The sequence below is a fragment of the Nuphar pumila genome, chromosome 7, assembly GCF_984573655.1.
Source record: "Nuphar pumila chromosome 7, dmNupPumi1.hap1.1, whole genome shotgun sequence".
NCBI lineage: Eukaryota > Viridiplantae > Streptophyta > Magnoliopsida > Nymphaeales > Nymphaeaceae > Nuphar > Nuphar pumila.
The window spans coordinates 77,468,799-77,612,977 of NC_143255.1; positions in this window are offsets into that span (position 1 = coordinate 77,468,799).

Consider the following 144,179-nt stretch of genomic DNA (forward strand, 5'->3'; position numbering starts at 1 on the left):
AGAGTATTGAGATCATTTGCTTCTTCAATAGCAGTGGTTTTTCTCTCCCATTCAGGAGTTAAACACCTTAAAATCTTTCTGACTAAATCCACTTGTGAATATTCTTTTCCAAGGGATTTCAAAGTGTTAGTTATATCGGTCATTCTAGTTACCATGTCCGATATAGATTCATTTTGCTTCATTTGAACAATTCAAATTTATGAACTAAAGAAGCAATTTTAGATTCTTTTACCTTTGACGTACCTTCGTGTGTCACGAGAAGAGTATGCCAGATTTCATTAGCTGTAGAGCATTGAGAGATGCGATTGAATTCTACCTTGTCAACGCCACAATATAATGCATTCATGGCTTTGGCATTCAGTGAAGCAGTCTTCTTTTCTTCATCGGTCCATCGGCTGAAATCAGTTGATGGAGTTTGGTACTTTTCTGAAACAACTCTCCAGATATCGAGATTCATTGATTGCAGGAATATTGTCATTCTTACTTTCGAGTATCCATAGTTTGTTCCAACGAAGAGAGGAGGACGAACAGAGGAGCTTCCTTCTTTGTACTGAGATGTTGTAGTTGCCATGCTAGATGATGGTCAAATCAAAGTAATAGCAAACCTATGCTCTGATACCAAATGAAAGTGCACTAGGATCGAGGCAACAAGCACTAGAGGGGGGGTGAATAGTGCTTTTAAAACTTACTGCGGAATATTGAAGGATTTTGCAAATCTCAAAGCAAACACACAAAGAACACAAGATTTTATCCTGGTTCGGTCAAACCCGACCTACATCCAGTCCCCAAGCAAAAACCAGCTTGAGATTTTCCACTATCAACCTTGTAAACTACAAGATCACACAGACCATAACCGGTCCCACTTTCAGTAACAATCCCACTGAAAGCAAACAACTCCTTTACACCAAGGAGTCCTTTTTTTTACACAAAAGAAATAACAACTTACAATACAACCTATGAGCCTTCCTTTTGAATGCAAATGAAATGCAATTGGCTTTTGAAGTTGTTGAAACACTCTACTCACGAATTCACTATCTCTCAAAGTGATTTGAGTGAAAAACTGAAGTGAAAATATCACGTGAGTGAGAAAACAAATACTTGAATGGATAAGAGTGAAAAGCAAGAAGTAATTCAATATAATTCTATTGAATTTCATGTTTTTGAGTGTAGAATGCACTCATATTTATAGTTAAAAGATTCCATACGTTGAGAGTATGAAAGGGTGTCAAAACTGTCTATTTTGAACGATCAAAACGTTTGAAAAATGAAAAGACACGCCTTTTTGAAGTTTCAGGGAAACGGCAAAATTAGTCGACTGAAACATCAGTTAGTCGACTAATAGTTAGTTATTAGTAGACTGACAGTTATCGTCGGTCGACTGATCTGTTAATCGAGCCATTTGAAAATCTCAACTTTTGAAACTTAGTCGACTTGAGAAAAGTTAGTCGACTGATAATATCATCAGTAGACTGAAAAACCTTTTAGTCGACTGCTGCTAAAAACTTTTGAAAAACCAACATTCTGTTCGGTCGACTGATAAAAAGCATTAGTCGACTGCTGCTAAATTTTACAGAAAACACATGTTCTGTTCAGTCGACTGAAAAACCATTAGTCGTCTGCTGCTAATTTTCTAGAAAACAGACATTCTGTCCAGTCGACTGATAAAACCTTCGGTCGACTAATTTGACACGAATGACTTTTTAGAAAATATGGCGCGAAAGGATTAGTCGACTGATAAGTCTATTGGTCGACTAATAAACATGAAAATTTAAGAAAAGAGTTTTCTAAAAAGATTTTCAAAAGAGTTTCTTTTAGAAAAGTTTTTTTAAAGACTTTTAAGGTGAAATGCAACCTAAATATGCACTCTAAGTAAGGCTCTTACAAGAATCTAAGACTTTTAATGATTTAAACATTTGCACACTAGTCTTCAAGGATTCTTCACCGAATTCTTCAATTTCTTCATAGCCTTAGCTGAAATGCAGTTGATTCCACTTGCTCATCATCAAAACCTTGTACTTAAAGCATCATGTATGGCTTCATTGTCGTAACAAAACCAACTTCACCTTTTCTACCAGTTCCTTTTCCAACAACAATGGCAAAAACAAAAGGGGTGGCAGAAAGAACCACACCGGCGGATCAGGCAAAGTTGATTGCTCCAGTCAAAAGAGTGGGATCAACAGGCAGAATGACAACCCTCCCTCGATCCTCCAATTAGAATCAAAGCCCCAAAGGAGACCAAAGCACGACGGTTAGGGATACGACCGTGAATTTTCCTCCTTAGAGCAATCACTTGAGCAAGTTCTTGAATACATGATAACCAAGGAGATGGTTAAACTCTCCAAGGTAGCAGATCCTCTTGTGACTATGGGAAGGTTTAAGGATCAGTTCTGTAAATTCCATCATGCAATGAGTCATGACACCGAGCACTGTTTTGTCTTTAAAAATATTGTCCAAGACTGCATTGATAAGAAGCTTCTGGTGGAAGACGAAGAAGAAGATCAGCCAACCGTTATGACCTAGCTTTCTCGAACTATGCCAAAGTTTTTCTGCTTTCTTTCTTCTCAGTCGTCTTATAGAGGTAAGTCAGTCCCAGTCTTTTGTGACCTTTGGTCAAAAACTCGTAAATATTTCAGTCTTTGTTATCAATTTTACTTATCAATGAAATGACAAATTTTCTTTATATCTTTGATATCAAATACTTCTCTCTTTTGCCACACTGGGCATTTATTTTTGAAAAATTGTATTTTCATTCCAAAAATCTTCTTCGTCATCAGCTTCCATTAAGCCACACTAAATTCCTATTCTTTTCAGGATGAAGGACAATCATGACATCATTCGTGAGAGAAATGAAATTACCTATGAGGGTTCTTCAAAATCGCAAAATTTTGAATTTTTTTGCAAAATATTCATCATGGTCACCAAAAGTTCAATACTTTGGTCCAATCTTTTTCAAAATCAACCGTCACGTTGATCTTCCTTTTCCAAAGATGGTTTCGAACCGTTGGCCAAAAATCAACCCTTGTGTTGATCTTCTTTTCCAAAATTGGTTTTGAACCATTGTCTTCAAAAATCAACCCTCATGTTGATCTCTCTTCAAATCAACCCTCGTGTTGATTTCTCTTCAAAAATCAACCCTTGTGTTGATTCTTCTTCAAAGATCGGCTCTCATGCTGATCATTCTTTGAAATCAACCTTGCGGTTGACCTTCTTCTCAAAATGATTTCTCACTTGTCTTTCAGATAAACATTCTCCTCTCATTTTAAAAGATCCCATGTGCAGGCAGGATCAGACAAACTCTTTTTCCTCAAATCTTATCAATTTTCAGTTAATCTTGTTATCTTTATTAGTTTCATCCATTTTTTTTTCATTTTCAATTTGATCAAATTTTCATCAATTTACTATCAATTTTATCAAGTTTTATCAAATTTTCATCTATTTTATTAAAATTTTATCAATCTTTATTCTTCTACCCTTTCAGGTTAAAGGATAAACCTGATGCCTCTTTCCCATGAGGTATTCCTTTCATCTTCTTCCAACTCAGGTTAAGGGATAAACCTGACCCTCGTTCTTAGAGGTGTTCCCATTCAGGATAAGGGATAATCCTGAAACTCCTCACAGGAGCAACAAGGCAACCTGTGAGAATTCTTTTTAAAAACAAATTTTCATAAATTTATTCAATTTTTCTCTGCTTTTATAAATTTTATTCTTTTTCCCTTTCAGGTTAAAAGATAAACTTGAACCTCGTCCTTTGAGGTATTCTTTTACCCTTTAAGGGATAAATCCTGAACCTCTACATTCGAGGTATTCTTTCTTTCCCTCTCAGGTGAAGGGATAAACCTGAACCTCAGCCTTCAAGGTATTCTTTTTCCCCCTTCAGGTTAACGGTCAAACCTGAATCTCGGCCTTCGAGGTATTTTCTTCTTTTCCCGTTCAGGATAAGGGATAATCCCGAGACCCCTCATAGGAGCAATATTGCTACCTATGAGAATTATTTTGCAAAACAAATTTTCATCAAATTTTCTTGATTTTGTTCTCCTCAAATTTTATTCTTTTTCCCACTCAGGTTAAGGGATAAACCTGACCCTCGTTCTTCGAGGTGTTCCCATTCAGGATAAGGGATAATCCTGAGGCCCCTCATAGGAGCAATAATGCTACCTATGAGAATTCTTTTACAAGACAAATTTTTATTAAATTTTCTTGATTTTGTAAATTTATGTCAATTTCTACCCCTTTTCATTTATTCTTCTCAAAATTTTATTCATTTCACCTTTCAGGTTAAGGGATAAACTTGAACCTCGGCTTTCGAGCTATTCTTTCCCAATTGGTTAAGGGATAAACCTGAATTTCCCGCTCAGGTTAAGGGATAAACTTGACCCTCGTTCTTCGAGGTGTTCCCATTTAGGATAAGGGATAATCCTGAGACCCCTCACAGGAGCAACAAGGCTACCTGTGAGAATTCTTTTCAAAAACAAATTTTCATAAATTTATTCATTTTTTCTCCACTTTTATAAATTTTATTCTTTTACCCTTTCAGGCTAAGGGATAAAACCTGTACCTCGACATTCGAGGTATTCTTTCTTTCCCTCTCAGATTAAGGGATAAACCTGAACCTCGACCTTCGAGGTATTCTTTTTCCCCCTTCAGGTTAAGGGTTAAACCTGAACCTCGTTCTTCGAGGTATTTTCTTCTTTTTCGGTTCAGGATAAGGGATAATCCTGAGACCCCTCATAGGAGCAATATTGCTACCTATGAGAATTCTTTTGCAAAACAAATTTTCATCAAACTTTCTTGATTTTGTTCTTCTCAAATTTTATTCTTTTTTCCTTTCAGGTTAAGGGATAAACCTGAACCTCGTCCTTCGAGATATTCCTTTTCCCTTTCAGGTTAAGGGATTAACCTGAACCTCATTCTTCGAGGTATTCTTTTTCCCTTTCAGGTTAAGAGATAAACCTGAACCTCGACCTTTGAGGTATCTCCTTCTTCCCTCTCAGGTTAAGGGATAAACCTGAACCTCGTTCGTCGAGGTTTTTCCTTTCCCCTTCAGGATAAGGGATAATCCTTAAATTTTTTATCATCTTTCAATTTTCCACCAATTTTTTACCAGACTTTCGTCAGTCTTTATCAATTTTTATCAATTTTATTGATTCTTTATCAATTTTATTGATGCTTCGTCAATCTTTATCAATCTTTTCTTTATTAACTTTTATCAATTTTATTCTTCATCAACTTTTACCAATTTTGTCAAATTATTTCCTTCTTCCCCTTTCAGGTTAAGGGATAAACCTGAACCTCATTCTCTGAGGTATTTCCCTTTCAGGTTAAGGAATAAATCTGTATCATTTTCGTAATTTCCTAAAAGATTCTCATCAATTTTTATTCTTTCCCCTTCAGGATAAGAAATAATCCTGAAACGCTGGCAATCATTCTCGTTTCGATTTCCAAATATCTTAAAATTGTCGATCTCCTTTCAGAATTCAAATGGGAAAACAGTGTTAGCATTTTCAAAAAATCCAGTACTCGTAATGGTGCATTTCCAAAAATCCAGTGCTCGTACTGGTATACTTTAAAAAAATCCAGGGCTTATACTAGTATACTTTCAAAAATCCAATGCTCGTACTGGCATATTTTCAAAATCCAGTGCTCGTACTGGTGCATTTTTAAAATCCAGTGCTCATACTGGGCATTTTCAAAACCCAGTGCTCGTACTTGTGCAACTTCAAAACCCAGTGCTCATACTGGGGCATTTTTCAAAAAAAAAACTAGTACTCGTACTGATGCATCTTCAGAAATCCAGTGCTCGTACTGGTGCATTTTCAAAATTCAATACTCGTACTGGTACATTTGCAAAAATCCAGTGCTCGTACTGGTATGCCTAGCACTCGTGCTAGTGTCTAGCTGATTGATCAGTTGGCCCCTCAGGTTCAGTCTTTGCACTAACCATTTATCAAAAATCAAAGCTCTAATTCCAATTTCGACCTTGGGGTCATCCACTTCTCATTTTCAAGCCTTCGGGTTACAACTTCATCAATGTCTATCATTTTCAAGCCTTCGGGTTACAATTTCATCAAAGTATATCAAATTTAAGCCTTTGGGTTACAATCTCATTAATGTATATCATTTTCGAGCCTTCGGGTTACAACTTCCTCAATGTATATCATTTTCAAGCCTTCGGGTTACAATTACATCAATGTTTATCATTTTAAAGCCTTCGGGTTACAATCTCATCAATGCATATCATTTTCAAGCCTTCGGGTTACAATCTCATCAATGTATATCATTTTCAAGCCTTTGGGTTACAACTTTCTTAATGTATTTCATTTTCAAGCCTTCGGGTTACAACTTCATCAATGTCTATCATTTTCAAGCCTTCGGGTTACAACTTCATCAATGTCTGTCATTTCCAAGCCTTTGGGTCACAACTCTATCAATGTCAATCATTTTAACCATTTCAACAAAAAAAATCTACTTTCGAGCTCGTCGAACAAAAAAATTCTGCTTTCGAGCTGGTCGAACAAAAAAATTCTACTTTCGAGCTGGTCCAACAAAAAAATCCTGCTTTCGAGCTGGTCGAATAATCAAAATCAAAATTTTGCTTCCAAGCTGGTCTTTCTATCAAATCCTGCTTACGAGCTGGTCGAACAAAAATTTTTTTGCTTTCGAGCTGGTGGAACAAAAGATCCTGCTTTCGAGCTGGTCGAACAAAAAAATCCTGCTTTCGAGCTTGTCGAACAATCAAAATCCTGCTTCCGAGCTGGTCTTTCCATCAAATCCTGCTTTCGAGCTAGTCGAACAAAAAAAATCCTGCTTTCGAGCTGGTCGAACAAAAAATCCTGCTTTTGAGCTTGTCAAACAAAAAATCCTGCTTTCGAGCTGGTCGAATAATCAAAATTTTGCTATTGAGCTGGTCTTTCCATCAAATCCTCCTTTCGAGCTGGTCGAACAAAAAAAATCTTGCTTTTTCAAATAAAAATCCTGCTTTCGAGCTGGTAAAATACAAAATCTTGCTTTCGAGCTGGTCGGTCAAAATAAAAATCCTGCCTTCGAGCTGGTTGGTCAAAAAAAAATCCTGCTTTCAAGCTGGTCGGTCAAAATAAAAATCCAGCTTTCGAGTTGGTCGGTCAAAAAAAAAAATCAAGCTTTCGAGCTGGTCGGTCAAATAAAATTCTGCTTTCGAGCTGGTATTCCAAAAAAACAAAATCCGGTTTTGCTGGTAAAAAAATTTCCTAAAACCTCATTTTCATATTATTTCTTCTAAAATTTCAGCTCAAGGTCCTATCAAAATCTACATTGAGTAATTTTTTCATAAAGGATTCTCAAAAAATTTGCCAATTTGCTAAAAATATTTGTTGATTCCAACATTTTATTGCACAAGAGAATCAATTCAGATTACCTCTAGTATTCTTACCAAAAAGGTGAAGCTTTCTGTGAAAAAGGATAAAATTCAAATCTTTTCCCTGTTGATCAACCAAAAGGTTGTAAGAAATATCGTCGGTATGATTAGCGAAAGAAATATTCAATGATGTTGAAAAGCCAGAAATGAATCAATATTGATCATAGCTATGACACATGTTTAAAGATGACTATCTGGCAATCAGGCAGTGGAAATATCCTGAGCTATAAAAAGAATCCACTCAATTTGTATCTTTTCAGTCATCTAAGCTGCAATCAAATATCTGCAAAAGGGATTTCTCAATTGTCGTCAAGTTGAAGACGAATATGCGAGTTAGACCCCCGGGGCCAAAGAAGATTTGGATCATCTCCGAAATGAAAGAGTTTGTGACGGATCCTTCTAGGGAAAGTTCAGATCACCATCGAGATGAAGGCGAATGTGATAAACCTCCCGACAAACCCTAAAGGATATTTGATTTCTGCTATCATCTAAAGATTTTTTGAGCCAATATCATCAGTATAATTCTTGAGACAAAAAAAGGATCGGAACATCTCCAAGATGAAGGAGTTTGTGACGTACCCTTCCTAGAAAAAAAGAAAAGTCAGGACATCTCCAAAATAAAGGATGATGTAAAAACCCGAGAAAGCTCAATGACTCAAAAGAGTGCAAAAGGATCATCATGGGAAAACACCCAGATATCAAACTGCAAAAATTGCCAGAAGTCATATTTTCTTATGCGAAATTCTTTTATCAATATCTTTTCACTACTTGTTTTTATGAAATTAAGAATATTTCTTCTCTTCTCATATCAGGGAAATGGATAGCTTCCTTTAAGAAAATCATCAACGCTAAAACTTTGAATTTGACTCTTAAGACCATGGAGTTAACCTCATTGGAGGAAATACTCTAGGTAAAAGAGGGAATGTCTTTTGCACATACATGCATGTTTTCAAGTGTTTGAGTCAACTATAATTTTATCTTATTGGCAAAGTTTTCTAGCTATTCAAAAATGAAATAAATATTCAATATTTATTTTGATGCGACCTAGCATTGTATATATTTTCAAAAAGAGTTGTCTCATTCAGGAAAGGTGTCTCTTCCTATCCCATCACGGTTTCTTCATTCGAGAATTCTGTATGGTCGTTCCCGCTTAGAATAAGGGTTAAACCTGAATTTTCCTGTGAAAGGTCATCTATTTTAAAAAGTTATTTCAATCTCAACAATGAGATGCCCAAGAACATCCCTTTTCCAAGCTTTAGGGAACCCCATTTTTCTCCTTTCGCAACCCCTCTCAGATTTGTTTGTCCAAACTCTGAGGATCCCATCATGGTTTCTTCGTTTGAGGATTTTGTATGGTCGTCCCTTTCAGGTTAAGGGTCAAGCCTAAACCTCGATCCTCGAGGTATCATCTCTTTCAGGTTAAGGGTTAAGTCTGAATCTCGCTCCATGAGGTATCTTCCATTCAGGTTTGGTTTAAACCTGAGCCTCGTTTCGATGAGGTAGTTCTCTCAGTCCTATCATGATTTTCCTCGTCGTGGAATCCATGCTTTTCATATCCATCCAAGAAAGGATCATACTTGAGTTTCATCTCACCAGGCATTTTTCTCAAAAATGTCCCATCAAGGCATTTATGTATTCCTTTCCCATTCAGGTGAGGGTAGAACCTGAAATTCATCTTGATACATCTTCCTCCCATCCAGGTTAAGGGCTAAACCCGAGTCATTCCAAAAAGATGATCTTGTCTCACCCACGAGACTTGATCAAAATTCTTATTTTCTATTATTTCGGGATCTTCACCCAAAAGTCCCATCATGATTTCCTCATTTCTGTTATCTAGTCATATCATTTTCGAGGATTTCGTCTTCCCAAAGCCATTCAGAATAAGGATTTAAGCCTGAGAAACCATGTCTTTCAAGATAACTTCTTCCACACCCAGTTCAGATCTGCTGAGTGGGGCATTTTTTCAAAATTTGGAGTATTTTCTTTGGCACTAAGCTCTACTTTCAACCAGCTTAGTAGCAAAGACGGGCATCTGTGAACACCCCAAATTTTTCAAAATTTTATAAATATTCCCATTTTACCCTTGGCCCCCATTTTCTGAGTAAATTGAGTCATTTTTTACTCAAAATTCCAGTTTATTTCTCGAATTTACTGGAATCAGATCCATTTTCTATATTTGACTCGATTTTGGATTCGGACCCAGTGTTAAAATCTAAATCTGAGCCTCGTTATCCAATTTTCAAAATTAAATTCACAAAAATACCAAAAATAATTTACGAAAGGCTCAGATAGTCGATCCGATGTCCATTTGGATTTGATGCTCTGTATTTTTCGATTCGAGGTTCAAAATTCAAATATTTCCTCAAAATCCGGATCTAAACCCATTTTCTGAAGAAATCAAACCCGAATTCTCAGAAAACCAATCTTTTGTAAATATTTCTCAAAAATACAAAAAAATAGTTTCTAAATCCTTTGTTTTCTCATAGTTTGAGTTTTATTTTCAAAAATGCAAAAAAATGTAGAAAATGCTAAGAAAAGAACAAGAAAATCAAAATAGAGAAGAAAAATATGAAAGATTGGTTGAGAAAGCCCTTTTTTATAAATGTTGTTTTAGTGAAAACCCTTTTTACAAAATTTTTATCAAAAGGAATCCTGTTTTTGAAAAAACTTCAAACACCAAAGGGGCCCCGTTGCAAAATTTTCAAGGGTTTTCCCCTTGAAAATCCGTCGCAAGGGATCAGACGGCCATTACGACTGCTTCCGCTTCTTCACTCACGGACCGCCCTTCGATCCTTCTCCCCCTTTCTGGATTCTTCTTCCCCTTTCTACATAAGCAAACATCAATTGCTTCTTAGGGAAACATGTTTCACCCCTTCACAGCCGATCTTCTTCTTCTTTTCCTTCATTCTCGCATCTTTCCCGTTTTCCTCTTCTCCGGATTGCCCTCTTTCACCTCCCTCTGGTGTTTTCCCTTAGAAGCTGCTGAAGAATATCGTCTCTTCACCCCCGCACATCCTTCTTCTCCTCATTCCCTTCCTCTTTGCTTCCCCCCTCTGGTGCTCCCACTTGGGTCTCTTCCGAAGCTATTGAAGGAACCTCCACCCACTCTTTCAGAATACAAGCAGGCCAGGTAAGAGTTCCTCCCGCCCCTCTGATCCTAATTTTCCTTTTTGTTTATTTCTCATTTTGTCCCAATAAACGCACACCCTGTAAATCCGATTTCTATATAACAAATTGGTTTACACAATGCAATAGCAATGGAATGCTCGTGTTCCTACATTCTTTCTTTTATTTCTTTAGATTTATTTCTAAGTCTCTTGGATTTACAAGTACGTGCTTATATCAAATTTGATACCGCCCGGTGATCCATCATCATATATGCATCATTCAACATTTTCAGTATCATCCATTTATACATATATAAAGCCTTACATTCATTGCCTGGTTCCTGATCTACCGTGAAGGCAGATCTGAACATTTACTCTAGCTTGAGTATGGCTCCCTCTTGTTTTTTCTTTTAACTTGGCACGAGAAATCATCTGATCTAGATTCGTCGTGAAATTCTTATCTAATCTATTGCAAGATCCTCATCAGCATGGCATAGGATTTTCCTAATGAACTCGATTTCACACGGCATCTGATTGGGTGTTATTCATCGATTTGTTGTATTTTAACCCCCCCCCCCTTTATTTTATTTTATTATTTTTTATTAAGCATCTCCAGCATTTGCATCTTCATACCTCATTTTACACTTGCCTAATCAATAGGTTTTGTTTCCTGTATTGCATTCCCTTGATTACTTCAGCCTTGTATCAATTATATTCCGTTTCTTTTTACATCTTCCTCTTTTCTTTTCTTTTTGCGTTTCGTTTGTTATGTTTTAAGGTCATCCGTATCTCCCTGTATGTTTTTATATCATTCTAAGCATTTTTGCATTTACCTGTTACCGATCTGTCTTGCATTGACATTTCCTTATGCTTTTGTGTTGGCACCTACAGATTCGTTTTGTGTTTATGCAAGCCTACTACACATTGTAATTATATTCTGTTTGTTCCCTGCAAAACTAAGATGGGATTTTATTGTAGCCATTCATGTCATCGTGACTTTAGTTTTCAAGCATTTAGCAGCACTGGTTGGTATTGATTCGGATCAGTTACGAAATGGCTTGGGTTCACGCCATCAAAGAGATTAATGAATAGACTTCTTGGTGCATAAGTCAAATGGCTTGTTGAAGACTGATCTGCATGAGTGAGATTGCTGACTCGGGTGATATCACTGAGCTTAGGGAGTGATTGGTGATCCCCACTTACGCTGGAGCCAAATGAAGACGAAAAGACTCTGTCAACAGCGCTACAACTACGATATACAGGAGGTGTCATCGTTTCTTCAGAACTCCATGATCATGCATAGATTTTAGGTAAATTTTACATAAAAACATGCATGATTTCATATTAAAATCAATTAAAAAACCCATCTATATGCTAGGATAGAGCATTTTAATAAAAAAATTTAAAAAATAGAGAAAATAAAGAAAAATAGTTTTATTTTTGCAATTTAGTATACATTTTTACATTGTTACTAAAATCGTTTTAGTTTTCTTTATAGAAAAGAAAAAAAAAGTTAAATACACATATAAATAGTTATAAAAATATTAGAGTAGTTATATTTTTAAGTTAAATGAGTTTTTCTGCAAATAACTTTTCTTGTAGCTTTTCTTTTAATTTTTGAAAAATAATAACAAACCGATTTGCTCTTTAAAAACCCACGAAAAGAAAAATTCCAGCGGTCTCCTTGGCGCCTTTTCCCTCTTTCCTAACCCTTCCCCTCCACCTATTCTATCCCCTTCTTCCCCTTCTCCCTTTTTCTCTCTTCTTCCATTTTCCGGTGGAGGCATCCAATCTACGATGATGGCGTGAAGGAGGATTCCACCTCTCTTCTAATCCCTCTGGTTCACGGTAAGTTCATCTTCATTTTCCTCATCTTCTTCATCTCCTTATCTCTTCCTAACTTTCCTCTTCGTTTCTCCATTCCTTTTCATAAAAATAAAAATAAAAACAGTAAATAGAATCCTATATATATTCTGATTACTAATTGTGCTAACATTTCACAATTTTTTAATTTCTGTGTAGATCTACATCTCCTATTTTCATTGCATCATATTTTAGAAATTCTTCATTGTATCTATCGCATCTGTATCTTCAGTAGATAGCATTTCATATGCATCTTTCATCGCATGTTATTTTAACAATTTTCTTCTTTCGTATGCATCGATTTGATTTCTGCTACATATCTTTGCATTTTCGTTCATTATTGCAGTTGATCATGCATATATTTCAGGGTTATTTAACATTAAAATATGCATGATTTTATGAAAAAAAATGTTTTAAAAACCCAAGTTTATGCTAGTTTTCGTTAAATGAGGTAAAATGATTTCAAAAATTAAAATGTATGAAAAATAGATTTATTTGTATATTTGAGTACATATTTTAATGTTTGTATTTACGTAGTAGTTTTAGCTTTTAATAAAAATAAATAATAATAATAATAATAATTAGAATTAGGTTAGAATAAACTAATTTCATTTTGAGGTTTTTAGCAAATAAAAACTCTTTAAATAGTTTTTCAGATTTTTGAAAAAAATAAAACAAACCGGTTTACACGGTTTAGGTCTTTTGAAAAAAAAAACTGAAAAAATTTTTACAAACCAGTTCAAGCCGGTTTGGGTTTTTTAAAACCAAGAAAAAACGAAAAAACAACTGGTTTTCAGCCATTTACGCTGAAGCCTTTCCCCTTTCCCCTCTTTCCCTCTCTTCCCTCTTTTCTCACCATTTTCCACCATCGTCGACCCCTTCCTTGCCCTTCCTTCCCCTTCTCCCTATTTCTCTGACTCTTCCAGTTGGTGGTGGTGGTGGATCTTCAGTCCGGCGACGACGTGTGGGTGGATGACCGCCTCTTTCCAAAACCCTCTAAGGTTCACGGTAAGTCATCCTTTGCATCTTCATCTTCTTCTTCTTCTTCTTCTGATTCTTCATCTTCTTCTTCTTCTTCTTCCTGTTCAATCGTGTTGTGTTAGTTCTGAAAAAAAAAACAGAAAAATGAAAAGGAAAAAAATCGATGTTGTTGTGCTTTGTTATTTCTGAAAAATGAAAAAAAAAGAAAAAAAATGTTTGCATTAGGTTCTGATTTAATCATTCCTGATTTTTTGTTTCTTCAGCTTCCTGTTTTTCGTTTTTTTCTGCAATTTCGTTTTGAGTTTGTCAATTCCTGTTTTTTTTATTACTGTTTTGTTCTTTCATTTTCTTGTTTATGCTTAGAACATTCGATCGGTTAATTGCTTGAATTTTTTTTATTTCATTTCAGCATGTTTTCGTGCATTTCCTGTTTCTTCCATTTCCGATTCATGTTTTCATTTTAGTTCAGTAATTTTTGTTTTGATTATGTAGTAAATTCCATAATTTTTTAATCCAGAATTTCTTGTATTTTTTTTACTTGAATTTCCTGCTTTCTCTCTCTGTAATTTCCTATTTTACTGTTTACATTAGATAATTTGTTGTTTTGTATTTTTCAATTTCCTATTTCTTTATTATATGAATTTTTGTTTTATAATGTTCTTCATTCAACAACTTTCAGTTTAATTTTTACATTCATTAGTTTATTGTTTATGTTTCTAATTGTTCCTGTTGTTAATTTTCTTTCCTAATGTCTTGTTGTTAATTTTGTTATTTTCCTGTTTTGTTCCATTCCAAATGTTGTTTGTTTAATGTTACAATTCCTATTTTTTTTTTTTCTTTCCAGCTTTGTATTTCCTGATTTTTTTATTCAAGTCATTTCCAGTTTTTGCAATTGTCAATTTTCTGCACTTATACATTGTCATTGTTGTTTTTAAATTCCCATTTTTTTGTTGTTTAATCTTACATTACAGTCAATCTTTGTTTTTTTTTACATTTTTTCTAATTTCTTTTATTCTGTTAACTATTGTTTCTGAAATTTTAATTTTCCGATTTTCCTTTTTTTGTTTGCTTTCAATTCAGTGTAAATTCATGTTTTGTTTTCAATTTCTCTTGTTTCCTGTTCATTATTTTCTTTGTTTTGCATTCAATATTTTATGTATTGTTTTCATTTTCAATTCTTCTTTTCTTCCTTGATTTCCTGTCATTCAATTAATTTCTAGTTTGTTTTAAAACAATTCATTTCGTTTTCTTGCTTTTGTTAAGTAAGCATTAGTTATTAGTTAAGTAAATTGTTAGTTAATTGTTTTGTAATTAGTCAGTTGTTAGTAGATTTAATTAGAATCAGTTTTTAATTGTAATTAGTCATTTAGGTTTCTTTCCTGATTTCTTTCATATTTCTAGCACTTAATTAGTATTTTTTTAGTATAGTTTTACTCCTATCTCTGGTACTGCTCGTGTTTATTTGATTTGTGTAGAATAGCACAGGAGTGGAGCAGAAGCGGTTACGTGACACGAAAGGGTGCAAGAGTAGAAGCTTATTTTTACTTTTCAGTTTAGAATTAGGAATTTAATTGGGTTTGTAAATATTGCATTTTACGCCCTCTGCGAAGGGTATTCATTTGTTGTAATAGTTAGTTGTTTTACTTTACTCATACATTTTCCATTTAATAATTCAACAATAAAGAATAGTTTAGATTTGTGTGTTTGAATACGAAATATTCCCGTTACCTGAGTTCGACCCGGTCTCATCCACTAGTGAGAACCAGTTTTTATTATTTGATGTCTGGTTTTCACATGTTTTACATATAAAAATCTTTTCAAAATTACAATGATTTAAAATAAGACATCAAATTTTTGGCGCCGTTGCCGGGGAACGGCGTAATATTAGTATTCACTTTATTGTCTAGTGTTTGTTTGCATTTAGGTTTATAACCACGTATGTGCATATCGTAGAGACGAGCTTACTTTTCTCCACAGCCCACCTACTAGGATCCCCTTAGAGGTGACTGTGTACGATTGGTACCGTACACATAAATTTCATATTTCTTTTGCATAATCTCTGTTATGTGTTACTGCGTGGTATTTGTTTAGTTTTGTTGTTTTTAGTTTACTCGCTTTGTGGTTTGCGTGGTTTGGCCGCTTAGTGCGTTAGTTAGGTAGAAAACCCAAAGTTAGGACGTGTGCTACACCGGTCTACTCCAAGGTGTACGCAATGGCTGACGATCATCATTTGATCCGTCCTTTGAGGGAGTACTTCATGCCAAATACGTATACTCCCACCTCCTGCATCACGAGACCTGATGTAGGAGCAAGCCATTTTGAGATTAAGGCCGGTGTGATTCAAACGCTACCTTCGTTTTATGGCGTTAGCAATGAGGACCCATATCGTCATCTCGACGAATTCCTTGAGATTTGCTCGACGGTGCGAATCAACAACTTTGGAGACGAAGCTATAAGGTTGACTTTGTTTCCATTCTCTCTCAAAGATAAAGCCAAGCACTGGCTAAAATCTCTTGAAATGGATCGTATTACTACTTGGGAAGGAATGCAGCACGAATTCCTCAAAAAGTACTTCCCAATTGGTAAAACGAATCAGTTTCGTAAGGCTATAACCAGTTTTTCTCAAATTGAGGGAGAACAGTTTCATGAGTCTTGAGAGAGATTGAAAGATCTTCTTCGTAAGTGTCCCCATCACCAGGTGCCTCGTTGTCAGTTGGTGCAGTATTTCTATGACAGGCTTACTAAGAAGCATCGTCAAATGGTTGATTCGTCTTGTGGAGGCACTTTTATGCTCAAGAGTGAGGATGAGGCATGGTCTCTATTTGAGACCTTGAGTGAAAACATGATGCATCATGCTTTGTCTTCACGGCTTGATAGGACTACACCTGTGTCTAGTGGTCCTAGGAAAATAGGGATTTTCGAAGTAGGGTCCGAGTTAGATTTGCGTAACAAGGTCGACCAGTTGACTAGGAAGTTAGATCAATTCCTAGCCAATTCTTCTAGAAGTCCAGTAGGAAGAGTGTGCGAGATATGTGCTAGCCCTGCACATTGTGTTGCGGATTGTCCGGCAGCGCCGCTATATCCTGAATTCATTCAGGAGCAAGTGAATGTTGCCCAAGGTTTCGCTAGACCCATGCCTGATTCATTTACACCATCATATAACCCAGGTTGGCCAAACCAGTCCATACCCTCATCCCATTAGCCCTCCCAGACACAGTATAGATACAGTAACCCTTCACAAGGTTACTCGCATCCCATTTTTTCACAGGTTCATCCCCCAATCCAACCTGCTTATACTCAACCCCATTCTCATGAGCCTTCACCTAGTCAATCCTTCCAAGATAGGATATTACAAGTTTTGAGCTCCCATACGCAGTCAATAGCCAAGCTAGAGACTCAAATGGGACAGTTGGTTGAGACCTTTAGTAGGCAAAGCCAGGGGAACCTTCATAGTCAGTCTGTTATCACATCCAAGGGAGAGGAGCCCATGTCATTTGACTTGCAACCCACTGCTTCACATCATGAGCAAGTCAAATCTGTTACATCCCTTCAGAGCAGGAAGGCGTATCATCCCATTCAGGAATCGACTCATAAGCCCCATATCATTTCTACTAACGAGTCGATCTCTATGATACCTCAGCAAAAAGGGCCAGACCCACAACATGCATTATCATCACATATTCATAAAACCCCATTTTCTCAGCCTTTAGGATCACCGATTGTTTTCAGTAAACAAGAGGTACAGATGCAGAAGGTGCTTGACCAAGTCAAGCCAGATCATATTCACCACTTTTCTGAAGTTGCATTCATTGATAGTCGGTCGGTCCTAGACTCTCACTTGACTAGTCTCTCAGATGAGACTAATCTCCGTTCTTCATGTCGAGAGAGTCATGATACTACTTTTAGAGGTAGAAGGGATGAAGACACAGTGTATAGTGTCACAGATGACACTCTTTTCTTTATAGAGCCCGATTGAGTCTGCCTTCATGTCCATTGATCTCATGGACGATGAAGGTTTTTCCAGGGATCCGTCTGGCTGGGGACGTGAAACTTAGCGCTTTATGGGAGACAACCCATATTTTGTACAGTATTACATTCGTTGTTAGAATTTATAGAGTTTATTTGGTTTTATTTTTCGTTTTCTATCTTTTTCTATGAGTTTCATGTTTTGTCATGTATATATTGCATTCATAAAACATGCATATTTTTAATTCATGTCAGGTTATTCTACACTTTTCCCTCATTTATTTCCTCTCGTGTGCATTCACTTAGTTTCATCTAAGCATGGGGGAGTGCCACTGGGACAGTGTCATTCAAGCATGGGGGAGGGTGTAGTTTGCACATCTTGATATTTCTGTTTACGTTCTTGTATATGTTTACACATCTTTCATAAAAAGTAGATTTTTAAAGAAAAAGTTTGAACTTATATGAATGTTATTTCAAATTTGATGTTTTTAGAGGATTTTTAAGCCCCATGAAAATTTTTTGTGACATGGATCTAAAAATTATGGTTGTTTATGCAGATTTCGAAGAAATGATGATAAATATATGTTAGAGTTTATTTTGAATCATAAATATGAATATGCACAGTTGTATTTTTGAAAAACTAAGCAAATGAACAAAAGCGTAAAAAAGAGCTCAAAGGAAAAAAAAGAAGCATGCGTTAGGTTGTTTGGATAATTCCACAATCCTTAGTAGATGGGACTTAGATGTAAGTTGAAACTTTTGAATTCCATTTCAAAAAGGAGAGTGGAAAACTTCGTGATCCTAAGTAGCTGAGAACAGACACAAGTTGAAATGTTTGACTCTCACGTTGCAAAGGTAAATGAAGGAAGTCACTTTTATGTCTTAGTTGATATCTTTTGGTATGCATTGAAAAAGTATAGAAGATATTGACATGGGGGTATTTGATCATGCATATATTTCAGGGTTAATTAACATTAAAAAATGCATGATTTTATGAAAAAATGTTTTAAAAACCCAAGTTTATGCTAGTTTTCGTTAAATGAGCTAAAATGATTTCAAAATAGAAAATGTATGAAAAATAGCTTTATTTTTATATTTTAGTACATATTTTAATGTTTGTATTTACGTAGTAGTTTTAGCTTTTAATAAAAATAAAAAATAATAATAATAATAATTAGAATTAGGTTAGAATAAACTAATTTCGTTTTGAGGTTTTTAGCAAATAAAAACTCTTTAAATAGTTTTTTTATTTTTGAAAAAAATAAAACAAACCGGTTTACACGGTTTGGGTCTTTTGAAAAAAAAACTGAAAAAATTGTTACAAACCGGTTCAAGCCGGTTTGGGTTTTTTAAAACCAAGAAAAAATGAAAAAACAACTGGTCTTCACCCATTTATGCTGAAGCCTTTCCCCTTTCCCCTCTTTCCCTCTCTTCCCTCTCTTCTCACCATTTCCCACCATCGCCGACCCCTTCCTTGCCCTTCCTTCCCCTTCTCCCTATTTCTCTGTCTCTTCCAGCCGGTGGTGGTGGTGGATCTTCAGTCCGGCGACGGCGTGTGGGTGGATGACCGCCTTTTTCCTAATCCCTCTAAGGTTCACGGTAAGTCATCCTCTGCATCTTCATCTTCTTCTTCTTCCTCTACTTCTTCTTTTTCCGATTCTTTATCTTCTTCTTCCTGTTCAATCGGGCTGTGTTAGTTCTGAAAAAAAAAAAAACAGAAAAACGAAAAGGAAAAAAATCGATGTTGTTGTGCTTTGTTATTTCTGAAAAACAAAAAAAAAGAAAAATATGTTTGCATTAGGTTCTGATTTAATCATTCTCGATTTTTTGTTTCTTCAGCTTCCTATTTTTCATTTTTTTGTGCAATTTCGTTTTCAGTTTGTCAATTCCTATTTTTTTTATTACTGTTTTGTTCTTTCATTTTCCTGTTTATGCTTATAACATTCGATCGGTTAATTGCTTGAATTTTTTTTATTTCATTTCAGCATGTTTTTGTGCATTTCCTGTTTCTTCCATTTCTGATTCATGTTTTCATTTTAGTTCAGTAATTTTTGTTTTGATTATGTAGTAAATTCCATAATTTTTTAATCCTGAATTTCTTGTATTTTTTTTACTTGAATTTCCTGCGTTCTCTCTCTGTAATTTCCTATTTTACTGTTTACATTAGATAATTTGTTGTTTTGTATTTTTCAATTTCCTATTTCTTTATTATATGAATTTTTGTTTTATAATGTTCTTCATTCAACAACTTTCAGTTTAATTTTTACATTCATTAGTTTATTGTTTATTTTTCTAATTGTTCCTGTTGTTAATTTTCTTTCCTAATGTCTTGTTGTTAATTTTGTTATTTTCCTGTTTTGTTCCATTCCAATTGTTGTTTGTTTAATGTTACAATTCCTATTTTTTTTTTGCTTTCCAGCTTTGTATTTCCTGATTTTTTTATTCAAGTCATTTCCAGTTTTTGCAATTGTCAATTTTCTGCATTTATACATTGTTATTGTTGTTTTTAAATTCCTATTTTTTTTTGTTTAATCTTTCATTGTCCAATTTCTTTTTGTTGATTTCTTTGTTTTACATTACAGTCAATCTTTGTTTTTTTTTTTACATTTTTTCTGATTTCTTTTATTCTGTTAACTACTGTTTCTGAAATTTAAATTTTCCTATCTTTCCTATTTTCGTTTGCTTTCAATTCAGTGTAAATTCATGTTTTGTTTTCAATTTCTCTTGTTTCCTGTTCATTATTTTTTTTGTTTTGCATTCAATATTTTTTGTATTGTTTTCATTTTCAATTCTTGTTTTCTTCCTTGATTTCCTGTCATTCAATTAATTTCTATTTTGTTTTAAAACAATTCATTTCATTTTCTTGCTTTTGTTAAGTAAGCATTAGTTATTAGTTAAGTAAATTGTTAGTTAATTGTTTTGTAATTAGTCAGTTGTTAGTACATGTAATTAGAATCAGTTTTTAATTGTAATTAGTCATTTAGGTTTCTTTCCTGATTTCTTTCATATTTCTAGGACTTAATTAGTATTTTTTTTGTATAGTTTTACTTCTATCTCTGGTACTGCTCGTGTTCATTTGATTTGTGCAGGATAGCACAGGAGTGGAGCAGAAGCGGTTACGTGACACGGAAGGGTGCAAGAGTAGAAGCTTCTTTTTACTTTTCAGTTTAGAATTAGGAATTTAATTGGGTTTGTAAATATTACATTTTACGCCCTCTACGAAGGGTATTCTTTTGTTGTAATAGTTAGTTGTTTTACTTTACTTGTACATTTTCCATTTAATAATTCAACAATAAAGAATAGTTTAGATTTGTGTGTTTGAATACGAAATATTCCCGTTCCCTGAGTTCGACCCGGTCTCATCCACTAGTGACAACCGGTTTTTATTATTTGATGTCTGGTTTTCACATGTTTTACATATAAAAATCTTTTCAAAATTACAATGATTTAAAAGAAGACATCAGCTGTATTCCTTCTGTATTGTTTGCGGTTTTAGTTTTTTTATTGCATTTTGTGTAGATTTAGCATCACAATAACATCTATATCGTGTAAGCAATTGTTCCTCTTCTCTGCATATGTTTTTTTTACATGCATCTCATATTTAATCGTTTTTTTTTTAGTTCATTAGCTGGCGTGTGTTCCTTTTTTAGCATCGTAATTGTTGTTTTAGTGTATGAAACGTCATACTTTTTATTTGCAATCTATTTTCCGTAAAAAAAATTTTGCTAAGTTTCCTGTTTGTTAATTCTTGAATTCCTGTATTTTTTCCTCTCTAATTTCTTGTTTCTACATAGTTCAATTTAATCTTTTCCTGTTTTCCCGTTCTTTTGAGTAACCTGTTTATTCATCTCATTTTTCCAGCTTTTAACATTCATTTCCTATTTTCTATTATTTCATTTTCTAGTTTTGTTTAAATTGATTTCCTGTTTTTCAAACTTTTCATTTCTTGTTTTTCAATACATTTCAATTCCTGCTTTGTTTAATTATTTTTGATTTCCTGCTTTTCAATTGAGTCGGTTCCTGTTTGCTTTCATTTCAGCATGAGTTCCTATTTTGATTCAGTTTCTTTTGAATTTCTGTTGTGCTCTTAAGTCATTTGCTACTTTCATGTTTTCATTGTTAGTGTAGATCTTATCTTATTTACCTAATTTCCTGGTGTTGTTGTTTTTGTCAATTCAATTTTTTTCTGTCTTCCATTTTCATAATTGTCGATTTCCTGTTTTTTATTCTTTAAGTTCCAGTTTTAAATCATTTCATGCCCTTCTTTTCTTTATTGCATTTTTCTGTGTTAAACCATTTGTTTTATTTTTTTAATATTCATTTTCCAGTTCTAAAGTCATTTCCTATTTTCTCTAATCGTCTTCATTCTTTGTTTTCAGTTTTTTTATTTCTTGTTCATTTTTCCTATTTACTACATTCAATAATTTTCCTGTTTTTCCTTTTTTTTTTTTTTAATATTCGTCAACTTGCTGTTTTACAATTCATTTTCCTGTTTTTCAAATCATTCATTTTCTGTTTGTTTTTACATTCTGAATACTTGCTTTTCATTACATCTTTGATAATTTCCTTTCTTTCAATTTTTAAATTCCTAATCTCATGTTTGGTTTTCATAATTAGTTTACTCTATTGTTAGATACTAGTTAATCGAGTTTTAATTAGTTGTTAGTAAATTGTTAGATAATTAGCATTGTTAATTAGGTTGTACCTTGTTAGTTTAGTCATTAGATATAATTAGAAATCTTCTTTCCTAATATTGTCAATTAGATTTCTTTCCTGATTTCTTTCATTTGTCTAGCATTTGATTAGTATAATCTGTTTAGTATAGTTGCTATTTCTATCTCTTGTACTGCTCGTGTTTGTTTGGTTTGTGCAGGATTGCACAGGAGTGGAGCTGCAGCGCATACGTAACACGAAAGTGCAAGAGCAGTAGATTTTTGCTTTTATTTTAGAATTAGAGATTTAATTTTGGGTTTGTAAATAATGTCTTTTACGCCCTCTGCGTAGGGTATTCATTTGTTGTAATAAGTAGTTAATTAGATTTCCTTTTTCGAACTATTTTTTATTTCGGCAATAAAGATTAGTTAGTTGCTTGTTTGAATACGAAATATTCCCGTTCCCTAAGTTTGACCCGGTCTCATCCACTAGTGAGAACCAGTTTTTATTATTTGATGTCTAGTTTTCACATGTTCTTCATTTAAAAGTCTTTTCAAAACTACAACAGGTTTCAAAAGAACATCAAATTTTTGGCGGCATTGTCGGGGAACGGCGCAATACTAGTATTCACTTAATGTCTAGTGTTTGTTTGCATTTAGGAGTAGAACCACGAATATGCATATCATAGAGACAAGCTTACTTTTCTGCACAGCTCACCTACTAGGATCCCCTTAGAGGTGATAGTGTACGATTGGTACCGTACACATAGATTTCATACTTTCTTGAGTCGAAATCCAAATTCTATCTGGATTTCCAAAATCCAGATCCACCCTCAAAGTCCCATTTGGATTTTCAAAATCCAAATTCCATCTTGGATTCCAGATTTCGGATTCAACTTCATTTTGGATTCCAACCCCATTTAGGATTCCAAATTTCGGAACAAATTCCCTCTATGATTCCAGATTTCAAATCCAGTTCCATTTCCAATTCCTATTTCCAAAACTATATTCAAATCTATTTCTTAAATCCAAATTCAATTCCTTTTTCAGGTTTTGAAATTATGAATTCTTTTTTCTGAATCAGTCCATTCAAAATTCAAAGTCCATTTTGACTTTGGAAGTCCATTTTTTTCCAAATTCTATCTCAAGTTCCAAAATCTCCTTTTCTCCTTGTTTCTTCAAAATCAAAGTCCATTTTCCAACTCTGATTATTCCAAGACTTATAATTTCAAGTCTCTTCTTCTAGATCTATTTCAAATTCTGAGTTAGATTCAAAATCAAACTTTTTTCAATCAATATCAATCCTTGGAGTCATTTCTTCATTCCATTATCGAATTTATTTCAAAATCACTTGGAAAATATCAAAAAAATTTAAAACTATTTTCTCAAAAGCATACATTTCTGCATTTGCATTGCACAAGCATGATTCTTTGTGCATTTTAGACTTAGAATAAATTCTTAGACAATATTTAGGCAAAGCAAAAGGCATAAGTTTGACCATAGGTTCGATTACCCCTGGTAAAGGGCCAGGAACGGTCGAACTTCGCACCGACGAGCGAATTCCGTCTCCCCATTTTCCCACAAATATTTCAAAACGGAGGCAAGTAAATTTCAAACATTTTCAAAACTAAGGTCAAGTGAGACCTTTGTAAAAGAGTTCCTCTCTCTTCTTTCCTTTCTTCTCTCTCTTCTTTTCTATCTTTTATTTCCCTTCAAAAAGGGAACAGTGGCTAGAAAGGAAAAGAGAAGGAAAAGTGAGAACAAAGAGGAAAAATTTTGCAATGATCACAACAACCTTAGAACATATATATGCATAATTGAATCACTATGATTTTTTTTTTGACAACCTTAGAAAAAATATGTGCATGATTGATTCACCATGAAAGTTTTTTAACAATGTTAGAACACATATAGGCATGATTAAATCACCATGATTTTTTTTTACAGCCTTAGTACAAATATACGCATGATTGAATCACCATGAATTTTTTTCGACAGCTTTCGAACACATATATGCAAACTGAATCACTATGAAACTTTTTTAATAGCCTTAGAACACATATATGCATGAATGAATTACTATAAATTTTTTTAACAGGCTTAGAACACATATATGCATGATTCAATCGCTATGAAATTTTTTTTACAGCCTTAGATCATATGTACGCATGATTGAATCTTTATGTAATTTTTTTGACAGATTTAGAACACATATGCATGATTGAATCACTACGAATTTTTTTTGATAGCCTTCGAACACATATATGCATGATTGAATTACTATGAAATTTTTTTGACAGCCTTTGAACACTTAAATGTATGATTGAATCACTATGATTTTTTTTGACAACCTTAGAACACATATATGCATGATTGAAACATTATGAAATTTTTTTGATAGCCTTAGAACACATATATGCATGATTGAATCACTATGATTTTTTTTTGATAGCCTTAGAACACATATATGCATGATTAAATCATTATGATTTTTTTTGGAAATCCTTCAAACATAAATATGCATGATTGAATCACTATGAAATTTTTTGACAGCGTTACAACACATATATGCATGATTGGAACACAATGAATCTTTTTGATACCCTTAGAATACATATACGCATGATTGAATCACTATGATTTTTTTTTACAGCCTTAGGACACATATATTCCTCATTGAATCACTATGAAATTGTTTTGGCAGCTTTAGAACATATATATGCATGATTGAATCACTATGAATTTTTTTTAGATAGCCATAGGACACATATATGCATGATTGAATCACTATGAATTTTTTTGACAGCTTTGGAACACATATATGCTTGATTGAATCACAATAAAATTTTTTTGACAGCTTTAGAATATATATATGCAAGATTGAATCACATTGATTTTTTTTTTATAGCATTAGAACACTTATATGAATGATTGAATCACTCTAAATTTTTTTTACAACATTAGAACACATATATGCTTGATTGAATCACTACAAATTTTTTTTGACAACTTTACAACACATATATGCATGATTAATCACTATAATATTTTTTTAGAGCTTTACAACACATATATGCAAGATTAAATCACTAAGAAATTTTTTTGATAGCCTTGGAACAAATATATGCATAATTGAATCACTATGATTTTTTTTTTACAGCCTTAGAACACATATATACATCATTGATTCACCTTGAAAGTTTTTAGCAACATTAGAACACATATAGGCATGATTAAATCACCATGAATTTTTTTTGACAGCCTTAGTACACATATACGCATGATTGAATCACTATGAATATTTTTCGACAGCTTTCGAACACATATATGCAAATTGAATCACAATGAATTTTTTTTGACAGCCTTAGAACACATATATGCATGATTGAATCACTATGAAATTTTTTTGACAGCCTTAGAACACATATATGCATGATTCAATCGCTATGAAATTTTTTTGACAGCCTTAGATCATATATGCGCATGGTTGAATCTTTATGTAATTTTTTTGACAGATTTAGAACACATATGCATGATTGAATCACTATGAATTTTTTTTGATAGCCTTTGGACACAAATATACATGATTGAATTACTATGAATTTTTTTTGACAGCCTTTGAACACTTAAATGTATGATTGAATCACTATGAAATTTTTTTACAGCTTCAGAACACATATATGCATGATGGAAACACTATGAAAATTTTTTGATAGCCTTAGAACACATATATGCATGATTGAATCACTATGATTTTTTTTTATAGCCGTAGAACACATATATGCATGATTAAATCATTATGAATTTTTTTTGACAGCCTTCAAACACATATATGCATGATTGAATCACTATAAAATTTTTTGACAGCTTTAGAACACATATATGTAGGATTGAATCGCTATGAAAATGTTTTGACAGATTTCAAACACATATATGCATGATTGAATTACTATGAATATTTTTGGACTGCGTTCGAACACATATATGCATGATTGAATCACTATGAAATTTTTTTGGCAGCCTTAGAACACATATATTAATGATTGAATCACTATGATTTTTTTTTGACTGCCTTAGGACACATATATTCCGGATTGAATCACTACAATTTTTTTTGACAACTTTATAACACATATATGCATGATTGAATCACTATGAATTTTGGTTTTCTAGCCTTAGAACACATATATGCATGATTGAATCACTATTATTTTTTTTGACAAATTTAGAACAAATATATGCTTGATTGAATCACAATGAATTTTTTTTTACAGCTTTAAAATACATATATGCATGATTGAATGACAATGAATTTTTTTTAACAAGATTAGAACACATATATGCATGATTGAAGCACTATGAATTTTTTTAAATAGCCTTACAACACATATATGCATGATTAAATCACTATGAAATTTTTTTGACAGCCTTAGAACACATAATTAAATGACTGAATCACTATGATTTTTTTTCAACAGCCTTAGAACACATATATGGTTGATGGAATCTCTATGCAATTTTTTTGACAACTTTAGAACACATATGAATGACTGAATGACTGTGAGTTTTTTTTTATAGCCTTCAAACACATATATGGATGGTTGAATTACTCTAAATTTGTTTTACTGCCTTTGAACACATATATGCATGATTGAAAAACTATGAAATTTTTTGATAGCTTTAGAACACATATATGCATGATTAAAACACTATAAAAAAATTTTGATAGCCTTAGAACACATATATGCATGATTGAATCACTATGATTTTTTTTTATAGCCTTAGGACATAAATATTCCTAATTGAATCACTATGAATTTTTTTGTCTGCTTTATAACATATATATGCATGATTGAATCACTATGAAACTTTTTTGGACAGCCATAGAACACCTATATGCATGATTGAATCACTATCATTTTTTTTTGACAGCTTTAGGACACATATATGCTTGATTGAATCACAATGAAATTTTTTTGACAGCTTTAGAATATATATTCTTGATTTAATCACAATGATTTTTTTTTATAGCAATAGAACACATATATGCATGATAGAATCACTATAATGTTTTTTTGACAGCATTAGAACACATATATGCATGATTGAATCAATATGAAATTTTTCTTGACAGCCTTAGAACACATATATATCTTGTTGAATCACTTTGAAATTTTTTCCATAGCCTTAGAACGCATATATACATAATTGAATCACTTTGAAATTTTTTTGGCTGCCTTAGAACACATATATACATGATTGAATCACTAAGAAATTTTTTTGGCAGCCTTAGAACACATATATGCAAGATTGAACAACTATGAAATTTTTTTGGCAGCCTTAGAACACATATATGCAAGATTGAATAACTATAAAAATTTTTTGACAACTTTACAACACATATATGCATGATTTAATCACTTCAAATTTTTTTTGAGAGCTTTAAAACACATATATGCATGATTAAATTACTAGGAAATGTTTTTGACAGCCTTGGAACATATATATGCATAATTGAATCACTATAATTTTTTTTTTACAGCCTTAGAACACATATATGCATGATTGATTCACCTTGAAAGTTTTTTAACAACATTAGAACACATATTGGCATGATTAAATCACCATGAATTTTTTTTACAGCCTTAGCACACATATACTTATGATTGAATCACTATGAATTTTTTTCGACAATTGTCAAACACATATATGCAAATTGAATCACTATGAATTTTTTTTTACAGCCTTAGAACACATATATGCATGATTGAATCACTATGAAATTATTTGACAGCTTTAGAACACATATATGCATGATTGAATCACTATGATTTTTTTTTGACAGATTTCAAAATCATATATGTATGATTGAATCACTATGAAATTTTTTTGGCAGCCTTAGAACACATGTATTAATGATTGAATCACTATGAACTTTTTTTGACTGCCTTAGGACACATATATTCTGGATTGAATTACTACAAATTTTTTTTGACAGCTTTAGAACACATATATGCATGATTGAATCACTATGAATTTCGTTTTTGTAGCCTTAGAACACATATATACATGATTGAATCACTATGATTTTTTTTGACATCTTTAGAACACATATATGCTTGATTGAATCACAATGATTTTTTTTTTGACAGCTTTAAAATACATATATGCATGATTAGAACACATATATGTATGATTGCATCACTATGAAATTTTAATACAGTATTATAACACATATATGCCTGATTGAAGCACTATGATTTTTTTTTGACAGCCTTAGAACACATATATGCATGATTAAATCACTATGATGTTTTTTTTACGGCCTTAGAACACATATATGCATGATTGAATCACTATGATTTTTTTTTAACAACCTTAGAACACATATATGGAAGATTGAATCGCTATGCAAATTTTTTCACAGGCTTAGAACACATATATGCATGATTGAATCACTATGCAATTTTTTTGACAGCTTTAGGACACATATGCATGACTCAATGACTGTGAATTTTTTTTATAGCCTTCAAACACATATATGGATGATTGAATTACTATGATTTTTTTTTACTGCCTTTAAACACATATATGCATGATTGAATCACTATGAAATTTTTTGACAGCTTTAGAACACATATATGCATGATTGAAACACTATAAATTTTTTTTGATAGCCTTGGAACACAAATATGCATGATTGAATCACTATGATTTTTTTTTTGACAGCCTTAGGACATAAATATTCTTGATTGAATCACAATAAATTTTTTTTGGCAACTTTAGAACATATATATGCATGATTGAATCACTACAAAACTTTTTTGGACAGCCATAGAACACATATATGCATGATTGAATTACTATCATTTTTTTTATAGCTTTAGAACACATATATGCTTGATTGAATCACAATGAAAATTTTTAGACAGCTTTAGAATATATATATTCTTGATTGAATCACAATGATTTTTTTATAGCATTAGAACACATATATGCAATATGGAGTTCCTATGAATTTTTTTTACTGCATTAGAACACATATATGCATGATTCAATCAATATGAATTTTTTTTGGCAGCTTTACAACACGTATATGCATGATATAATCACTATAATTTTTTTTTGACAACTTTACAACACATATGCATGATTTAATCACTAGAATTTTTTTTGACAGCCTTGGAACATATATATGCATAATTGAATCACTATAAAAAAAAATTTGACAGCTTTAGAACACATATATGCATGATTGATTCACCATGAAATTTTTTTGACAATGTTAGAACACATATAGGCATGATTGAATCACCATGATATTTTTTTGATAGCCTTAGTACATATATACGCATGTTTGAATCACTATGAAGCTTTTTAGACAGATCTTGAACACATATATGCATGACTGAATCACTATGCGTTCTTTTTTGACAGCCTTAGAACATGTATATGCATGATTGAATCACTATGATTTTTTTTATAGCCTTAGAACACATATATGCATGATTGAATCAATATAAATTTTTTTTGACAATGTCAGAACACATATATGTATGATTAAATCACTATGAAATTTTTTTTACAGCCTTAGAACACATATATGCATGATTTAATCGCTATGCAATTTTTTTGATAGCTTTAGAACACATATGCAAGATTGAATCACTATGAAAGTTTTTTAACCGTATTCGAACACATATATGCTTGATTGAATTACTATGATTTTTTTTTTGACAACCTTCGAACACATATATGCATGATTGAATCACTATGAAATTTTTTTAACAACCTTAGAACTCATATATCCATGATTGAATCACTATGAAATTTGTTGACAACTTTAGAACACATATATCCATGATTTAAGCACTATGAATTTTTTTAGATAGCCTTAGAACACATATATGCTTGATTAAATCACTATGAATTTTTTTTGACAGCCTTAGAACACATAATTGCATGACTGAATCACTATGATTTTTTTTCAACAGCCTTAGAACACATATATGGTTGATTGAATTGCTATGCAATTTTTTTGACAACTTTAGAACACATACGCATGACTGAATGACTGTGAGTTTTTTTTTATAGCCTTCAAACACATATATGGATGGTTGAATTACTATGAATTTGTTTTACTGCCTTTGAACACATATATGCATGATTGAAAAACTATGAAATTTTTTGACAGCTTTAGAACACATATATGCATGATTGAAACACAATAAAAAAAATTTGATAGCCTTAGAACACATATATGCATGATTGAATCACTATGAATTTTTTTTTTACAGCCTTAGGACATAAATATTCCTGATTGAATCACTATGAATTTTTTTTGTCTGCTTTATAACATATATATCATGATTGAATCACTATCAAACTTTGTTGGACAGCCTTAGAACACCTATATGCATGATTGAATCACTATCATTTTTTTTTTACAGCTTTAGGACACATATATGCTTGATAGAATCACAATGAAATTTTTTTGACAGCTTTAGAATATATATATTCTTGATTTAATCACAATGATTTTTTTTATAGCAATAGAACACATATATGCATGATAGAATCACTATAAATTTTTTTTGACAGCATTAGAACACATATATGCACGATTGAATCAATATGAAAATTTTCTTGACAGCCTTAGAACACATATATATCTGGTTGAATCACTTTGAATTTATTTTCGTAGCCTTAGAACGCATATATACATAATTGAATCACTTTGAATTTTTTTTGGCTGCCTTAGAACACATATATACATGATTGAATCACTAAGAAATTTTTTTGGCAGCCTTAGAACACATATATGCAAGATTGAACAACTATGAAATTTTTTTGGCAGCCTTAGAACACATATATGCAAGATTGAATCACTATAAAACTTTTTTGACAACTTTACAACACATATATGCATGATTTAATCAGTTCAAATTTTTTTTGAGAGCTTTAAAACACATATATGCATGATTAAATCACTAGGAAATGTTTTTGACAGCCTTGGAACATATATATGCATAATTGAATCACTATGATTTTTTTTTTACAGCCTTAGAACACATATAAGCATGATTGATTCACCTTGAATGTTTTTTAACAACATTAGAACACATATTGGCATGATTAAATCACCATGAATTTTTTTTACAGCCTTAGCACACATATACTTATGATTGAATCACTATGAATTTTTTTCGACAATTTTCGAACACATATATGAAAATTGAATCACTATGAATTTTTTTTGACAGCCTTAGAACACATATATGCATGATTGAATTACTATGAAATTATTTGACAGCTTTAGAACACATATATGCATGATTGAATCACTATGATTTTTTTTTGACAGATTTCAAACACATATATGCATGATTAAATCACTATGAAATTTTTTTGGCAGCCTTAGAACACATGTATTAATGATTGAATCACTATGATTTTTTTTTTACTTCCTTAGGACACATATATTCTGGATTGAATCGCTACAAATTTTTTTTGACAGCTTTAGAACACATATATTCATGATTGAATCTCTATGAATTTCGTTTTTGTAGCCTTAGAACATATATATGCATGATTGAATCACTATGAATTTTTTTGACATCTTTAGAACACATATATGCTTGATTGAATCACAATGAATTTTTTTTTACAGCTTTAAAATACATATATGCATGATTAGAACACATATATGTATGATTGCATCACTGTGAAATTTTATTACAGTATTATAACACATATATGCCTGATTGAAGCACTATGATTTTTTTTTGACAGCCTTAGAACACATATATGCATGATTAAATCACTATGATTTTTTTTACGGCCTTAGAACACATATAGGCATGATTGAATCGCTATGATTTTTTTTTAACAGCCTTAGAACACATATATGGAAGATTGAATCGCTATGCAAATTTTTTGACTTGACAGCTTTAGAACACATATGCATGACTAAATTACTGTGAATTTTTTTTATAGCCTTCAAACACATATATGGATGATTGAATTACTATGATTTTTTTTTACTGCCTTTAAACACATATATGCATGATTGAATCACTATGAAATTTTTTGACAGCTTTGGAACACATATATGCATGATTGAATCACTATGAAATTTTTTGACAGCTTTGGAACACATATATGCATGATTGAAACACTATAAATTTTTTTTGATAGCCTTGGAACACATATATGCATGATTGAATCACTATGATTTTTTTTGACAGCCTTAGAACATAAATATTCTTGATTGAATCACAATAAAAATTTTTTGGCAACTTTAGAACATATATATGCATGATTGAATCACTATGAAACTTTTTTGGACAGCCATAGAACACATATATGCATGATTGAATTACTATCATTTTTTTTATAGCTTTAGAACACATATATGCTTGATTGAATCACAATGAAAATTTTTAGACAACTTTAGAATATATATATTCTTGATTGAATCACAATGATTTTTTTATAGCATTAGAACACATATATGTAATATGGAATCCCAATGAATTTTTTTTTACAGCATTAGAACACATATATGCATGATTGAATCAATATGAATTTCTTTTGGCAGCTTTACAACACGTATATGCATGATATAATCACTATAAATTTTTTTTGACAACTTTACAACACATGCATGATTTAATCACTAGATTTTTTTTTTGACAGCCTTGGAACATATATATGCATAATTGAATCACTATAAAAAAAAAATTGACAGCCTTAGAACACATATATGCATGATTGATTCACCATGATTTTTTTTTACAACGTTATAACACATATAGGCATGATTGGATCACCATGATATTTTTTTGACTGCCTTAGTACATATATACGCATGTTTTAATCACTATGAAGCTTTTTTGACAGATCTTGAACACATATATGCATGACTGAATCACTATGAGTTTTTTTTTGACAGCCTTAGAACATGTATATGCATGATTGAATCACTATGATTTTTTTTATAGCCTTAGAACACATATATGCATGATTGAATCAATATAATTTTTTTTTGACAATGTTAGAACACATATATATATGATTAAATCACTATGAATTTTTTTTGACAGCCTTAGAACACATATATGCATGATTGAATCGCTATATAATTTTTTTGACAGCTTTAGAACACATATGCAAGATTGAATCACTATGAAAGTTTTTTAACCGTATTCGAACACATATATGCTTGATTGAATTACTATGATTTTTTTTTGACAACCTTCGAACACATATATGTATGATTGAATCACTATGAAATTTGTTGACAGCTTTAGAACACATATATGCATGATTGAATCACTATGATTTTTTTTTTACAGCCTTAGAACACATATGTGTATGATTGAATCACTAACATTTTTTTTTGACAGCCTTAGAACACATATATGCATGATACAATCACTATGAAATTTTTGTGACAGCCTTAGAACTCATGTATGGATGATTGAATCACTACAAAAAAAATTTGACGGCTTTAGAACACATATATGGTTGATTTGATCTCTATGAATTTTTTTTGACAGCTTTATAACACATATATGCATGATTGAATCACTATGATTTTTTTTTGACAATGTTAGAACACAAATATGCATGATTGAATCATTATGATTTTTTTTTGACAGCCTTAGAACACATATATGCATGATTGAATCACTATGAAATTTTTTGACAGCTTTACAACACATATATGCATGATTGAATCACTATGACTTTTTTTTTAGAGGTTTCCAACACATATATGCATGATTAAAACACTATAACTTTTTTTTTTACAACATTAGAACACATGTATGCAAGATTGAATCACTATAAAAAAAATTTACAGCATTAGAACACATATATGCCTTTTTAATCACCATAAATTTTTTTTGACAGCCTTAGAACAGATATATGCATGTTTGAATCACTATAAAAATTTTTTGACAGCCTTAACACACATATATGCAAGATTGAATCACTATGATTTTTTTTAACAGCCTTAGAACACATATATGGATGATTCAATCGAAATGCAATTTGTTCGATAGCCTTAGAACACATATATTCATGATTTAATCGCTATGCAATTTTTTTGACAGCTTTAGAAATCATATGCATGGTTGAATCATTGTGAAATTTTTTTGATAGCCTTCGAACACGTATATGCATGATTGAATTACTATGAATTTTTTTTGACAGCCTTTGAACACATATATGCATGATTGAATCACTATGAAATTTTTTGACAGCTTTAGAACACATGCATGATTAAAACACTATGATTTTTTTTTACAGCCTTAGAACACATATATGCAAGATTGAATCACTATGATTTTTTTTTTTACTGTGTTAGGACATATATACTCCTGATTGAATCACTATGAATTTTTTTTGTTAGCTTTAGAACATATATATGCATGATTGAATCACTATGATTTTTTTTTGGACAGCCTTATTACATATATATGCATGATTGAATCACTACGAATTGTATTCGACAGCTTTAGAACACATATATGCATGATTGAATCACAATGAAATTTTTTTTGATAGCTTTACAATATATATGTGTATGATTGAATCATAATAAATTTGTTTTTATAGCATTATATCACAAATATGTATGATTGAATGACTGTGGAACTTTTTTGACAGCATTAGAACACATATATGCATGATTCAATCACTATGTAATTTTTTTGACAGCTTTACAACACATATTTGGATGATTTAATCACTACAAAATTTTTGTGGCAGCTTTACAACACATATATGCTTGATTTAATCACTCGAAATTTTTTTTGACAGCCTTGGAACTTATATATGCATAATTGAATCACTATGAATTTTTTTTGACAACCCTAGAACATATATATGCATGATTGATTCACCATGAAATTTTTTTGACAACGTTAGAACACATATTGGCATGAGTGAATCGCAATGATTTTTTTTTGACAGCCTTAATACACATATACGCATGATTGAATCACTATGAAAATTTTTTGACAGCTTTTGAACACATATACGCATGACTGAATCACTATGAATTTCTTTTTGATAGCCTTGAAACACATATATGCAAGATTGAATCACTATGAATTGTATTTGACAGCTTTAGAACACATATATGCATGATTGAATCACAAAATGAAAATTTTTTTGATAGCTTTACAATATATATATGGATGATTGAATCATAATGAATTTGTTTTTATAGCATTAGAGCACATATATGTATGATTGAATGACTGTGGAACTTTTTTGACAGCAACACATATATGCATGATTGAATCACTATGAAATTTTTTTGACAACTTTACAACACATATTTGGATGATTTAATTACTACGAAATTTTTGTGGCAGCTTTACAACACATATATGCTTGATTTAATCACTCGAATTTTTTTTTGACAGTCTTGGAACTTATATATGCATAATTGAATCACTATGAATTTTTTTTTGACAACCCTAGAACATATATATGCATGATTGATTCACCATGAAATTTTTTTGACAACGTTAGAACACATATAGGCATGATTGAATCACCATGATTTTTTTTTGACAGTCTTAATACACATATACGCATGATTGAATCACTATGAAAATTTTTGGACAGCTTTTGAACACATATACGCATGACTGAATCACTATGAATTTTTTTTTGATAGCCTTAGAACACATATATGCAAGATTGAATCACTATGCATTTTTTTTGACAGGCTTAGAACACATATATGCATGATTGAATCACTATGCCATTTTTTTGACAGCTTTAGAACACATGCTTGACTGAATCACTTTGAATTTTTTTTCATAGCTTTCAAACACATATATGGATGATTGAATTACTATGATTTTTTTTACTGCCTTTGAACACATATATGAATGATTGAATCACTATGAAATTTTTTGTTGACAGCCTTAGGACATAAATATGCATAATTGAATCACTATGAATTTTTTTTTACAACTTTAGAACACATATATGCATGATTGAATCACAATAATTTTTTTTGACAGCCTTAGAACACATATTTGCATGATTGAATCACAATGAATTTCTCTTTACATCATTAGAACACATATATGCCTGATCGAATCACTAGAAAATTTCTTTTGACATTGTTAGAACACATATATGCAAGATTGAATCACTATGACATTTTTTTAATAGCTTTAGAACACATATATGCATGATTGAATCACTACGAAATTTTTTTGACACCCTTAGAACACATATATGCATGACTGAATCACTATGAAAATTTTTTTACAGCCATAAAATACAGATATTCTTGACTGAATCACTATGAAATTTTTTTGACAGCCTTAGAACACATATATGCTTGATTTAATATCAATGAATTTTTTTTTACAGCTTTAGAACACATATATGCATGATTGAATCACAATGATTTTTTTTTTACAACCTTAGAACACTTATATGCAAGATTGAATCACTATGAATTTTTTTTTACAGTGTTAGAACACATATTTGCATGATTCAACTACCATGAATTGTGTTTTGACAGCCTTAGAACACATATGCATTATTGAATAGCCATGAAATTTATTTGACAGCATTGGAACACATATATGCATGATTGAATCACTATGAGTTTTTTTTGACAACCTTAGAACACATATATGCATGATTGAATCAATATCAAATTTTTTTGACAACTTTAGAACACATATATCATTGATTAAATCACTTTAAATTTTTTTTGACAAGTTTAGAAGACATATATGCATGATTTAATCATAATAGAATTTTTTTGACAACTTTAGAACACATATATGCATGAGTGAATCACAATGAATTTTTTTGACAACCTTAAAACACATATGCATGATTGGATAACTATGATTTTTTTTAAAGCATTAAAACACATATATGTCTGATTAAATCACTATGATTTTTTTTTACAGCCTTAGAACACATATATGCATGATTGAATCACTCTAAAATTTTTTACAGCTTTCAGACACATTTATACATCATTGAATCACTAAGAATTTTTTTTGACAACTTTAGAACACATATATGCATGATTGAATCACAATAAATTTTATTTGACTGCCTTAGAACACATATTTGCATGATTGAATCACAATGATTTTTTTTACAGCATTATAACACACATATGCCTGATCGAATCACTAGGAATTTTTTTTTGACAACGTTAGAACACATATTTTCATGATTGAATCACTATGAATTTTTTTTAACAGCTTTAGAATACATATATGCATGATTGAATCACTAAAAAAAAAATTTTGACAGCCATAAAACTCAGATATTCTCGACTGAATCACTATGAAATTTTTCAACAGCTTCCAAACACATATATACATGATTGAATCACTATGAAAATTTTTTGACAGGCTTAGAACACATATATGCATAATTTAATAACAATAAATTTTTTTTTGACTGCTTTAGAACACATATGCATGATTGAATCACAATGATTTTTTTTTGATAACCTTAGTACACATATATGCATGATTAAATCACTATGAAATTTTTTGACAGCGTTAGAACACATATTTGCATGATTCAACCACTATGAAATTTTTTTTGACAGCCTTAGAACACATGCATTATTGAATAACTATAAATTTTTTTTGACAGCATTAGAACACATATATGCATGATTGAATCACTATGAATTTTTTTTGACAACCTTAGAACACATATATGCATGATTAAATCAATATCAAATTCTTTTGACAGCTTTAGAACACAGATATCATTGATTAAATCACTGTGAATATTTTTTGATAGGTTTAGAAGACATATGTGCATGATTTAATCATAATGGAATTTTTTTGACAACATTAGAACATATATATGCATGATTGAATCACAATGAAATTTTTTCACAACCTTAAAACACATATATGCATGATTGGATCAGTATGACTTTTTTTATAGCATTAGTACATATATATGCATGACTAAATCACTATGAAATTTTTTTTACATCCTTAGAAAACATATATGCATGATTGAATACTAAGATTTTTTTTTGACAAATTTGGAACATATATATGCATGATTGAATCACTACGAATATGTTTTGATATCCCTAGAACAGATATATGTGTGATTGAATCACTATGATTTTTTTTTTACTGCCTTAGAACACATATATGCATCATTGAATCACTATGATTTTTTTTGACAACTTTAGAACACATATATGCGTGATTGAATTACTAGGAAACTTTTTTGACAGCCTTGGAACACATACATGCATGATTGAGTCACTATCATTTTTCTTTGACAACCCTAGAACATATATATGCACGATTGAATCACTATGAAATTTTTTTGACAGCGTTAGAACACATATTTTCATGATTCAACTACTATGAATTTTTTTTTGACAGCATTAGAACACATATATGCATGATTGAATCACTATGAATTTTTTTTGACAACTTTAGAACACCTATATACATGATTGAATCAATATCAATTTTTTTTGACAGCTTTAGAACACATATATCATTGATTAAATCACTATGAATTTTTTTTGACACGTTTAGAAGACATATATGCATGATTTAATCATAATGGAATTTTTTTGACAACATTAGAACACATATATGCATGATTGAATCACAATGAAATTTTTTCACAGCCTTAGAACACATATACACATGATAGGATTAGTATGATTTTTTTTACATCCTTAGAACACATATATGCATGATTGAATCACAATGAAATTTTTTTTACAGCCTTAGAACACATATATGCATGATTGGATCACTATGAATATTTTTTGACAAATTTGGAACATTTATATGCATGATTGAATCACTACGAATATTTTTTGATATCCCTAGAACAAATATATGCATGATTGAATCACTATGAAATGTTTTTTGACAGCTTTAGAACACATATATGCATCATTGAATCACTATGATTTTTGTTGACAACTTTAGAACACATATATGCATGATTGAATTACTATGATTTTTTTTTGACAGCTTTAGAACACATATATGCATGGTTGAATGACTATGAAATTTTTTTGACAGCCTTAGAACACATATATGCATAATTGAATCACTATGAAATTTTGTTGACAGCCTTAGAACACATATATGCATGATTAAATAACTAAGAAAATTTTTTAACAGTTTCAAAACACATACATGCGTGAATGAATCACTATGAATTTTTTTTTACAACTTTAGAACACATATATGCATGATTGAATCACAAAGAATTTTTTTTACAGCATTCGAACACATATATGCCTGATCGAATCACTAGGAATTTTTTTTTGACAGCGTTAGAACACATATATGCAAGATTGAATCACTATGAAATTTTTTTAACAGTTTTAGAACATAAATATGCATGATTGAATCACTATGAATTTTTTTTGACAGCCTTAGAACACATATATGCACGGCTGAATCACTATGAATTTTTTTTTGACAGCCATAAAACACAAATATTCTTGACTGAATCACTATGAAATTTTTTGACAGCTTCCAAGCACATATATGCATGATTGAATCACTATGAAATTTTTTTGACATCTTTAAAACACATATATGCTTGATTGAATCACAATGATTTTTTGTTTACAACCTTAGAACACATATATGCATGATTGAATCACTATGAAATTTTTTTGACAGCGTTAGAATACATATTTGCTTGATTCAACTACCATGAACTTTTTTTTGACAGCCTTAGATAACATATGCATTATTGAATTACAATGATTTTTTTTTTACAGCATTAGAACACATATATGCATGATTGAATCACTATGAATTTTTTTTGACAACCATAGAACACATATATGCATGATTGAATCAATATCAATTTTTTTTATAGCTTTAGAACACATATATAATTGATTAAATCACTTTGAGTATTTTTTGACAGGTTTAGAAGACATATATGCATGATTTAATCATAATAGAATTTTTTTGACAACTTTAGAACACATATATGTATGAGTGAATCACAATGAAATTTTTTGACATTCTTAGAACACATATATGCATGATTGGATCACTATGATTTTTTTTACAGCCTTAGAACACATATATGCATGATTGAATCACTATAATTTTTTTTACAGCTTTCAAACACATATATGCGTCATTGAATCACTTTTGAACACATATATGCATGATTGAATCATTATGAACTTTTTTTGAAAGCTTTAGAAAACATATATGCGTGATTGAATTACTATGAAATTTCTTTGACAGCTTTAGAACACATACATGCATGATTGAATCACTATGAAATTTTTTTGAAAGCCTTAGAACACATATATGCATAATTGAATCACTATGAAATTTTGTTGACAGCCTTAGAACACATATATGCATAATTGAATCACTACCAAATTTTTTTGACAGCTTTAAAACACATACATGCATGATTGAATCACTATGAATTTTTTTTTACAACATTAGAACACATATATGCTTGATTGAATCACAATAATTTTTTTTGACAGCCTTAGAATGCATATTTGCATGATTGTGTCACAATATTTTTTTTTTACAGCATTAGAACACATATATGCCTGATCGAATCACTAGGAAATTTTTTTTGACAGCGTTAGAACACATATATGCAAGATTGAATCACTATGAAAATTTTTTACAACTTTAGAACACATATATGCATGATTGAATCACTATGATTATTTTCTACAGCCTTAGAACACATATATGCATGACTGAATCACTATGAAAATTCTTTTGACAGCCATAAAACACAGATATTCTTGACTGAATCACTGTGAATTTTTTTGACAGCTTCCAAACACATATATGCATGATTGAATCACTATGAAATTTTTTGACAGCCATAGAACACATAGATGCAAGATTTAATAACAATAAAAATGTTTGGACTGCTTTAGAACACATATATGCATGATTTAATCACAATGATTTTTTTGACAACCTTAGAACACAGATATGCATGATTGAATCACTATGAAATTTTTTTGACAGCGTTAAAACACATATTTGCATGATTCAACAACTATGATTTTTTTTTATAGCCTTAGAACACATGTGCATTATTGAATAACTATGAATTTTTTTTTACTGCATTAGAACACATATATGCATGATTGAATCACTATGAATTTTTTTTGACAACCTTAGAACACATATATGCATGATTGAATCAATATCAAAATTTTTTGACAGCTTTAGAACACATATATCATTGGTTAAATGACTCTGGATATTTTTTGACTGGTTTATAAGACATATATGCATGATTTAATCATAATAGATTTTTTTTGACAAATTTAAAACACATATATGCATGAGTGAATCACAATGAAATTTTTTCACAGCCTTAAAACACATATATGCATGATTGGATCAGTATGATTTTTTTTGACAGCATTAGAACACATATATGCATGATTGGATCACTATGAAATTTTTTTTAACAGCCTTAGAACACATATATGCATGCTTGAATCACTATGAATTTTTTTTTACAGCATTAGTACACATATATGTATGATTGAATCACTATGAATTTTTTTTTACAGCCTTAGAACACATATATGCATGATTAAATACTAAGAATTTTTTTTGACGGCTTTAGAACATATATATGCATGATTGAATCACTACGGATTTTTTTTGATATCCTTAGAACAGATATATCCTTTATTGAATCACTATGAAATTTTTTTGACAGCCTTAGAACACATATATGCATAATTGAGTCACTATGAAATTTTATTGACAGCCTTAGAACACATCTATGCATTATTAAATCACTAAGATTTTTTTTTGTCATCTTTAAAACACATACATGCATGATTCAATCACTATGAATTTTTTTTGACAACTTTAGAACACATATATGCATGATTGAATCAGAATAAGTTTTTTTGACAGCCTTAGAACACATATTTGCCTGACCGAATCACAAGGAAGTTTTTTTTTACAACATTAGAACACATATATGCAAGATTGAATCACTATGAAAGTTTTTTAACGGCTTTAGAACACATATATGCATTACTGAATCACTATGAATTTTTTTTGACAGCCTTAGAACACATATATGCATGACTGAATCACTATGAAAATTTTTTTGACAGCCATAAAACACAGATATTCTTGACTGAATCACTATAAAAATTTTTGACAGCTTCCAAACACATATATGCATGATTGAATAACTATGAAATTTTTTTGACAGCCTTAAAACATATATATGCATGATTTAATAACAATAATTTTTTTTGACAGCTTTAGAACACATATATGCATGATTGAATCACAATGATTTTTTTTTTACAACCTTAGAACACATATATGCATGATTGAATCACTATGAAAATTTTTTGATAGCGTTAAGACACATATTTGCATGATTCAACTACCATAAAAAAATTTTTGACAGCCTTAGAACACATTTGCTTTATTGAATAACTATGATTTTTTTTTTACAGCATTAGAACACATATATGCATGATTAAATAACTATGATTTTTTTTTTACAACCTTAGAACACATATATGCATGATTCAATCGCTATGAATTTTTTTTGACAGCATTAGTACACATATATCACTAATTAAATCACTTTGAATATTTTTTGAACGGTTTAGAAGACATATATATATGATTTAATCATAATGGAACTTTTTTGACAACTTTAGAACAGATATATGCATGAGTGAATCACAATGAAATTTTTTAACAGCCTTAGAACACATATATGCATGATCGGATCACTATGATTTTGTTTTTTGCAGCATTAGAACACATATGCAAGAGTGAATCAGTATGAATTTTTTTTACAGCCTTAGAACATATATATGCATGATTGAATACTAAGAATTTTTTTTGACAACTTTAGAACGTATATATGCAAGATTGAATCACTACGATTTTTTTTTTATATCCTTTGCACAGATATATGCATGATTGAATCACTTTGAAATTTGTTTGACAGCCTTAAAACACATATATGCATCATTGAATCACTATGATTTTTTTTAACAACTTTAGAACACATATATGCGTGATTGAATTACTATGAAATTTTGTTGACAGCCTTAGAACACATATATGCATGATTAAATCACTAAGAAATTTTTTTGACAACTTTAGAACATATATATATGCATGATTTAATCACAATACATTTTTTTTGACAGCCTTAGAACACATATTTGCATGATTGAATCACAATGATTTTTTTTTTTACAGCATTAGAACATATATATGCCTGATTGAATCACTAGGATTTTTTTTTTGACAGCGTTAGAACACATATAGGCAAGATTGAATCACTATGAAATTCTTTTGATAGCCTTAGAACACATATATGTATGATTGAATCACTATAAAATTTTTTTGATAGCTTTAGAACACATATATCCATGATTGTATCCCTATAAAAAATTTTTGATAGCCTTAGAACACATATATGCATGATTGAATCACTATGATTTTTTTTTTACAAAATTAGAACATATATATGCATGATTGAATCACTATAAAAAAATTTTGACAGATTAAAAAAAAAAATATGCATGATTGAATCACTATGAATTTTTTTTGACTGCCTCAAAACACTGATATGCATGATTGAGTCACTATGAAATTTTTTACAGCCTTAGAACACATATATGCATGAGTGAATCACTATAGAATTTTTTTGGCAGCTACAAAACACATATATGCATGACTAAATCACTATGAAATTTTTTTGAAAGCTTTAGAACACATATATCTATGATTGAATTACTATAAATTTTTTTTTACAGCCATAGAACATATATATGCATTATTGAATCTCTATGAAATTTCGTTGACATCCTTAGAACACATATATACAAGATTGAATATTAAGAAATTTTTTTGACAGCTTTAGAACACATATATGCATGATTGAATCACTAAGATTTTTTTTTGATACACTTAGAACACATATATGCATGATTGAATCACTATGATTTTTTTTTGACAGCCCTAGAACACATATATCCATGATTGAATCACTATGAATTTTTTTTTGACAACCTTAGAACACATATATTCATGATTGAGTCACTTTGAAATTTTATTGACAGCTCTAGAACACATATATGTATGATTGAATCGTAATGAAATTTTTTTGATATCTTAAGAACACATATATGCTTCATTGAATGACAATGAACTTTTTTTGACAGCCTTAGAACACATATATTCGTGATTGAATCACCATAAAATTTTTTGACAGCGTTAGAACACATATATGCATGATTGAATCAATATGATTTTTTTTTACAGCGTTAGAACACATATATGCATGATTAAATCACTATGAAATTTTGTTGACAGCATTAGAACACATATATGCAGGATTGAATGACTATGTATTTTTTTTTAGCGCCTTAGAACACATATATGCATGATTGAATCACTATGAATTTTTTTTTATAGCTTTAGAACATATATATTCATGATTGAATCACTATGTTTTTTTTTTGACACATTTAGAACACATATATGCATCATTGAATCACTATGAAATTTTTTTGACAGCTTTAGAACACATATATGCATGATTTAATCAAAATGAAATTTACTATGAATATTTTTTTATAGCGTTAGAACACATATATGCATGAATGAATCACTATGAATTTTTTTTTACAGCATTAGAACACATATATGCCAGATTGAATCACTATGATTTTTTTTGACTGCCGTAGAACACATATTTTCATGATTGAAGCCTTAAGAACACAAATATGCAAGATTGAATTACTATGATTTTTTTTTGGCAACTTTAGAACATATATATTCATGATTAAATCACTATGAATTTTTTTTGAAAACTTTAGAACACATACGCATGATTGAATCACTATGATTTTTTTTTAGAGGTTTAGAACACATATATGCATGATTTAATCACAATGAATTTTTTTTGACAACTATAGAACACATATATGGGTGATTGAATCACAATGATTTTTTTTTGACAACCTTAGAACATATATACGCATGATTGAATCACTATGAAATTTTTTTGACAGTGTCAGAACACATATATGCGTGATTGAATCACTATGAAATTTGTTTGACAGCCTTAGAACATTTATACGAAGATTGAATCACTATGATTTTTTTTTATGACCTTATAACACATATATGCATGATTGAATCACTATGAATTTTTTTTTAGAGCATTAAAACACATATATGCAAGATTGAATAACAATGAAAGGTTTTTTGACAGCCTTAAAACACATATATTGATGATTGATTCACAATTTTTTTTTTGACAGCTTTAGAACACATATATGCATGATTGAATCACTATGATTTTTTTTTTTACAGCTTTAGAACACATATTTGCTTGATTTAAAAACAATGAAATTTTGTTGACAACTTTACAACACATATGCATGATTGAATCCTGGTGAAATTTTATTGATAGCATTAGAACACATATATGCATGATTGAATCTCTATGATTTTTTTTTACAGCCTTGGAATACATATATGCATGATTTAATCAATATGAACACTTTTGAAAGCTTTAGAACACATATATGCATGATTGAGTCAGTATGAAATTTTTTTGACAACATTAGAACACATATATGCATGATTGAATTACTATGGATTTTTTTTGACAGCTATAGAACACATATATACATGATTGAATCACTTTGAATTTTTTGTGACAACTTAAAAACACATATATGCAGGATTGAATCACTATGATTTTTTTTGACAGCCTTATAACACATATATGCATGATTGAATCACTATGAAATTTTTTTATACCGCTTTAGAAAAAATATGCATGATTGAATCCCTATGAATTTTTTTTCACAACCTTAGAACACATATATGCATGATTTAACAATTATGAATTTTTATTGATAGCCTAGAATACATATATGCTTGATTCAATTATTATAATTTTTTTTGACGGGCTTAGAACACATATATGCAAGATTGAATCACTTTGAAATTTGTTTGATAACATTAGAACATATATATGCATGATTGAATCACTATGAAATTTTTTTGACAGCTTTAGAAAATAAATATGCATGATTGAATCACTATGAATTTTTTTTGACAGCCTCCGAACAACAATATGCATGAATAAATCACTATGAATTTTTTTTACAGCCTTAGAACACATATATGCATGAGTGAATCACTATGAAATTTTTTTGACAGATTCAGAAGACATATATACATGATTGAATCACTACGATTTTTTTTTTACAAGCATAAAACACATATATACAAGATTTAATCACTATGATTTTTTTTGACAGCCTTAGAACACATATGTGCATGATTGAATCACTATGAGAATTTGTTTGACAGCCTTACAACACATATATCCATGATTGTATCTCTATGAATTTGTTTTTGACTGGCTTAGAACACAAATATGGATGATTGAATTACTATGAAACTTTTTTGACAGCCTTAGAACACTTACATGCATGTTTAAATCACTATGAAATTTTTTTGATAACCTTAGAACACATATATGCAAGATTGTCATACTATGAAATTTTTTTGACAGTTTTCCATAACTGAATCACTATGAAATTTTTTTAACAGCCATAGAACACATATATGCAAGACTAAATAATTATGAATTTTTTTTTGACAGCCTTAGAACACATATATGCTTGAATGAATCATTATGAATTTTTTTTTACTGCTTCAGAACATATATATGCATGATTGAAAAGCTATGAATTTTTTTTGACAGCCTTAGAACTCATATATGAAAGATTGAATCACTATGATTTTTTGTTTGACAGCCATAGTACACATATATGCATGAGTGTATCACTATGAAATTTCTTTGACAGCTTCAGAACACATATACACATGATTGAATCACTATAAATTTTTTGGACAACCATTGAACACATGATTGAAGCACTATAAAAATTTTTTGATAGCCTTAGAACACATATATGCAAGATTGATTCACTATGAATTTTTTTTGACAAGGTTAGAACACAAATATGTATGATTGATTCACTATGAATTTTTTTTAAAAGCTTTAGAACACATATATGCAAGATTGAATCACTATAAAAACTTTTTTACAGCCTTGGAACACATATATGCAAGATTGAATCACTATAAAAAAATTTTGATAGCTTTAGAAGACATATATGCTAGATTGAATCACTATGAAATTTTTTTGACAATGTTAGAACACATATATGTATGATGGAATCACTATGAATTTTTTTTGAAAGATTAAGAACACATATATGCATGATTGAATTACAATAATTTTTTTTTGAAAGCTTTAGAACACATATATGCTTGATTGAATTGCTATGAAATTTTTTTGACAACTTTAGAACGCATATATGCTTGATTGAATCACTATGAATTTTTTTGAAAGCTTTAGAACACATATATGCATGATTGAATTACTATGAAATTTTTTGACAACTTTAGAACAAATTTAAGCATGATTGAATCAGTATGAAATTTTTTTGACAGCCTTACAACACATATATGCATGATTGAATCACTATAAAATTTTGTTGACAACTTTAGAACACATATATGCAAGATTGAATCACTAAGAATTTTTTTTACAGCTTTTGAAAACATATACGCTTGATTGAATTAGTATCAAATGTTTTGACAGCCTTAGAACACATATATGCATGATTGAATCACTATGAGTTTTTTTGTATAGCCTTTGAACACATATATGTATGAGTCACTATAAATTTTTTTTGACAGCTTTAGAACACATATATGCATGATTGAATCTCTATGAATTTTTTTTTACAACCATGGAACTCATATATGCATGATTGAATGACTTTCATTTTCTTTTTATAGCCTAAGAACATATATATGCATGATTGAATAACTATGAATTTTATTTTGACAGCCATAGAATACATATATGCATGATTGAATCACTGTGAATTTTTTTTTACAGCCTTAGAACACTTATATGCATGAATTTTTTTGACAGCCTTAGAACACATATATGTATTATTGAATCACTATGAATTTTTTTTTACAGCCTTAGAACACATATATGCTTGATTGAATCACTAAGAAATTTTTTTGACAGCCTTCGAACACATATATGCACAATTAAATCACTATGATTTTTTTTCACAACCTTAGAACACATATATGCATGATTAAATGCCGATGAATTTTTTTTACAGCTTTAGAACATATATATGTATGATTAAATCACTAGATTTTTTTTGGCAACCTTAGAACATATATATGCATGATTGAATCACAATAACAAAATTTTTGATAGCCTTAGAGCACTTATATGCATGATTGAATCACTATAATTTTTTTTTGACAGCTTTAGAACACATATATATATATTTGAATCACTATGAAATTTTTTTGACTGCCTTAGAACACATATATGCATGATTGAATCTCATAAAAAAAATTTGACCACCTTAGAACACATATATGCTTCATTGAATCAGTATGAAATTTTTTTGTCACTTAAGAACAAATATATGCAAGATTGAATCAGTATGAAATTTTTTTGACAATGTTAGAACACATATATAAGTGATTGAATTGCTATGAGAATTTTTTGACAACTTTAGAAAACATATATCCATGATTGAATCACTATGAATTTTTTTTTTACAGCTTTAGAACACATATATGCATGATTGAATTACTATGATTTTTTTTTGACAACTTTAGAACACATATATGCATGATTGCATCACAATGAATTTTTTTTGACGACATTAGAACACATATATGCATGATTGAATTACTTTGAAATTTTGTTGAAAGCCATAGAACACATATATGCAAGATTGAATCACTAAGAAATTTTTTTGACAGCTCTAGAACACATATATGGATGATTGAATCTGTATGAATTTTTTTTGACAGCCTTACAACACATATATGCATGATTGAATCACTATGAGTTTTTTTTACAGCCTTAGAACACATATATGCAAGAGTGAATAACTATAAAAAAAAATTTGACACCTTCAAAACACATATATGCATGATTGTGTCACTATGATTTTTTTTTGACAACCATGGAACACATATATGCATTATTGAATCACTATGAATCTTTTTTTACAGCCTAAGCACACATATATGCATGATTGAATAACTATAATTTTTTTTTCACATCCTTAGAGCACATATATGCATGATGGAATCACTATAAATTTTTTTTTACAGCTTTAGAATATATATATGCATGATTGAATCACTATGAAATTTTTTTGACAACCTTAGAACACATGTATGCATGATTGAATCACTATGATTTTTTTTTGACAGCCTTAGAACTCATATATGCATGATTGACTCAATATGAAATTTTTTTGACAGCTTTAGAACACCTACAAGCATGAATGAATCACTATGAATTTTTTTTGATAGCCTTACAACACATATATGCATGATTGAATCACTGTGATTTTTTTTTGACAGCCTTTGAACACATATTCACATGAGTGAATCACTATGATTTTTTTTTTATAGCTTCAGAAAACTTATATGTGAGATTGAATTACTTTGAAATTTTTTTGACAGCCTTAGAACAAATATATGCATGATTGAATCACTATGAATTTTTTTTATAGCCTTAGAACACATATATGCATCATTGAATCACTATGAATTTTTTTTACAGCTTTAGAACAAATATATTCATGATTGAATCATAATGAAATTTTTTTGACACATTTAGAACACATGTATGCATCATTGAATCACTATGAAATTTTTTTGACAGCTTTAGAAGACATATATGCATGATTTAATCACAATGAAATTTACTATGAATTTTTTTGACAGCATTAGAAAAAATTTATGCATGATTGAATCGCTATGAATTTTTTTTGACAGCATTAGAACACATATATGCATGATTGAATCATTATGAATTTTTTTTTTACAGCATTAGAACACATATATGCATGATTGAATCACAATGAAAGTTTTTGACAGCTTTAGAACACATATATGAATGATTGAATCACTATGAAATTCTTTTGATAGCCTTAGAACACGTATATGTATGGTTGAATCGCGACGGAATTTTTTGGACAGCTTTAAAACACATATATGCATGATTGAATCACCAAGAAATTTATTTTGAAAAATTTAGAACACATTTATGCATGATTGAATTACTATGAAATTTTTTTGACAGCTTTAGAACATATACATGTATGATTGAATCACTATGATTTTTTTTTGACTGCCTTAGAACACATCTATGCTTGATTGAGTCACTATGAAATTTTTTTGACAGCTATATAACATATATATGCATGATTGAATCACTATAAAAAAAATTTTGATAGCCTTAGATCACATATACGCATGATTGAATCACTATAAATTTTTTTGACAGCTTTAGAACAAATATATGCATATTTGAATCACTATGAAATTTTTTTGACAGCTGTGAACACCCCAAATTTTTCAAAAATTTGTAAATATTCCCCTTTTGCCCTTTATCTTCATTTTCTGGGTAATTGAGTCAGTTTTAAATCCAAATTCCATTTTATTTCTCAAGATTTATTGAAATTAAATTTATTTTATAAATCTGACTCAATTTCGGATCCGGGTCTAGATCAAAATTCAAATCTAAGCTTCATTATCCAATTTTAAATAAAATTCTCAAAATTATCAAAAATAATTGTTTTAAAGGCTCAAACAGTTCATCCAGTATCCGGTTGGATCCATCGAGTTGTATTTCTTAATTCGGGGTTTAAAACTCGAATATTTTCTCAAAACTTGGGTCCAAACCCATTTTCTAAAGAAATTTCCTTAAAATAGCCTTGAAAACGTTTTTTTGTAAATATTTTTCAGAAAAATACAAAAAAAAAAATAGTTTTAAATCTTTTAGGATTTTATTTTCAAAATGACAAAAAAATCGGAAAATGAAGAAAACAACAACAAAAAAAAAAATATACAGTTTAAAACTCTTTGAAGCTTGCTTGAAAAAAAATGTGACAACTTCATGATCCTTTTCTCTCATCGTCTCACTCTCTCTCCGTCCTGGAACTTTCTCTCTCTATCCCGGTTCTCTCTCTGTCTCGGTTCACTCTCTCCCGGTTCACTTTCTCTCGAAACCTCTCTCTGGGCTTCCCCTTCTCTGGGCCCAAAAACTTTCTCCTTCTCCACTGAATCCTCTGGAAAGCCCCCCATGTGCAAACCACCTTCTCCTTCCCTCTCGCAGAGCCTTCCTTTGGAAGATTCCTGATCGCACACCACCATATGCCATCTTCCATCAACATCCACCCTTGATCGCCAACTGACCCTTCACTGCCATTCATCTTCAACTTCCTCCACTTCCAGACCCTTCTGCCCTTCTCTATAAGACGGGTGCAAGGGGGAGGAGAAAGGAGGAGAAGAAAAAAAGAAAGGGAAAACGAAAATAATCTTTCGCGTTGATCTCTATTAGAGCTCACAGAACCATCCACTTCTCCCTTTTTTTTTAACTTCATCCCTTGCCGAGCATCATCACCATTTTAGCTGTCGGTTCTTGCCTCACGATAGTCCCTCCTTCCCCTTTTGGATTCTGGAGGAAACCCTACTGTTGAGCACCATCCCTCTCCTTCAGAGTTTCGTAAACGCCAACTGAAGAAAGATCCCGCTCTACAATCGTCTGAAGGAAATTTGGTCCCCTGCAGTAATGAGGTAGGTAATCTATTTCCCCCCCTTTTTTTTTTTGCTGATTTTTGAGTTTCCTGTGTAACTCCTTATATTTCGTTTTCCCCCATTAGAGGCACCATCGAGCTGTGGATTGGGTTGCCTATGACATCACCAGTCCCTTCTCTCATGCAAGAATAAAAGGGAACAATCCCATTCCAATATATGTCGCCTTTGTTAATTTTTTTTTTCTTTCTTTCTTTTTCTCTCATTTTCTTCTTTTCTTTCTTTCGTCCTCTCTTTTTTTTTTCTCCTACTATTTCGTCCTCAACGCATTCTAATTCGAGGTTTATGTTATGATTTCCTTCCTTTCTTTCGTTGTTTTGATTTCTTGCTTATATGTAGTTTCTGGTTTCATATTTATTCCTGAGCATTGATTGCTGGAGAGGATAGACCCAGCATGACATTGGCCAACCCTATAGTTTGCCAAAGTTTGGTTCTATATGATAGATAGTTCAGAGGATCAATCGGTCGGAAGCCCCCAGGCTTCTCTGATGTGACGAACCCGGTTTGTAGCCAGGACTCGTCATCCTCGCTCGGTGGCTCGGGTGTTTTCCATTACTCAGAGCATCAAGATGAAGATTTTATTTGAGTTATCGCTGTACAAGACAAGTCACCAAGGGAAATTGTGGTTTGAGAGGCCACCAATCCCTCTCAGATCTCGGTGGTCAATATTCTTCATGGCAACGGTGTTGAACTTCACTTTTGATCCAATTCTCTGTAAAAGGTCTGTGCTGTTTGAATGGATTCAGCATCTGTTTTATTAAAACATCCTTTTATTTTGCCTCTGATCAGAGTTATTTAGTCGGTTTACATTTTCTTAGTGGAATCTTTTGTTGGTATTTGGGAGCAGGATGGAACCAGACCAAATGGATGTCTTTGAAATTGTTAATACAGAATCCATTCATCACTTCATTCACAGTTGATTCCTCATTTAAAAGGCATCAGATAGTATTCTATTTGTTGTAGTTTACTATATCTTGTTCATTTTCATGCTGAATTTTGCCATATATGATTATCCGTGACATTGGTAAAGATTACTTTGCAGATATCCTCTACTTTAGTATCCCCATCTTGTTCATCTGTAATGGTTTATCACTTTGATTCGCCATTTGTATTAGATTTTCTGCTCTGATAGTTGGATTTTTATTCTCTTTTGTCCCTTTCTCGTACGATTGTTTCTCGCCCTCTAACTAGATTATCTGACTATACATGATTTCTTATATGCATCTCTGTATCCTTATGTTATTTTCTCCATTCATATTTGAGTCCCTGTGCATTACACTATATATGTTTTGTTGAAAGATAGCATTTGGATGATTTTTGTTTTCTTTTTTTTCTTTGCCTGACTTTCATGTATCGCATCAACCTAGGACCTTCCAGTAGCCATTTGAAATTCAGGGGTATATAAAGGTCCTAATGGCAATCAATGACATGAGCAAGCAAAATTTCCTTTTAAGAACTAAGAAAACATAACAATGGAGAATCTCTTTATGGCAAAGAAGTGGGAAAGAGGGCTTACAAGTCTTCTCAAAGTTGGACAGTTGGTTTCTCCGGTGAATCAGGATGTAATACAAGGTGGTATATTAATTTAGGATGATGGAGTCGGCGGCATCGACATGCCACTGAAGTCCCAGAAGCACAAAAAAAAAATTGTGTGGAATGGTGAACATTGTTTCATATCCTCTTTTACATCATGAAATCAAAAAGACTTGAGATTCGGGGTCAAACTTGACTTTTAGTCAAAAAAAAAAAAGGGAATTGTGTTTGTGGAATCATCATGAGAGAAGTTAAACCGAGCCCTCACCACACCTATGCCACAGAATCATGTTTCATCAATGTCTTCTGATGTTAGCCTTTTCATGCTGGCATCTACAGCATCCTTTGCCGGTGTTCCTGATACAAACGACTAGCATTCTCTGTACTCGCACATTCACCCACCTAAGCACCCACAACAATGTCCTGTATTGTTGTAAAGCACTTACAACAACACGTCACGTTGCTGTAAGCACCCATAGCAAAATCCAGTATTGCTGTAATTCCCCACCATTTCACAAACATTAGACGTCATTTCATTTATACCTCTCATTATCACTTGCATAACAAACTCATATGCTCATGCTGATATAGTAAAGTTTGGTTTAAGCCTAGAGGTGCTTATTGTTAATTCTCTGCTGGGTATATATATGCAAATGTGGATGGATGGGAACGACTCTGAGGTCTTCCAATAAGGTGGATGAGCAGAGTGTAATCACTTGGACTGCCTTTGTTTTTTTTTTCTTCTGTGTTGTTATTATCAGAATGGAAAAAGTGATAATTTCACTGTGTGTAAGCAAATATTGGTTGGGAACGTGTTGCCTGATGAATTCATCTCAGCAAAATCTATTAAAAGTATTAATTTCTAAGTGGTTAATAGATACTGTTGGCCAGGAAGTTGCTGTTTGTCGGACTTGTCTGATTACCATATATATATATATATATATATATATATATATATATATATATATATATATATATATATATATATATATGTATAACACCTTAGTTTCAAGTTTTTTTTTTCTTTTCTTTTAGAAAGGAGTAATTTATCATCACTCAAGGGAAGTCGTGTGTTTTAGAACTCCATATGACAGGCCTTGCCTCTTTGAGTCACAACAAGCTTATGTTCCCCAAAATTGTCTGTATGTTTCCCTCTTCATTCCAGTGCTACATTTTCATTCATTTACAATAAACAACCTACCCATATGCCATACCCTCTACATTTATTACAACTCTAGCATTTAGTCCCACTACCCACCAATATAGTTTGCTCACCTTACATGTTAACCATACTTGTGACATGTCTAGTATCTGCTACATTTCCTAAAACCTCAACTTTTTGGTCTGAGTGAGGACCTTCAATCCCAGTCCCCTTTGCAGCCACAGAAATGCTGAATATCATCATAGTTTTGTCACCTTTATAGCAAGACTGGGCGCTGCTGTAACAAACATTGGTATCTGTAGCGGTCCTTTACAGCAATCCCCTAGATTGCCGTAACTCCATATCCCCTGCAGCAGGTCAGTGGATGGTTATGCACCACCATCATCACCTTCTTCATCTGTCAGCATCCATACTTATGGTACCTATGTGGGCTCACAGCACCATCTGCTGCCACACCTTTCACAACACTGCCACTTTAATCTCTTTGTCCTACATTGCAAATACCCATGTTTATCAGTTGTTGCCGCCCTTATTTAGCAACACCTTTTACTTTATACATATAATACCCATTCCTGCATTTCAAAGTTTCCCTTATATATATATATATATATGCATGAATGTATTTGAAAATTTTGCATAGGCTTCTTAGTCATAGGGATATATGTACATGGGCTGTCTTTATATATATATATCTTCATGCATGGTTACACAGATCCACCCTCATATGTATATATTTGATCCCATGCCTCTCATGTACACTTTTCTTTTAGATATATGGGCATGCCTCATCTTATATATGAAATATTGTTTCCCTTCTATGTGTATATTTTTTTTATGCTAACTCATTTTTTTTCAGAGGACATGTGGAAAATATCATTATTTAGAGTTGTAAATCCAATTTCGTGTATTGTAATAGTTAGATCTTAAATGAGAATTTACATTTTCAGCTTTTAGATAGAATGGATGAGCATTGTAAATATCATGAATTGCTTGTTTTCATGCATTTTTGCCTTTATTTCTCAAAGTCTCACCATGGTGAAACACGAATGGCACATGCACCATTTCGTAAGAGATAATCAAATCCTAAGTTGATGATTTACATCAATGGCCATAGTCAGGATGTAAACAAAATTTAGGATTTTTATCTTTTATAAAATAACACTGGATCCATACTTGATCTGTTCTCAAAATTCATCATATTTTTCTTAAATATTTTCTTCTTTTATCAGAATTTAACTTAAAATTAACTCAAAATATATACCAATGGCCATAGTCAAATGTATTTTATTCTTCTCTTGAATTTAAATATAGATTATTATATAATACATTCAATGACCATAGTCAAGGATGTATTATATCTTCAATCTTATTTCAATTCATGTAAAGAATGAAATACGATTTTCAAAATCCAATTTCAAAATTTAAGCTCATTCATCATTTAGGATAGAACTACATCATATTTTCAAAATTCCTTTTTTTTCAAAAACTCCAAGTGATATTAAATTCTTCAATCAATCTTCAATTCTTGTAAAATCCAAATTCATCCTTTCATTTTTCAAACTCTATTTCATTTTTCAATCTCAAAGTTCAATTTAAACTTTGAGATTTCAAATTCATTTTATATTCAAATTCAAATCAGATTTCAAAGTTCAATTTGACTTTGAAATTCCAAATTCATTTTTACATTCAAAACTCCAATCAAACTCAAAGTTCAATTTAACTTTGAGATTCTTGATTCATTTTCTAAAATTTCAAATTCAACCCCCAAATTCAAAGTCCAATTTGACTTTGAAATTCATTTGTATATCCAAATTCTAAATTTCATTTTCCAAGTTCAATTTAAACTTGGATGTTCTTAATTCATCTTCTGAATTTAACAACTCCAATTCCCCTTTAGGATCCAGGATTCAACATTCATATTGGATCTCAGACTTCAGATCCAAAGTCCACTTTAGGATCCAAAATCCAATTCCACTTTTGAATCTTAGACTTCATATCCAAATCCATTCTAGGATCCAGAATTCAAACTCCCATCTTGGATCTCAGACTTTAGATCCAAATCCATTTTAGGGTCTAAAGATCCAATTCCACTTTGGATCTCAGACTTCAGATTCACTCCATTCTAGGATCTAGAACCCAAGTCTACTTTGGATCTCAAACATCAGATCCAAATCCATCTTAAAATCCAGACTTTGGATTTAAATTCCAGATTTCAAAGCAAGTTCTATTTTCAATTCCAACTTTCAAAACCAATTCCATCTCATTTTTAGATTTCAAATCTAAAATCCACTTACAGATCATATCTGGATTTCTTAAATTCATTTCTACATCATTTGGATTTCTCAGATCCATTCTAAATTACAAACTTCAAAATCTAAAAATTCAATCCCATCTCAAGTATTCATTTCCTTTCCTAAGTTCAAGATCAAATTCAAAGTCCATTTCCGACTTTGAAACTTCATTTTTCTTTCATTTCAAAGCTCCAAATTATTCTTCCTCAAAGTCAAGATTTAATTTTCCAACCCTGATTTACTTCAAAGACTTAGAACTTCTCTGATCTATCTCAAGTTCTAAGTTAGATTCAATCATTTATTCACTCCTTTACCAAATTCATCTCAGAATACTTGGAAATTTTCCAAATCAATTTTCGAAAAGAGCATATATCCTTGCATTGCACAAGTATGATTCTTTGTGCATTTAGAGTTAGAATAAATTCTTAGATTATATTTAGTCAAAGCAAAAGGCATAGATTCGATCCTTGGCTCGATTACCTCTGGTAAAGGCGCCAGGAACGGTCAAACCTCGTACCGACAAGCGAATCCCGTCTCCCCATTTTTCCCGCAAAACATTTCAAAAACAGAGGTGAGTTAAATTTCTAAATATTTTCAAATTAAGGTCAAGTGAGACCGCGCAAAAGAGTTCCTCTTCTCTCTTTCTTTCTTTCTTTTCTCTTCTCTTTCTCTTTTCTTTCTTTTATTCTTCTCCCTTCAAAAAGGATGAAAATAGAGGTTAGAAAAGGAAAAGAGAAGGAAGAGAGAGAAACCACAAGAGAGGAAAAATTTTATGATGATCACAGGTTTTGGCGACCATGATTGTAAGACCCATAATTTTTCAGTATCTTTCTGAAGAAATTCATGAGGCATTTACCGGTAAAAATAGCATTTTTTCTCAAAATGCGAAACAAATCAATTCCTGCAAGCCAGTTATACTTAGGATATTCGTCGAATCGCGAATATATGCTCAAACACTCTGGAAGCCATAACTTCCTACCTGAATAAAATCAAAGGATTCCTGCGAGCAAACTTTCTTAGTTACGTCAATACGAAGGGAATGGCGTACTTAGAATTTTTCGGAAAAAAATCTCCGGAAACCCGAAATTCTTGCGAGACCCACGGAAATATTGGTGGGACCCACAGAAATATTCCTCAGAAAATATCTGGTGGGACCCACAAAATATCCCATGGAAATATCTAGGTGGGCCCCACACCAAGGAACCTCTTGGAATTAAAAAGAAGCCAAGGGGGTAGAAGGGGCATGGAAAAACCCAAGAGGAGGTGGGTTTGGGCTATAAATAGCCCTGCCCACTCTCTCTCTTCTCATAAAAATCGACCCCCCCCCCTCTCTCTCTTGCCTTCTCTCTCTCTCCTAAACCTCCCCTACCTAGCCTAGCCCACCAGAGCCTGCCTGACCTGGTCCTAACCCACCTGACCTGGGTCTGAACCCACTTGACCTGGTCCAAACCCAGTTGACTTGACTTGAACCTAGTTGGGTTTAAAGTCAAAGTCAAAGTCCTTTTTGGTCCAGATCCCGGTTTGGATTTCTGAACCCAGACTTAGCCTACTTGAGCTGAGTTCAAACCTGCTGAACCCAGTTGACTTGGATCGAACCCTGTTTGGTTCAAACCACTTAGGTTGAGTAGCTAGACCTACTCTACCTCTTTCTCAACTAAGTCAGCTTCATCTGACTTAGTCTGACCTCTCGAAAGAAGGCTCAAAGCCAAAGAAGCAACTCGGAGCCGTTTCTTCCTCGATTTGATGTAAGTTCGCTTCGTTGATCCATCTCTCTCAAGTATTTGATTGTTTGTATATAGAATATACTTTCTGAAGTAGTATCTTGCTTTAGTTCTTGATTGAGCCCTTTTTGGACACTTCGGTGTTCACCCGCTCGTCTCGGAACTTGTAAGACCCGCAATTTTTCAGAAAATATCTGAATAAAATTCATGAGGCATTTACCGGTAAAAATAACATTTTTTCTCAAAATATGAAACGAATCAATTCCTGCGAGCCAGTTATACTTAGGATATTCGTCGAATCGCGAATATATGCTCAAACACTCTGGAAGCCATAACTTCCTACCTGAACGAAATCAAAGGATTCCTGCGAGCCAACTTTCTTAGTTACGTCAATACGAAGGGAATGGCGTACTCAGAATTTTTCGGAAAAAAATCGTTGGAAACCCAAAATTCTTGCGGAACCCACAAAAATATTGGTGGGACCCACAGAAATATTCCTCAGAAAATATCTGGTGGGACCCACAAAATATCCCATGGAAATATCTAGGTGGGCCCCACACCAAGAAACCTCTTGGAATTAAAAAAAAGCCAAGGGGGTAGAAGGGGCATGGAAAAACCCAAGAGGAGGTGGGCTTGGGCTATAAATAGCCCTCCCCACTCTCTCTCTTCTAATAAAAATCGACCCCCCCTCTCTCTCTTGCCTTCTCTCTCTCTCCTAAACCTCCCCTACCTAGCCTAGCCCACCTGAGCCCACCTGACCTGGTCTGAGCCTACCTGACTTAGCCTGAGCCTGCCTGACCTGGTCCTAACCCACCTGACCTGGGTCTGAACCCACTTGACCTGGTCCAAACCCAGTTGACTTGACTTGAACCTAGTTGGGTTTAAAGTCAAAGTCCTTTTTGGTCCAGATTCCGGTTTGGATTTCTTAACCCAGACTTAGCCTACTTGAGCTGAGTTCGAACCTGCTGAACCCAGTTGACTTGGATCGAACCCTGTTTGGTTCAAACCACTTAGGTTGAGTAGCTTGACCTGCTCTACCTCTTTCTCAACTAAGTCAGCTTCATCTGACTTAGTCTGACCTCTCGAAGGAAGGCTCGAAGCCAAAGAAGCAACCCGGAGCCATTTCTTCCTCGATTTGAAGTAAGTTCGCTTCGTTGATCCTTCTCTCTCAAGTATTTGATTGTTTGTATATAGAATATACTTTCTGAAGTAGTATCTTGCTTTAGTTCTTGATTGAGCCTTTTTTGGACACTTCGGTGTTCACCCGCTCGTCTCGGAACTATCGTCGGATATATCTATGTTCAAACACGCAGTATATGCGTTTTTAAAATGGTATCTCGCCCTAGTTCTTGGTTGAGCCCTTCAGAACACTTCGGTGTTCACCCGCTCGCCTCGTAACTATCGTTGGATACGGATCTAGGTGTATATCTGTTGATTCTGCCGACGCGTCCTATATCGCACAGGCTATGTAATTTACCTTTGCCGTCGCGTCGTATGATGCCAAGGCTCCCTGTTTTCTGCACTTCCGATTACTGCACTTCCGATTATGCATTTACTTACGCCGTCGCGTCGAACGATGCCAAGGCTCCTACTTTCTGCAATGTATTTACTTACGCCGTCGCGTCGAACGATGCCAAGGCTTCTGTTTTGTTATATATGTAGAATATTTCATTCAGTTACACACCCTGAACAATAGTATATGCATTTCTTTACGTCGCCGCTATATAAAGCACAGGCTTCTGCTTATACTACATATATGGCGCATAAATGAGCATTCAAATGGAGATCAACTCCAAATCGCCAATGCGATTCCCTGACCGCTCCTCGTTAAAGATTCTGCTTGACGAATTAAGCCCCTATTGGAAAGGCTTCAGCTTTTTGGCAAAATACACTTTACGTAAAGACTAAGTCAATTACGTATGGCCTGGCTATGGCCCAGGGTTCCTGCAACCTTGATGGATGCAAAGTACGCACAATGGTGCGCATCCATTTCCCCGAATTAAGCATGGCGATTTCCTACCAAAGAGGGGAGATGCCGCTGAAATGGATAAAAGAAACGCACGCTTTCTCCGTAAAAGAGAGGAAGTGCTGCTGAAATTTCTGAAGAAGCTAAGAATAGCTCAGAAATAACGTAGCATGATACTCTGACATATAGCAGAGTGCTACCCGGTTCATGTATTGCCTTCTACAAACGTAGAAGGGTTCGTCGCACCGCTGCCGATAGAGCAGGGAAAGTGCTGACGAAATGGTTGGCAGAAGAGCTGCCGGAACCAGTTGAACGACATAATGATGTTTGTTGATGGAACGATGCCAGATTGGCTCGTATCCTTGTGCCTGCAAGGGCACCTTGCTCGTAAGGGCCGCTGAGCCGGAGTAGAGGTTGCGCCTTGGCTAGGTTTGTACTCGTCGCATAAAAATACGCCGAGTAGCCGATCTATTTAGATCGAGTCATATGCATGCTCATTGAGAACGGTTACACAACCAGACTCGTAAGAGCCGAAGAGCCAGAGTGTGTTGTTTCCACCCAAAGAGGTGTGATGCTCGTGGTGGCCGAAGTGCCAAGAGCGGTGTTCTGCATGCATATGAATAAGACTTAAGGTCGCACATACCCCGCGGTTGAAAATCGTGTTAGGGGTACCCTCTCAGTAATGACTGTGTTGGGGCGGACTGAATGGGGTCGGGTACATACTCCCGTAGTGCTGAAAGCACGGGCTGCCTAAATGGCATGCAGATTCTGTCCAAGTAATTGTAAGACTGGCAGACCCCTTCAGGAATTATGCTCACTGTGGAATGACAGTGATGGTACAGCCTTGAGTGACATGTATTTTACTTTGGACCTGATAGAGTCCACGATGGCCTCAGTCACTCATGGGTTTTGAGGTCGTGGTTATCCTTAAGATCTAAGGATTGAACCCAACTACTGCAAGTAGAGGATGCATCCGAATATGGGCCTAGTAGGGTTCTCCCAGTTGAAACACACTGCCCTACTATGGATAGGGTCAACAGGCCTCTGGGGTATCTAAAATACATAGAATAATCAACCCCCAGAACGTCGCATTGATGCCCGGACAATAGCTCTACCTGCGTACCAAAGGCGGGAGCGGTTAATTATCGAAACAATGCATTAGTTCTAGGTACAGCAATGCTTTGAATGTATGAGTGGATGACGTGTTGAGTCAGTCTTGCATAACCTTTGTGAAGGTGTCATGTTCGGTATACTACTGGACAGACTAGGCAAAGACCCGTGTTGTATCTGCACGACTAAGCGAAGCTCGAGGAGTTGTCCTTAGATGCGTGGGATACGGATGTGCCAAGTATGAAGACTTGAGCTAGACATCACTTTGAGACCCGGAAGAGGTCATGGCTAAGTCATGGAGACTTAAGCGGCTATTTAAATCACAACCCTGAAAAGGCTTGCTCTAAGTCATGAGGACTCGAGCGGATGTTCAACTCATAGCCCTGAGGAGGCTCTTGCGATATACGCTAAGCCTTGGAGGCTTGAGCGTCGTTATTGCGCATTGCGACCCTGAGTGGTCATTATTGTACTTGAGTTGAATGGATGAATGACTGCATGCTTACCAAACCATCAGTGGTTCTGACCCCGTTTAATGGGGATTTCAGGTGTTGAACCTGCGTGGCGATATGCGGAGCAAGGCGGCATCGAGTTCCAGGGTTTCTCTAGACAGATTTTGTACTGCTTCCTTTTATTGAACCTATACTGCTTTTCTAAGAAGTAGTGTTGTAATAAACATGTGGTTTTCGATAAAATGGAACACTTTGGTGGTCAATGAGTTGCTTGGACACATACCTGCAACGTGCTCGGAGTTTTCTAAAACCGACGACTCATTATCGTCTTATTCCGCTGCTAAAAGCTTTTCTAAGTTCCGCTGCAAAGAAAAAAAAAAAAAGAAATTCATGAAAATTTTAACTTAGCTTTGTTTTGGAAATCCGGGGCGTTATAGAATTGGTATCAGAGCATGAGTCTTAGAAACCTGGTTCAAGATCCGTCATGGTCCCGATATCGCACTGTAAGTATATGTTTTTATACTTTTGTTCTGATCTGGGTGCATCTTTGTATAGATGGCAACTCATGACTCCCGAGGATATTGCTATCGTTGCAAGGTCATGCACGATGAGTGGATATGCCCGTACGAAGTCCAAGACTGCCAATACTGTGGCGAGGATGGGCATTCTACCAACGAATGCCAAAGGAAATATACCGCCGATATGGGTCGGCGGGCATCAAAGGGTCTCAAGGATGAGACTTCGCGTGTCAGTGGACCGCATCACACTAGTGTTGGGAGCAACCATACCCCAACATCTTCTGATGAATTACCAAGGTTGAGGGATTTTGATTTAAACTTTGATCATGCATATAATTCAGGGTTTATTAACATTTAAATATGCATGATTTTATGAAATAATGTTTCAAAAACCCAATTTTATGTTAGTTTTTGAGTAAATGTGCTAAAATGATAAAAAAATAGAAAATGCATGAAAAATAGTTTTATTTTACAATTTTATACATATTTTAGTTTTTGTTATAATCATAGTAGTTAGTTTTAGTTTTTTTTTTTTTAAATAAAAAATATATATAGAGTAAATAGTTTTATATTCATTTTAAGTATTTGTTTTTAGAAAAGAAAAAAATTTAGTAGAATAGTTTTTATTTTCCTTATAAATGAAATAAAGTTTTTGAAATTTTTTCTAAACCGGTTTACACGGTTTTTGACTTAAAATTGAAAAATAATAATAATAGTAAACCGGCTGAACCGGTTTGAATTAAAAAAAATAAATAAATAAACAAACCGGCTTGAACCGGTTTGCATCTGTTACAAACCGGTTCAAACCGGTATGTTGTTTTTAAAACCCCAAAAACAGAAAACAATCGGGCGCCTCCCCCATTTACGCCTGAAACCTCTCCTCTTTCCCATCTTTCCCTCTCTTTCCCTCTTTTCTCACTCTCCTCCACCAACACCGGGCCATTTCTGACCTCTTTCTTCCCCTTCTCCCTATTGCTCTGTTCAAATCCAACCGGCGGTGGTGGAGCTTCCTTCCGGCGACGACGGCGGTGGTGGAGGTCGCCAGCTTCTTCCCTCAGGTTCATTTACGGTGAGTGCTGAGTTCTTCTTTTCTTCTTCTTCTCCTTCTTCTTCTTCTTCTTCTTTATTTCTTCTTCATCCGATTTCTTCTTTCTTCATTATCTCCGATTCATCTGTTTCTTCTTTTTCTTCCGATCTTCTTCATCCTCTGTATCTTCTTCTTTCTCTTCTTCCTCCGATCTTCATCTTCTACTACTTCTTCTTCTTCTTCTTTCAATCTGCATCCTCAGAGTTTTTTTCCCTCTTTTTCTTCTTCTTCTTCTTCAACTTCTAATTCATGTTATTGCTATTTCAGTAAAACGAAAAAAAAAAAAAAACAGAAAAATGAAAAGAAAAGAAAAAATGTTAGCATCAGGTTATGATTCAATGTTTTCATTCCCGATTAGATTTTTTTCTCTAGTGTAGTTTCCTGTTTTTAGTTGTTTATAAATTCGGTTGAAGTTTCTTGTTTTTTTTACTGTTTTGTTCTTTCATTATCTGTTTCTGTCTATAACATTTGATTAGTTAATTTTCTGTTTTTTTTTTATTATTTTCAGCAAATATCTTGTTTGTTTTCATTTCAAAAATTAATTCATGATCTGTTAGTTAAACGTTTCTTTTGCATTCATTGATTTCCCTCTTTTGCAGTCTTTGATATCGTTTTTACTGTTTTCATAATGTTTTTCTGTTTGTTTTCTTCTGAATTTTTGTTTGTCTCTACATTAAAGTCTTGTGTTCATTCAATTTCTGTAGATAAATTGTTAGATGCTTGTTTGTTCATGTACTGAAACTAATTTCCTGTTTTTCTTTAGTTTTGTAATTGCCTATGTGTCAAGTGATTTCCTGTTGTGTCTAATTCAATTAGTGAGTGTCTCTTTTTATCTTTCATTTTCCTGTTTTTCATTCTTTAAGTTCAGTTTTAATTCATTTCGAGTCCTGTTGTTAGTTATTGCATTTTCCAGGTTTTGCATTCAGTTTTTGTCTGTTTCACGTTTTGTTTTACTTCAAGTCAGTTTTCTTGTTTACTTCATTTTCCGGTCTTTTATTTCATTTCCTGTTAATCAATTAATTTTCAGTTCATTTTCTTGTTTTTGTTAAGTAAGTATTAGGTGTTAGTTAAATAAACAATTAGTTAATTGATGTGTAATTAGTTAGTTAGTAGTAGATTTAATTAGAAATCAATTTTATTTTGTCATTTAGATTTCTTGCATAAGTTGATTCACAATTTTTAGCATTTATCTAGTTTAGTATAGTCTATTTCTATTTCTGGTACTGCTCGTGTTCAATTGCATTGTGCAGGATAGCACAAGAGTAGAGCGGAAGTGATTACGTGACACAAAGTACGAAGAATAAAGCGTCTTTTTGCTTTTATTTTTAGAATTAGGAATTTTAATTGGGTTTGTAAATATTGCACTTTACGCCCTCTGCGAAGGGTATTCATTTGTTGTAATAGTTAGTTGTCTTTACTTTTCTTGAATATTTTACATTTTAAATAATTCGGCAATAAAGATTAGTTTAGATTTGTGTACTTGAATATGATATATTCCCGTTCCCTGAGTTCGACCCAGTCTCATCCACTAGTGAGAACCGGTTTTTATTATTTGATGTCTGGTTTTCACATGTTGTTCTTATAAAAATCTTTTCAAAAATACAACGATTTAAAAGAAGACATCAAACTTCCCTGCGGAGGTCTATCACTCGCCAAGCTACAATCCGGCATCACATACGCCGAGCTTAAATGGCAGGAACAAAACAGGGGATTCTTTCTGTTCGCCGATCATTATTCCAAACTCCCAGAGTCTTGATCTTGCTGACTGGGAAAGTGGACTGGAGTCCCTCATATATCCCCAATATTTGCTTGCTAGTGCGGAAGTGCCGCCCAAGCCAAAGCTAGTAGTGCCTGCTCCAAGGCCATGTGGCAATAGATGGACCTTTTAGAGTTCGTCATCATCAAAGAAATCCAAGTCTTAAAGAGACTGGTGATGTTTTGGAGTCAGTAGACTCATGTATATAGTTTCTCAACGCCTAAAGTCTGCCAGTGCGGCATGACGTTTTGTTTAAGGCGATGTTTGTGTAAATGTGATGTATATTAAGTAAATAAAGCTTTTTACTTCCATATATATATTAAGAAACTAAAAACAAGTGCTTGTGTGTGCATAGATAAATGGCTCCTACAACGAGGAGAACCATGCCGAGCGAGGAGTCCCATACGCAAGGATTCCTGTTGGAAACACTCAACAACCTGGTTATAGCCATCCGTGAAACAAGGCCAGAACCAGTCGCACCACGAAAGGAGCACCTGGGAGGAGTGACTTATGAGAAGTTCCTCAAGCTTGACCCGCCAGTTTTCATTGGCAGAGCCGATCCTGAGCTCGCGGAGAGTTGGATCGAAGAGACAGAACGTGCCTTCTCAGTACTGGGAGTACCAGAGGAAAAGAAGACCAATTTTGGCACGTATCGGTTGAAAGACAATGCACGGAAGTGGTGGGATACCACTAAACTTATCCAGTTCTCACAAGTCGAAGTCATTCCTTGGACTGACTTTCGGAGGACTTTTATGTATAACTACTTCCCGTTGCATTCCAGAAACAAGAAAAAGATGGAGTTTCTGGAGTTGGAACAGGGCGGTATGAGTCTAATGGACTATACCACCAAATTTCAGAATCTAGAGCGCTACTGCTCTCGATTGTTCGAAACAGACCAAGAAAGGGCCGAAAAATATGTGAATGGTCTGCGCGAAGGGCTGCGATCTCAAGTGATAACAAGCATGCCTTCGACTTTTCAGGTTGCGGTAGCAGCAACTTCAAAAATCCAAGAGGATTGGGCGCGATCTAAAGTGATCATAGCAAAGAAGCCCATAGTGAATGGTGGGAATCGTAAAAGGACGTTCCCAAGTGGCCAGGGTTCACGACAACCCTTTCAAAAGAAGAAGTTCCAAGGAGGGAACAACACTCAACAAGTCGTGAGGCCAAGACAGAACACAACTCCGAATGGTCAGCAGTCCAACTTCAGCTGCCCAAGGTGTCGTATGAACCACCCCGGAAAGCCATGTCCTCGTGACATTGGTGGGTGCTTCTATTGTGGCAAGATGGGCCACTTTATAAGGGATTGCGCCAAGAAGGCTGCAGATGAACAGAGGAGTAATGCCGGATCTACCGGACCCTCTCGACCAGCACCACAACGTTCTCAGTTTCAACGACCTCCACCTAGAATAGAACAAAGGCCTGCTGCAGGTGGTGTATATGCTGTAACGACTGAACAAGTCGAAAATGGTGACCTGATTGAAGGCACCGTACCTGTTAATGGACATGCAGCTTACGTCTTGTTTGATTATGGTGCTACTCATACGTTTATCTCTGACGATTTCACCGAACAACTCCACGCTTCGGTGCAACCGATTGATAAAATGATCGAAGTATATAACCCGTTGGGTTCACGCACCAAATGTATCCGGTGTGTGAAAAATTTGGATATTGAGATAGCAAGGCAACACTTGCCTACTGACGCCATCCTGATTGATATGAGACAGTACGATGTCATTCTGGGAATGAATTGGTTGGCTCAAAATAATGCCAAGATTCTGTGCCGCGAGGGCAGAGTGATTCTATCTCGACCCGGATTGCCTAAGATGGAATACCGGTTATCCAAACCGGTTCCACAGAAAAAGCTCATATCAGCACTTAAGGTACAAAAATACCTTAGGAAGGGTTGTGTGGCCTTCCTGTTGAGTCTCTCGGTGGAAAAATCCAATGACCAACCCCTTGAGAGTTTGGAAGTGGTGCGGGAGTTTCCCGATGTGTTTCCTGAGGAATTGCCAGGACTTCCGCCACTTCGTGAGGTTGAATTTGGAATTCAATCCTTACCTGGAACAACGCCGATGTCCAAAGCCCCATATCGAATGGCGCTAGCTGAACTCAGTGAGTTGAAGTATCAGTTGGAAGAACTGATGGAACAAGGGTTCATCCGTCCTAGTGTGTCACCGTGGGGAGCCCCAGTGCTGTTTGTAAAAAAAAAGGATGGATCCCTTCAGTTATGCATCGATTATCGGATGCTTAACTAGGCAACCATTAAAAATAAGTATCCGTTGCCTCGGATTGAGGACTTATTCGATCAGCTCATAACAGCAAGAGTGTTCTCCAAGATCGACCTTAGGTCTGGGTACCATCAGCTCAGAGTTAAGGAAGAGGATATACCTAAGACTGCCTTCAGAACGAGATATGGCCATTATGAGTTCGTAGTAATGCCCTTCAGACTTACTAATGCGCCTGTTGTCTTTATGGACCTGATGAACCGAGTGTTCAAGCCATACTTAGACACTTTCGTCATCATCTTCATTAATGACATTCTCGTGTATTCAGAGAATGAGGAACAACACAAGGAGCACTTAAGAATCGTCTTGAAAACCCTTCAAGATAATCAGCTATATGTCAAGTTTTCAAAATGTGAATTCTGGCTAGACAAAGTGATGTTCCTTGGTCATGTGATCTCAAAAGATGGAATCGCAGTAGATCCTGCGAAGGTGGAAGCTGTGATGGATTGGAAGCAGCCAGAAAATATTACTGTGGTCCGTAGCTTCCTTGGACTTGCCGGATATTATCGGAAGTTCATACAAGACTTCTCCCGAATCGCCGTACCCATGACGAAATTACTAAAAAAGGGAGTCAAGTTTGAATGGACTGACCAGTGTAAGGAGTGCTTTGAGGTTCTCAAAAAGAGGCTTACCACTGCCTCTGTCCTTACCTTACCTTCTGGTCAGGGAGGCTTCGTTGCTTATACCGATGCCTCGGGAACAGGTCTGGGTTGTGTATTGATGCAGCACTGTTCTCATCGCAAAATTTTTTACTTTTGCAAATCAAACTGACCTTTGAAAAAGTTTTTGAAAATAACTCGCCTCCGTTTTTAAAATGCGGGAAAATTTCGTAGAATGGGACTCGCCTGTCGGTACGAGGTTCAACCGTTCCTGCCACCTTTAACAGGGGTAATTGAACCAAGGATCAATTCTTATGCTCTACTCTATTCAACTTGTCTAAATCATATTCTAATTTCTAAATGCACAAAGAATCAGGCATGTGCTATGAATTTTCAGAAAATGCACATTTGAAAACATGATGTTTGCTTTGAATGATTGAAATTTTTAGAAAATGTAAATCTTGGAAATGATATCACATGAGAAATCGTGAAATGGGATTTGAAATATACTTCTGAGAGAAATAAAAATCGGTTTTGAGGAATCCTTGACATTTGGTGAAAATTGATTCTGAGAGACTTGGTTTCTTTTAATTCAAACTTGGAAATTGAAATTCTAACTTAGAAAAATTGAATTTGGAACTTGGGAAATACTTGAAATATCCTTTGAAATTCAATGTCTTTGGGAAAATCGATTTTGCTATAAGACTTAGGAGATTTTGAGAAAATGAACTTCTTTGAATTGAAATTTGAATTGGAATTGGCAAATGCATGAAATGAATGAATATGATTTTGAGGAATTGAGAAATACTTTTTGTATTTTTGAGAAATGCAGTGCATTTTTGAAGTTAGCCTAAGAGTGTAGGCTGAATGTGGCTAATGTGAAGATCATAAATCTAAGTATCATTCATATTCTGACTATGGCCATAAATACAAATTCCACCAAGTTTATAAACTTCATAGAAGCTAGTGCATGTGCCATTCGTGTAGACCATAGTGAATTTGTAAAAATATGCATGAATCATCATCCATCACACATTAAAATTATAAAAATAAACTATATGCAATGCAACCTAAGCTAAGCAGGAAATGTAAATTCTTATTCTAAAGTTTAATTACAAATTACATCACTATTGAAATTTAAATACATGAAAAATAAAGTCTTCAATGTACCCGCAAAACTAGAGAACTTGGTTAATGAATATATGTTGGCTTTTCTAGATTTATCCAACAATATCAGGAAATTGTTGGATTTTGCTAGATATAAGCCTCTTCCTTGATTCCCTTAAATAAAAATAATAAAGTATGAAATAAAATTGAATAAATATGAAAGAGAAGATATGGAATTTCGAAATTGGGGTCAAAATGACCAAAATACCCCTAATAACAAGACTATGGCCTTGAAATTAGGGTTTTTAGAAAGATATTTTGATAAAATGCAAATTTTGAAATTTGAATGGAATAAACTCAAACCAAATATGCTATGAAATGATTAAAAATATGAAATTAGGGTTAGGGATTTCGAAATTTAGGTCAAATGACCAAATTGCCCCCGATAGCAAGACTATGGCCTTGAAATCAGGGTTTTTAGAAATAGATTTTGGTAAAAACTTAGGTTTTATGCACTAAATGAAATCAAATGAGCACAAAATTAAACCTAAAGCATCCTAATATGATTATGAACATGATTAAACCCTAAAAATATATGCTTATGCACGAAAATCCAATAATATCACAAATTTTGTGATTTTTGCAGTGTTTTTGGATCTTTCAGGAACCCGGTTTTGCAATTTGCTTAATTCAGCCATCAAATAGATTCCAAAATCCATAAAATTTGGTACCTGCACTTTTTATAACCCTAATGTCGAATTGGAATTATAAAAATAATTTTTTGACATTAAATTAATCCGAAAATTGCATTAAACCCTAAAAATATGCTATTTTTGACCTAATTCACCAACCAGTCTCAGTCCAAGACCTGAACCAGGGGTCAAATCTCCATAGAAATTTATGAAATTTTACAGAGACTAACTAGGAAAGAAAACAAAGATTTTCCAATTTACAGATCGGAAAAATCATCTCCGGTTAGGGAGAAACCCTTCCGGCAATCTGAACTAAAATATATCACTCTTAACAGGGATTAAAACAGCTATTCCAGATTGAAAATACAGGAATAAATAGTAATCCTAAACAAAAATTTCATAAATTTTAGTGGTGAATAGTAGACAGAAAAATAACAATACTCACTTTTTACAGATCTAAAATCGGATCTGTGGTTTGGGATTTATGACTGACACAAGTCTGATTAGGGTTTTGGTAAACCCTAACGAGTTTTAAAATTAAAAACAAATTCTCTAAAAAGGGAAAAATATTAAACAGTGATCAAAAAATCCTAAAATTTCACAAAAAACCGACCTACTCAATGTGAATCTATATCACTTTACAGATTTAAAATCAGATATAAAATGAGAGAAATATCATATCATCAAGTTACCTTCTTGATTTTAACCACGATTTTAAAACTTTAAAAACCCGATTTAATGTCTGATTTTTTTGGCAGGGTTCCCGAGATCCAAAACCTCTGATTTTTCTACAGTAACTCAATAGCTCATGCATGCACCACATATAAAAAAATAAGAAATAAACAATGAGTGCTTCCATCCGAAATAACATCATCTTTACTGTTCTAAACCTAGAACACACAGAAATTTAAGAAACTTAAAAAACCATGCATTAACTAATGTAAATAAATAAAATAAACCATAAAACAGTAAATAAAAATTATTTCTATGCTATAGAACGTAAAACAAACATGAATAAACCATGAAAATAAAATAAAAACAGGGAATCAATGGCTGAAATTTGATATCACCTTTAAAACATAGATTTAACCCATTAAAAAGGGCAAATCATATATTTTATTGGTTATTAATGCAAAGAATCATATTAAAATCAATTCTAATGGATTAAAATCTCTGTAAATCACCCAAAACAGGGTTAGATCACCTTCTTGGATTGTTCTTGCTGATTCTTGATGGTTCTTGAGGTTGAATCCATGGTTGAATCCATGAAGATGATGGTACCAATGGCTAAATCATGTTTAAAACAATGAAAAAAATTAAATAAAAACTAAAAATTAGAGAAAATAGTTACCTTGAGGTTGCTGCAATGGAGGAAGGGCTGGAGAGAAGAGAGAAGCTCCAAGAATCCAAAGGAAAGCCAATTGGGAAAATCGACCCCCTATAGCCTTCTATTTATAAAAAAAATTTAGGTTAAAAATTAAATGTTTTAAAAAAATTGGAACTTCTAAGGGGGGCGATTTTGGGGTGTAAAGACTATCCTACCCCTAGCCTAAATTATCCTATTTAATACCTAATTAACCCCTAGACTCTCCTAAAAAATCCCCAAATGTAATGCCACTTGGCATTTTCTCACATTGGGTTTTTAAAAAAACCTTTAAAACCACTAGTTTTAAAAACTAACTTTCAAAATGAGTTTTTTTCAAAATGGTTTTGACTCTTCTAAACCTCTAACACTAACCAAGACATCCACTAACCCTAGTCTAGCCTATGACTGACTCGAATATGGCACCACCCCGAGTGGGCCCTACTTGAGTTTTTCAAAAAAAAAAACGATTTTAAAACTTGAAATTGAAGGAGTTTTCAAAAGCTTTTCAAAAGCAAACTTTGAAATTAAAATTTTTGAAATGATATAGGATCCTAACTGAATTAGAATTCCTCTGGATATGGTGCCAACTGAGTGGGCCCACATCGAGTTTTAGAAATTTTGAAATAAACACTGAAAATGGCTTTGAAAAAGGGTTAAAATTGACATTTGAAATTCAAGATTTTTGAAAATAGGGTCTCATGCGAACTGGAACTCCAGGTTAGAGTCCTGAACTCTTAGGACTCTGAAATTTTAAATTTTAACAGCCAAATGAAAGAATTTTCAAAAGATTTTATCAAGAAATGATGAAATAAGTCAGAAAACACAGTCAGGGTTAGATTCCTAACTCGACCGAACTCTAAAATAGAATCCTGAACTAACTGGACTCTGTAAAATGACCTAAATTTCAAAAACAAACGAAAAAGATTAAAAATAGAAGTAAAACAGACTTCAATACAGACTCCTGACCGGATCAGGACTCTGAGACAGAGTCCTGATCGGACTGAAACTTTCAAAATTTTGAGAAATTTGATGAATAGAGGAATTCAGAAGCGACACCACCTCAATGGGTTTCATCTGTAAATTGAAATCGATTAAAATTTGAATTTGAAATGAATCCAGATTGTTTCCTTGAGAAAATATTTCGAAATATAAAGTCCTGGGGTTGGAAAATGACAGAGTATTGAATAAAAACCCAGGTTTTGAAATTGATTTTGAAATAAAAGCTTTAAAATTCAAATCTGGATTGAATGTTTTGAAATAGGAGTGCTGGATCTCGAAAATGAGATGCAATGACTTGCAATGCTATGCAATGACATGCAATGACATGCAATGCTATGCAGAATACATGCAATGACATGCAATGATCTGTAATGACTTATGAAATGGACAAACACTGGATGAGGGTAAAAATTTGGGGTGTTTACAAGCACGGCAAAGTAATCGCCTATGCGTCACGACAGTTGAGAGTCCATGAGAAAAACTATCCAACCCACGATCTTGAGCTTGCCGCGGTAGTGTTTGCGCTTAAAATCTGGCGACACTACCTGTATGGAGAGAAATTTGAGGTCATGTCGGACCATAAAAGCCTAAAATACCTCTTTTCTCAAAAAGAACTCAATATGCGGCAACGGCGATGGCTGGAATTCCTCAAAGACCACGAATTCACGCTTTCCTATCACCCTGGAAAGGCGAATATTGTAGCAGATGCCCTTAGTCGCAAGACTGTTAGCACTCTGGCCAGCCTAACCGGACAATGGAAGTTGATGGAGGATTTCGTCAACTGGAAGCCATTTTTGGCTGATTCTGGCAGAATCCAAATGTCATTTTTGACGATCCACATTGAGTTTCTCGATCACATCGTAGCCGAACAGTTCAAGGATCCCCAGTACTTGGAATTGAAAGCTTGTGCTGAAACGGATGACACTTTCTTCCATTTGAAAGAAGATGGAGGAATATGGATGGAAGAAAGGATTTGGGTTCCAAATAACCCTGAGCTAAGACAGGAAGTACTCCAGGAGGCTCATAATAGCAAGTACACCATTCACCCTGGAGGTACAAAGATGTTCCGAGATTTGCAGAGGAAGTACTGGTGGAAGGGTATGAAGCGTGATGTGGCTACGTTTGTCTCGAAGTGTTTGATCTGCCAGCAAGTTAAGATCGAACATCAGCGACCTGGTGGAAAGATGCAGCGGATCGAGATTCCGGAATGGAAATGGGAAGGCATTACGATAGATTTCATTGTTGGATTGCCTCAATCCAAGAGACAACATGACTCAATGTGGGTAATCGTGGACAGACTCACCAAGTCTGCTCACTTCTTGCCAATCAACACTCGGTATTCAACAGAACGATTGGCAGAGATCTACATTCGGGAAATCGTTAGACTCCATGGAGTGCCAATTTCGATCATATCTGATCGTGACCCGAAGTTCACCTCTCACTTTTGGGAGCAGCTTCAGAGAGCCTTGGGGACGAAACTCAAGTTCAGTACAGCATTCCATCCCCAAACAGATGGGCAATCAGAACGAACCATACAGACTCTTGAAGATATGCTAAGATCCTGTATGCTGGAATGGAAAGGTGATTGATATTCCCACCTAGCGTTGGCTGAATTTGCTTATAATAATAGCCACCACGCTAGCATTGAGATGGCACCGTATGAAGCCTTGTACGGGCGACCCTGTCGATCACCAATCCATTGGGGTGAAGTGGGTGAGCGAACCTTGGACTCGTCCATTGAGTTGCAGCATTATACTGAGCAAGTCCACATGATTAGAAAGAAGCTACTGACTGCTCAGAGTCGACAGAAGAGCTACGCCGATCGACGGCGTAGGGAACTCACTTTTGCGGTTGGAGATAAGGTTTTTATCAAGGTCTCTCCAACCAAGAGTGTGTTTCATTTTGGAAATAAGGGGAAGCTCAGCCCCAGATTCGTTGGTCCCTTCGAAGTTTTGAGCCGAATCGGAGAGACTGCCTACCGAGTGGCATTGCCACCACAATACGCACAAATACATGATGTATTTCACGTATCAATGCTTCGTAAATACGTTCATGATCCTTCTCACGTCATTCAACATGAAGATATTGACATTCGAGAAGATATGACGGTAGAAGAAAGGCCAGTGGAGATCATAGACCGTCGGGAGCAAGTGCTAAGGACAAAGGTCAGTCCACTTGTTAAAGTGAGGTGGCAGCATCATGGAATCAATGATTGCACTTGGGAGCCCGAATCGGATATGCGGGATAAATATCCTGAACTCTTCACCTTGTACTCTTAGCTAAATTTCGCGGACGAAATTCCTTTAAGGGGGTAATGATGTAAGACCCGCAATTTTTTAGAAAATATCTGAATAAAATTCATGAGGCATTTACCGGTAAAAATAACATTTTTTCTCAAAATGCGAAACGAATTAATTCCTGCGAGCCAGTTATACTTAGGATATTCGTCGAATCGCGAATATATGCTCAAACACTCTGGAAGCCATAACGTCCTACCTGAACGAAATCAAAGGATTCCTGCGAGCCAACTTTCTTAGTTACGTCAATACGAAGGGAATGGCGTACTCAGAATTTTTCGGAAAAAAATCGCCGGAAACCCGAAATTCTTGCGGGACCCACGGAAATATTGGTGGGACCCACAGAAATATTCCTCAGAAAATATCTGGTGGGACCCACAAAATATCCCATGGAAATATCTAGGTGGGCCCCACACCAAGGAACCTCTTGGAATTAAAAAGAAGCCAAGGGGGTAGAAGGGGCATGGAAAAACCCAAGAGGAGGTGGGCTTGGGCTATAAATAGCCCTCCCCACTCTCTCTCTTCTCATAAAAATCGACCCCCCCTCTCTCTCTTGCTATCTCTCTCTCTCCTAAACCTCCCCTACCTAGCCTAGCCCACCTGACCTGGTCTGAGCCTACCTGACTTAGCCTGAGCCTGCCTGACCTGGTCCTAACCCACCTGACCTGGGTCTGAACCCACTTGACCTGGTCCAAACCCAGTTGACTTGACTTGAACCTAGTTGGGTTTAAAGTCAAAGTCCTTTTTGGTCCAGATTCCGGTTTGGATTTCTGAACCCAGACTTAGCCTACTTGAGCTGAGTTCGAACCTACTGAACCCAATTGACTTGGATCGAACCCTGTTTGGTTCAAACCACTTAGGTTGAGTAGCTTGACCTGCTCTACCTCTTTCTCAACTAAGTCAGCTTCATCTGACTTAGTCTGACCTCTCGAAGGAAGGCTCGAAGCCAAAGAAGCAACCCGGAGCCATTTCTTCCTCGATTTGAAGTAAGTTCGCTTCGTTGATCCTTCTCTCTCAAGTATTTGATTGTTTGTATATAGAATATACTTTCTGAAGTAGTATCTTGCTTTAGTTCTTGATTGAGCCCTTTTTGGACACTTCGGTGTTCACCCGCTCGTCTCGGAACTATCGTCGGATATATCTATGTTCAAACACGCAATATATGCATTTTTAAAATGGTATCTCGCCCTAGTTCTTGGTTGAGCCCTTCAGAACACTTTGGTGTTCACCCGCTCGCCTCGTAACTATCGTTGGATACGAATCTAGGTGTATATCTGCTGATTCTGCCGATGCGTCCTATATCGCACAGGCTATGTAATTTACCTTTGCCATCGCGTCGTATGATGCCAAGGCTCCCTGTTTTCTGCACTTCCGATTACTGCACTTCCGATTATGCATTTACTTACGCCGTCGCGTCGAACGATGCCAAGGCTCCTGCTTTCTGCAATATATTTACTTACGCCATCGCGTCGAATGATGCCAAGGCTTCTGTTTTGTTATATATGTAGAATATTTCGTTCAGTTACACACCCTGAACAATAGTATATGCATTTCTTTACGCCGCCGCTGTATAAAGCACAGGCTTCTGCTTATACTACATATATGGCGCATAAATGAGCGTTCAAATGGAGATCAACTCCAAATCGCCAATGTGATTCCCTGACCGCTCCTCGTTTAAGATTCTGCTTGATGAATGAAGCCCCTATTGGAAAGGCTTCAGCTTTTTGGCAAAATGCTCTTTACGTAAAGACTAAGTCAATTATGTATGGCCTGGCTATGGCCCAGGGTTCCTGCAACCTTGATGGATGCAAAGTACGCACAACGGTGCACATCCATTTCCCCGAATTAAGCGTGGCGATTTCCTACCAAAGAGGGGAGATGCCGCTGAAATGGATAAAAGAAACGCACGCTTTCTCTGTAAAAGAGAGGAAGTGCTGCTGAAATTTCTGAAGAAGCTAAGAATAGCTCAAAAAGAACGTAGCAGGATACTCTGACATATAGCAGAGTGCTATCTGGTTCATGTATTGCCTTCTACAAACGTAGAAGGGTTCGTCGCACCGCTGCCGATAGAGCGGGGGAGGTGCTAACGAAATGGTTGGCAGAAGAGCTGCCGGAACCAGTTGAACGGCATAATGATGTCTGTTGATGGAACGATGCCAGATCGGCTCGTGTCCTTGTGCCTGCTAGGGCACCTTGCTCGTAAGGGCCACTGAGCAGGAGTAGAGGTTGCGCCTTGGCTAGGTTTGTACTCGTCGCGTAAAAATACGCCGAGTAGCCGATCTATTTAAATCGGGTCATATGCATGCTCATTGAGAACGGTTACACAACCAGACTCGTAAGGGCCGAAGAGCCAGAGTGTGTTGTTTCCTCCCAAAGAGGTGTGATGCTCGTGGTGGCCGAAGTGCCAAGAGCGGTGTTCTCCATGCATATGAAAAAGACTTAAGGTCGCACATACCCCGCGGTTGAAAATCATGTTAGGGGTACCCCCTCAGTAATGACTGTGTTGGGGCGGACTGAATGGGGTCGGGTACATACTCCCGTAGTGCTGAAAGCACGGGCTGCCTAAATGGCATACAGATTCTGTCCAAGTAATTGTAAGACTGGCAGACCCCTTCAGGAATTATGCTCACTGTGGAATGACAGTGATGGTACAGCCTTGAGTGACATGTATTTTACTTTGGACCTGATAGAGTCCACGATGGCCTCAGTCACTCATGGGTTTTGGGGTCGTGGTTATCCTTAAGATCTAAGGATTGAACCCAACTACTGCAAGTAAAGGATGCATCCGAATATGGGCCTAGTAGGGTTCTCCCAGTTGAAACACACTGCCCTACTATGGATAGGGTCAACAGGCCTCTGGGGTATCTAAAATACATAGAATAATCAACCCCCAAAACGTCGCGTTGATGCCCGAATAATAGCTCTACCTGCGTACCAAAGGCGGGAGCGGTTAATTATCGAAACAATGCATTAGTTCTAGGTACAGCGATGCTTTGAATGTATGAGTGGATGACGTGTTGAGTCAGTCCTGCATAACCTTTGTGAAGGTGTCATGTTCGGTATACTACTGGACCGACTGGGCAAAGACCCGTGTTGTATCTGCACGACTAAGCGAAGCTCGAGGAGTTGTCCTTAGATGCATGGGATACGGATGTGCCAAGTATGAAGACTTGAGCTAGACATGACTTTGAGACCCGGAAGAGGTCATGGCTAAGTCATGGAGACTTAAGCGGCTATTCAAATCACAGCGTTGAAAAGGCTTGCTCTAAGTCATGAGGACTCGAGCGGATGTTCAACTCATAGCCCTGAGGAGGCTCTTGCGATATACGCTAAGCCTTGGAGGCTTGAGCGTCGTTATTGCGCATTGTGACCCTGAGTGGTCATTATTGTACTTGAGTTGAATGGATGAATGACTGCATGCTTACCAGACCATCAGTGGTTCTGACCCCGTTTAATGGGGATTTCAGGTGTTGAACCTGCGTGGCGATATGCGGAGCAAGGCGGCATCGAGTTCCAGGGTTTCTCTAAACAGATTTTGTACTGCTTCCTTTTATTGAACCTATACTGCTTTTCTAAGCAGTAGTGTTGTAATAAACATGTGGTTTTCGATAAAATGGAACACTTTGGTGGTCAATGAGTTGCTTGGCCACATACCTGCAACGTGCTCGGAGTTTTCTAAAACCGACGACTCATTATCGTCTTATTCCGCTGCTAAAAGCTTTTCTAAGTTCCGCTGCAAAGAAAAAAAAAAAGAAATTCATGAAAATTTTAACTTAGCTTTGTTTTGGAAATCCGGGGCATTACAGAATTGGTATCAGAGCATGAGTCTGAGAAACCTGGTTCAAGATCAGTCATGGTCCCGATATCGCACTGTAAGTATATGTTTTTATACTTTTGTTCTGATCTGGGTGCATCTTTGTATAGATGGCAACTCATGACTTCCGAGGATATTGCTATCGTTGCAAGGTCATGCACAATTAGTGGATATGCCCGTACGAAGTCCAAGACTGCCAATACTGTGGCGAGGATGGGCATTCCGCCAACGAATGCCAAAGGAAATATACCGCCGATATGGGTTGGCGGGCATCAAAGGGTCTCAAGGATGAGACTTCGCGTGTCAGTGGACCGCATCACTCTAGTGTTGGGAGCAACCATACCCCAACATCTTCTGATGAATTACCAAGGTTGAGGGATTTTGATTTGAACTTCCCTACGAAGGTCTATCACTCGCCAAGCTACAATTCGGCATCACATACGCCGAGCTTAAATGGCAGGAACAAAAGAGGGGATTCTTTCTGTTCGCCGATCATTATTCCAGACTCCCAGAGTCTTGATCTTGCTGACTGGGAAAGTGGACTGGAGTCCCTCATATTTCCCCAATATTCGCTTGCTAGTGCGGAAGTGCCGCCCAAGCCAAAGCTAGTAGTGCCTGCTCCAAGGCCATGTGGCAATAGATGGACCTTTTTGAGTTCGTCATCATCAAAGAAATCCAAGTCTTAAAGAGACTGGTGATGTTTTGGAGTCAGTAGACTCATGTATATAGTTTCTCAACGCCTAAAGTCTGCTAGTGCGGCATGACGTTTTGTTTAAGGCGATGTTTGTGTAAATGTGATGTATATTAAGTAAATAAAGCTTTTTACTTCCATATATATATTGAGAAACTAAAAACAAGTGCTTGTGTGTGCATAGATAAATGGCTCCTACAACGAGGAGAACCATGCCGAGCGAGGAGTCCCATACGCAAGGATTCCTGTTGGAAACACTCAACAACCTGGTTATAGCCATCCGTGAAACAAGGCCAGAACCAGTCGCACCACGAAAGGAGCACCTGGGAGGAGTGACTTATGAGAAGTTCCTCAAGCTTGACCCGTCAGTTTTCATTGGCAGAGCCGATCCTGAGCTCGCGGAGAGTTGGATCGAAGAGACAGAACGTGCCTTCTCAGTACTGGGAGTACCAGAGGAAAAGAAGACCAATTTTGGCACGTATCGGTTGAAAGACAATGCACGGAAGTGGTGGGATGCCACTAAACTTATCCAGTTCTCACAAGTCGAAGTCATTCCTTGGACTGACTTTCAGAGGACTTTTATGGATAACTACTTCCCGTTGCATTCCAGAAACAAGAAAAAGATGGAGTTTCTGGAGTTGGAACAGGGCGGTATGAGTCTAATGGACTATACCACCAAATTTCAGAATCTAGAGCGCTACTGCTCTCGATTGTTCGAAACAGACCAAGAAAGGGCCGACAAATATGTGAATGGTCTGCGCGAAGGGCTGCGATCTCGAGTGATAACAAGCATGCCTTCGACTTTTCAGGCTGCGGTAGCAGCAGCTTCAAAAATCCAAGAGGATTGGGCGCGATCTAAAGTGATCATAGCAAAGAAGCCCATAGTGAATGGTGGGAATCGTAAAAGGACGTTCCCAAGTGGCCAGGGTTCACGACAACCCTTTCAAAAGAAGAAGTTCCAAGGAGGGAACAACACTCAACAAGTCGTGAGGCCAAGACAGAACACAACTCCGAATGGTCAGCAGTCCAACTTCAGCTGCCCAAGGTGTCGTATGAACCACCCCGGAAAGCCATGTCCTCGTGACATTGGTGGGTGCTTCTATTGTGGCAAGATGGGCCACTTTATAAGGGATTGCGCCAAGAAGGCTGCAGATGAACAGAGGACTAATGCCGGATCTGCCGGACCCTCTCGACCAGCACCACAACGTTCTCAGTTTCAACGACCTCCACCTAGAATAGAACAAAGGCCTGCTGCAGGTGGTGTATATGCTGTAACGACTGAACAAGTCGAAAATGGTGACCTGATTGAAGGCACCGTACCTGTTAATGGACATGCAGCTTACGTCTTGTTTGATTGTGGTGCTACTCATACGTTTATCTCTGACGATTTCACCGAACAACTCCACGCTTCGGTGCAACCGATTGATAAAATGATCGAAGTATATAACCCGTTGGGTTCACGCACCAAATGTATCCGGTGTGTGAAAAATTTGGATATTGAGATAGCAGGGCAACACTTGCCTACTCACGCCATCCTGAGCGATATGATACAGTATGATGTCATTCTGGGAATGAATTGGTTGGCTCAAAATAATGCCAAGATTCTGTGCCGCAAGGGCAAAGTGATTCTATCTTGACCCGGATTGCCTAAGATGGAATACCGGTTATCCAAACCGGTTCCACAGAAAAAGCTCATATCAGCACTTAAGGTACAAAAATACCTTAGGAAGGGTTGTGTGGCCTTCCTGTTGAGTCTCTCGGTGGAAAAATCCAATGACCAACCCCTTGAGAGTTTGGAAGTGGTGCGGGAGTTTCCCGATGTGTTTCCTGAGGAATTGCCAGGACTTCCGCCACTTCGTGAGGTTGAATTTGGAATTCAATCCTTACCTGGAACAACGCCGATGTCCAAAGCCCCATATCGAATGGCGCTAGCTGAACTCAGTGAGTTGAAGTATCAGTTGGAAGAACTGATGGAACAAGGGTTCATCCATCCTAGTGTGTCACCGTGGGGATCCCCAGTGCTGTTTGTAAAGAAAAAGGATGGATCCCTTCAGTTATGAATCGATTATTGGATGCTTAACCAGGCAACCATTAAAAATAAGTATCTGTTGCCTCGGATTGAGGACTTATTCGATCAGCTCAGAACAGCAAGAGTGTTCTACAAGATCGACCTTAGGTCTGGGTACCATCAGCTCAGAGTTAAGGAAGAGGATATACCTAAGACTGCCTTCAGAACGAGATATGGCCATTATGAGTTCGTAGTAATGCCCTTCAGACTTACTAATGCGCCTGCTGTCTTTATGGACCTGATGAACCGAGTGTTCAAGCCATACTTAGACACTTTTGTCATCATCTTCATTAATGACATTCTCGTGTATTCAGAGAATGAGGAACAACACAAGGAGCACTTAAGAATTGTCTTGAAAACCCTTCAAGATAATCAGCTATATGCCAAGTTTTCAAAATATGAATTCTGGCTAGACAAAGTGATGTTCCTTGGTCATGTGATCTCAAAAGATGGAATCACAGTAGATCCTGCAAAGGTGGAAGCTGTGATGGACTGGAAGCAGCCAGAAAATATTACTGTGGTCCGTAGCTTCCTTGGACTTGCCGGATATTATCGGAAGTTCATACAAGACTTCTCCCGAATCGCCGTACCCATGACGAAATTACTAAAAAAGGGAGTCAAGTTTGAATGGACTGACCAGTGTAAGGTGTGCTTTGAGGTTCTCAAAACAGAGGCTTACCACTGCCCCTGTCCTTACCTTACCTTCTGGTCAGGGAGGCTTCGTTGCTTATACCGATGCCTCGGGAACAGGTCTGGGTTGTGTATTGATGCAGCACGGCAAAGTAATCGCCTATGCGTCACGACAGTTTAGAGTCCATGAGAAAAACTATCCAACCCACGATCTTGAGCTTGCCGCAGTAGTGTTTGCGCTTAAAATCTGGCGACACTACCTGTATGGAGAGAAATTTGAGGTCATGTCGGACCATAAAAGCCTAAAATACCTCTTTTCTCAAAAAGAACTCAATATGCGGCAACGGCGATGGCTGAAATTCCTCAAAGACTACGAATTCACGCTTTCCTATCATCCTGGAAAGGCGAATGTTGTAGCAGATGCCCTTAGTCGCAAGACTGTTAGCACTCTGGCCAGCCTAACCGGACAATGGAAGTTGATGGAGGATTTCGTCAACTGGAAGCCATTTTTGGCTGATTCTGGCAGAATCCAAATGTCATTTTTGACGATCCACATTGAGTTTCTCGATCACATCGTAGCCGAACAGTTCAAGGATCCCCAGTACTTGGAATTGAAAGCTCGTGCTGAAAAGGATGACACTTTCTTCCATTTGAAAGAAGATGGAGGAATATGGATGGAAGAAAGGATTTGGGTTCCAAATAACCCTGAGCTAAGACAGGAAGTACTCCAAGAGGCTCATAATAGCAAGTACACCATTCACTCTGGAGGTACGAAGATGTTCCGAGATTTGCAGAGGAAGTACTGGTGGAAGGGTATGAAGCGTGATGTGGCTACGTTTGTCTCGAAGTGTTTGATCTGCCAGCAAGTTAAGATCGAACATCAGCGACCTGGTGGAAAGATGCAGCGGATCGAGATTCCTGAATGGAAATGGGAAGGCATTACGATGGATTTCATCGTTGGATTGCCTCGATCCAAGAGACAACATGACTCAATATGGGTAATCGTGGACAGACTCACCAAGTCTGCTCACTTTTTGCCAATCAACACTCGGTATTCAACAGAACGATTGGCAGAGATCTACATTCGGGAAATCGTTAGACTCCATGGAGTGCCGATTTCGATCATATCTGATCGTGACCCGAAGTTCACCTCTCACTTTTGGGAGCAGCTTCAGAGAGCCCTGGGGACGAAACTCAAGTTCAGTACAGCATTCCATCCCCAAACAGATGGGCAATCAGAACGAACCATACAGACTCTTGAAGATATGCTAAGAGCCTGTATGCTGGAATGAAAAGGTGATTGGGATTCCCACCTAGCGTTGGCTGAATTTGCTTATAATAATAGCCACCACGCTAGCATTGGGATGGCACCGTATGAAGCCTTGTACGGGCGACCCTGTCGATCACCAATCCATTGGGGTGAAGTGGGTGAGCGAACCTTGGACTCGCCCATTGTGTTGCAGCATTATACTGAGCAAGTCCACATGATTAGAAAGAAGCTACTGACTGCTCAGAGTCGACAGAAGAGCTACGCCGATCAGCGGCGTAGGGAACTCACTTTTGCGGTTGGAGATAAGGTTTTTATCAAGGTCTCTCCAACCAAGAGTGTGTTTCATTTTGGAAAGAAGGGGAAGCTCAGCCCCAGATTCGTTGGTCCCTTCGAAGTTTTGAGCCGAATCGGAGAGACTGCCTATGTGATCATCGCAAAATTTTTCCTCTCGAAATGATCTCTCTCTTCCTTCTCTTTTCCTTTCCAACCTCTTATTTTCCACCTTTTTGAAGGGAGAAAAGATAAAAGAACGGAAAGAAAGAGAGAAGAGAAAAGAAAGAAGAGAAGAGAAGAGGAACTCTTTTGCGGGTCTCACTTGACCTTAATTTTAAAAATATTTGAAATAACTCACCTCCGTTTTTGAAATATTTGCGGGAAAAATGGGAGACGGGATCCGCTCGTCGGTACGAGGTTCGACCGTTCCTGGCACCTTTACCAGGGGTAATCGAACCAAGGGTCGAATTAATGTCTTTTGCTTTGCTAAGAAATTATCTAAGTATTTATCCCAAGTCTAAAATGCACAATGAATCATGCTTGTGCAAGTGCAAAGATGTATGCTCCTTTTGAAAAAATGTTATGAAGAAATCCCAAGTGAATCCGATAAAGTGAAGAAATGTTTTCTAACTTAGAACTTAAGATTAAAGTTCTAAGTTTTTAGAATAATCAGGAGCTTTGGGAAAATAAATCTGGAATTTGGAAATTGATCTTGAAATCTGGAATGAAATGGAATTGGTTTTAAGAATTGGAATTTAAAGTGAAATTTGGATTTGGAATTTTGAATGGAATCAGATTCAAGATTTGGGATCCAAGATGATATTTGGATCCGAAATCTGAGATCCAAGATAGGGTTGGACTCTGGATCCCAAGATGGAATTGGATCTGAAGTCTGAGATCCAATGTAGGATTGGGTTCTGGATCCTAGAATGAATTTGGATCTAAAGTCTGAGATCCAATGTAGAATTGGTTTCTGGATCCTAAGAGGAATTTGGATCTGAATCTGAGATCCAATGGTAGAATGAGGATCTGGATTCTAAATGAAATTTGGACCTATGATTGGAGATCCAAAGTGGAATAAGGATTTGGATCCTAAATGGAATTTGGATCTGTGACGGGAGATCCAAAATGGGATAAGGATTTGGATCCTAAGAATTTGGAATTTGGATCTGAATCTGAGATCCAAACCAGAGTTGGATTCCGGATCCTAAGAATTGGAATTTGGATCTGAATCTGAGATCCAAAGCAGAGTTGGATTCTGGATCCTAAGAATTGGAATTTGGATCTGAATCTGAGATCCAAAGCAGAGTTGGATTCTGGATCCTAAGAATTGGATGTTGGATCTGAATCTGAGATCCAATGGAATGAGGATCTGTATCCTAGATGGAATTTGGATCTGTAACTGGAGATCCAAATGGAATAAGGATTTGGATCCTAAATGGAATTTGGATCTGTAATTGGAGATCCAAAGTGGAATGGAGTTTTATACTTGGAAATCTGGATCCAAGTTGAGACTAGGATTTGATTTTGGATTTGGTTTATGAAAAATCCAAATAGGACCTTTAAAGATGGATCTGGGTTTTTAGAAACCCAAAATTTAAGTTTTGAGATTTAAATCCAAATCTTGATTGAAGATAAAGGAGGTGAGGTTGACCCTTTTAAAATCAGAAGATAACTTCAAAGTTAAATTGAACTTTGAAACTGAATTTTGAATTGAATTGGAAATTTGAGGTTTGAATATAAAGGAGTTTCAAAGTCAAATTGGACTTTGAAGTCGAAATTTTGAATCTTAAAATGAGATAGAATTGGATTTGAATAAGATCTGATGAAGAAGAAGAAACACTTGGGGTTTTGAAAAGAAGTTTTGAAAATATGATGCAATTCTATCCTATATGATGAATGAATTTGAATAAGTTTGAAATTTGGAATTTGAAAAGCTATTTCATTCTTTAAATGAATTAAAATAAGATTGAAAATATAATACATCCTTGACTATGGTCATTGAATATATTATATGATAATCTATATTTAAATTCAAAAGAAGAATAAAACACATTTTTAGTGCTTTTATAGAATTTAAAATGAAATCAACCCTCAATATACCCTGACTATGGCCATTGGTATATATTTTGAGTTAATCCTAATTTAAATTCTGATAAAAGAAAAAAATATTTTGAGAAAATATGATGGATTTTGAAAATGGATCCAGTGTGGATCCAATGTTATTTCGTAAAAGATAAGAATTCTAAGTTTTGTTCACACCCCGACTATGGCCGTTGATGTAAATCGTCAACTTAGAATTAACTTACCTCTTACGAAATGGTGCACGTGCCATTCGTGTTTCACCATTGTGGGGATTTTGAGAAATAAAGGAAAAATGCATGGAATAAACCATTCATGGTATTTTATAATGCTCATTCATTCTACCTAAAGCAAGAAATGTAAATTCTTATTCCAACCTAACTATTACAATGGATAAAATCAAATATACAACCCCAAATAATGATATCTTTTACATATTTCCTGCAAAAATATCTGAAATTTAGAAGAATAATGGCATATATCACATGGATATCAATGGTTAAGATACGCATAATGAAGAAAGATGGAGAATGATTTTATATATCCATGTATATACATATATGTATTATATGCATGCCTATATATATATGTATACAAATGTGTACATATGGGTGTATAGATATATATATACCTGTCTATCTACATATACATATATATGATATGCACTTAATGAAAATAGAGCTAATGAAGGGATTATTATGCAAATAGAAAGGATCAGAGTTTTGCAGCAAACCCTGTTTAATATCATGACAGGATGCCTACCAATTTTTTTGTCGATGAGATAGCAATCTCTGAAAGTTTGTATCAGAATTCTCCAATTGACACATACAGATCTGAGGGTAATAAACTGTCGGATTTGTTATCCAACAAATCTCAAATACGCAATGATCCCTTCATCCAGTATGTGGCTGAAGCAAGATTATGGGGATAGGTCAGTGAGAGATAAGGTATCTATGGTGCGGGTGAGAATGGTTGATGCACAGCCAACGAAATTCATGCATTATGGATTGTGAAATCAGATGGTTACATGATGATGCTGGAAATGTATTGTGAAATGCCACAGTAAAGGCACAGATGTTGTGCCCATGTGTAAATGAAACCACATGGAGTGAGGATGTAGGGGTGAAGTGAATGTTGGACTGTTGTTTGAAGATAACTGAATGCAGGAAGGGAGTTGCGGAAAATGTGCTGACGATTAGGTTGGTATAGATTGCGGCAAGGGGTGCCGCAAAATGGTGACAGCAATGAAGAGAGTGTTGACAGATGAGTGCTAAAGGAATGAATCAACAGCAGGGAGCAGTTAGAAAAATGATGCATATGTAAGGCATAATTAACGTGCTGTGAGTATGCCAGATAACAGGAGGATGAGGACAGTACACTGTGAAGGGAGGCATTGCTGTGTAGAAACGAGGATGTGTTGTGATGCTAAACCTGGAACCTGGGTGAATTGCAACTTAAGTAACAAAAGGGAAGTGGGTGCAATTGAAAAAAAAAAAATGGTATGATGGTGTTGCAAGAGGTATCTAAATGCAGTGAAAATGCTACTGTAAAGAAAGGAAAATACGATGGGATGATGTTTGTTTGATAGTGAAATAATATGTTGTTAATGGGGTGTTACGAGGCACAACACAAATCCCCTGCCACCTGCATCAGCCCTGCTATCTGCACTTGATTGGTATAGTAGGCAAAAATATCAAAGAAACACTAATTACCCCCATTTCAAAAACCTCCTTCCAAGATTCATTGTTGTCTCCCATATTCTCAGCCCATCGAGGTTTCCAAAAGAATGGATAAGATCCACTGCCGTGGATAAATCCCCTTTTTTTTTTTTTTATGCATGACGTCTGTTCCCACCACACTGCCTGCAGTGGTGTTGGATCTACAAGAAGGATGACTTTGCTGCTTCCTGGATTTTATCTTGCTGATTTCTTGGTGGTCAACAGTGAGGAGCTTTCTTGGCCCAAGAGATACCAATTTCGATTTTTTTAAATCTGTAAGGGGCTCCATCAGTGCTTGTAACAGAGCTTGAAGACAATAGTGGTCATTTTAGGTTGATCCTGAATGGATTAAAAAGAGAAAAAGGAAAGCATCTCCCCACTCCAGAAAATGAATTCTTGAACACAACTTTGCAGAACGGATTCCATGCAACCATCAGATAACTAAATTCTTCATATATGGTAATCCGACAAATTGAAACAAATCAGATACCTTACCTTATTAATCCGTAATGGCATATCCTCACCAACTATAGACATATCAACATATTTATTCAAGAACACCATCATTGTCAAAACACTACTAGGAACGCAGCAAAAGAGATCAGATATCATTGTAGTGGTGCATTTTTTTTTTATCACTGCTATTGGGATTTCCCTTATTGAAACACCTTATTCTAGAAGCTCTTCAATATTTGGAAAGTGTTCTATTCCACACGATGACAGAGGAATATGAGGCATACAACTTTTCCCATAATGCCCAGATAAAAAATAATAATAATAAAAAAAAAAATTCAATGAACTTAAGAGGGATGGGGAAATAAGCAAAATCAATGAAAAGAATATGACATATATATTGATACTTCATTAATAACCCCTTTACCCACATTCGCACACAGATCCATCAGAGAAATTCCGACAAAGGTATCAAAACATAGGCTGGACTTTACTGTAACGGCATTAGACCATACTGGGGATGGGTGGATTTGAGAGGAAAATAAGCCAATATAGAATTCAATCTCACGGCAAGCCTAATGTAAACTCAATTTCAGAGTAGCTGAAGAGAGCATTTCATGACAGCTATTGATATCTGCGAAATGCCAGGTTTCGCCAAGTTCCAAATTGCAGTCAAATGCAAATATCATGTTACATTGGGTTGACATAAGTGATTTTAATACTGAAAATAGTAAACATGATACTGAGGTAACATTATAAAACAGAAGTGAAAAGTGTTGATGAAAGCATGAACCAAGAGACAATGAGAGAATCGCTCTGAAATTGGTCTAATAATCAGATTTAACTTGGAATGACAACGATATTTACAGAGGTTGCAAAGATAACAACAGCATGATCCACAGCAAAAGGGAAGAACGATTGTCGTACATTAGCAGAACAGGAAAACCAGATATAAGTAGATCATCAGAGTAAACAGGAAATAATGAATCTAAATAAGTGGAAAGAAAGAAAAAAAAAAAGAAAGAAAAGAAAAGAAAAGGGGTACTTGATACTGATATCATAAATAATCCTGGTCAATAAAAAAAATGATAAAAGTGTAACAGGAGTTTAAATAGAAATGCAAGCATAAAATCAAAATCAGGATGTAATCCGATTAATAGCATCGGAATGTAACTAAAAAAAAAAGGGGATGAGATGCCATCGGGTATTATCAAAACCAAACATCAAGCATAAACAGGAAATCAGAGTAAAACATGAAGGAAAAGAGAAAAAAATCTAAGTGAGAAAAGGAAGCAAGTTCCAAATGCAGGGACGCGCTGAGCTAACTAATGTTCAAATTACTTGAATTAAAGAAATCTTAAAAGGGAGAAAACAATTGTTGGAACGAGAGGTTCCATTGCTGTTGCACAGAGATGCGTTGGGATTGCTATGGGCAACCTAACACGTCCGTGGTGCGTGACAGGGCAAAAAAAAAAAAAGAAATCAAAGAAACGATAGGGAGGAGAAAAAGGGGCTTACTGTGTTTTGCAGAGGTCTTGAAAGATGGGGAGGTCGATCTTCTGATTCCCCTTTTACCGCTAGGAATGCTGATTTTCTTCGCCCGATCAGAAGGGGGAGGTTGAAACGAAAAACCGATACGAGAGGCAAAGAGGGGATGTTGCTTGATGATGATCGATTCTCCAGAAGCCAAGCAAATGGAGCTAAAATGGATGGCGATAGTGGGTTTGCAGAGGAGCTTCGATGAGGATGGGTTTAATGGATGCTTCAGAGAAATTTTATGATGGAGTGTGGTAATGGATATTGACAATCCTTGATAAGAAGTAGTAGAGGAAGCTTGGAAGAGGAATCACAGCATGAAGATGGATGATCGGCGCCCGAAAGGAATGGATGATCCTCCCTAGAGGATCGATGTCTCTCTTTAAAGAGATCGTTGAGGCTTCGAGAGAGAAAAATGGTTGAAGATTAAGGGTGGAGAGTGGAGAAGGTCGTTGCAGATCGGACGATGGAAGGAGGAGAAGGAAGGAGTGCGGGAGGAGTTTGTTGTGGATTTTCTCTTTTTCCAAAAAGAAGACTCCTTTTAAGAGATTTTTTTGTAAAATGGCTTTTCAAATGAGTTTTTTAGCAAAAGACAACTTTGCAAAGCTTGAAATCATTTGTTTTTCCTGTAGTTTCTCCGAATTTTTGCTTTTTCATGTTATTTTTCTATTTTTTGTATTTTTTAGAATAAAATCCTAAAGCTTTACAAGAAATCAAAAGATTGAAACTAATTTTTTTTTGATGTTTTTGTAAAATATTTACAAAAGGAGTTTTTCTGAGAATTTTAGAAACTATTTTGAGAAGATTTCTTCAAAAATGGGTTTTTGATCCGGATTTGGAGGAAATATGGATTTAAAGTGCTGGATTCGGATCCGGAGTTGATTTTGAATATATCAATATGAATTTTAATTCAGAGAATCTGAAGAACTGACTTGATTTTCTCATAAAATGGGGTTAGGGGCAAAAGGGTCATTTTTACAAAACTTTGAAAAATTTGGGGTGTTCACAGATGCGCCTCTTTGCTACTAAGCCGGTTGAGAGCCGAACTTAGTGGCAAAGACAACACTCCAAATTTGAAAATGCCCCAGTCAGCAGGTCTGAACTGGGTGTGAAAGAATTATTTTGAAAATATGGTTTTTCAGGCTTTGAAACCTTATCCTGAATGGTTTTTGGGAGACGAAATCCTCGAAGATGATATGATTGAGTGGAAAATGAGGAAATCGTGATGGGACTTTAGATGGAAATTCTGAAATGGTGGGAAATGAAAATTTTGATCAGGTCTCGTGGGTGAGACAAGATACTCTCTTTGGAATGATTCAGGTTTAGCCCTTAACCTGGATGGGACATTTTGGAAAACGCCTTGTGAAATGAAGCCCGAGTATGATCCTTTCTTTGGATGAACATATGAAGTATGGGTTCCTTGATGGGAGGAGCCATGATGGGACTGGAAGAAATCATCTCATCCAAACGAGGGATCTCGTTGGAACGAGACTCAGGTTTAACCCAAACCTGTAAGGAAGATACCTCGCAAAGCGAGGTTCCGGTTTAATTTTTAACCTGGATAGGAAATCTACCATACGGGTTTCTCAAAAAAAAATGGAGGAAGCACGATGGGACCTTCGGAATTTGGACGAACGAATCCGAGAGGGGTTTTGGAGAAAGGAGGAAATATAGAGTCCCTAAAGCTTTGAAAAAGGAATGATTCTGGGTGTTTCATTTGCTGAGACTGAAATAGCTTTTTGAAATCAAATGGCCTCTCGCAGAAAATTCAGGTTTTGACCCTTAACCTGAGTGGGAACACCATACGGAATCCTTGACTGAAGAAACCGTGATGGGACAGGAAGAGATACTTCAACTGGATGAGGCAACTCTTCTGGAAGATATAAACAACGCTAGGTTGCATCAGAATAGATATCAGATGTTTATTTCACTTTTGGAATAGCTAGAAAATTTTGCCAATAAGATAAAAATTATAGCTGATTCAAATGATTGGAAATGCGTATGTATGTGCAAAGATATTCCTTCTTTTACCTAGAGTATTTCCTCTAATGAGGTTAACTCCTCGGTTTTAAGAATCAAATTCAGAAATTTAGCACTGATGATTTTCTTCAAGGAAGCTATCCATTTCCCTGATATGAGAATAAAAGAAATATTCTTAATTTCATAAAAGCAAGTAATGAAAAGATATTGATAAAAGAATTTTGCATGAGAAAAGATGACTTTTGGAAACTTTGGCAGTTTGATATCTGGGTGTCCTCCCATGATGATCTTTTGCACTCTTTTTGAGTCATTGGGCTTTCTCGGTTTCTCACATCATCCTTCATTTGGATGTCTTGACTTTTTTTTTTTTTTCTCTTTTTCAGGGAAGGGTATGTCACAAACTCCTTCATCTTGAAGATGTTCCGATCCTTCTTTTCTCTCAGGGATTCTATATGATATTAGCTCAAAAAGGTCTGAAATCAAATATCTTTTAGGGTTTGTCGGTAGGTTCATCGCATCTGCCTTCATCTCGACAGTGATCCGAACTTTCCCTGGAAGGATTTGTCACAAACTCCGTCATCTTGGAGATGTTTCAAATCTTCTTTGGCCCCGGAAATCCACTCGCTTAACTCGCCTTCATCTTGACGACAATTGAGAGATCCCTTTTGCGGATATTTGATTGCAACTTTTAAACAAAAATGAGAAGGGATGGGTTGAGTGGATTCTTTTTACATCTCAAGATATTTCCACTGCCTGATTGTCAGAAAGTCATTTTAAAACATGCGCCATAGCCAGGATCAATATCAATTCGCTTCTGGCTTTTCTACGTCATTGAAGATTTCTTTCATTGATCATATCGAGGATATTTCTTACATCCTTTTGGTTGATCAACAGGAAAATATTTGAATTTTGCCTCTTTTCGCAAAAAAGTTTCACCTTTTGAAAGGAAATACAGGAGGTAATCTGAGAAAATTCTTTTTGTGTAGTAAGAATATTTAGAATCAACAAATGCTTTTAGCAAATTGGCAAAGTTTTCATGAATTCTTTGTGAAATAATCACTCAAGATAGATTTTGATGAGACCTTGAGTTGCAATCTTTTGATTTTGGAAATACATGACCAACGAAAAGCTGGGACTTTTTGAAATACATGACCAGCGAAGGCTGGAACCTTTGAAATACATGACCAGCCGAAAGCTGGAACCTTTTGAAATATATGACAAATAGACGTTGAGATCTTTTGAAATACCTGTCCAGCGAAAGCGGGGACCTTTGAAATACGTGACCAGCGAGGAGTTGGAACCTTTTGAAATACGTGACCAACGAGGAGCTGGAACCTTTTGAAATACGTGACCAACGAGGAGCTGAAACCTTTTGAAATACGTGACCAACGAGGAGCTGGAACCTTTTGAAATACGTGACCAGCGAGGAGCTGGAACCTTTTGAAATACTTGACCAGTGAGGAGCTGGAACCTTTTGAAATACGTGACCAATGAGGAGCTGGAACCTTTTGAAATACGTGACCAACGAGGAGCTGGAACCTTTTGAAATACGTGACCAACGAGGAGCTGGAACCTTTTGAAATACGTGACCAGCGAGGAGCTGGAACCTTTTGAAATACTTGACCAGTGAGGAGCTGGAACCTTTTGAAATACTTGACCAGTGAGGAGCTGGAACCTTTTGAAATACTTGACCAGCGAGGAGTTGGAACCTTTTGAAATACTTGACCAGTAAGACCGGAACGTTTAAAATACATGACCAGCAATAATGCTGGAACATTTTGGAAATACGAGACCAACGAGTGTTGGATCTTTTGGGAAATACACGAATGGTTATGAAAAACTGGGTTTTAATAAAAAGGATTGAGAATGATCGAAATTGGGAGATTATAACCCAAGGGTTGAGAAAATAGTGAATTTTTGAAAAATAGAGGTTGGAGAATTGATAATCTGGAGAGATTTGAAGATTAGGAAATGACATATTTGAGAGATTTAAACCCGAAGGTTTTGGAGATGATAGAATGGAGGAATCGCACCCTAAGGGTTTGTTTTATGGAAAAGAGATTGATTTGGGAGCTCAAAAATTGTGAGCTGGGACCTTTTGAAATATATGACCAGTGAGAGCTGGGTCTTTTGAAAATACCCGACCAAAAGCTGAGTTCTTTTTTTTGGAAACACATGACCAGCAAAGCTGGAACGTTTGAAATGCGTGACCAACGAAAAGCTGGGACGTTTGAAATACCTGACCAACAAAAAAAACTGGAACGTTTGAAATACATGACCAACGAGTGTTGGATCTTTTTTGGAAATTACCTGACCAGCAAGAGCTGGAATGTTTGAAATACATGACCAGCGGCAAGCTGGAACGTTTGAAATACATGCCCAACGAGTGTTGGATCTTTTTGAAATACCTGACCAACAAAAGCTGGGACGTTTGAAATACCCGACCAGCGAGAAGCTGGAACTTTTGAAATACATAACCAACGAGTGTTGGGTCTGACCAGCAAAAAGCTGGAACGTTTGAAATACCTGACCAGCAAGAAGCTGGAACGTTTGAAATACATGCCCAACGAGTGTTGGATCTTTTGAAATACATGACCAGCAAAAGCTGGAACGTTTGAAATACCTGACCAACGAGAAGCTGGAACGTTTGAAATACATGACCGACGAGTGTTGGATCCTTTGGAAATACCTAACCAGCAAAAGCTGGAACGTTTGAAATACCTGACCAGCGAGAAGCTGGAACGTTTGAAATACATGCCCAACGAGTGTTGGATCTTTTTGAAATACCTGACCAGCAATGGCTGGGACGTTTGAAATACCCGACCAGCGAGAAGCTGGAACGTTTGAAATATATGACCAACAGGTGTTGGATCTTTTTGGAAAATACCTGACCAGTAAAAACCGGGACGTTTGAAATACCTGACCAGTAGAACTGGGACGTTTGAAATACATCAACTTTTGGGAGTTTTTAAATCAGAAATTGAATTTTGTAGAAGAAAAGGATTTTGATCAAAAGATTAAATGTAGAAAGTTACTGGTGCGAGGATTGGATCCTCCAAATGAGCCTAATATATGATTGGAGATTTTGGGAAATACCCTAGTGCGAGGACCGGGTTGTAAAGATGAGCTAAACAAAGTGGATTTTTTAGAAAATAAAGATTTCTTTGGTAAGAATTAATGGACCATCATAGTTTATTTGTATGTGGCCGACTTTCAGGATTTTGTCCCCTTGTCCTGAACGGGGGAAATAATAAAAAGAATACCTCATTGAAAGGAGGCATCAGGTTTATCCCTTATCCTGAAGGGGTAAATTTTAAAGATAAAGGTAGATGCAAATTTTAATAAGATTGACAAAAATTTGTTTAAAACTTGACATAAAAATAGCTTGAAGAACATTTGCTCAAACCAAAAGTAAATCAAATGAAATGAAAATAAAGATCATAAGATCCAAATGAGAATTAACAAAATTCGAGAAAAAGAGCTTTTGTCTAATCCTGCCTGCATATGATGAAAGAAGATGATTATAGATCAAAATAAAATGCCCCAGTATCATGGAGAAGAATGTAAGAAGCGATAGAAGATCTTTATTTTATTGAAATGGCTCTTTTGAAGAGTACAAAGGCTTTTAGAATGAATATTTCAGGTGTAAAACTTCTTCAAATGCAGAGCATTGATGGGATCTGGCATTTCCACTCCATCTGCGTTGATTAGGCGATATGAATTACGAGGAAGTGCTTCCTTAACCACATAAGGGCCTTCCCAATTGGGTGACCACTTGCCCCGTGGTCGATGCTTGAGATGAGTTGTCGATCTGAGCACCAAATCGTTAACTCGAAATTTTCTCTCAATGACGGACTTGGCATAGTGTCGAGCTATCCTCTGTCGATAAGCTTGAGCATGCTCTGCTGCCTTGAGCCTTTTTTCATCCAGTAAATCTAGCTGCACCAATCTCTGCTGCTGATACTGATCAAGTGGCAATTCTATGAGAGAAGCGAATTTGAGAGTGGGCTTTTGGACATGGAGAGGCAATACTACTTCAGTCCCGTAAACAAGTTCTGAAGGAGTGGCATTAGTCGGAGTCCGAATGGTGGTCCGATATGCCCAAAGTGTGTCATGAATCTTCTCATGCCAGTCTCGACCTGTCTTCACAGTCCTTTCCAGAATACGAATCAAGATCTTGTTGGTGGCTTCTGCTTGGCCATTCCCTTGAGGATAATAGGGAGCTGATAAATGATGGTAAATTCTGAATTTAGAACAGAAGGTTTTCATCCTCTCATTTTTAAAGTGAGTTCCATTGTCTGAAACAATGTCATGTGGTATGCCGAAGCGGCAAAAAATGTTCTTGTGAATGAAAGAAACCACATGGCGGCCTTCTACTGTGCGTAGAGTAACAGCTTTAACCCATTTTGTGAAGTACTCTGTCGCCGTTAGAAAGTATTTGTGGCCGTTGGAAGCAGAAGGGGTAATTGGGCCGACGACGTCAAAAGCCCACATAGAAAATGGCAGGAGAAACAACTGATTGTAGATATGTGGCCGGAGCATGAATGTAAGGCGCGTGCAATTGGCACTTGACGCACTTTCGCACAAATCGATGGCAGTCCTGCTGCATGGTGTTCCAATAGTACCCTGCTCGAACAATCTGTTTGACGAGAGTTTGATAGCCGACATGACCACCACAAATCCCTTCATGTGCCTCTTGGATGACTTCCATAGCTTCTTCTTTGTCTAAACATCTGGCATATTCAGAACTGAACCCACGGCGGTAGAGGACATTGGCAAGAATGAAATAACGGGTAGACATACGCTGAATCGCGCGTTGCTCCCTTTTTGGCATCTCTGGTGGGAATTCACCAGACTCAATGAAATTCTTGATATTTTGATACCAAGGCTTCTCTTTCTGATTGACCTGGTTTACTTGCATAATTGAATCGAAAGCAGGTTGTTCGAGTCTGCCAACTTCGAAAGAACGACATGACTCACCATCTTTAAAGGATAGAATGGAGCCCAGACTGGCTAAACCATCAGCTATCTGATTGTGCTCTCTTCTGATATGATTGAGCTGAAATTCTTCGAAGCTGTCCACAAGGGCTAAGACGATCTTCTGATATGGAATTAATTTGGGATCTTTCACTTGCCATTCAGTGTTAACTTGACTGACAACAAGTAGGGAATCACCAAAGGCATGTACTCTCTTGATATTGAAACTTTGCAAGATTTTGAGGCCTTGTATTAAAGCTTCATATTCGGCCATATTATGAGTACATTGGAAACCAAGCTTGAGAGAATAAGGGATCATTTCTTTTTCTGGAGTGATCAACAGGACTCCAATCCCGATGCCAGACATGTTTTTAGAGCCATCGAAGAACAAGTTCCAAACTGGGGGCTGTTGGACATTACAGATGTGCTCGTCAGGAAAATCATCTTCTGTTTTAATTTCTTCTGTCAGAGGGAAATCTGCCAACTGATCTGCGATCGCTTGGCCCTTAATCGACTTTTGAGAAACATACTCTAAGTCATATTGCATCAACAGGACTTGCCACTTTGTGATTCGTCCAGTGAGAAAAGGTTGTTCAAGAATGTATCTGAGCGGATTGAGCTTTGAAAGAAACTTAATTTCAGAAGCCAACAAGTAATGTCTCAATTTCTGGCACATCCAGACCAGAGCTAGACAAGTTTTTTCCATCTGAGAATACTTCTTTTCATAATCAATGAATGTTTTGCTCATGTAGTAGATGGCGTGCTCTATCAGGCTGCCTTCTTCATACTGAGCGAGGAATCCACCACAGGCATTCTGATTGACTGAAATATATAGTAGGAGAGGCTTTCCCAGCTTTGGCGGCTTCAAAACTGGCGGATTAAGGAGATACTGCTTGATGCGCTCAAACGAGAGCTGACATTCCGATCCCCATTCAAATTTAACTCCTTTTCTTAGCAAATGGTTAAAAGGCTCACATCTCATAGCCAAATTGGAGATGAACCTGCAAATAGACTGAATACGCCCTTGAAGGCTTCGCAGTTCTCTCAGATTAGTTGGAGGCGGCATGTCAATAATGGCTTTTGCTTTAGCCGGATCCACCTCAATCCATTTCTTGCTGATAATAAAGCCGAGCAGTTTGCCGGACTCTACTCCAAAAACACATTTCTGAGGGTTAAGTCTCAATTTGTAAAGAATAAGTCTTTCAAAAACTTGACTAAGACCATCGAGGTGATCCTCTTCTTCTTTAGACTTAACCAAAATGTCATCCACATACGCATCCATATTCTTGTGCATTTGATCGCGGAAAATAACGGCCATTGCCCTTTGATAAGTTGCCTCGGCATTTTTGAGTCCGAATGGCATGACTGTATAGCAAAAAGTTCCCCATGGGGTAGTAAATGAAGTCTTCGACTGATCACGCACGACCAGCTTGATCTGATTATAACCTGAATATCCGTCCATGAAGGAAAACATGGCATGACCTGCTGTGCTATCGATCAACAGGTCAATATTAGGAAGTGGATAATCATCTTTCGGGGTGGCTTTATTTAGATCCCTGAAATCGATGCAAATCCGAACTTTTCCGTTCTTTTTAGGGACTGCCACGATATTTGCTAACCAATCTGGATAATCAATGGCCCGGATGAAGCCTGCTTTCAATAGATCTTCAAGTCCTTCCTTGACTTGTTGCTCAATTCGAGGGTCTAATTTCCTCAATTTCTGCTTGATTGGTCTGGCCTCTGGTTTCAACTTGAGTCGATGCTCAACCAGCTTGATATCTAATCCTGGCATATCTTCGTAAGTCCAGGCGAATACTTCTTGATGTCTTTTGAGGAATTGGATGAGTTTAGCTTTCTCAATTTCACTTAGACTTGACCCGATTTTGAGAATTTTCGGATCATCTTTCGACCCAATGTTGATATCCTCAGTTGGATCTTGAACCAAAGCTGATGGTTCATCCTGCTTCTGAATGTGAGCAATTTTTGGCAAATCCTGGATAGTGGAATCAAATTTAGCTGGCTCTTCAGTCTGCTCTGTTGCCTGACTGACCTCCGCTCTGTCTTTCATCTCGGGGAACCTTGCCAATTTCAGATATTTGGGATTGATAACGAATCTCGTCATTGATTCAGGAATTAATGGTCCTGAAAATGCAAGAAAGGTTTTTATTTAAGAGAAAGTATGAGCCAAATCAAATTTTTGTATAAGTAAAGAACAATGATATAGACAAAATATAAGAAGAAATGATAGATGCTCAAAATGTGAAGAGAAAGTTGATCTTTCATTGATTGGAAATGAAGTATTTACAAGACATTGACAAAAGATGGGATCGTGTTGTCCCTACAAGATTTAAACAAAGAAACAAGAGCAGAAAAAGCAGGAAAACTAAGGCATCATCTCTTCATTGTCTTCCTCTGACAAAAACTGTCCTTTTGCTAGAATCTTGTCCGGTAAACCCCAACCCTGAATTGTCCGCATGCCGGACTGGAATGATGGGCTCTATCATGCCATCTTCATCTTTCCCCATGCCTCGGAATGGTTGGTATCCATGTTTTATCAGCAAATCAAATCCCTTCCTGGCTTTGGAGAACTGAGGGAATAAAGGGTGATCTTTGAAGGAGGCGTAATCAATGCGTCCTCCTAACTTGAAGAAGCAAGGTCCCTGCCATTGGACTGTGGCTGCAACGTTTTCCTCTTCCATGACATCTTTTAATTTTAGCATCTCCAGGCTATCACTGAGATTGATCTCATCTGCTTCTCGGATGCTTGGAATATCAGCTGTGAATGTTGGACGAGGAATCATAGGTTGTGGCAGCCTCTCTTCAGGATTTTCGCCCAAAACAGTGGTAATCATTCCTCCCTTAGACCACTTTATGCATTGGTGGAGGGTCGACGGAACTGCATTGGCGTTGTGGATCCATGTTCGTCCCAACAACAGATTGTAAGTTGGCAGCACATTGACGACATGGAATAACACCGTATGCACTGAGTAGTTAATAAAAATTTCCAGGAAGATCTTGCCCTTGGCAGTCTGCCCGTGATTATCAAAGCCATAGATGGTGATGGGATCAGGCACATATTCTTCCTCTTTCAATCCCAATGCTTTTGCTGTCATCTCTGGACAAATATTGAGGTTGCTGCCTCCATCAACCAGTACATGCGGGACAGTCATGCCCCTGGTCCTTACCACAATGTATAGTGCATTGTTGTGGAATGAATGAGGCTTAGGCAAGTCCTCATCTGAAAAGGTAATAGGCGCGTTTGTCATTGCTTGATTTACAATCTGCGCCATATCTTCGGGCGTGGTGCCCGGTTTTACTTTGATCTTTCTTAGTAGATCATCTAGCTTTTCCTGATGCTTGGGAGAATCATGAGTTAATTCAAAGATGGAAATGTTGGAGAGTGCCGTAATGGGCTTCTGGAAATCATCAGCCTGTTCCTCTGCTGCTTTAGAGGTTTCTGCTTTCTCTGCGCAGGCTTCTTTCTTAAGAAAACTCTTGGGGAAGATTTGAATTCTTTCATTCTTGACTGGCACACTAGCTTGGTCAAGAAGCGAGAAGATATCTATTTTCTGATACACAGGCTGATCCTGATGTAGGACCGTTACCTGGAGCTGGAGTTTTAGCTCTTCACTAGAGCATGGGTGGATATGACTCTGTGGGAGAAAAGAGTGCTCGAAGATGGTTGATGCCGAGTGCTTCGGGAATGGAGCAGACAATATTTCCATTTTGCCTTCCTCTTCATCTTCTACGAGGATGCTTTTGTCGATACAGTCTTGGACCAAATGCTTCAAGACGAAGCAGTGTTCTGTATCATGCCCCATGGCTCTATGGAATTTGCAGTATTGTTCTCTGTACTTACACATGAAGACTGAGGATCCGAAATTTTGGGCAACTTCACCATCCCGTGGGACAGCAGGTATTCCAGCACTTTCTCCAGTGGCTGGTCCAAAGGAGTGAATTTCCTATCTTTGCTCCAATTGATGTGTTTTGGTTTTTCTTGAAAGTCCCCTTTTTGTTGAGGACCGGTTGGGAGAGATTTGTCATTGCTCTTAAAGAATTTGCCCTTTCTTCCCCTGTTCTGCTCAGGTTTCGACCCGCTGCCACTGTCATTCCTGCTGCTACTGCCCGGATGGTCTTCGGGGATATCAGCGGAGTAGGTAAAATGGGCCTTCTTCTTCGGGTCCAAGATGTTCTTTGCCGAAGAGACACCTTCGTACATCCCATTTTCTACCCCCATTTCGAGTCATTCGGCTCGCTCTGTTAGCTCGATGAAGGACTTAGAGGGATATGGGAAGAGGAGGCTTTTCAGGGGCTGACAGAAATTGTTGAGGATGACCTGGAGGGCACGCTCCTCAGAAATGGGATTTCTCATTTTATTGCAAATGCTCCTCCACTTGTGGATGAAATCCCTGGCCTTTTCATTGGGCTCTTGCTTCAAGTTGCATAGGTGGTTCAGGGTAGGCAGAGCCTCCGTGTTGAACAGGAAGCGTTCAACGAACATATTAACAACTTTGTTGAAATCCCTCAGTTCGATGGGATTGACATGCTCAGCGTACCACTTCGCTGCTATCCCGTCCAGGCTGCGGGGAAAACAAAGAAAAAGGGCGCGGTTATCTTCACTGAACCGGGCACATTCTGCGAAGAACATTGCCAAATGGGCTTTTGGATCGCCGGTTCCGTCAAACTTGATGAACTTCCGGGGGAGATTCTCCAGATCCTTGTCCCCTTCTAAACCGAGATAGAAATCCTGCCTGGTGTATGACCTTTTTCCTTTGTCACGGATTTGCAGGTCTTTGACTATCTTGGTCAGTGCCTGGATCGAGTCCTCTGCAGGGGCCCCATATTTGGGCTTGTTCACTGACACTGGCTCTTCTACTGGCCTCTTGGACTGCCGCAGGTGCTTCGGAATGTAGATCAGCTCCTCTTCTTCTTCAGAGACTTCTCCTGCTGACCCAGAATCCTCAGAAGTGCTGTCACGCTGCTTCTTCTGCTTGCTGATCTTGACTTGCTTCTTCATGGGCTTTTTCTTCGCTTTGCTCTTAGAAGCTGCCTTCTTGGGAGCAGCTTTGGCTGCTCAGCCATCATCTTAGTCATCATTTTTTGGAAGATCTGATACATGGCCGGATCAACGTCGCTTTCATCCCCAGAGTTATTCTTCTTGGACAATCTCGGAGAATTCATCTCCTCTGATTCGCTGTCACTGTGCGGTTGAGCGGCCCTCTTATCAGCTCTTGTCTGAACCATTTTCAGATGCCTAAGCTTCCCTGCAGAATATGGGAATGGTTAGAGTATGGAGAAGCTTTTTGAAAATCATAATTTCTTCGAGAGAAAGCAAGAAATGAGGGGATTTGGCAGACAATTTCAAGAGATTATCCCATTACCCGGGATTGGGTCATCACACGATTTGTGATAATTGTGTTACCATTTGATGATAACAGAGAAATGTGCCTTGTTACCTAGGCGAGGTTGTCAACCATGCTAAGATATATTGAAGAAATACAGAAGGAATATCCCTTTTACCCGGGATTAGGTCGTCATCCAAAATTTGTGACTTTTATTTGTGCTATAAACAAGATATAGAGAACAATATTTTTTGCCAGAAAAGTAAATTTTTATTGATATTTTTAACCTTCAAAGACAAAGAGAGGGTGGACAGACAGTTTGCCACCACTCCTGATACTCAGATGATACATTTGGTCCAGGAAATATAGACAAAGAAATAAAGGAGTTCCAGGTATATTTTGCGACATGATATGCCCCAGACCACTGATCCGACTGCAGGTTGAATTCTGACACGTTGTCTGTCGGGAAACGGGTGTTGGCACGAACCTGCCACTGTGAAAACTGCCTCAGACATCGTTCCGGCTGATAATCGACACAAAAGAAAGGGCCCATCAACTTGTAGCGCTTGTCACGGGCATAAGTGTATCGAGGAGCAGTCTCTCTTCTGTCAAAGAAATCCCAGGTGATCTCCTCCTGATGCAGCTTCTCGATCAGAGATCGACATTGGATGACTGTCTTCGGCTGCTTACTGTTGAACCTGAAAGAATTGGCCTTCGAAGGAACGTGGCGCAGGAACCACGACTGCAAGGCGTAAGTGCATCCTTCTACCAGAATGGTCTCCCTAAGAGCAAATCGAGTCAAGCCTCTGTAAGGGAAGGCTAATGCGGCCATGAAAACTGAAAGCTGACGGGTCTGCTTATTTTCCCATCTTCGAAAGAGCTGAGCGACTCTGATATCTATGAAATTCTGACCATCTTGGAAGAAAGCTAACCCCACTGTACACAGGATCATGGCATGCTGAATCCTGTCCTTCGCTGCTCGAGACAGAGTGTCAACCTCTTTGTAGGCTCCATACTTTTGATATAGTTCGAATAGGTCGATGAACTGATTTCCACCAATCTCAGTGAGAGGCCAAGATCTGCTCCCTGTTGCTCTTACTAAGGCTTCTCGAACATCCACCCCTTTGATGTTGATCAAAAACTGCTGCTCGACAGGATCATCTGGCTGACCAGCTGGTTCGGGCAATCCCATAATATCATTGAACTCATCCATCAGTAGAGTCATTTCTCCCCAGGGAAACCAGAAGGTGCAGGTACGCGGATTCCACCGTTCTGCCATAGTCTGAACCAGAGCTCCGTTGATGGTTCGCTTGCCTACCGCTGATGCCATTTTCAGCCCGCAGTCATCCAAGTGGTCTGGGAACATACATGAGAAGGTGGCGAACCAAGAATAATACCATCGTGGGAAGAAAGTACGAGACTGGATGACCCGCAGATCTGGGGTTCCATCCCTTATTTGATAGAAGACATGATCCCAAGGAAAGATAGTATCGGGAGATTCAGATGCCATCGGAGTGATACTGAGGCAAAAAGAGGAAGAGAGTCAGATAGAATGCAGGACTTACGGATAGACTTTTTAAAGAATCAAACCTGGAATTTTTGAAAGATTGAGGAGATTTTAAAAGAATTTTCCAGGGTTTTGAAGAAAATTTGATAAAAAACGAGCAAAAGAAAAATGTAGGTAGATAGAAATATACACCTGGGGTTTTTGAAAATAAAGGTAAGTTTTGAACAATACACCCAGGGTTTTGAAAAAAAGGGTTTTATACCTATATATGAGAGAAATGAGAGAAATATCACACAACCAAAGCTGCACAAACAAGGACGCGCATACAGCACTCCCTAAAGGCTGACTCTAAATGCAACAGTTGAAATGGCTTATAGGACCTTAATCCTAACTCTAGGGTTCAAATCATCTGATTTCAATCAAGATATGCCGATATACCCAAGCCGAACCTCGAAGTACGTGGCATAAAAATATTTCTCCGGTTTTAAGGTAACGGCTTCCCAACATCCTTGAGCACCTACCGATATACCTCGGACTATGGCCCTTAGGTACGTGGTAGGGGGGCGCGAACCCAAATAAGTGGTCCAGTTGTGAGGCTCTCTCCCGAACTATGGTTCAGTGAGACAGCCCAGCAACGTGAAGACCGGGACAATATAGGTAAGGGATGTTTTTGAAAACATGTTCAACATGCAAAAATCAGATGGCTCTAATGCAAGTCCTAAAGAGATAGATTTAAAATGAAGAGAAGCATACACTTGCATACATTGTTTGCATTCAATCCCTAAAATTGAGGAGAGTTGTATTTAAGACCTAAGTCTAATGTGAACATGAATAATCTCCTCAATATGGTCCTACCAAACCATACTTAAATCCTATATGCAATGATGTCAGCTTAGGATAAAATCTAGGCCCCTAAGGTTTGCATGAAAATATAGCTGACATATGTTAGAATAAAGACTTAGATGATATCAAAGCAAAAGAAAAAGACATTAAATTCGACCGGACGAAGACGGGTCCCATCACGGTCGCCAAACCTGTGATCATCGCAAAATTTTTCCTCTCGAAATGTTCTCTCTCTTCCTTCTCTTTTCCTTTCCAACCTCTTATTTCCTCCTTTTTGAAGGGAGAAAAGATAAAAGAATGGAAAGAAAGAGAGAAGAGAAAAGAAAGAAGAGAAGAGAAGATGAACTCTTTTGCGGGTCTCACTTGACCTTAATTTTAAAAATATTTGAAATAACTCGCCTCCGTTTTTGAAATATTTGCGGGAAAACTGGGAGACGGGATCCGCTCGTCGGTACGAGGTTCGACCGTTCCTGGCGCCTTTACCAGGGGTAATCGAACCAAGGGTCGAATTAATGCCTTTTGCTTTGCTAAGAAATTATCTAAGTATTTATCCCAAGTCTAAAATGCACAATGAATCATGCTTGTGCAAGTGCAAAGATGTATGCTCCTTTTGAAAAAATGTTATGAAGAAATCCCAAGTGAATCCGATAAAGTGAAGAAATGTTTTCTAACTTAGAACTTAAGATTAAAGTTCTAAGTTTTTAGAATAATCAGGAGCTTTGGGAAAATAAATCTGGAATTTGGAAATTGATCTTGAAATCTGGAATGAAATGGAATTGGTTTTAAGAATTGGAATTTAAAGTGAAATTTGGATTTGGAATTTTGAATGGAATCAGATTCAAGATTTGGGATCCAAGATGATATTTGGATCCGAAATCTGAGATCCAAGATAGGGTTGGACTCTGGATCCCAAGATGGAATTGGATCTGAAGTCTGAGATCCAATGTAGGATTGGGTTCTGGATCCTAGAATGAATTTGGATCTAAAGTCTGAGATCCAATGTAGAATTGGTTTCTGGATCCTAAGAGGAATTTGGATCTGAATCTGAGATCCAATGGTAGAATGAGGATCTGGATTCTAAAAGAAATTTGGACCTATGATTGGAGATCCAAAGTGGAATAAGGATTTGGATCCTAAATGGAATTTGGATCTGTGACGGGAGATCCAAAATGGGATAAGGATTTGGATCCTAAGAATTTGGAATTTGGATCTGAATCTGAGATCCAAAACAGAGTTGGATTCCGGATCCTAAGAATTGGAATTTGGATCTGAATCTGAGATCCAAAGCAGAGTTGGATTCTGGATCCTAAGAATTGGAATTTGGATCTTGTTATCATCGCAAAAATTTTTCCCCTCCCATGCGAGAGAGAAATGAATTTCGCGAGTCAAACTCGACCAAAGTTTTGAAAATTGTTTTGAAAATTTACTCGCCTCCGTTTTGAAAATTTGCGGGAAAATTCCATGGAATGGGATCCGCCTGTCGGTACGAGGTTCAACCGTTCCTGGCGCCTTTACCAGGGGTAATTGAACCAAGGATCAATTACGTGCTTTAACTTGACTCAAATATCTAAATTATGCTCTATTTTTCCTAGAATGCACAGAGAATCAGGCTTGTGCTATGGAATTTTGAAAATAATGCAAGTTTGAGAAAATATGATGTTTGCTTTGGAAAATTGAAATGCATTTAGAAAAGGACTGGAAAATGCTTGAAAATGGAATTCCTGGGAAAATCATTGAATTTTATTGGAAATCAGAAATTTGCATTGGAAAGTGATTTCTCAGGAAAATTTGAACTTTAGAAAATCGATTTTGAAATTTGGAATTGCTTTTCTGAGAAAATAGATTTGAGAATTCTGAGAAAATCAAGAAATTCATTGGAAAATGACTTTTGAAATGGAAAATGAATTCTCAAGAAAACTGGAAAATATGAGAAAATAAATTTCTAAAAACTTGGGATTTTGAAATTTGAGAATTTGAAAACATAGGAAAATCTTGATTTGAACTTGGGAAATGCTTTGAAATGTCATTTGAAAACTTAGGATTTTGAGAAAATCAGATCCTGAGAAAGACTTGGAAATTCTTGAGAAAATTGAATTTTCTGAAATTGAAATTGGAAAATGAGTTTGAAATAATGCAATTTGAATGATATGAATGAATGAATATGAATTTGAAAAGGGAATTTCATTGAGGAATTGGGAAATCCTTTTAAAACTTTGAAAAATGCAGTGCATTTTGAAGTTAGCCTAAGTGTGTAGGCTGAATGTGGCTAATACGAAGATCATAAATCTTGGTTTTCTTCGTATTTTGACTATGGCCATAAATACGAATCCCACCGAGTTTATTAACTCCATAAAAGCTTGTGCACGTGCCATTCGTGTAAACCATAGTGAATTTGAAACAAATATGCATGAATCATACATCACATATTAAAATTTGCATAAATTAAACTATATGCAATGCAGCCCTATTCTAAGCAGAAATGTAACTCTTATTCCAAATTATTACATTTGAGATTATATTGAATTGAAATAAAATAAATAAAATCTCAGTCTTCTTCTTGAATGTTCCTGCAAAACTAGAAAACAAGGTTAGCACAAAAATGTAGGTTTTTCTGAATTTATCCGAAAATATGGGAAATTATCGGATATTATTCAGATATAAACCCAAAATCATACCCTCTTTGATATAAACATGATGAATAATGAATAAATTTCGAAAATAAACTTGAAAATTCGAAATTGGGGTCAAAATGACCAAAATACCCCTGATGACCTTGAAATCAGGGTTTTCTGAAAGAATTTTTGTAAATTTTGGAAATTTGAAAATAAAATGAAATAAATCAAACATAATATGATGAAATATGATGATATGCATGAAATTTTGGGAGAATTAGAAATTGAAATTTCGAAATTTAGGTCAAAATGACCAAAATACCCCCAATAACAAGACTATGGCCTTGAAACCAGGGTTTTCTGAAATAAATTTTGCAAAATTGAAAAATATGAAATGCAAAGGAGATTAAAATTAACCCTAATATGATTCTACATGCTTATGTACATGATAAAAACCCTAAAATGGCGAAAATATCATAAAATATCGAATTTAACCTGATTTTCGCTTGATTTTCGCTTCTGAATTTAAAGATAAACTAACACATGGAGCAAATGAACTTGGAATTAAACCAAATTTGGCATGGACACCTAAAATAACCCTAAAAATAGAATGGAGCTCGAAAATCTAATTTTTTTGTATTTTTAAATATGGAAATTCAAATAAAAACCCTAAATTTCATGATTTTTGCCTAAAATATTGATTCTAAAGGGGATTTAGGATATCAAACTTCCATAAAAATTTCCCAAATTTTATGGGATGACAGATGACAGTAAGGCAAGGATTTTTTCCTTTTACACTTTCTGGTTTTGACCTATGGTCGGAGCTGTACCACTCCGGCAAGTCGGATCGGAATCCGGCGACTCTAGTAAATGAAGGAAACAGACAGGTTTCGGTAGAAAATGTGGTAAAAATGGCTGACAGATGGAAAAATGGCTGAAATTGTGGGAAAATGTCCTTGACAAACAGAGGAAGATTTGATATTTTGACACTATTAGGATTCGGGTTACGGTTTGGAAAAGGCCATACTGTTATCAGAGACCTAAATCTCTCAGATTTCTGGACATTGGAATCTGTTAGACAGAAATAGAAAATCCGGGAAAAATACTGGAACAGATCTAAAAATTCCCAAATTTTGGGAAATGACAGGAAATTATGTTATGAACAACTTTCGTGTTAAAAGTTTATGCAGAAGGGTTAAAGATTGGATGGACTTGGTGCATTAAGGTCTGTCTATACCCTGACGAAAGAAAATCGATATTTTCCCAGGGGTCTGAGAAATCCAATTTTTTACAGAGGTCAAAACTAATTGGAAAAATCTCAAAATTTCCAGATCATTAGTAGATTCAATCATGAATCTACTGTGATTTTTGGAGAATGATCCAAATCTCCCACGATGGTGGTGTCGGAGGTTCTTTTCTGCTAAAGTAGAAATTGAAAGTTCTGGAAATGGGAAATCCCAGTTTGGGATTTGATTTATTTGCTGGGGTTCAGAAACCCAAATGAACTCAAATTTTGGGCAGAACATTAATAACATATAATAAAATTTAGCATGAATTTATCAGGATTTATTAAAAAGCAAATTTACATAAAATAATAAATAGACTTCCTATGCAAATCAAAACTGGTAGACTTTCAAGCAAAAAAAAAAAACTAAAGAAGCTAGTAAATCAGTCTACAAACTAAAAAAAACTAATTAAACATAAGAAGAATGCTTGAAGTAAATAAATAAAAAAGAAAATACAGGGGAGTATGAATCATCTTGATATTGGCTCTCACAATGATAGATCCAATCCATCGAATGGATGGATCTATCGTTCTCTTAGCCCACGCATGTAATAAACATGCATCTTCTTATTTCATTCTATTTAACTTTTTTTTTTTTTTCAAACAACAAAAAGAAGACCAAGTGAAACGAGAAGCCTTGCCTTGGATCAGTTGCTTTGGTATGACTGAAGCAAAGAGGCGAAGGAGTTGGCAGCAATGGATAAGGAGGTGTTGTGGCTTGGAGGATGCTGACGCTAGAATGGTGCTGCGGCTGGAGGTGGATATGAGGTGTTGGAGCCGGAGCCGTGGTGTGGCTGTAGCCACAAAGGGGAAGCAAGGAGGGGCGGCAGCAGCTTGCTTCTTTGTTGGAGTAATGGCGACGGCTGTATGGATGCTGAAGCAACGATACCACCTTGGTACAGCTTGGAGTTATCCTTGAAGGAGCTTTGGAGGAGATGGCAGCAACGGTGGCTGCTGTGCTTTTGCTGGAGGAGAGAGATGAAGGCTGGCTGTGTAATGAAATGAACCGGCTGGTAGGTTGCAGCCAAGGGGAAAGCTGCTGTGGTAGGGCTGGAGCAGCAATGGGGAGAGCTAAAGGGAGAGAGAGAGAGAGAGAGAGAGAGAGAGAGAGAGAGAGAGCCGTGAGTTTAGAAGATGGGCTGCCGTTCTTTTTTTTTCTTCCTCTTGTATTGAACTTAGGTTTTGATTTTTATCAAAACCTAAGTTTCCATTGTTATCTCATGAGCCATACGTGAATGGCTATGGCTATAGCTTTTGCTTTGAAAAAGATGGAAAGGAAGTAAGGAAGAAAGGGGAAAGAAGGAAGAGAAAGAAAAGGAAAGAAGAGGGGAAGAAGGGAAAGGAAAGAAAGAAAGAAAGGAGAGGGGGCTGGAGCTTTGGTTGACCACCTTGTGGGTCCCACCTCCTCTCTAACATAAAATAAAAATAAAATAAAAAATAAAAATCACTAAAAATAAAACAAACAAATAAAAAGAAACATTTTTTTAATAAAGTAGAAATGCAAATGAATGGGCCATCTCAGAGCGGGTCCAAATTCCACTTTTGAAATTCATTTTGACGATTAAAGGGGTATAATAGTCTTTTCAAAAAAAATTCCAAACGAAACGAGCTAATTTTGGCAGTTTTTGAAACGAGCTCGGATTTTGAAGTTCGATACCCCGTTGCGAAGCAAATCCAGTGTAGAATTTGAAAATTTGATTTTGAAAGAAATCCAGATTGTTTTTCTCGAGAAAATATTTCCAAACGAAGCGAGCTATTTTTGGCAGTTTTTGAAACAAGCTCGGATTTTGAAGTTCAATAGCTCATTGCGAAGCAAATCCAGTGTAGAATTTGAAAATTTGATTTTAAAAGAAATCCAGATTGTTTTTCTCAAGAAAATATTTCCAAATTTAGACTCTCGGGGTGAAAATGTCAATTTTGGAAACCCGAGGTTTGAAATTGATTTCTGAAAACTTTTAAAACTCAATCTGGATTGAAATTTATAAAACTGGAGTTCTGGACTTCGAAAATGAAATGAAATGTGATGAAATGTTATGAAATGCTGAGAAATGATATGAAATGATGAGAAATGACATGAAATGCTATGCGAAATGCTAACCCTGAATGAAGAATTTTGGATGTCAGACCCCGATCGACACTTGTATCAGTTTAGAAAGCATTAAAATTGATAAAATTTTCAAAATAGCTCAAGAAATGGTTTTCGGGACTCTACTGGGTCAGAGTGACACTGAAAATTGAGGTTCGAGCTGGATTGAACTGAGATGAGCCAGATTGAGCTAGGTTTTAGAGTTTCAGAACTCCAATGAGCTGACAATGATACTGACTCAATTGACCTTTCCGACTGAATTTTCAAGAAAACTTGCCATTTTTAGAGAAATGGTACAGAATGATCACTGGAGCGAATTGAATTACGAACTTGAGCTGGCTTTGAGCTAAAAAAAAGGTCAATAATACTGACATGAACTAAAATCGAAGCTCAAACACTACCTCAATTGACTAAACTCAACTCAATTTCAGCTGAAAGAGCTAAAATGGACTAAGATGGGCTCCTAGACACTTGGAAATGGTTTTGAACTGAAACTGGAGTGCTTGAACTTCTGGTGAGCTCAAGTTAGACTCTGGGGAACATGACTGACTAGGAATGACTAACTCGGAGACAATTGGTTTGGATTTGAGTTAGAAATGAGCTCATTTCTAAAGAAATGATCCCATTTTGGCAGGAATGGTCAGAAATGAAAATGGTCTGTTCATTGTGAGCTCAGATGAGCTTGAAATGACTGATATTCTAACTATTCTGAACTGACCAACAAGTTTGGTTGACTCTGACTGACTGAGGTCCGGGATGACCTAGGGGTAAAATGGTAATTTTCCTAATGAAAATGGGTAAAATGGTGCTTTTCTGAAACTGACTCGGGGTTTGACTCCTACACTGACCTAACAGGGTTGGCACTGAACAAGGAGGATTGTTTGAGAATGAGTGAGGAAAATTTGGGGTGTTTACAGATGCCCCTCTTTGCTACTAAGCCGGCTTGAAGACGAGCTTAGTGGCAAAGAAAAACACACCAAATTTGGGCTATAAAAATGCCCCAGTTAGAAGGATCTGACTGGATATGAAGAGATTTAGCCCTGATGAAAATGGTAGATATGAAATGGAGAATGAAGAGGAAAGAATTTACTTCAAAAGAAGTGATATTCAGGTTTTGCCCTTAATCTGGATTGGACAGGAAATACCTCGTGTAGAAACGAAGCTCAGGTTTGACCATTAACCTGACCGGGAAATGAAATACCTCATCAAAAGAGGCTCAGGTTTGTACCCTTATCCTGATTGGGCAGAAAATGAAATACCTCATCAAAGGAGGCTCAGGTTTGTACCCTTATCCTGATTGGGCAGAAAATGAAATACCTCATCAAAGGAGGCTCAGGTTTGTACCCTTATCCTGATTGGGCGGAAAAATGAAATACCTCATCAAAGGAGGCTCAGGTTTGTACCCTTATCCTGATTGGGCGGAAAATGAAATACCTCATCAAAGGAGGCTCAGGTTTGTACCCTTATCCTGATTGGGCGGAAAATGAATGGAATCCTCGAAGGAAGAAACCATGATGGAACCTTCGGATTTCCGCACAATGAATCCGATAGGGGTTTTGCAAAAGGATGAAATTGGGGTCCCTAAAGCTTGAAAAGGGGTTTGATTTTGGGCGCCTCATTGCTGAGACTAAATAACTTTTGAAATTGGTGACCTTTTGCGAGAAAATGATTGGTGGCTTAACCTCAAGCCGAAATTGGACTGTCTATGGTGGGACGGTGGGGACACAGGGAAGTGTGCGAATCTGAGAGCCCATGCGCTCAGATTATACCAACAGAAGGGAAGGAATCTTGAAAACTCCCATTATCAAGTCCTTAAAAGGGATAACAACTTATGTCAGGATGCGCCAAAGATGAACCTCAAGCTCTCGCTTCACGCCAGGATAGCTAGAAAATATTATCAAAAAGTTGAAAATTATTGTTGATTCGAAATAATTGAAAGTGATGCACATTGCTTTGAAAATATTCCCTCTTTTCTACCTGAAGTATTATCTCTGATTGGGCTTAACTTCGCAAAATCAAGATTCGAATTCAAATTGCTTGCAATTGGCTTTCTTTCAAGGAAGCTATCAATTTCCCTGATATGAGCAGAAAAGAGAGTATTCTTGATATTGTGAAAGCAATTTGTGAAAGAATATTGATAATAGAATTTCACAAAATTTAAAGAGGATTCTTTGGCAGATTTGACAGTCTGATATCCTGGAATTCTTTCTCATGACGATCTTTCTGCCTACTATTTTTTTTTTTTGGCAGAATTAGAGCTCTCTTGGGTTTTTGGAGATTACATCATCCTTCATTTTGGAGATGTCTTGACTTTTCTCTCTCTCTTTTTTTTTTTTTTTTAGAAGGGTACGTCACAAACTCCTTCATCTTAGAGATGCTTCGATCCTTCTTTTCTCTCAGGGATTATATTGACGGTTATTGGCTCTTTGGTTGGAAATCTCTTGATGATAGCAGAAATTAAATATCCTTTAGGGTTTGTCGGGAGGCTCATCGCAGTCGCCTTCATCTTGACGGTGCTCTGAACTTTCCCTGGAAGGATCCGTCACAAACTCCGTCATCTTGGAGATGATTCAAATCTTCTTTGGCCCCGGGGGTCTACTCGCCTAATTCGCCTTCATCTTGACGACAGTTGAGAGATCCCTTTTGCAGATATTTAATTGCAGCTTTAGGTGATTGAGGAGATATAGGGATTGAATGGATTTTTCTGTATCACCCAGGATATTTCGACTGCTTTATTTTCCAAGAATGATCTTTAAAAATGTGCCATTGACTGCGATCAATACCGATCACTTATGGCTTTGCAACAACATTGAATTTCCTTTGCTGGCCATATCGAGGATTTATTCTTCATCCTTTTGGTCGGCTAATAGAAAGAATTTGAATTTTGAATCCTTTTTCACGAAAGCTTTGACCTTTCAGAGATAATACTGAAGGTATTCTGAGGTAATGTTTTTGTGCAATAAAAATTTTGAAATCAACAAATATTTAATGACAAATTGACAAGATTTTCTTGAAATCCTTTGTGGAAGCGAGTATTTGAAGCACAACGTAACACATCCATGACAAAAATTTTCTTCTCCTTTCCCCAAAGGAGAAGATTCAGAAATTGGAAATAGGAATTACTCCTCTCTTCCCTGAAGAGGAGGTGTTTGCAAAACGAACTTTCAAAGAGAAATTAAGCTTTCGTCAAAACTTCCTAACATTAGGCTTCTCTTATGGAAAGGGGGCCGGTAATGATGAGGTCGGTGAATTGGTCATGAAGGAACGAGTCCATCACACTCTCCCTGAAAAGAGGGTCCTTCATGATGAAAAGGCCTAGTTTGAAATTGCGGTCACAAGGAAAGTGAGCTTCCGTCGAAGCTCTCCCTGAATTAAGGGTTCCTTGTATGAAATTGGAAATTTGTTTTGCAAAACGGTTCACATAGACACGAGTCCCTTCAAACTCTCCCTGAAAAGGGGCTAGGTGAACAAAGGATAGCATGCGAAAAGAACGAGCTCCCTTGAACTCTCTCTGTACAAAGGGTCTCTCGCAAGAGGAAATGATTGGAATTGGTATGAAATTGGAATTTGGAAAATTTGAAATTTTGAAATTTGAAATTTGAAATTTGAAATTTGAAATTTTGGAAATTTGGAAATTGATATTTGGAAACTGGAAATTGATTGACTCGAAGGTCAAAATTGGTTGACCCAAAAGTCGAAATTGGAAATTTGGAATTTAAAAATTGGAAATTGGAAATTGGGAAATTGATTGACCCGAAGGTCGAAATTGGAAATTTTGGAAATTGATTGGCCCGAAGGTCAAAATGGGAAATTGAGTGACCCGAAGATCGAATTTGAAAATTGGTTGACCCGGAGGTCGAAATTGGAAATTTGGAAATTGGGTGGCTCAAGGGCCAAATTGGTAATTGGAATTTGAACTTTGATGAATGATCAACACAAAGACTGAACCCGAGAGGTTGACTTTTGAAAATATGTCAACATAGACATTGGATTTTAAAAATATATCAGTTCGAGCACTGGATTTTGGAAGTGTACCAGTTTGAGCACTGGATTTCAAAATTGTACCAGTTCAAGCACTGAGTTTTGAAAATATACCTTGTTTTTAATTTGAAATTTGAATTTTTAAAAGAGACCTATGCTCTTAAAGTATTTGGGAATTGTAACGAGAATGATTGTTGGGGTCTCAGGATTATCCCTTATCCTGAATGGGTAGCGAACTTGATGCAAATGCATGCCAATGAATGCAGATGTATGCAAATATGAAAATGATATAAATGAATGCACATGCGTGCAAAATGAGAGATTTGTTTATCCTGCCTGCATACAGGATATTTGTAGATAAAAACAAAATTTTTAAAAAAAATGCCCCAGTATAACTGGGAAAGGAGAATTTAACCATTATTGAACAAAATTTGGAGGAATTACAAAGAATAAGACATGGTTTAAGTATAAAATTTTTTCAAATGCCGAGCATTGATGGGATCTGGTAATTCCACTCCGTCAGCATTTATGAGCCGATATGAATTACGAGGTAATGCCTCTTTGACAACATAGGGACCTTCCCAATTTGGTGACCACTTGCCATCTGGGTGGTGCTTGAGATAAGCCATTGATCTGAGCACTAGATCATTGACTTGAAATTTTCTTTCAATGACTGATTTTGCATATTGTCTGGCTATCCTCTGACGATACGATTGAGCGTGCTCTGCTGCTCTGAGTCTTCTTTCGTCTAGCAAATCAAGTTGTACTAGCCGCTGTTGTTGATACTGATCAAGAGGTAATTCGAGAAGTGATGCAAATTTCAGAGCAGGTTTCTGAACATGTAGAGGCAATACTACTTCGGTTTCGTAGACAAGTTCTGACGGAGTAGCATTAGTTGGAGTTCGAATGGTGGTTCGATATGCCCACAATGCATCATGAATCTTCTCATGCCAGTCACGACCTGTTTCCAAAGTTCGCTCCAGGATTCGAATCAAAATCTTATTGGTGGCCTCTGCTTGGCCATTTCCTTGAGGATAATAAGGAGAGGAGAAATGATGATGAATTTTGAACTTCAAACAAAAAGTCCTCATTTTCTCATTCTTGAAATGACTACCATTATCTGACACAATATCATGTGGTATGCCGAAACGACATAGGATATTCCTATGGATGAACGAGACCACATGTCAACCTTCTACTGTGCGTAGAGTGACTGCTTCTACCCATTTAGTAAAATATTCTGTTGCAGCAAGAAAATATTTATAGCCATTTGAAGCAGAAGGAGTAATGGGGCCAACAACATCAAAAGCCCACATAGAAAATGGCCATGGTGAGACGACAGATTGCAAATATGTCGCTGGCGCATGAATGGAAGGTGCATGCATCTGGCATTGAACGCACTTCTTCACAAAATGATAACAATCTTGTTGCATAGTTCTCCAGTAATAGCCTGCTCGGATGATTTGTTTGACAAGAGTTTGGTAGCCAACATGACCACCGCAGATACCTTCATGTGCTTCTTCCACAACTTCTTTGGCTTCTTCTTCGTCCAAACATCTGGAATATTCAGAGCTGAATCCACGACGATAAAGGACGTCGGCAAGAATAAAATATCGCGCAGACATGCGCTGAATTGCTCGCCGCTCTTTCTTTGAGAGTTCTGGAGGAAATTCGCCAGTTTCAATGAAATTCTTGATGTCATGATACCAGGGCTTCTTCTTTTGCTCCGCCTGGTTTACCTGCTCTACAGGGACGAAAGCAGGTTGATCGAGTCTGCCAATTTCAAAGGAGCGACAAGATTCTTCGTTCCTGAAAGACATGATGGATCCCAGATTGGCTAAACTGTCTGCAATTTGATTGAAGTCTCTCTTGACATGGAAAAGTTGGAATTCTTCGAAATTGCTAACAAGAGCTGAGACGATCTTCTGATAAGGAAGTAACTTCTGATCCTTCACTTGCCATTCAGCTAAGACTTGATTGACGACGAGCAAAGAGTCGCCATAAGCATGCACTCTTTTGACATTGAAGTCTCGTAGAATTTTCAGACCTTGTATCAAAGCTTCATACTCGGCCATATTATGAGTGCACTGAAAATCTAATTTGAGAGAAAAGGGGATCATCTCCTTCTCAGGTGTGATCAACAGAATCCCGATTCCTATGCCTGCCATATTCTTGGAACCGTCAAAGAATAAATTCCAAATTGGGGATTGTTGAATATTGCAGATCCGCTCATCGGGGAAATCATCCTCGACTTTAACATCTTCTGCTAAAGGAAAATCTGCTAATTGATCTGCAATTGCTTGGCCCTTGATAGATTGCTGAGAGACATATTCCAAATCGTATTGCATCAATAAAACCTGCCATTTGGCAATCCGTCCACTGAGGAAGGGTTGCTCTAGAATATACTTGAGAGGATTTAATTTGGATAGGATCTTGACTTCAGATGTCAACAGATAGTGTCTCAATTTCTGACACATCCAAACCAGAGCTAGACATGTCTTCTCTATCTGAGAGTATTTCTTCTCATAATCAATGAAGGTTTTACTCACATAGTAAATGGCATGCTCTACCAGACTGCCTTTTTCGTATTGCGCCAAGAATCCACCACAAGCCACTTGATTAACTGAAATGTATAGCAGTAGGGGTTTCCCTAATTCTGGCGGCTTTAACACAGGAGGATTGAGCAAATATTTCTTGATGCGTTCGAACGATTGCAGACACTCTAGTCCCCATTCGAATTTCACTCCTTTTCTGAGCAAATGATTGAAAGGCTCACATCTCATGCCCAAATTGGATATGAATCGCCGAATTGATTGCATGCGTCCCTGAAGGCTACGCAATTCTTTCAGATTAGTCGGGGGAGACATGTCAATGATAGCTTTGGCCTTAGCGGGATCAACTTCTATCCCCTTTTTGCTGACTAGAAAGCCTAACAATTTGCCAGATTCGACTCCAAAAACACATTTTTGTGGATTGAGTCTTAGCTTGTAAAGAATGAGCCGCTTGAAAACTTGATTGAGAGTTTCGATGTGATCTTCTTCTTCTTTGGATTTTACCAGAATATCATCGACATAGGCATCCATGATTTTGTGCATCTGATCATGGAAAATGACGGCCATAGCACGCTGATAAGTGGCTCCAGCATTCTTAAGCCCAAAGGGCATGACTGTATAACAAAAAGTGCCCCAAGGAGTAGTGAAAGATGTCTTGGACTGATCACGAGCGGCCAACTTGATCTGATTATATCCAGAATATCCATCCATAAAAGAGAACATAGTGTGACCTGCTGTGCTATCAATCAAAAGATCAATATTAGGAAGTGGATAATCATCCTTAGGGGTCGCTTTATTGAGATCTCTGAAGTCGATGCAAATTTGAACTTTACCATTTTTCTTGGGAACAACAACAATATTTGCTAGCCAATCTGGATAGTCAATGGTTCGAATGAACCCTGCTTTGAGTAGGTCTTCTAGACCTTCCTTAACTTGTTGTTCCACTCGAGGATCCATCTTTCTCAGTTTCTGCTTAACCGGCTTGACATTTGGTTTTAGGATGAGACGATGCTCAACCAATTTGGTATCTAGACCTGGCATGTCCTCATACGTCCACGCGAACACTTCTTCATGTTGCTTGAGAAAACGGGTGAGCCTTTCTTTCTCTTCCGGGCTCAAACTGCTGCCAATCTTGAGAATTTTAGGATCGTCTTCTGATCCAATATTGATATCCTCAGTCGGATCCTGAACTAAGGATGATGGCTCATCTTGTTTCTGAATTGCTGCAAATTCTGGTAATTCTTGAAGAGTTGAATCAAATTCTGCAGGTTCTTTTGACTGCTTTGTAATCTGACTACATTCTGCTCTTATTTTAACCTGATGAATCACTGTTGGCTTTGAAAAGGCCTCTGGATTAAGAACTAGCTTCTTGATAGATTGGGAAGACATTTGGAGAATAAATCGATTCAGGAAAATCTCCTATCATAAAACAAATTACTTTTGTTAAGAAAATAATTTGAAAGATAAAAGAGAAGAATAATGGCAAATTTTCAAAGATTTGATAACGAGAAGTAAAGAGACAAATGGCTTCCAGATAGACAAAGGAAATTTTCAACTTTATTGAAAGATTGAATTGAGGACAATGATTGAAATGAAACGGGATATCATCCTAAATGTGAAAACAAAAGAATAGAAATGAAAGACAAGCAGATGCCCTTAGTGCGTCCCTTTGATAAAGATAGTGCCCTTCTGAGATCTTCTGCCACTAAAGCCCAATCCGGCCCTCTGAGGATAGTGCTGAGGAATTACTGGCTCGAGACGACCATTCCCATTTTTTCCGAGGCCTTGAAAAGGCTGATAACCATGCTTTACTAACAGATCAAATCCCTTTTTGGCCTTCATAAATTGGGAGAACAGTGGATGATCTTTGAATGTACTATAGTCAATTCGTCCTCCAATTTTGAAAAACTGTGGGCCTTTCCATCGAGTCATGGCCACTGTATGTGCTGGTTGTTCAGCCGTCTGCAGTATTCCCGAATTTTCTTCAAAGCTGACCTCATCAATGCCCCTAATGCTAGGGATATCAGTAGTGAAAGTGGGCCTAGGAACCATGGGTTGTGCAAGCCTCTTCTCCGGATCCTCGCCCAAGACTGTTGTGATCATTCCACCTTTTGACCACTTGACACACTGATGCAAAGTAGACGGCACCGCGTTCGTGTTGTGAATCCACGGTCGTCCCAACAACAGATTATACGTTGGGGGTACATTGACCACATGAAAGAGGACAGAGTGGACCGAGTAGTTAATGAAAATTTCCAAGAAAATTTTCCCTTTAGCTGTCTGGCCATGATTATCAAACCCGTAGATAGTGATCGGGTCTGGGATATATTCCTCTTCTCTAATGCCCAAAGCTTTGGCTGTCATTTCTGGGCATATATTGAGGCTGCTGCCTCCATCTATCAGCACATGAGGAACAGTCATTCCTCTGGCTCGAATCACAACATACAAAGCGTTGTTGTGAAACACATGCGGCTTAGAAAAATCTTCATCCGAGAAAGTGATTGGAGCATTTGTCATGGCCTGATTGACTATCTGGGCCATGTCTTCAGGAGTTATGCTCGGTTTCACTTTGATTTTCCGCAACAGATCATTCAACACTTGCTGGTGCTTGGCGAAAGCTTGGGCTAAATCCAAGATTGAGACATTGGATAATGCAGTAATCGGCTTTGGTGCCGATGTCTCACCTTTCTCCGGAGCGGGCTTAATAAAGTGCTTAGAGAGCCATGGCATTCTTTTAGCCACCTCAGGAGATACCCCAGTGGGTTTATCAGATACTTTCATTTTACCAAAAGCTGCAATGAGATCCAGTTTCTGAGCTTTGGACTGAGCCTGCTGCAGCACAAGGACCTGATGTTGGACTTGCATATCCCTTTTAGAGCATGGCCTAATATGCTCCTGCGGCTGAAAAGGCTGTTCAGAGACGACCGTCGTAGAATGATGGGGAAAGGGTTTCTTTAGAATATCCATATTTTCATCTTCGGCACCCTCTACCAGAAGATTCTTGTCGATGAGATCCTGAACAATATTCTTGAGAACGAAGCAGTTCTCAGTATTGTGCCCCACTGTTCTGTGAAATTTACAAAATTGATCTTTGAACTTTCCCATGGGAACAGGGGGATCGGCCAGCCTAGGCAGTTTGACCATCTCCTTGGTCAACATATACTCGAGCACAGTCTCGAGGGATTGGTCTAGTGGAGTGAATTTCCTGTCATAACTCCACCCTTCATGCTTTACTTTTTCTCGGGGCTTCGGTCCCTGACCTTGTTTGAACCATTGACTGTCACGAATGCTCTCTGCAGGGCAAAATTGATGGTTAGGCTTTTGAGAGAGATTTTGATTGGAAGAAAATATTCGCTGAGAATTTTGGTAGACAATTTGGAAGAATATCCCATTACTAGGGATTGAGTCGTCGCGGGGATTACGACAATTGCGTTGTCATTCCTTTGCAAAGAAAATAAACAACTGAAAATTTAAGCCTTGTTACCTAGGCGAGGTCGTCAAACCAAGAATTGAAGAATTTGCAAGATTTTTATTTATTGAAAGAAAACATGATTGCATCAATAATAAACTTGAGAAAGAGGGGGCGGGCAGACAATTTGCCACCACTCTTTATAACTAGCAGAGACACGAGGACCGGGAAAAAGCGGAAGAGTAACAAAAGAGTCCCAGCCATATCTGGCAGAATGGTATGCTCCGGACCACTGTGCTGATGTAAGGTCGAACTCTGGCAAGACTCCTGATAGCAGCCGCATCTCTATGTGTTTCTGTCTCTGAGAAAACTGTCGAACACACCGCTCCGGATGATAGTAAGCACAGAAGAATGGACCAAGCAACTTGAATCTCTTGCCATATGCATAGGTGTATCTGGGAGGCGATAATTCTCGATCAAAATAGTCCCACACCACTTCTTCTTCCTGCAGATAGTCGATCAGGAATCGGTACCGTGCAACTGGAAGGAGCTCCTTACCGTTGTATCTGAATGAACTAGCTCTGGTTGGTACATGCTGAAGGAACCAAGATTGAAGAGCATAAGTACATCCCTCGACTAAGATGGACTCTCTAAGTGTGAAGCGGGTCAGTCCTCTGTATAGAAAAGCAAGCGCGGCCATGGCTATCGAGAGACGGTTGGTCTGTCGACTTTCCCATCTTCTCAAAAGTTGAACTATTCTGACATCCACATAATTTTGTCCATCTGGAAAGAAAGCAAGTCCCACAGTACACAAAACCATCGCATGCTGAATTCTCTCTCGAGCTGTCCTGGACAACAAGCTGACTTCTGCGAATTCTCCATACTGTCGGTAGATCTCGATCAGACTCACGTATTCATTCCCATTTTCTTCAATCAGTGGCCAAGACTTGCGCCCTGTCATGCGAGCTACGGCATCTTTGGGGTCCAGACCCTTGACATTGATCAGAAACTGCTGCTCTAACGGATCTCCAGGCTGACCGGCTGGCTCAGGCAGTCCCATAATCTCTGAGAATTCATCCATCAGTATTGTCATCTCGCCCCACGGGAACCAGAACGTGCAAGTGCGCGGATTCCACCGCTCCGCCAGTGCATGAATCAGATTGCCGTTGACTGTCAACTTTCCCACTGCAGATGCCAATTCCAACCCACAATCGCTCAAGTGGTCCAGAAACGTACGAGAGAAATTTTTGAACCAGACATAGTACCACCGGGGGAAGAAGGGTCCGGTGCTAAGAGATCGATGCTCAGGAAGACTTTGTCGCACCTCATAGGAGATGTGACCCTCAGGAAAAACAGAATCGAGCTGACTGGATGCCATTGGACTGAAAGACAAGAAGACTGGAATTAGACTTTGGAAAAATATAAGAAATTTGAAAATTGCAGGCAGGATAAAATGAAAGCTGGAAATTCGAAGTCCAGAGGAACGAAAGAATGGAAAATTTCCTGGAGTTTTGAAGGAAAAGGTGGATAATTTAGAAAAATCGTCCAGGGTTTTTGAGAAAAAGGAGATATTTCATAAAAGATGAAAAATGAGGTATTTTGGAAAATTGTTTGGTATTTTGGAAAACTTGGGAAAAATATGAGAAAATAAGGCGAAAATGAATATCATATATTCAATTACAAACAATTATGCACATACAGCAATCCCTAGGAAGCCAACTCTAAATGCATTGATTTTGAAAGAGCTTTAGGACCCTAATCCTGACTCTAGGCTTAGATCAACTGTGTCCAATCATGCTATGCCGATATACTCGAGCCGAGGCTCGATGTACGTGGCATAAAACTCATCTCCGGGTCTAGGCTTGTGTTTTCCCAACATCCTTGAGCGCCTGCCGATATACGTTGGACTATGGCCCTAGGTACGTGGCAGGGGGGCGTTAGCCCAAATAAGTGGCCCAGTTGTGAGGCTCTGTCCCGAACTATGGTTCTGGAAGAGAGCCCAGCAACGTGAAGACCGGGTGGACATAGGTGGGGTGGTTTTTGAAATATGATCACATGCAGGCAAACAAAAGGCTCTAAGTCCTAAAGAGATAGAATTTTGAAAACTTTTGAAGAAGCAAACATTGTTTTCATACAAGTCCTAGATTGAGGAGTGTTGTATTTCAGACCTAAGTCTAAGTGAGCATGCATAATTCTCCTCAATATGGTCCTACCAAACCATGCCTAGTCTATATGCAATCCATGTCAGCTGGGTTCAAGTCTAGGCTCCTAGGTTCACATGATATCAGAAATTAAAAGCTGACAGTTCAAAGAGCATGATTTTGATAATTGAGCTAAGTCAAATCACATAATTGATCAGACGAAGACAGGTCCCATCACGGTCGCCAAACCTGTTATCATCGCAAAAATTTTTCCCCTCCCTTGCGAGAGAGAAATGAATTTCGCGAGTCAAACTCGACCAAAGTTTTGAAAATTGTTTTGAAAATTTACTCGCCTCCGTTTTGAAAATTTGCGGGAAAATTCCATGGAATGGGATCCGCCTGTCGGTACGAGGTTCAACCGTTCCTGGCGCCTTTACCAGGGGTAATTGAACCAAGGATCAATTACGTGCTTTAACTTGACTCAAATATCTAAATTATGCTCTATTTTTCCTAGAATGCACAGAGAATCAGGCTTGTGCTATGGAATTTTGAAAATAATGCAAGTTTGAGAAAATATGATATTTGCTTTGGAAAATTGAAATGCATTTAGAAAAGGACTGGAAAATGCTTGAAAATGGAATTCCTGGGAAAATCATTGAATTTTATTGGAAATCAGAAATTTGCATTAGAAAGTGATTTCTCAGGAAAATTTGAACTTTAGAAAATCGATTTTGAAATTTGGAATTGCTTTTCTGAGAAAATAGATTTGAGAATTCTGAGAAAATCAAGAAATTCATTGGAAAATGACTTTTGAAATGGAAAATGAATTCTCAAGAAAACTGGAAAATATGAGAAAATAAATTTCTAAAAACTTGGGATTTTGAAATTTGAGAATTTGAAAACATAGGAAAATCTTGATTTGAACTTGGGAAATGCTTTGAAATGTCATTTGAAAACTTAGGATTTTGAGAAAATCAGATCCTGAGAAAGACTTGGAAATTCTTGAGAAAATTGAATTTTCTGAAATTGAAATTGGAAAATGAGTTTGAAATAATGCAATTTGAATGATATGAATGAATGAATATGAATTTGAAAAGGGAATTTCATTGAGGAATTGGGAAATCCTTTTAAAACTTTGAAAAATGCAGTGCATTTTGAAGTTAGCCTAAGTGTGTAGGCTGAATGTGGCTAATACGAAGATCATAAATCTTGGTTTTCTTCGTATTCTGACTATGGCCATAAATACGAATCCCACCGAGTTTATAAACTCCATAAAAGCTTGTGCACGTGCCATTCGTGTAAACCATAGTGAATTTGAAACAAATATGCATGAATCATACATCACATATTAAAATTTGCATAAATTAAACTATATGCAATGCAGCCCTATTCTAAGCAGAAATGTAACTCTTATTCCAAATTATTACATTTGAGATTATATTGAATTGAAATAAAATAAATAAAATCTCAGTCTTCTTCTTGAATGTTCCTGCAAAACTAGAAAACAAGGTTAGCACAAAAATGTAGGTTTTTCTGAATTTATCCGAAAATATGGGAAATTATCGGATATTATTCAGATATAAACCCAAAATCATACCCCCTTTGATATAAACATGATGAATAATGAATAAATTTCGAAAATAAACTTGAAAATTCGAAATTGGGGTCAAAATGACCAAAATACCCCTGATGACCTTGAAATCAGGGTTTTCTGAAAGAATTTTTGTAAATTTTGGAAATTTGAAAATAAAATGAAATAAATCAAACATAATATGATGAAATATGATGATATGCATGAAATTTTGGGAGAATTAGAAATTGAAATTTCGAAATTTAGGTCAAAATGACCAAAATACCCCCAATAACAAGACTATGGCCTTGAAACCAGGGTTTTCTGAAATAAATTTTGCAAAATTGAAAAATATGAAATGCAAAGGAGATTAAAATTAACCCTAATATGATTCTACATGCTTATGTACATGATAAAAACCCTAAAATGGCGAAAATATCATAAAATATCGAATTTAACCTGATTTTCGCTTGATTTTCGCTTCTGAATTTAAAGATAAACTAACACATGGAGCAAATGAACTTGGAATTAAACCAAATTTGGCATGGACACCTAAAATAACCCTAAAAATAGAATGGAGCTCGAAAATCTAATTTTTTTGTATTTTTAAATATGGAAATTCAAATAAAAACCCTAAATTTCATGATTTTTGCCTAAAATATTGATTCTAAAGGGGATTTAGGATATCAAACTTCCATAAAAATTTCCCAAATTTTATGGGATGACAGATGACAGTAAGGCAAGGATTTTTTCCTTTTACACTTTCTGGTTTTGACCTATGGTCGGAGCTGTACCACTCCGGCAAGTCGGATCGGAATCCGGCGACTCTAGTAAATGAAGGAAACAAACAGGTTTCGGTAGAAAATGTGGTAAAAATGGCTGACAGATGGGAAAATGGCTGAAATTGTGGGAAAATGTCCTTGACAAACAGAGGAAGATTTGATATTTTGACACTATTAGGATTCGGGTTACGGTTTGGAAAAGGCCATACTGTTATCAGAGACCTAAATCTCTGAGATTTCTGGACATTGGAATCTGTTAGACAGAAATAGAAAATCCGGGAAAAATACTGGAACAGATCTAAAAATTCCCAAATTTTGGGAAATGACAGGAAATTATGTTATGAACAACTTTCGTGTTAAAAGTTTATGCAGAAGGGTTAAAGATTGGATGGACTTGGTGCATTAAGGTCTGTCTATACCCTGACGAAAGAAAATCGATATTTTCCCAGGGGTCTGAGAAATCCAATTTTTTACAGAGGTCAAAACTAATTGGAAAAATCTCAAAATTTCCAGATCATTAGTAGATTCAATCATGAATCTACTGTGATTTTTGGAGAATGATCCAAATCTCCCACGATGGTGGTGTCGGAGGTTCTTTTCTGCTAAAGTAGAAATTGAAAGTTCTGGAAATGGGAAATCCCAGTTTGGGATTTGATTTATTTGCTGGGGTTCAGAAACCCAAATGAACTCAAATTTTGGGCAGAACATTAATAACATATAATAAAATTTAGCATGAATTTATCAGGATTTATTAAAAAGCAAATTTACATAAAATAATAAATAGACTTCCTATGCAAATCAAAACTGGTAGACTTTCAAGCAAAAAAAAAAAACTAAAGAAGCTAGTAAATCAGTCTACAAACTAAAAAAAACTAATTAAACATAAGAAGAATGCTTGAAGTAAATAAATAAAAAAGAAAATACAGGGGAGTATGAATCATCTTGATATTGGCTCTCACAATGATAGATCCAATCCATCGAATGGATGGATCTATCGTTCTCTTAGCCCACGCATGTAATAAACATGCATCTTCTTATTTCATTCTATTTAACTTTTTTTTTTTTTTCAAACAACAAAAAGAAGACCAAGTGAAACGAGAAGCCTTGCCTTGGATCAGTTGCTTTGGTATGACTGAAGCAAAGAGGCGAAGGAGTTGGCAGCAATGGATAAGGAGGTGTTGTGGCTTGGAGGATGCTGACGCTAGAATGGTGCTGCGGCTGGAGGTGGATATGAGGTGTTGGAGCCGGAGCCGTGGTGTGGCTGTAGCCACAAAGGGGAAGCAAGGAGGGGCGGCAGCAGCTTGCTTCTTTGTTGGAGTAATGGCGCCGGCTGTATGGATGCTGAAGCAACGATACCACCTTGGTACAGCTTGGAGTTATCCTTGAAGGAGCTTTGGAGGAGATGGCAGCAACGGTGGCTGCTGTGCTTTTGCTGGAGGAGAGAGATGAAGGCTGGCTGTGTAATGAAATGAACCGGCTGGTAGGTTGCAGCCAAGGGGAAAGCTGCTGTGGTAGGGCTGGAGCAGCAATGGGGAGAGCTAAAGGGAGAGAGAGAGAGAGAGAGAGAGAGAGAGAGAGAGAGAGAGCCTTGAGTTTAGAAGATGGGCTGCCGTTCTTTTTTTTTCTTCCTCTTGTATTGAACTTAGGTTTTGATTTTTATCAAAACCTAAGTTTCCATTGTTATCTCATGAGCCATACGTGAATGGCTATGGCTATAGCTTTTGCTTTGAAAAAGATGGAAAGGAAGTAAGGAAGAAAGGGGAAAGAAGGAAGAGAAAGAAAAGGAAAGAAGAGGGGAAGAAGGGAAAGGAAAGAAAGAAAGAAAGGAGAGGGGGCTGGAGCTTTGGTTGACCACCTTGTGGGTCCCACCTCCTCTCTAACATAAAATAAAAATAAAATAAAAAATAAAAATCACTAAAAATAAAACAAACAAATAAAAAGAAACATTTTTTTAATAAAGTAGAAATGCAAATGAATGGGCCATCTCAGAGCGGGTCCAAATTCCACTTTTGAAATTCATTTTGACGATTAAAGGGGTATAATAGTCTTTTCAAAAAAAATTCCAAACGAAACGAGCTAATTTTGGCAGTTTTTGAAACGAGCTCGGATTTTGAAGTTCGATACCCCGTTGCGAAGCAAATCCAGTGTAGAATTTGAAAATTTGATTTTGAAAGAAATCCAGATTGTTTTTCTCGAGAAAATATTTCCAAACGAAGCGAGCTATTTTTGGCAGTTTTTGAAACAAGCTCGGATTTTGAAGTTCAATAGCTCATTGCGAAGCAAATCCAGTGTAGAATTTGAAAATTTGATTTTAAAAGAAATCCAGATTGTTTTTCTCAAGAAAATATTTCCAAATTTAGACTCTCGGGGTGAAAATGTCAATTTTGGAAACCCGAGGTTTGAAATTGATTTCTGAAAACTTTTAAAACTCAATCTGGATTGAAATTTATAAAACTGGAGTTCTGGACTTCGAAAATGAAATGAAATGTGATGAAATGTTATGAAATGCTGAGAAATGATATGAAATGATGAGAAATGACATGAAATGCTATGCGAAATGCTAACCCTGAATGAAGAATTTTGGATGTCAGACCCCGATCGACACTTGTATCAGTTTAGAAAGCATTAAAATTGATAAAATTTTCAAAATAGCTCAAGAAATGGTTTTCGGGACTCTACTGGGTCAGAGTGACACTGAAAATTGAGGTTCGAGCTGGATTGAACTGAGATGAGCCAGATTGAGCTAGGTTTTAGAGTTTCAGAACTCCAATGAGCTGACAATGATACTGACTCAATTGACCTTTCCGACTGAATTTTCAAGAAAACTTGCCATTTTTAGAGAAATGGTACAGAATGATCACTGGAGCGAATTGAATTACGAACTTGAGCTGGCTTTGAGCTAAAAAAAAGGTCAATAATACTGACATGAACTAAAATCGAAGCTCAAACACTACCTCAATTGACTAAACTCAACTCAATTTCAGCTGAAAGAGCTAAAATGGACTAAGATGGGCTCCTAGACACTTGGAAATGGTTTTGAACTGAAACTGGAGTGCTTGAACTTCTGGTGAGCTCAAGTTAGACTCTGGGGAACATGACTGACTAGGAATGACTAACTCGGAGACAATTGGTTTGGATTTGAGTTAGAAATGAGCTCATTTCTAAAGAAATGATCCCATTTTGGCAGGAATGGTCAGAAATGAAAATGGTCTGTTCATTGTGAGCTCAGATGAGCTTGAAATGACTGATATTCTAACTATTCTGAACTGACCAACAAGTTTGGTTGACTCTGACTGACTGAGGTCCGGGATGACCTAGGGGTAAAATGGTAATTTTCCTAATGAAAATGGGTAAAATGGTGCTTTTCTGAAACTGACTCGGGGTTTGACTCCTACACTGACCTAACAGGGTTGGCACTGAACAAGGAGGATTGTTTGAGAATGAGTGAGGAAAATTTGGGGTGTTTACAGATCTGAATCTGAGATCCAAAGCAGAGTTGGATTCTGGATCCTAAGAATTGGATGTTGGATCTGAATCTGAGATCCAATGGAATGAGGATCTGTATCCTAGATGGAATTTGGATCTGTAACTGGAGATCCAAATGGAATAAGGATTTGGATCCTAAATGGAATTTGGATCTGTAATTGGAGATCCAAAGTGGAATGGAGTTTTATACTTGGAAATCTGGATCCAAGTTGAGACTAGGATTTGATTTTGGATTTGGTTTATGAAAAATCCAAATAGGACCTTTAAAGATGGATCTGGGTTTTTAGAAACCCAAAATTTAAGTTTTGAGATTTAAATCCAAATCTTGATTGAAGATAAAGGAGGTGAGGTTGACCCTTTTAAAATCAGAAGATAACTTCAAAGTTAAATTGAACTTTGAAACTGAATTTTGAATTGAATTGGAAATTTGAGGTTTGAATATAAAGGAGTTTCAAAGTCAAATTGGACTTTGAAGTCGAAATTTTGAATCTTAAAATGAGATAGAATTGGATTTGAATAAGATCTGATGAAGAAGAAGAAACACTTGGGGTTTTGAAAAGAAGTTTTGAAAATATGATGCAATTCTATCCTATATGATGAATGAATTTGAATAAGTTTGAAATTTGGAATTTGAAAAGCTATTTCATTCTTTAAATGAATTAAAATAAGATTGAAAATATAATACATCCTTGACTATGGTCATTGAATATATTATATGATAATCTATATTTAAATTCAAAAGAAGAATAAAACACATTTTTAGTGCTTTTATAGAATTTAAAATGAAATCAACCCTCAATATACCCTGACTATGGCCATTGGTATATATTTTGAGTTAATCCTAATTTAAATTCTGATAAAAGAAAAAAATATTTTGAGAAAATATGATGGATTTTGAAAATGGATCCAGTGTGGATCCAATGTTATTTCGTAAAAGATAAGAATTCTAAGTTTTGTTCACACCCCGACTATGGCCGTTGATGTAAATCGTCAACTTAGAATTAACTTACCTCTTACGAAATGGTGCACGTGCCATTCGTGTTTCACCATTGTGGGGATTTTGAGAAATAAAGGAAAAATGCATGGAATAAACCATTCATGGTATTTTATAATGCTCATTCATTCTACCTAAAGCAAGAAATGTAAATTCTTATTCCAACCTAACTATTACAATGGATAAAATCAAATATACAACCCCAAATAATGATATCTTTTACATATTTCCTGCAAAAATATCTGAAATTTAGAAGAATAATGGCATATATCACATGGATATCAATGGTTAAGATACGCATAATGAAGAAAGATGGAGAATGATTTTATATATCCATGTATATACATATATGTATTATATGCATGCCTATATATATATGTATACAAATGTGTACATATGGGTGTATAGATATATATATACCTGTCTATCTACATATACATATATATGATATGCACTTAATGAAAATAGAGCTAATGAAGGGATTATTATGCAAATAGAAAGGATCAGAGTTTTGCAGCAAACCCTGTTTAATATCATGACAGGATGCCTACCAATTTTTTTGTCGATGAGATAGCAATCTCTGAAAGTTTGTATCAGAATTCTCCAATTGACACATACAGATCTGAGGGTAATAAACTGTCGGATTTGTTATCCAACAAATCTCAAATACGCAATGATCCCTTCATCCAGTATGTGGCTGAAGCAAGATTATGGGGATAGGTCAGTGAGAGATAAGGTATCTATGGTGCGGGTGAGAATGGTTGATGCACAGCCAACGAAATTCATGCATTATGGATTGTGAAATCAGATGGTTACATGATGATGCTGGAAATGTATTGTGAAATGCCACAGTAAAGGCACAGATGTTGTGCCCATGTGTAAATGAAACCACATGGAGTGAGGATGTAGGGGTGAAGTGAATGTTGGACTGTTGTTTGAAGATAACTGAATGCAGGAAGGGAGTTGCGGAAAATGTGCTGACGATTAGGTTGGTATAGATTGCGGCAAGGGGTGCCGCAAAATGGTGACAGCAATGAAGAGAGTGTTGACAGATGAGTGCTAAAGGAATGAATCAACAGCAGGGAGCAGTTAGAAAAATGATGCATATGTAAGGCATAATTAACGTGCTGTGAGTATGCCAGATAACAGGAGGATGAGGACAGTACACTGTGAAGGGAGGCATTGCTGTGTAGAAACGAGGATGTGTTGTGATGCTAAACCTGGAACCTGGGTGAATTGCAACTTAAGTAACAAAAGGGAAGTGGGTGCAATTGAAAAAAAAAAAAATGGTATGATGGTGTTGCAAGAGGTATCTAAATGCAGTGAAAATGCTACTGTAAAGAAAGGAAAATACGATGGGATGATGTTTGTTTGATAGTGAAATAATATGTTGTTAATGGGGTGTTACGAGGCACAACACAAATCCCCTGCCACCTGCATCAGCCCTGCTATCTGCACTTGATTGGTATAGTAGGCAAAAATATCAAAGAAACACTAATTACCCCCATTTCAAAAACCTCCTTCCAAGATTCATTGTTGTCTCCCATATTCTCAGCCCATCGAGGTTTCCAAAAGAATGGATAAGATCCACTGCCGTGGATAAATCCCCTTTTTTTTTTTTTTATGCATGACGTCTGTTCCCACCACACTGCCTGCAGTGGTGTTGGATCTACAAGAAGGATGACTTTGCTGCTTCCTGGATTATATCTTGCTGATTTCTTGGTGGTCAACAGTGAGGAGCTTTCTTGGCCCAAGAGATACCAATTTCGATTTTTTTAAATCTGTAAGGGGCTCCATCAGTGCTTGTAACAGAGCTTGAAGACAATAGTGGTCATTTTAGGTTGATCCTGAATGGATTAAAAAGAGAAAAAGGAAAGCATCTCCCCACTCCAGAAAATGAATTCTTGAACACAACTTTGCAGAACGGATTCCATGCAACCATCAGATAACTAAATTCTTCATATATGGTAATCCGACAAATTGAAACAAATCAGATACCTTACCTTATTAATCTGTAATGGCATATCCTCACCAACTATAGACATATCAACATATTTATTCAAGAACACCATCATTGTCAAAACACTACTAGGAACGCAGCAAAAGAGATCAGATATCATTGTAGTGGTGCATTTTTTTTTTATCACTGCTATTGGGATTTCCCTTATTGAAACACCTTATTCTAGAAGCTCTTCAATATTTGGAAAGTGTTCTATTCCACACGATGACAGAGGAATATGAGGCATACAACTTTTCCCATAATGCCCAGATAAAAAATAATAATAATAAAAAAAAAAATTCAATGAACTTAAGAGGGATGGGGAAATAAGCAAAATCAATGAAAAGAATATGACATATATATTGATACTTCATTAATAACCCCTTTACCCACATTCGCACACAGATCCATCAGAGAAATTCCGACAAAGGTATCAAAACATAGGCTGGACTTTACTGTAACGGCATTAGACCATACTGGGGATGGGTGGATTTGAGAGGAAAATAAGCCAATATAGAATTCAATCTCACGGCAAGCCTAATGTAAACTCAATTTCAGAGTAGCTGAAGAGAGCATTTCATGACAGCTATTGATATCTGCGAAATGCCAGGTTTCGCCAAGTTCCAAATTGCAGTCAAATGCAAATATCATGTTACATTGGGTTGACATAAGTGATTTTAATACTGAAAATAGTAAACATGATACTGAGGTAACATTATAAAACAGAAGTGAAAAGTGTTGATGAAAGCATGAACCAAGAGACAATGAGAGAATCGCTCTGAAATTGGTCTAATAATCAGATTTAACTTGGAATGACAACGATATTTACAGAGGTTGCAAAGATAACAACAGCATGATCCACAGCAAAAGGGAAGAACGATTGTCGTACATTAGCAGAACAGGAAAACCAGATATAAGTAGATCATCAGAGTAAACAGGAAATAATGAATCTAAATAAGTGGAAAGAAAGAAAAAAAAAAGAAAGAAAAGAAAAGAAAAGGGGTACTTGATACTGATATCATAAATAATCCTGGTCAATAAAAAAAATGATAAAAGTGTAACAGGAGTTTAAATAGAAATGCAAGCATAAAATCAAAATCAGGATGTAATCCGATTAATAGCATCGGAATGTAACTAAAAAAAAAAGGGGATGAGATGCCATCGGGTATTATCAAAACCAAACATCAAGCATAAACAGGAAATCAGAGTAAAACATGAAGGAAAAGAGAAAAAAATCTAAGTGAGAAAAGGAAGCAAGTTCCAAATGCAGGGACGCGCTGAGCTAACTAATGTTCAAATTACTTGAATTAAAGAAATCTTAAAAGGGAGAAAACAATTGTTGGAACGAGAGGTTCCATTGCTGTTGCACAGAGATGCGTTGGGATTGCTATGGGCAACCTAACACGTCCGTGGTGCGTGACAGGGCAAAAAAAAAAAAAAGAAATCAAAGAAACGATAGGGAGGAGAAAAAGGGGCTTACTGTGTTTTGCAGAGGTCTTGAAAGATGGGGAGGTCGATCTTCTGATTCCCCTTTTACCGCTAGGAATGCTGATTTTCTTCGCCCGATCAGAAGGGGGAGGTTGAAACGAAAAACCGATACGAGAGGCAAAGAGGGGATGTTGCTTGATGATGATCGATTCTCCAGAAGCCAAGCAAATGGAGCTAAAATGGATGGCGATAGTGGGTTTGCAGAGGAGCTTCGATGAGGATGGGTTTAATGGATGCTTCAGAGAAATTTTATGATGGAGTGTGGTAATGGATATTGACAATCCTTGATAAGAAGTAGTAGAGGAAGCTTGGAAGAGGAATCACAGCATGAAGATGGATGATCGGCGCCCGAAAGGAATGGATGATCCTCCCTAGAGGATCGATGTCTCTCTTTAAAGAGATCGTTGAGGCTTCGAGAGAGAAAAATGGTTGAAGATTAAGGGTGGAGAGTGGAGAAGGTCGTTGCAGATCGGACGATGGAAGGAGGAGAAGGAAGGAGTGCGGGAGGAGTTTGTTGTGGATTTTCTCTTTTTCCAAAAAGAAGACTCCTTTTAAGAGATTTTTTTGTAAAATGGCTTTTCAAATGAGTTTTTTAGCAAAAGACAACTTTGCAAAGCTTGAAATCATTTGTTTTTCCTGTAGTTTCTCCGAATTTTTGCTTTTTCATGTTATTTTTCTATTTTTTGTATTTTTTAGAATAAAATCCTAAAGCTTTACAAGAAATCAAAAGATTGAAACTAATTTTTTTTGATGTTTTTGTAAAATATTTACAAAAGGAGTTTTTCTGAGAATTTTAGAAACTATTTTGAGAAGATTTCTTCAAAAATGGGTTTTTGATCCGGATTTGGAGGAAATATGGATTTAAAGTGCTGGATTCGGATCCGGAGTTGATTTTGAATATATCAATATGAATTTTAATTCAGAGAATCTGAAGAACTGACTTGATTTTCTCATAAAATGGGGTTAGGGGCAAAAGGGTCATTTTTACAAAACTTTGAAAAATTTGGGGTGTTCACAGATGCGCCTCTTTGCTACTAAGCCGGTTGAGAGCCGAACTTAGTGGCAAAGACAACACTCCAAATTTGAAAATGCCCCAGTCAGCAGGTCTGAACTGGGTGTGAAAGAATTATTTTGAAAATATGGTTTTTCAGGCTTTGAAACCTTATCCTGAATGGTTTTTGGGAGACGAAATCCTCGAAGATGATATGATTGAGTGGAAAATGAGGAAATCGTGATGGGACTTTAGATGGAAATTCTGAAATGGTGGGAAATGAAAATTTTGATCAGGTCTCGTGGGTGAGACAAGATACTCTCTTTGGAATGATTCAGGTTTAGCCCTTAACCTGGATGGGACATTTTGGAAAACGCCTTGTGAAATGAAGCCCGAGTATGATCCTTTCTTTGGATGAACATATGAAGTATGGGTTCCTTGATGGGAGGAGCCATGATGGGACTGGAAGAAATCATCTCATCCAAACGAGGGATCTCGTTGGAACGAGACTCAGGTTTAACCCAAACCTGTAAGGAAGATACCTCGCAAAGCGAGGTTCCGGTTTAATTTTTAACCTGGATAGGAAATCTACCATACGGGTTTCTCAAAAAAAAATGGAGGAAGCACGATGGGACCTTCGGAATTTGGACGAACGAATCCGAGAGGGGTTTTGGAGAAAGGAGGAAATATAGAGTCCCTAAAGCTTTGAAAAAGGAATGATTCTGGGTGTTTCATTTGCTGAGACTGAAATAGCTTTTTGAAATCAAATGGCCTCTCGCAGAAAATTCAGGTTTTGACCCTTAACCTGAGTGGGAACACCATACGGAATCCTTGACTGAAGAAACCGTGATGGGACAGGAAGAGATACTTCAACTGGATGAGGCAACTCTTCTGGAAGATATAAACAACGCTAGGTTGCATCAGAATAGATATCAGATGTTTATTTCACTTTTGGAATAGCTAGAAAATTTTGCCAATAAGATAAAAATTATAGCTGATTCAAATGATTGGAAATGCGTATGTATGTGCAAAGATATTCCTTCTTTTACCTAGAGTATTTCCTCTAATGAGGTTAACTCCTCGGTTTTAAGAATCAAATTCAGAAATTTAGCACTGATGATTTTCTTCAAGGAAGCTATCCATTTCCCTGATATGAGAATAAAAGAAATATTCTTAATTTCATAAAAGCAAGTAATGAAAAGATATTGATAAAAGAATTTTGCATGAGAAAAGATGACTTTTGGAAACTTTGGCAGTTTGATATCTGGGTGTCCTCCCATGATGATCTTTTGCACTCTTTTTGAGTCATTGGGCTTTCTCGGTTTCTCACATCATCCTTCATTTGGATGTCTTGACTTTTTTTTTTTTTTCTCTTTTTCAGGGAAGGGTATGTCACAAACTCCTTCATCTTGAAGATGTTCCGATCCTTCTTTTCTCTCAGGGATTCTATATGATATTAGCTCAAAAAGGTCTGAAATCAAATATCTTTTAGGGTTTGTCGGTAGGTTCATCGCATCTGCCTTCATCTCGACAGTGATCCGAACTTTCCCTGGAAGGATTTGTCACAAACTCCGTCATCTTGGAGATGTTTCAAATCTTCTTTGGCCCCGGAAATCCACTCGCTTAACTCGCCTTCATCTTGACGACAATTGAGAGATCCCTTTTGCGGATATTTGATTGCAACTTTTAAACAAAAATGAGAAGGGATGGGTTGAGTGGATTCTTTTTACATCTCAAGATATTTCCACTGCCTGATTGTCAGAAAGTCATTTTAAAACATGCGCCATAGCCAGGATCAATATCAATTCGCTTCTGGCTTTTCTACGTCATTGAAGATTTCTTTCATTGATCATATCGAGGATATTTCTTACATCCTTTTGGTTGATCAACAGGAAAATATTTGAATTTTGCCTCTTTTCGCAAAAAAGTTTCACCTTTTGAAAGGAAATACAGGAGGTAATCTGAGAAAATTCTTTTTGTGTAGTAAGAATATTTAGAATCAACAAATGCTTTTAGCAAATTGGCAAAGTTTTCATGAATTCTTTGTGAAATAATCACTCAAGATAGATTTTGATGAGACCTTGAGTTGCAATCTTTTGATTTTGGAAATACATGACCAGCGAAAAGCTGGGACTTTTTGAAATACATGACCAGCGAAGGCTGGAACCTTTAAAATACATGACCAGCCGAAAGCTGGAACCTTTTGAAATATATGACAAATAGACGTTGAGATCTTTTGAAATACCTGTCCAGCGAAAGCGGGGACCTTTGAAATACGTGACCAGCGAGGAGTTGGAACCTTTTGAAATACGTGACCAACGAGGAGCTGGAACCTTTTGAAATACGTGACCAACGAGGAGCTGGAACCTTTTGAAATACGTGACCAGCGAGGAGCTGGAACCTTTTGAAATACTTGACCAGTGAGGAGCTGGAACCTTTTGAAATACGTGACCAATGAGGAGCTGGAACCTTTTGAAATACGTGACCAACGAGGAGCTGGAACCTTTTGAAATACGTGACCAACGAGGAGCTGGAACCTTTTGAAATACGTGACCAGCGAGGAGCTGGAACCTTTTGAAATACTTGACCAGTGAGGAGCTGGAACCTTTTGAAATACTTGACCAGTGAGGAGCTGGAACCTTTTGAAATACTTGACCAGCGAGGAGTTGGAACCTTTTGAAATACTTGACCAGTAAGACCGGAACGTTTAAAATACATGACCAGCAATAATGCTAGAACATTTTGGAAATACGAGACCAACGAGTGTTGGATCTTTTGGGAAATACACGAATGGTTATGAAAAACTGGGTTTTAATAAAAAGGATTGAGAATGATCGAAATTGGGAGATTATAACCCAAGGGTTGAGAAAATAGTGAATTTTTGAAAAATAGAGGTTGGAGAATTGATAATCTGGAGAGATTTGAAGATTAGGAAATGACATATTTGAGAGATTTAAACCCGAAGGTTTTGGAGATGATAGAATGGAGGAATCGCACCCTAAGGGTTTGTTTTATGGAAAAGAGATTGATTTGGGAGCTCAAAAATTGTGAGCTGGGACCTTTTGAAATATATGACCAGTGAGAGCTGGGTCTTTTGAAAATACCCGACCAAAAGCTGAGTTCTTTTTTTTGGAAACACATGACCAGCAAAGCTGGAACGTTTGAAATGCGTGACCAACGAAAAGCTGGGACGTTTGAAATACCTGACCAACAAAAAAAACTGGAACGTTTGAAATACATGACCAACGAGTGTTGGATCTTTTTTGGAAATTACCTGACCAGCAAGAGCTGGAATGTTTGAAATACATGACCAGCGACAAGCTGGAACGTTTGAAATACATGCCCAACGAGTGTTGGATCTTTTTGAAATACCTGACCAACAAAAGCTGGGACGTTTGAAATACCCGACCAGCGAGAAGCTGGAACTTTTGAAATACATAACCAACGAGTGTTGGGTCTGACCAGCAAAAAGCTGGAACGTTTGAAATACCTGACCAGCAAGAAGCTGGAACGTTTGAAATACATGCCCAACGAGTGTTGGATCTTTTGAAATACATGACCAGCAAAAGCTGGAACGTTTGAAATACCTGACCAACGAGAAGCTGGAACGTTTGAAATACATGACCGACGAGTGTTGGATCCTTTGGAAATACCTAATCAGCAAAAGCTGGAACGTTTGAAATACCTGACCAGCGAGAAGCTGGAACGTTTGAAATACATGCCCAACGAGTGTTGGATCTTTTTGAAATACCTGACCAGCAATGGCTGGGACGTTTGAAATACCCGACCAGCGAGAAGCTGGAACGTTTGAAATATATGACCAACAGGTGTTGGATCTTTTTGGAAAATACCTGACCAGTAAAAACTGGGACGTTTGAAATACCTGACCAGTAGAACTGGGACGTTTGAAATACATCAACTTTTGGGAGTTTTTAAATCAGAAATTGAATTTTGTAGAAGAAAAGGATTTTGATCAAAAGATTAAATGTAGAAAGTTACTGGTGCGAGGATTGGATCCTCCAAATGAGCCTAATATATGATTGGAGATTTTGGGAAATACCCTAGTGCGAGGACCGGGTTGTAAAGATGAGCTAAACAAAGTGGATTTTTTAGAAAATAAAGATTTCTTTGGTAAGAATTAATGGACCATCATAGTTTATTTGTATGTGGCCGACTTTCAGGATTTTGTCCCCTTGTCCTGAACGGGGGAAATAATAAAAAGAATACCTCATTGAAAGGAGGCATCAGGTTTATCCCTTATCCTGAAGGGGTAAATTTTAAAGATAAAGGTAGATGCAAATTTTAATAAGATTGACAAAAATTTGTTTAAAACTTGACATAAAAATAGCTTGAAGAACATTTGCTCAAACCAAAAGTAAATCAAATGAAATGAAAATAAAGATCATAAGATCCAAATGAGAATTAACAAAATTCGAGAAAAAGAGCTTTTGTCTAATCCTGCCTGCATATGATGAAAGAAGATGATTATAGATCAAAATAAAATGCCCCAGTATCATGGAGAAGAATGTAAGAAGCGATAGAAGATCTTTATTTTATTGAAATGGCTCTTTTGAAGAGTACAAAGGCTTTTAGAATGAATATTTCAGGTGTAAAACTTCTTCAAATGCAGAGCATTGATGGGATCTGGCATTTCCACTCCATCTGCGTTGATTAGGCGATATGAATTACGAGGAAGTGCTTCCTTAACCACATAAGGGCCTTCCCAATTGGGTGACCACTTGCCCCGTGGTCGATGCTTGAGATGAGTTGTCGATCTGAGCACCAAATCGTTAACTCGAAATTTTCTCTCAATGACGGACTTGGCATAGTGTCGAGCTATCCTCTGTCGATAAGCTTGAGCATGCTCTGCTGCCTTGAGCCTTTTTTCATCCAGTAAATCTAGCTGCACCAATCTCTGCTGCTGATACTGATCAAGTGGCAATTCTATGAGAGAAGCGAATTTGAGAGTGGGCTTTTGGACATGGAGAGGCAATACTACTTCAGTCCCGTAAACAAGTTCTGAAGGAGTGGCATTAGTCGGAGTCCGAATGGTGGTCCGATATGCCCAAAGTGCGTCATGAATCTTCTCATGCCAGTCTCGACCTGTCTTCACAGTCCTTTCCAGAATACGAATCAAGATCTTGTTGGTGGCTTCTGCTTGGCCATTCCCTTGAGGATAATAGGGAGCTGATAAATGATGGTAAATTCTGAATTTAGAACAGAAGGTTTTCATCCTCTCATTTTTAAAGTGAGTTCCATTGTCTGAAACAATGTCATGTGGTATGCCGAAGCGGCAAAAATGTTCTTGTGAATGAAAGAAACCACATGGCGGCCTTCTACTGTGCGTAGAGTAACAGCTTTAACCCATTTTGTGAAGTACTCTGTCGCCGTTAGAAAGTATTTGTGGCCGTTGGAAGCAGAAGGGGTAATTGGGCCGACGACGTCAAAAGCCCACATAGAAAATGGCAGGAGAAACAACTGATTGTAGATATGTGGCCGGAGCATGAATGTAAGGCGCGTGCAATTGGCACTTGACGCACTTTCGCACAAATCGATGGCAGTCCTGCTGCATGGTGTTCCAATAGTACCCTGCTCGAACAATCTGTTTGACGAGAGTTTGATAGCCGACATGACCACCACAAATCCCTTCATGTGCCTCTTGGATGACTTCCATAGCTTCTTCTTTGTCTAAACATCTGGCATATTCAGAACTGAACCCACGGCGGTAGAGGACATTGGCAAGAATGAAATAACGGGTAGACATACGCTGAATCGCGCGTTGCTCCCTTTTTGGCATCTCTGGTGGGAATTCACCAGACTCAATGAAATTCTTGATATTTTGATACCAAGGCTTCTCTTTCTGATTGACCTGGTTTACTTGCATAATTGAATCGAAAGCAGGTTGTTCGAGTCTGCCAACTTCGAAAGAACGACATGACTCACCATCTTTAAAGGATAGAATGGAGCCCAGACTGGCTAAACCATCAGCTATCTGATTGTGCTCTCTTCTGATATGATTGAGCTGAAATTCTTCGAAGCTGTCCACAAGGGCTAAGACGATCTTCTGATATGGAATTAATTTGGGATCTTTCACTTGCCATTCAGTGTTAACTTGACTGACAACAAGTAGGGAATCACCAAAGGCATGTACTCTCTTGATATTGAAACTTTGCAAGATTTTGAGGCCTTGTATTAAAGCTTCATATTCGGCCATATTATGAGTACATTGGAAACCAAGCTTGAGAGAATAAGGGATCATTTCTTTTTCTGGAGTGATCAACAGGACTCCAATCCCGATGCCAGACATGTTTTTAGAGCCATCGAAGAACAAGTTCCAAACTGGGGGCTGTTGGACATTACAGATGTGCTCGTCAGGAAAATCATCTTCTGTTTTAATTTCTTCTGTCAGAGGGAAATCTGCCAACTGATCTGCGATCGCTTGGCCCTTAATCGACTTTTGAGAAACATACTCTAAGTCATATTGCATCAACAGGACTTGCCACTTTGTGATTCGTCCAGTGAGAAAAGGTTGTTCAAGAATGTATCTGAGCGGATTGAGCTTTGAAAGAAACTTAATTTCAGAAGCCAACAAGTAATGTCTCAATTTCTGGCACATCCAGACCAGAGCTAGACAAGTTTTTTCCATCTGAGAATACTTCTTTTCATAATCAATGAATGTTTTGCTCATGTAGTAGATGGCGTGCTCTATCAGGCTGCCTTCTTCATACTGAGCGAGGAATCCACCACAGGCATTCTGATTGACTGAAATATATAGTAGGAGAGGCTTTCCCAGCTTTGGCGGCTTCAAAACTGGCGGATTAAGGAGATACTGCTTGATGCGCTCAAACGAGAGCTGACATTCCGATCCCCATTCAAATTTAACTCCTTTTCTTAGCAAATGGTTAAAAGGCTCACATCTCATAGCCAAATTGGAGATGAACCTGCAAATAGACTGAATACGCCCTTGAAGGCTTCGCAGTTCTCTCAGATTAGTTGGAGGCGGCATGTCAATAATGGCTTTTGCTTTAGCCGGATCCACCTCAATCCATTTCTTGCTGATAATAAAGCCGAGCAGTTTGCCGGACTCTACTCCAAAAACACATTTCTGAGGGTTAAGTCTCAATTTGTAAAGAATAAGTCTTTCAAAAACTTGACTAAGACCATCGAGGTGATCCTCTTCTTCTTTAGACTTAACCAAAATGTCATCCACATACGCATCCATATTCTTGTGCATTTGATCGCGGAAAATAACGGCCATTGCCCTTTGATAAGTTGCCTCGGCATTTTTGAGTCCGAATGGCATGACTGTATAGCAAAAAGTTCCCCATGGGGTAGTAAATGAAGTCTTCGACTGATCACGCACGACCAGCTTGATCTGATTATAACCTGAATATCCGTCCATGAAGGAAAACATGGCATGACCTGCTGTGCTATCGATCAACAGGTCAATATTAGGAAGTGGATAATCATCTTTCGGGGTGGCTTTATTTAGATCCCTGAAATCGATGCAAATCCGAACTTTTCCGTTCTTTTTAGGGACTGCCACGATATTTGCTAACCAATCTGGATAATCAATGGCCCGGATGAAGCCTGCTTTCAATAGATCTTCAAGTCCTTCCTTGACTTGTTGCTCAATTCGAGGGTCTAATTTCCTCAATTTCTGCTTGATTGGTCTGGCCTCTGGTTTCAACTTGAGTCGATGCTCAACCAGCTTGATATCTAATCCTGGCATATCTTCGTAAGTCCAGGCGAATACTTCTTGATGTCTTTTGAGGAATTGGATGAGTTTAGCTTTCTCAATTTCACTTAGACTTGACCCGATTTTGAGAATTTTCGGATCATCTTTCGACCCAATGTTGATATCCTCAGTTGGATCTTGAACCAAAGCTGATGGTTCATCCTGCTTCTGAATGTGAGCAATTTTTGGCAAATCCTGGATAGTGGAATCAAATTTAGCTGGCTCTTCAGTCTGCTCTGTTGCCTGACTGACCTCCGCTCTGTCTTTCATCTCGGGGAACCTTGCCAATTTCAGATATTTGGGATTGATAACGAATCTCGTCATTGATTCAGGAATTAATGGTCCTGAAAATGCAAGAAAGGTTTTTATTTAAGAGAAAGTATGAGCCAAATCAAATTTTTGTATAAGTAAAGAACAATGATATAGACAAAATATAAGAAGAAATGATAGATGCTCAAAATGTGAAGAGAAAGTTGATCTTTCATTGATTGGAAATGAAGTATTTACAAGACATTGACAAAAGATGGGATCGTGTTGTCCCTACAAGATTTAAACAAAGAAACAAGAGCAGAAAAAGCAGGAAAACTAAGGCATCATCTCTTCATTGTCTTCCTCTGACAAAAACTGTCCTTTTGCTAGAATCTTGTCCGGTAAACCCCAACCCTGAATTGTCCGCATGCCGAACTGGAATGATGGGCTCTATCATGCCATCTTCATCTTTCCCCATGCCTCGGAATGGTTGGTATCCATGTTTTATCAGCAAATCAAATCCCTTCCTGGCTTTGGAGAACTGAGGGAATAAAGGGTGATCTTTGAAGGAGGCGTAATCAATGCGTCCTCCTAACTTGAAGAAGCAAGGTCCCTGCCATTGGACTGTGGCTGCAACGTTTTCCTCTTCCATGACATCTTTTAATTTTAGCATCTCCAGGCTATCACTGAGATTGATCTCATCTGCTTCTCGGATGCTTGGAATATCAGCTGTGAATGTTGGACGAGGAATCATAGGTTGTGGCAGCCTCTCTTCAGGATTTTCGCCCAAAACAGTGGTAATCATTCCTCCCTTAGACCACTTTATGCATTGGTGGAGGGTCGACGGAACTGCATTGGCGTTGTGGATCCATGTTCGTCCCAACAACAGATTGTAAGTTGGCAGCACATTGACGACATGGAATAACACCGTATGCACTGAGTAGTTAATAAAAATTTCCAGGAAGATCTTGCCCTTGGCAGTCTGCCCGTGATTATCAAAGCCATAGATGGTGATGGGATCAGGCACATATTCTTCCTCTTTCAATCCCAATGCTTTTGCTGTCATCTCTGGACAAATATTGAGGTTGCTGCCTCCATCAACCAGTACATGCGGGACAGTCATGCCCCTGGTCCTTACCACAATGTATAGTGCATTGTTGTGGAATGAATGAGGCTTAGGCAAGTCCTCATCTGAAAAGGTAATAGGCGCGTTTGTCATTGCTTGATTTACAATCTGCGCCATATCTTCGGGCGTGGTGCCCGGTTTTACTTTGATCTTTTTTAGTAGATCATCTAGCTTTTCCTGATGCTTGGGAGAATCATGAGTTAATTCAAAGATGGAAATGTTGGAGAGTGCCGTAATGGGCTTCTGGAAATCATCAGCCTGTTCCTCTGCTGCTTTAGAGGTTTCTGCTTTCTCTGCGCAGGCTTCTTTCTTAAGAAAACTCTTGGGGAAGATTTGAATTCTTTCATTCTTGACTGGCACACTAGCTTGGTCAAGAAGCGAGAAGATATCTATTTTCTGATACACAGGCTGATCCTGATGTAGGACCGTTACCTGGAGCTGGAGTTTTAGCTCTTCACTAGAGCATGGGTGGATATGACTCTGTGGGAGAAAAGAGTGCTCGAAGATGGTTGATGCCGAGTGCTTCGGGAATGGAGCAGACAATATTTCCATTTTGCCTTCCTCTTCATCTTCTACGAGGATGCTTTTGTCGATACAGTCTTGGACCAAATGCTTCAAGACGAAGCAGTGTTCTGTATCATGCCCCATGGCTCTATGGAATTTGCAGTATTGTTCTCTGTACTTACACATGAAGACTGAGGATCCGAAATTTTGGGCAACTTCACCATCTCGTGGGACAGCAGGTATTCCAGCACTTTCTCCAGTGGCTGGTCCAAAGGAGTGAATTTCCTATCTTTGCTCCAATTGATGTGTTTTGGTTTTTCTTGAAAGTCCCCTTTTTGTTGAGGACCGGTTGGGAGAGATTTGTCATTGCTCTTAAAGAATTTGCCCTTTCTTCCCCTGTTCTGCTCAGGTTTCGACCCGCTGCCACTGTCATTCCTGCTGCTACTGCCCGGATGGTCTTCGGGGATATCAGCGGAGTAGGTAAAATGGGCCTTCTTCTTCGGGTCCAAGATGTTCTTTGCCGAAGAGACACCTTCGTACATCCCATTTTCTACCCCCATTTCGAGTCATTCGGCTCGCTCTGTTAGCTCGATGAAGGACTTAGAGGGATATGGGAAGAGGAGGCTTTTCAGGGGCTGACAGAAATTGTTGAGGATGACCTGGAGGGCACGCTCCTCAGAAATGGGATTTCTCATTTTATTGCAAATGCTCCTCCACTTGTGGATGAAATCCCTGGCCTTTTCATTGGGCTCTTGCTTCAAGTTGCATAGGTGGTTCAGGGTAGGCAGAGCCTCCGTGTTGAACAGGAAGCGTTCAACGAACATATTAACAACTTTGTTGAAATCCCTCAGTTCGATGGGATTGACATGCTCAGCGTACCACTTCGCTGCTATCCCGTCCAGGCTGCGGGGAAAACAAAAAAAAAGGGCGCGGTTATCTTCACTGAACCGGGCACATTCTGCGAAGAACATTGCCAAATGGGCTTTTGGATCGCCGGTTCCATCAAACTTGATGAACTTCCGGGGGAGATTCTCCAGATCCTTGTCCCCTTCTAAACCGAGATAGAAATCCTGCCTGGTGTATGACCTTTTTCCTTTGTCACGGATTTGCAGGTCTTTGACTATCTTGGTCAGTGCCTGGATCGAGTCCTCTGCAGGGGCCCCATATTTGGGCTTGTTCACTGACACTGGCTCTTCTACTGGCCTCTTGGACTGCCGCAGGTGCTTCGGAATGTAGATCAGCTCCTCTTCTTCTTCAGAGACTTCTCCTGCTGACCCAGAATCCTCAGAAGTGCTGTCACGCTGCTTCTTCTGCTTGCTGATCTTGACTTGCTTCTT